Genomic DNA, 144,179 nt, shown 5'->3' with positions numbered 1-144,179 from the left:
GTTAAGTTAAAATTACAGCCAAATCACCGTCCTGGATATTGTGAGTAAGATAGAAATTTACTGTAGTTACCAGTGATATAAAGTCTCATGGTAATTTTTAAAACTTTAGATATATTGTACATATAATTTTCTCTCGGAATCTCCCATCTTGCGTTCCCCAGAAAATAGTTTCTGAGTAACTGAAATCAATGGGAAGGCAATCTTTTGAGACATTCTCAGAAAGGCCACCTACTGAGGGGAGGGAAGTCTTGGATATTGTGGCAAAATAGGACTCAGTCTGTTCAAAGGTTAGTTTAGGAGCTACTAGTAAGATGTGCTTTGAGGCAAGGAGGTAAGAACTTGAAACTCTAGCAGAATGGGTCACTGGATACTGACTGCTTGCAGAACATCACCTGGGGCAAGATAGCTTTCTTCTTTTAAGAGCAATTCTCAAGGAGGATCTCAGCTTTCACTGCCCTGCCACGCTTATATCTACCAACACCACCATTTTAGTTGAATTTAGGCATGGTTCAAAACGTTCGTCTGTTATTTAAAGTTTAACATTGTTTTCATAATTAAAATGTATAATATTGCCTTAAGTATTGAAAGGGATTGTTTCATTCATTTTAAATAATGAAACTGGTATTTATTTTTTATTTTTCTATGCTATTGATGAGATGGATGACTTATAAATATGTGTGTTGTTAAATTTGGGGGTATTAATATTTAGCAAAGTAGCACTACAAAGTCATTTTTTTTTTGTTAGAAAGCCCCATAAGTTTTTTGTTGGAGTTTGAACGCATGTTTAACCAATATTAACAAAGATAAAACTAATCTTACAGAAAATATGTCATTTGAAATATCTGAATAGATTTTTATTATGAAAAGAGTGCTAGGTAAATTTCAAAACAGAAAAAAACGCTAGAATGTAAATCACCCAATAAACTTTCATCAAAATGTGACATTGGTGCTTAGCAAGGTAATAGCCTATAATAATAAAAGCATAATATGCTAATTAGACTGGATGTCCTTCTGGACATCCTTCTGGACGACCTTCTGGATGAAACCGAGGCTGCGAGGGAAGCCCGTGCAGGCAGCCGGGGGAAGGAAGGCCTACTCTTGCACGAATTTTGTGCATTGGGCCTTTAGTATAATATAATTCAGTAAAACCATCCACACTTCAAAATTCTTGAAAGGTATTCTTATATACCTCTTGTCAATGTAATTATCCACTCTTTACATGTATAAATTAAGTAAATTGAGATTCACTGAGGATAAAGAAATCTGCCATTTACCTAAAAACATGAAGGATGTGATCATGCCGCATATTTTCATAAGAAACTTCCATTTAAAATTAGTGAAACCCATTGTACTAACATGAGTAAAAAGTGGAGAGAAAAAAATAAATCACAAAAACAAGAAAAAAGAGGAAGGACACTGACTTTGCTGATTATAATAGTGTAAAGTGTGTATGGTAATGAAAGAGGAACACAGGAAGATGCATGGACTTTATGAACCGCTGTACTCCATATTTTGAGCTGTAACTGCTTAGGTAAGTAGTTCAATAAAAGTGAGAACCTTTTTATGTACAAGGGACAGATACAAAAAGTATCTATTACTCACAGGAGCCAACTTTTGGAAATTAGGAATTCATCTCTTAAGTTAGAGTCTCTTTATTTCTAGCTAAAGTAATGCATTAGTATAGGAATAGAGGTTGTTGCTTTTTTGTTGTTGTTTCGTTTTGTTTTTAAGGGAAGCTTGGTTTTGTTGTTTTATCTTAAAAACTCACAATAATTGATACAAATTATATATGCATTGTAACTTTGGCGATATCATTCAATAAGCTGCAAAAAGCAGTTAAGAATTTAAATTTAAAAGAATGTATTGGTGATTGAATATATCGTGACATTTTGGCTGATTGGAGTAATTTAATTTCTTGGAAGGAGATAATAATTTGGTAGTGCTTAGGCAGATATTACTCTACATCTCTCGAAAAAGACCCTCTGTGCATTTCCAGAGTGATGCTTTCATTTATTTGATTTGCACACTTAATTCTAGTGTAACTACCCGTGAGACCATATCTGAGGCTCCCCCTCTGATTTCTCCATGTTCTGAAATTTAGCAAAAAGAGTTACATAACATGTTAATGTTTAGATGCAAAGTTATGAGTAAAAAGTCATAAGAAAAGTAAGCATGATTTCTGGAACTTAATAACTGTCAAAATAGTAGAATGCAGAGTATAATTTAAAATAAGTTTTAATATGTAATTTTTAGAGGTATAGGCTTAAGAGCTGTGAACATCAACAACCAAAGAGAGAAATGTGTAAAGAAAACATATGTGTACAGGGAAAATTCCACTATATATTTCCACTAACATTTTATTTAAAATATTCAAACATTCTGCAAAGGCAAAAGACATTTATAGTAATACCCATCATTTACCATTAATATTTGAATATGTTTGATTTAACATGTATTTGCCTATCTATCCAGCCATTTTCAATCCATGCTTCTTTTTTTATATATGTTAATCATGATATGATTTTTTTATTATTAGCAAAGATTCTCATAATAGTTTCTTGCAGATCTTTGGAAAAATATTTTCTCAATCAATCTGGCTTTGAACACTCTAATCAATTTAAAATTACAACCCTCTCAACACACACATCCACAGGTACACTCACATACTCAATATAAAAATGCCTGTTACACCATCTATATTTTTATATAACTCTTATAATTTCCCAGCCTTCTGTGAGAATATAAACACCATAAAGGTGGGAATTTCTGTCTTTTATTCTCTAATTTATTTCAAAAGCCTAGAAGGGAGCTTGGTGCATAATACAAACTAAATATATACAGGTGGGCATATTAATCATACAAACAACTATAAACCTACTTTTGCCCAACTATGTATTGTTTGTATTTATTACCAGAGGCCCAGTGCACAAAATTCATGCATGGAGCGGGGGGCTTCCTCAGCCCAGCCTGCACCCTCTCCAATCTGGGACCCTAACCACTCACCTGCCTTCTTGCCTGATCACCCCTAACCCCTCTGCCTACTGGCCTGATCGCCCCTACCTTGCCCATCTGCCGGCCTGATCACCCCTAACTGCCTGTGCCTCGGTCACCAGTCTGGCCCCCCTCTGCGGGAGGCAACCTGGTGGATCAGGGAAAGGTACTGCCCCCATTACCCCACTGCTGCTGCCACTGCTGGCCTGAGCCTCACCCTTCGCAGCTGCCCACAGCTGCCTGGGCCTCGGCCCTTGCAGCCGCTGTGGACGCCTGGAAGATGTCCACTCTAATTAGCATATTACCCTTTTATTACTATAGGTGTGTGTATGTGATGAAACAAGTCTTACCACACAGTGTTCTTAAGTTTATAGGATGCAACGCCTTTTCATATGCAATTATATAACTTTTGGATACCTATATAATGCTGAAAATTGATCCAAAAGCCCTTCCCCAATAATTTAAAAACATTTTTCAGTTTCTTTGTAAAGATATCTATGTTCCACAGATCTAGCATCCAAGATAGATACTTTTAATTAAAAATACCTGAAAATAAACCAATTTCATTTTTAGTTGGCACTTCCACCATTAATTTCATTTTCTATCCATTGTTTCTGCTATGATCTATTGCCAAGTTTCTTTTACTTGTTTCTACTACTTCTTCTAGCTGTTTGTACTACTTTTATACTCACAAAGGTATAAAAGTTAGTAAGGTAATTGAAAGCCATGAACACATAAGCCACATAGATTCATATTCTCTCTCTCTCTCTCTCTCTCTCTCTCTCTCTCTCTCTCTCTCTCTCTCTCATTATTTCTGGAAGACCAATGAACTTTTAAGATCAAAACAGTAATGTTAGAATGAGAAAGCACAAGCTTGAGATTTTGACATCCCCACACTCTCTGCCGTGCCCTCAAATTGACACAAATCTGCCTCCGGTACTTCCTTTTCTAAGCTGTGCAGTGCTTTGCTGTTTTGACAATCTGTTTATTACGATGAGGTCTCAGCTTTGACTTAATCTTGACATCAGTTGACTTTTAGCTGGAAATCTGCAATTGAGATGGTGAAGCTGTCACTCTTGTTGACCTTTCAACAGCCTGGTGACAGAGACTCACCCCTTTTTACGAGACTCTAGTTAACAGGAGATTCTGGGGCCAGTTTAAATCAGAGATTTGGAAACACAAGCTAAGAACCTGACAAATAGGATTAAAACATTCAATGTGCAAAAACATGCTTGTTATTTCAGCAATTGGTAGAAGTGTTTTTGGTTTTGGCTTACCCAGCTGCTTTTCAGATTACATGGGCCAGATTTCAGCCACTATTTTTTTGTTTCTCTTTTTGGCTTTGCTTGTGAAGATTCCTCCTGAAAGTGAAACTGTTCACTTGTAGGGCATAGAATATTTTAGACAAAAACTTTTGAGATAAAATGCAAGTGCAACGGATATCACAATTTAAAGATATTTTTGTAAGTAGAGTTTACTATGGCTTCAACATAGAATACTTTAAAAATATTGCAAAAATAAATCTCTTTGACTTGGTAAGCCTAGACAACCCACCACAACCAATAATATTGTTTCCAAAGTACATAATATTATTGCTCATACAGGAAAATTCATGTTCTATAATAGTTAGGTAAGTGTAATATAAAGTAAAAATTGAAAATACTGGTTATTATTCTTTAAATGCAGGTATACATTTATAGAAAAGAAAGTTTATAATATAAGTTTTATTTTTGTAAAAAATGTTACGGTCTTAAATTTTGTATAATTCCCCTAAGACATTCTCAGGAAATGTGTGTTCATGATCTATAATAGGATAACATGTTGTTGTTGTTGTTGTTTTTTCTTTTATGACAATTTTCTTTGCAAATCTTCCTTCCCCATTACATGCCTGATTCATATTAATCTTTTAATAGTAATTCTACCTCATCATTATAATAAATCATTTTAATGAACATTTTAAAAAACACTTCTGACATTCTTATCAAGAATTTAATAGCACAAATTAAGTAAATGGCAAATCATTATTTCATTTGTATGCACTGTAATAGTGTTATTATAAGACATTATTTTGGCATTTATGTGACTGCAACTCTCTATTTCCATGGAAATTTATTTTTATTTTGTTCTTAATTGAGTCAGCTTGACTCATTGTTCTAGATGGATTAGTTAGCTTGCTGGCTCAGAGTACCTTAGAAATAATTCAGGTACAGATGGAGGGGAAAAAGTAATTCCATAGTTTTAACAATTGGTCTATTCAGTGTTATAAAATTTCTTAATTATTATCTGGGATAATTTATATAGCTGTTAGAATTTCTGCCTTTTTCATAAAGATGATTTGGGGATGTAAGCATTAACATTGCATTTGGTGTATGTTCTCCTGTTTAAGGACATTTGTTGGCAATCATACTGTGCTTGCTTTTTTTTAAAAAAAAGTATATTCTTATTGATTACAGAGTGGAAGGGAGAGGGAGAGAAAGATAGAAACATCAAGGATGAGAGAGAATCATTGACTGGCCACCTCCTACATGCCCCACACCTGGGACTGAGCCCGCAACATGGGCATGTGCCCTGATGGGCATCAAACCATAACTTCCTCGTCCATAGGTTGATGCTCAACCACCAAGCCATGCTGGCCAGGCTGCTTCACTACTTTTAAGTAACTCCTATCTCTTCCTATCGCTTATGACACAGGCCTTCTTAAAGAGTACTAGGGACACCTTGTCCCTCTGTCACCTGTTAAGATTGGTTCTAATCTCAGGTTACGTACCGGACATTATGAAACTAACATTGTCATCAGCAGACAAGGAATCAGGTAGAGTATAATTTGTTAGGGTTTTCATAAACCAAGAGAGAAATATTTGTAACAGAATCAGCCACCTGCCTGGACTGAACTCCTACTCTTGATTACAGAGAGGATACTCTCCCACCAGGTGGATGTTGTGGAAAATAGATTGGCTACTTGTGATTCTTTGTGTTTTTGACAACTGCTAGATTCTAGAAAAGAAAAGAAAAAGAGTTTGAATTGGGAAAATGTTATGGAACCAAATTGATTTTTAAGTCATTGCTAAAAGAAAACTACTTAAATATTCCACGTATCACAGTCCTTGATGGGACCATGCTTTGTTCTCCCTCCCGCCCCTTGTACTTAAAGAAGGCCCCTGAACTTCACTCTTTCCACCTCCTCAAGGTTACTGCATCAGAATTGCCAGATACTTTTGTATTGGCAAAATATAATGTGGAGTGATCGCATTTTTCTAGGTAGCAATCATTATTGAACACAAGGTTTGTTGCTGTTGATTCTAAAAATACTACTTGCAATAATTAAACCTCTTTGACACTTGATCTAATTTCCTCATCTTCCAAAAAGGATAAACCCTTTAAAAGCCTTTGTATATCCATCAACCCTACACTAACATCCCTTCAGTAAACATTTACATTAGCCATCCTTTTCTTATCTTCTCTTTTGCATTTTCATCATGACTGAAGAGAAAGTCCATCATTTGCAAACATAGAAATTCTTTTTTTACCATTTTCAGTTATGTGTAAGGGATTGTCCATGCTCTGCCCTTTCTGTATGACCTTCAATAAAAATGACCTTTCTGGGCTTCTCTTTTTCATCTGTAGGTGTGGATACTACTACTTGGTTTGCCCACCCCAGCAGTGTTTTTTTTTTGTTTGTTTATGAAAACATATTTTTAGTGATTTCAGAGAGGAAGAATGAAGGAAAGAGAGAGAGAAACATCAATGATGATCCCAGCTGGTGTTTCTATCTCTCTCTCCCTCTCCCTTCCTTTCTAAAATCAATAAAAAATATATGTTAACATTTTTAAAAAAGAAAAGAAACATTAATGATGAGAGAGAATTATTGATTGGCTACCTTCTGCACGCCCCCTACTGGGGATTGAGCCCAAAACGGGGGGCATGTGCCCTGTCAGGAATCGAACCACGCTCTTCTGTTTCATAGGTCGTGGTTCAACCACTGAGTCACACAAGCCAGGCCCAAGAGTGTTTTGAGCATCAGTGATCATTATGGATTTAAAGATTGTTTTGGACAATAAAGCACTGTTCTTATAATTAATATTTCAGACTGAATCATTTTATTTCTGTATGTCCATATTTATATTCAATGTGTTAGATTTGAAATGAAAGTATGATGATATGAATAATAGAAAAAGGTGGGAGAGTAATGAGATTTTACCATCAGGAATAAAGAAAAGCAATCAGGTTGAATGAATTTTCTAAAATTACAGTCTATTCAAATAAAATACATTTTCTAATACACAAACTAATAATATTGAGTCATTGCCCAATGTCCTTTTCAATAAGATAAACTGCAGACCATTATGCATATTATGAAAGTTTCTCCACGATCTGGGTTCTGCCTGCATTTCTAGTCATTTAGGTTCCCAATGTCTATTGTGTATTTCCTTATCTTTATGATAAGTGAACTTATCTAAATGCCAATTTCTCAAATACATGTTTTTTTTTTCTTTTTCTGATTCATGTGTCCATTCTTTTTCAATTGTGAGTTTTTATTCTTGGAATTCCCTAGTACTTTTGTCAATTGACTATATCTTCCTGATATTTAAAAAAATCCAATCGGGTGACATCTATATAGTGAATTATGCTTACTATTAGGAAGTAGAGTGATTACTTCTTTACTTTAGCTGTCATTGAAAATTCTATTCAGTCTTTTCAGATATGGGGATGGGAGAGCTGAAATAGAATTAACAGCCAACAATAAGGCTGAAAGAAAATACAAGAGCCTATATTATGGGGCTTTATGGGAGGTGTCTGAACAACTTTCATTGGAAACTGGATAGATACTGTTTTTTGTGTCTACCTGGAATTGGCTCAAAAGATGGAGAGAATGGACTTTTGAACTACAGGTTTTGGAACTGAGATTGATACAAGAGTCAGTGACATAAATTTGAAGGAGCCATCTCAGAAAGGAAAAATCTGGACATGATTGTTACTAAATCAGAACAGGACAGTTTAAAGAGCAAAAAGAAGAACCTGGATTCTTTAAAATGTAATGTAGTGGATAATAGTTGCAGAGATGGAATTTTTGTTACTTGTCTGTTTGTTTGTAGCGCGATATTTTCAGACTCATTCATAGAGAGGGAACAAGCTGTTAAGAAAACCAAGCCAGTTTAGAAAGAGAAAGAAAAGAAAGGTTTGGGATCAGGCCAGGGTCTGAATGGTGAACTTTTGGGCTCATTAATTAGAAGTATCTACTTTGGCTCTGTCACACAAGCCTAATAATTCCCTAAATGCATTTCCCATGGATCTGATAAAAGAAGTATATATTTACATAATGGCTCTTAAAGCCAAACAAACAATTTTTGAAATGACTGAATATGATAATAAAAATATAATAATAAAAATAAATTACAATTATTGAATATCTATTATGTTCAAGACATTGTTCTAAACATAATCTCATCTAGCCTCTTAAAATTTTTTAATCGCCATTTCATAAAAACAAAATCGACACTTTGAATCTTGGAAGTATTGTGTAATTTGTCCAAGATCTATGGGTATTAGAGAAAGCTAGAATATGGTCCAGGTACATCTGTTCCTAATCTCTTGGGCATAGAAATTTCTACTCCTCACAATCTATCTCATCTCTATATGCTTACTTCATGGCTAATTTTACTTGAGGTTAATTACTACAAACTTTAACTGAGAAAGCTGTTTATTTTTCCATACATATTTTCAGTTTTTACTTTAAGTATTCTCACCAAAATATTTAGCACATATCAACTGTATGATTAAGTTGTACATGCATACATTAAAGTTAAAATAAAGGCAAGTATTATGCACTCACAAAGCAGTATACACTATTCAGAAGAATTCAACACAGAAACCATGAGTTGGAATTCAATTTAAATAATTACTTGCTGACAACCTGACAAGTAATTATTTAAAATAAACGGAAAAATTGGGGGTAGATTCGGAAATATTTTCCAGGCTCTGGATCTGGAATTTGTACTAATTTCAATATTTTAATGGGAAAAATGTTTATTATTAAAGCTTTCTACACAGCAAATAATTATTTTTAGGTTAGATGAAATATATTCTTCAAGTCATAAAACTAGGTTTATTTTTACCGGTGCTAAGTAAAACGTTTCTTAGGATATGAAACATTCTACCTAAAGGTATCAAATACTCAAAAAACTTCTTCAGTCCTCTATCTTTCATAGTATGTTCAGGTGTTTGTGAGTAGGTTCCTATTTAAAAATAGACGTGGATATTTTTGTATTGTGGGAAAAAATGGTTTTTACTTAAGTTTTCCTCCTTTCTTATTCTATATTATAATTTATGTTGACTCTGTATTGAATATAAAATACATGAAAAATTCAGGCCAATAATTAATGCAATTTTAATTACAGGGAATTTGATACTTGATGTCATTTCCAGATAATTTATAATTAATTTGATATTGATAATATCACTGGGTATCATGTTATAATACTTTGGAGCAGAGATTTGTAAGACATTGGGTCTGTAAAAAAAGGGGGGGAAACTTATGAAATTAAAAAAAAAACAAAAACCTCATCCTAACATTGGTGCCATTAGAATCAACCTCCTGCCAACTCAGAAAACCCAGCGAAGGCCAAAGAGCACAAGGGACACCAGAGTTCAACCAGTGACTTGCCATGATGCCAGAAGTTCTTGCCCTCGCTAAGGGCAGGACTATTAATGTTTGTAATCTTCCTGGACTTCTGATCAGCAGTGGTCTTTGGAATAACCCATGTTAACTTTTCAGTGCTCTGAGAGAATTTATAACTTTGTTTTTCTAAATAAGCTGTGTTTAGCAAAGTTTATGCCAACTTTCTCATATTCCATTGGCCAGGATTTAGTTACATGGCCATATACAAGGGCATGGGGGGAAAAAGGTAATTGATATTTACTATTGTTTTCTAGGTTTTTTTTCCAAGCAGAAAGCACAAAATAGAAATAATGGCTAAAAAATTAACATTTAAAAGGTAAATTAAACTAAGGGGAAAAGAAATAAATGTATATACCAGTACAAATAAATGTACATACCAGTACAAATTCCTCCAACTGGTATCCTATATAATAATAGTGTAATATGCAAATCGACCAAACAGCGGAACTACCTGTGGAATGACTGGCCGCTATGATGTGTACTGACCACCAGGGGGCAGACGCTCAATGCAAGAGTGTCCCCCAGCCTGCAGGCCTCAGGCTGGCCAAGCAGGGTGCGAGCGGGGGCCCCCCATCACCCTGTCGGTCACCCCACAGATTGGCCCTGATCGTGGGCCAGGCTTAGGGACACTACCCATGCACCGGCCTCTAGTGTTAAAAATAAGATGAATGAGGGTAATCACTATTGATCAATCATAATTCTGACTTATTTTCATAAAGTATAATTTCATTAATCACTAAGACTTGTTCCATACATTTTTATTCTATGCAGTTTTAAAAAATATATAACTACTGTACCCATTGTATTGCTTGTGTTTATAAAGCAAAAAGCAAATCCTAAGAACTTAAAAATTAAATGAAACTATCCTCAATAAGAGAATACAGTTATTTAAAAAAAATGTTTATTGATTTAAGAGAGAGAAAGAGAAGGAGAACCATCAATTTGTTGTTCCACCTAGTCATGCACTCAGGGGTTGATTCCTGCATGTGACCTGACCAACTGAGAACCAAATCCACCACCCTGGCATATAAGGATGATGCCCTTACCAACTGAGCCACCCAGCTAGGGCTAGTTTATTTGTTTTTTTGTTTGTTATTGTTTTTTTTTTAACTTCCAAAGATCTTGGAAATAAAGAGGAAAATCCCTCCAGTCTAAGAATAGCTGTAAAACCCCTGATTTTCAGTTTCTTCTTGATTTTTTTTCTGCAGCAAAATGAGAAATTGTCTTCTCTACAAAGGACACAAATGATATTTGAATGTGTCTGTAGCCTTGAGTTGCTATTTTTTTTTTTTATGTTCAAGGCATGCTATTGATTAGTTTGTAAATTTTGTCATGACTGTGACCCTGTCTTTATAGATGGTGATTTTAAAAATAACATTGTGTCAGGGTTTTCCAGGTTCCTGCCTTTGTTGGTAATTATAACGCCTAATGTGTGATCCTCAGTTTATGGGAGATGGCAGATAAAATTAGGATGAAATGGTACCTTCAGAACAGTGGTTCTGATGAACATAAAGTTAGAGAAGAATCTCACATACCTAGGACCTATGAGGACTGAAGCAGCGTCTTGTTCACCGCCATAGCCTGGGTGCTAATTATAGTTTCTACAACAGAGAAAGTGAGTGCTCCATAAATGTTCAACAGATGAGATAATAAATAAGATTTTTTTTCCTGCTGACTTTGAGCTGAGCATTTTAAGCTTTTGGTTCAGAAATAAATAACACACCTCTTTATATGTTGTTGCTCTATAAAGAGACACAATGTTATAATGGTGAATAAGGCTTATTATGAAGTTAGATTCCCTGGCTTCAAACCTCTGATCTGCCATTTATAAATTGTATGATTTGGGGCAAGATGCCAACTTCTGTGAAATAATTTCTCAACTGGAAATGAAAGAGATAATAATAGCTCATATCTAACATGGCTGATGAGAAAATCCAATGTGCTTATATCAGTAAGGATTAAAGGGACACTGCTTAGCTCATTTAATTAAATATGTGGCTAAATTGTGTCTGTTTATCTCAATATTTTAGCATTACGTGTTTTTGAGTGACTCTGAATATATAGAATGTAAAATTGTTAATGTTTTATAAATTAAGCAGCAATTTATTCTTCCTAAAATTCATTAAACATAAGTGCATTAAAGTTTTTCATTTCTAAAACATTTTGAAAATAGTCGTTTAAGCTTTGTGTTGTTCTGGAGTAGAAGTAGTCTCCTGATAGCTCCGTGTCAATCAAATGAAATCACTTGCTATAATATTTTGGAATAATAATATCAATGAATATATAGATACAGATAGATGAATAGATTAAAGTTTAATATTTCAGAAAGAAAAATATCAATTGTATATAAATTATAAAAAGTAATATGAATTATAAGGTTTGTCCCAAAAAGGGGCAAGGATATAGTTTGTACTGGTGCTACACAATGAAAATATTAAGAATATGAACAAGTTACTTTCAATAAAGTAGAATATTTTTAAATTCCACATCTTAAAAGTTATAAACATAGATTCTACTTGGGCTTGTGTCAAAGTAATTTTTCAGGGTAGGCATCTTTCTACCAGTCATTTTGATTCATTTCATTTGGCTTTACCTATTCAGTGAAAAATTATATTTAGGATTTTCTCTGTTGAGTGAACATAGTAAACCCAATCCTCAAGTTGCTAAAGTAGAAAGGTGACTGCTAATGTCATCAGGATTAGAAATGTATAGCTGAAATAAGTGACATATAAGTAGTGCTAGTAGTCATTTTCCATACAGAAATATTATTCCAGGGTCTCCAAAGGGTTCCTTTAGAAAAATAATTAAATATATTCCAATGTATAAATTGGCCATCTTTCTTAAAAATATAGCTGGCCATTTTGAAAGTTGTTAAATTGAATTTATCTCGCACTTCAATGAGAAGTGTGACCAGTAGAATGTGGTGACAGTGACAACCCTCTTGAGGTTGTTGCATTATCATCATTCTCATTCAGCTGCTCTTAGGCAAAAGTTGATACAAAACTTTGGACCCTTTACATGATACTTTAAAAGACGCTAAGAAAATAAATGTTATATTTAAACCGAGAAGATTTTTTAAATGAACATATTTTATATAAATATTTTTGTTGAATTGCTAGCCTTCCTCTTATCACAAGATATAATAAAAATTCAAAAAAATGTAAGAAAATATGCAATTAAACCTAGTATTCTATAACATTCACACCACAGTTTATTGTTGTACACATTTGAAAACAATCACTTGTTTTGATATCTCTAATGCATATTGTAATACAGTGGGGCCTTGACTTACGAGTGTCCCGACTAACGAGTTTTTCGAGATACGAACCGTCTCTCGGCCGATTTTTTGCTTTGAGTTGTGAGCTAAAATTCAGGTTACGAGCCAGCTTCAGATACCCCACCGCTAGTTGGTGCAGCGGACATCACAGTGAACGCCACAACATCAGCCCAGCATCACGTGTCTCACTCATTCACTTTTTGATTTGACATATGAGTAATTTGAGTTATGAGCTCCGTCACCGGACAAATTAAACTCGTAAGTCAAGGCCCCACTGTATGCTGTAAATGATCATATGAAGATAAGGTAAGAATTTATTTTTGGAATTTTTGTATTCATTTAAAAAAAATAGAGGAGAAATAGAAAAGCTATTCCAGGATTGAATAGTTAAAATAAATTTTAATTGATATAAAGGAATATTAATAGCATGACTGAGAACATAGATTCTTGAGCAACATAGACTTAGTGTCTTTAGTTCTATCAATCACCAACAAACAGGTTTTTCTAAGTAATTTAGCCTTCTATTTTTTTTCTTGATCACTAAAATTAGGACAATAATATCATACAATTGTTATGAGGATTATGTGTGATAATGATTTGGACTTAATGTGATATTATTGTCTAGTCCAGATAAATCACATTTTATTTCATAATCGCGAAGATTTATTATAGATGTTTTTGCTTTTCACCTATTTATATTTTTTGAAATGAAAAATATATTCTTACTTCCAATATTGAGCATATATTTATGAGAATTAACTTATAATTACTGAATCACCATGAAACAGGAGTGGTACTAACATTTTTGTGACTGGTAAAGTGTAGGCATGGTCAAATCTACATAGATGCCAGGTGTGAATTGCAAGTAAGCAAAGACTAACAAATCAAGTAAATATCAACCTAACAAAAGATAAACACATATGCCGAAAACGGTTTGGCTCAGTGGATAGAGCGTCAGCCTGCGGACTGAAAGTCCCAGGTTCGATTCCGGTCAAGGGCATGTACCAGGGTTGCGGGCATATCCCCAGTAGGAGATGTGCAGGAGGCAGCTGATCGATGTTTCTCTCTCATCGATGTTTCTAACTCTCTATCTCTCTCCCTTCCTCTCTGTAAAAAATCAATAAAATATATTTTTTTAAAAAAAGATAAACACATAGAAAAAGAATATACATCATATATACGGAATTGGAATAAATGTGTTAATATTTTCCATTGCAAATGTTCTTCACCTTTAATATTGTGTTGGGAAATGTTTTTGTTTTGCTTTTTTAAATAAAAAACAAAAACATGGACTGCCCTGGTCAGTGTAACTTAGTTGGTTTGAGCACGGTTTCTGGCACAAAGATGTCACCAGCTTGATTTCCGGTCCAGGCACATACCTACGTTGTGGGTTTGATCCCTAGTCAGGGCACATGCAGGGGTAGGGACATCTGATCCATGTTTCTCTGTCCCTCTCTCTTCCCCTCACTCTAAAATTAATAAAAACGTATCATTGGGTCAGGATTTTTAAAAATTAAAGAAAATATGGACTGATTATTGTTCTCAGTATACTTTATATTCTAGAGCAAGGATTGGCAAACTTTCTTGTTAATGAGTCAGATGGTATATATTATAGGCTTGCAAATCACATGTTCTGTCTCAAGTATTCAGTTCTGCTATTTCAAGTGAAGCAACCAAAAATGTAAATAAATTAGCATGTTTATGTTACAATAAAATGTGATTTGCAAAAGCAAGTGCTGAATTTATATTTTAGACAATGACTTCCTCACCAATAGGAATACCTACTGGAAAGGAAACATATCAGTTTTTATTCACTACCCTATAGAAGTTACTAAACAATGTTAATGTCACATAGTATGTATTTAATAAGTGTATTATAAAGAGATAAATAAAATGTTTTCCTTGAAAACATCTATTAAATATTTTAGCTCATGACTTGTATGTTATCTATAATTCAGTATTATATATCTTGTTTTCAGCCAAGCTTAAACTTAATTAAAAGGATTCTAGTTATAAGAAGCTAATAACGAATGCACATCCTTCAGTAACAAGAGTATTATTGCATATTACTCTGTGAATAATGTATATGATCATTCACATCTACTGGTAATAGTTTGTACAATTATATAAAATTCTTATTAGGTAACCTTAATTTCTACATTTAATACTGATGACTTTATGTAAGTATTTGTAATGGAAAATACATTTAGCTAAAATATATATTATATGTATAAGTTTCTCACAGCACTGATGTAGACACTCACTTAAATACAAGATAAAATGTTGACATTTTTCAGTAAATTTACTTGTCTAAGTGAGAATCAATTTGTTTTATATTTTATCTTGTCAAAATTTCTGCATAAATTAGGAGCACTTTTATTTCTGTAAACCCTGTAGCCTATTTTTGTAGTCAATTGTGGTATTAATATTCAGATTTCATGATAGTCTGCTAATATTCCTCATTCTAATCAGAATTTGTTATTATTCACTGTTAATATCCCCTTAACAAATCACATGGGAGAAAAATGTTCTTTAGTACATTGAGAGTGCAATCTGAAATAGAGATTTTGTTCTCGTGGTATCCAAGAGGCACACTGATTTAAATAAACAGAAATAGAACATTATCTAGAAGAGTGTTTTTGCTTAGAAAACATTATATTTATGGAATAAAATTTTATTTACTAACATGGACATACATGAGAAATACTAGTACAAGTCTATAAGAAATATATGTGGGGTCTTTTCTTTAAAAAATAATCTCAATAAATTATTTCCTCTCTTAGGAATTGGAATTTTTTTAGCACACCAAGATTCAATTTATGGTTGAAATTTACACTATGAAATCGTTAACACTTACACTATTGCATTGTAATGGAGGTTGAAGGAGCCCCCAGTAGTTATCTGGAAATTAATACAATATCTATTCTGTGGGTTATAAAATTACTGAATTTATTGGTAAATTTTGACCATGAGAAAGCAGTACAAACAATTAATGATAAAAATTCTCAGGCCAGCCAAAACCGGTTTGGCTCAGTGGATAGAGCGTCGGTCTGCGGACTGAAAGGTCCCAGGTTCGATTCCGGTCAAGGGCATGTACCTGGGTTGCGGGCACATCCCCAGTAGGAGATGTGCAGGAGGCAGCTGATCGATGTTTCTCTCTCATTAATGTTTCTAACTCTCTATCTCTCTCCCTTCCTCTCTGTAAAAAATCAATAAAATATATTTAAAAAAAAAATTCTCAGGCCAAATTCTTTGCAATAGCCACTGAATATCCAAGCAAATATCCTAGTGATTTAATTAATGTCAACAGGATTTTAAGTAAAATCCTCAACAAATTGGTTATGTCTAATATCAGACATTATGTGCTTAGAATTTGTTTCCATAGTAACATATTTAAATTCATGGTAAATAAAGACTATATTAATATTTATATTACTGATGAATAAGGGCCAGATATATTAAGATATTAAATAGTTCATGTATGAGAATTTGATATGGTTTTCAAAACTAACTTCTTATATGTATATTATGGAGAGAGAGATGTGTTGTTTTACTTATCTATGAATTCATTGGCTGCTTCTTGTATGGGCTCTGACTGAGGATCAGATCGACAACCTTGTCGTATTGGGATGATACTTCAACCAATTGATGTATCCAGTTAGGGCCTAATTTTCTTATATTTTGTTTTAATAACACATTCCCCACGATGTACAACCACAAGTTATGGCTGCCACAATATTCACTACTGTGACATTCCAGTCCAAATTTCTGGCTCTGACCTTGCATATGAATTATAGTTTCATAGCTCCCAAACAATTTATAGAATGTTTCTACTTGCTTGCATGGCCCTTTCCTGAAAATACATGGTTTAAAAGTTGACATCATATTTTTCCCTTCTCTCTCAGCATTCCTATCTCCTAACAAATAAGGTTAGAAAGGTTAAGTTTCCCTTAAGGGCAAATCCGAACAACAATTATAGATGCTTCAAAAATGTAACCTTTGCTATGATCTCCACTGAAATATTTTGTGTGGGTCTAGGCTAGTTCTTCATAAAAAAAAACACGTATCCAGTGAAAAAGAATAATACTTTAATTCTCAAAGTTTCACAGAGGTTAATAATAACTACACTTTATTGATGTAAGAACTGAGGTTTAGTGAACTTTGCCAACTTGCTTAAAATTGCACTGCTGATGGGACTGGAAGAGGTAATAAAGATAAAAAAGAAACAGATTTTTATGGAGAAAATGAGGAAGGAACTTCTGTGAGAAAGACAGTACACAGTGGAGGAGTGGAGGAAAAGGCAGTGAGGTATTGCATATAGCAACTGAGTAATGCTATCAATTATTAATGTTATTAAATATCAATAGTATTCAATACTGAAGAACATAGGGCATTTTTCTTTTTCTTTTAAAATATTAAAGAAATGGCCAATTTGAATTCACTGTGATTTTCTTTGATTTAGTTAATATAATTTTCATTATGTAAAATTTTTCATAATTTTTATTATTTTAGCATGCTCTTTAAAATGTTCTTCCTACATTGACTAATAATTTGTGGTTATTTCTATACTTCTGCATTATCACAGTCCAGGAGAATGTTCTTTTTTCTTTGATATATTTTATTGATTTTCCACAGAGCGGAAGGGAGAGGGATAGAGAATTAGAAACATCAATGAGAGAAGAACATTGATCAGCTGCCTCCTGCAACACCTCCTACTAGGGATGTGCCCACAACCAAGGTACATGCCCTTGGCCAGAATCAAACCTGGGACCTTTCACTCCACAGGCCGACGCCCTACCCACTGAGCCAAACCGGTTAGGGCCAGAAGAACTTTGTACTCTGTCTAATATGGTAGCCAGTAGCCAATTGTGACTACTAAAATTTGACTGTTGAGACACAAGATTGATTTTCTTTTAAATCCTCATTGGAGAATATTTTTCCACTGATTTTTTAAAGAAAGTGGAAGGTGAAAGGGAGACAGAGAAAAACACCAATGTGAGAGAGACACATCAATTGGTTGCCTCCTGCATGCCCCAACCAAGGCCAGGAGCCTGCAACCAAGGTACGTGCCCTTAACTGGAACCCTTCAGTCTGCAGGGCTACGCTCCATTCACTGAGCCAAACCAGCTAGGGCAAGAATTAATTTTTATTTAATTTTAATTAAATTAAAACTTTCTGGAAGTATCTGATAAAAGACACTACTAGCCTTTTATGGTGTGTGAGTGTGTGTGTGTGTGTGTGTGTGTGTGTGTGTGTGTGTGTGTGTTGGTGAATGTGTGATTTTAGGTCTTACTGAAAGTACAAGAGATTTACTTGGAGTAATACCTGTTAAAGAGACGAGGGAGTCAAAGAAGGCAGAAAAATCCTGTAGCTTAGACTCAAGATATAGGAAAGAAGGAATGGCCTGAAGGAATTTCAGATTGCAGTAAGGCTCTGAGAAAGTCTGAGCCAGCCCAATGGAGAAAACTCAAAATTCAAGAGCAAAAGTAACTTATTAGAATGAGATCTCTGTTGGGCAGAAACTTTGAGATAATAGAATTCCCACATACTCAGTTGTTTGGGCATAACCTGGGGAGAAAGTTGACCTAGCTCTTGTGCTATAGTGGAACCTCAAAGCTGTTGAAGGATGTCAGATCATTGGCTTTCTTACTGTAAATTAGAGGCCTGGTGCATGAAATTATTGCATGGAGGGGGGGTTCCTCAGTCCAGCCTGCACCCTCTCCAATCTGGGAACCCTCTGGGGATGTCCGACTGCCGGTTTAGGCCCGATCCCTGTGGGGAGCCGGACATCCCTCTCACAATCTGGGACGACTGGCTCCTAACCACTTGCTTGCCTGATCGCCCCTAACCTCTCTGCCTGCCTGCCTGATCGCCCCTAACTGCCTTCTCCTGCTGGCCTGATCTCACCCCCAACTGCCCTTCCCTGAAGGCCTGAAATCACTCCCTACTGCCCTCTCTTGCATCCTGATAGCCCCTACCTGCCTCTGATTCAGCCCCCACCACCATGGCTTTGTCCGGAAGGAAGTCGGATGTCTGGAAGATGGCTGGTTGACTCAGTCTAATTAGCATATTACCCTTTTATTAGTATAGACTAGAGGCCCGGTGCACAAAAATTTGTGCACTCAGGGGAAGGGGGGCCCCTCAGCCCGGCCTGTGCCCTCTCGCAGTCTGGGACCCCTCGGGAGATAACGCCCTGCTAGCTTAGGCCTGCTCCCGGGTGGCAGAGGGCAGGCCCAATCCCTAGGTGCAGCCCCTGGTCGGGCTCAGAGCAGGGCCGATTGGGGAGTTGGGGCGCCGCCCCCTGTCATGCACAGAGCAGGGCGGATTGGGAGGTTGCAATGCCACCCTCAGTCATGCTCAGGGTAGGGCCGATTGGGGGGTTGGGGCCCCGCCCCCTGTCACACTCAAGGCAGGGTCGATGGGCAAGTTGGGGCGCCACCCCCTGTCACCCACAGAGCAGGGCGGATCAGGGGGTTGGGGCACCACCCCCTGTCACACACAGAGCAGGGCGGATCAGGGGGTTGGGGCACCGCACCCTGTCACACTCAGGGCAGGCCAATGGGGAGGTTATGGCTCTACCTCCTCACACACAGAGCAGGGGCCATGGGGAGCTGTTGGGGCATCGCCCTCTATCACCCACAGAGCAGGGCCGATCAGGGGGTTGGGGCGCCGCCACTGTCACAGTCAGGGTAGGGCCGATGGGGAGGTTATTTCTCTACCCTGTCACACACAGAGCAGGGCCAATCAGGGGGTTGGGGTGCCGGACCCTGTCACACACAGAGCAGGGCCAATCAGGGGGTTGGGGTGCCGGACCCTGTCACACACAGAGCAGGGCCGATCAGGGGGTTGGGGCACCGCAGCCTGTCACACACAGAGCCACAGGGCAATCAGGGGGTTGGGGAGCTCCCCCCTATCAGGCACAGAGCAGGGCTGATCAGGGGGTTGGGGCGCCTTCCCCTGTCACAAACAGAGCAGGGCTGATAGGGAGGTTTTGGCCCCGCCCCCTGTCACACACAGAGTCGCAGGGCGATCAGGGGGTTTGGGTGCTGCCCCCTGTCATGCTGATCCCGGTGCCGGGAGGCCTCAAAGCTCTGCTGATCCCGGTGCTAGGAGGAATATTACCCTTTTACTATACAGGATAGAGGCCTGGTGCATGGGTAGGGGCCGGCTGGTTTGCCCTGAAGGGTGTCCCGGATCAGGGTGGGGGTCCCCACTGGGGTGCCTGGCCAGCCTGGATGAGGGGATGATGGCTGTTTGCAGCTGGTCAAACACTCTTCAGGGTGGGGGTCCCCACTGGTGTGCCTGGCCAGTCTGAGTGAGGGGCTGAGGGCTGTTTTCAGGCTGGCTGGTGACTGAAGCTTGTTTTTTCTTTTTTTTTTATTCTGGGCCAGCTTTAGCCCTGAGGCTTGTCTCAGCTCTTATGCCTCTCATGTTGAAAGCAGGTTTCTGGCCTTTGTTTACCTTCTGTATTAGGAACAATGTTGCAATCCTGCTGGCTGAAGCCCGGCGACTAAAGCAGGTTTCTGGGGTTTTGTTTAGCTTCTATATTTGTAACATAGTTGCTTAGAGTTGCAGCTCAGAGGCCGGCAGCGGCAGGCGGGGAACGTTGGAGTCCTCTGTCACTGAAGCAAGCAAGCCTCATGTTCACTTTAAGCTGCCTGGCTTCCGGCCGCCATCTTGGCTGGCAGTTAATTTGCATATTGCCCTGATTAGCCAATGGGAAGGGTAGCGGTCGTGTGCTAATTACCATGTTTCTCTTTTACTAGATAGGATTATTACAGATTCTTACGTGTAATCTGCATCTCTCCTTGCTGCTAGAGTAGCCCTTTTGCTATGCAAATTCTGTTCTCCCTACATGTTTGGGGTGCACCTCCTTTAAGGTTCACATGGATCTTTCTTCATAGGGTCAAATCTATGTAAGGGAGGTTAATGGAAAGAACTACAAGCCTCATCCTGTAGTTTGTCTTTATGGCCACACCAGGTACTCATCTTTCCACTCCTCAGCTATCTGTTCTAAATTCACAGCACCCTCAACTATTACCTTGGCAGTTCTTGGTGGATTTTCTGTTGATGTGACCCAAACCCTCATGCCTAAGATTTCTGAGCCTCTAGTAGTCATGACCTTTTCAGGCTAGGGTTGCTGCACTTGTCCCAATCAAAATTTGATAAACAAGCATCAAGAAAGTTTTAGTTGGGTTTCAGAGTTCTACATATTTCCTTCCTTGTCCTTATTGTAAAACAGCAGCTCGAATTGTCCTGCTAATGAGAGTCAATTAACCCTGCCACAATAGTGACACCTTTTCTCAGGTGCTGGTCCCTGAACGCAGAAGTACAAAGCTTACAGTAGAGAGTATAGGGAGCCCAAGGGACTTGACAGCTGTTCAATGAAATAGGGATGGCCACAGAGGCAATAACATACAACAAGCTTTACTGGGTGGTGTTTAGACAGGGTTGCAGGAAACAAAAATGCTCTCTTAGCATGAAAACAGCCAAAGAGTTATGTTAAGGGGGGCAACATCCAGAACAAGCAAAGGGCAAGGGGATTCCCAGGGTAGAAGAGAATCTCAGAAAGGGCTTACATGTCTAGGTTATATCACAGTAGCAAGTGTGGAGTCTCTGGGTCAGAGAGCTCCCATGGGTAGTATTGGTTTAGTCTTACAAACAAAAGGCCCTATCTTATCAATGACTAGCAGATGCAGGGTGTAGTTTAGCCAAAGCAGATGGGCTCACAATGACTAAAAACCTTCTGGTTTGGGCTATTTTTAAATATTAGATATGTAAAAATATGAGTTTGGTGCTGGTGGTTTTTGAGCTAAAGGTTCTCAATTGGCTGTGAAGAAATAAACAACCTAGGGGCCAGTATACAGGTTCCATTATTGGCTCAGTTGTATAACAGATGGCTATAACATTATTAGATAGGACTCTTTTTGTGCCCCTTGATGAGAGTATACCCTCTTTGTGACCCAGACCTCTTACCCTACAGCACTTACACATCTTTGAGAGTGATGATAAACAGTGTCTCTCTTATATCAATCGCTTTGTTCTCAGCCTCAGGTATTCTTTCAGTAGAGAGCACTGATTGGGTGAGTATTCCACATCCTAGAGAAGGACATCCCATCCTCACAGAGCACTGTCCCATGTAGGTGCCATGGCAGCTCCTTCAGTAGGACATCCTGGTACCCATGTCAGTCTACCTGCTTCTAATCTAGACAGTGTGGCATCCACTTTGCTGTGAAATCTGTCTGCTGGTTAAAAGCTGTATTGTGTGGAATCTCATCTCTATAAATCAGTCATTCTGTAAACCCCTGGATGGTGGTGCTAGCTGAGGTTAAGCATGCAGGAAAGACAAATTTCCTCCTGGAATATGTGTCTATTCTTGTCAGAAAAAACTCTGCCACATGCAGGATGGAGGGAAACCGATATAATTGTCTTGAAACCAGGTGGCCAAATTGGTCTCTCTAAGGAATATTGGTAAACTAGGAGCCTGGCATTAGTCTTTTGCTGGTAAATTTGTCACATAGCTGCATATATAAATCATACACCATTAACTTTTAGAGAATATGTTGACTAAATTATGCATACATGTTTATCAAGGTTTATTGAGATCTTTGTTTTTTTACAAATTTTATTGCTTAAATTTTTTTTAGTGGTAACAGATGTATTAGTCACTTGCTTACTATATCAAATTATAAAAACATTTTATATATGTGGTATCTACGTCTATGAAATTGTGACTATATTATTTACTTTGTCAGTGTGAGTTTTCTTGCTTTAAGTTCCATTTTCAGAAATTAATAGTATATATTTTCAAAGATATTGTACATATGCATTATGTGTCTGTATGTGTATATTAAGATATTACACTCAAATTAACTCACTTTAATTATTCTATTCTATCATCTGGATTATAACATATAAAGAAAATATCTTCTGTCATTTCTTTCTATCTTAATATGTCATCTGCCCTATTTTAAATAACAATTTTTCTACAAGTTCTATTCAATTAGAGAATTACATAGTCAGTTTTGGTTAGTGGAAATAAAATGGATTTTAGATTCTTAAAAAATAGATTCCCAGTACTACCTATTATGGCTTGCTTTTTAAAAATTTTTTATTGGAGGTGGTTAGAATATTCAGAGATGTTTTATCTAAGGCATCAAATATATCGTATCAATATTGCTCAATAAGCCTAATGCATTATTATACTTTCTTGTTCACAAGGTCTTTTAGTTTACACGAGTATTTATTAACCCCCACCCCATCATCATATATCTATAAGAGAGGGACACATAAGTAAAGAAATAACAGAACAAAGATGTTCTGCTTGAAAGCATATATTTTAGTGTAGTATGCAATATGTAAAACATAAAAATGGTAATATAGAATTATGTTCAATAATTATTAGGACATAAAATGGGAAATATTTAATTCTGCTCAAACAGTAGGAGAGAGTTACAGGGATAATATCTGACCAATGTGTTGTGGGTTGAATGTGTTTTCTTCAAGTATATTGAGTTTGAAAGTGGAATGTTCTGAAATGGAGGGAGTAAAATGAAATGCCAACAACTCCACTTTTCAGGGTATTTATCCAAGTAAAATGGAATATTATTAGGCCATAAAATTAATGAAATCTTGGTATTTGTGACAAAATGGGTGGACTTTGAACGCATTTTTCCCAGGGCAATAGGCCAAACAGAGAAAGACAAATGCCTTAGGATCTTTCTTACATGTGGAAACTAAAAACAAACATACAAACAAACAAAACTACCAAGCTCATAAACACAGAGAACAGCTTGGTGACTGACTATCCGAGATGGGGGTGGGTGGTGGGAGAAATAGATCATTTTTTTAATTGTAAAAAAATTTTAAAAATAAAAGGAGAGGCAAAGAAGCAAAAATGAAGCAATCCGCAGGCAAGAATGAAAAAAAAATAATTAATGAATTCAATTAAATAATATAAAATGAACGGGAGACTTTCTGGGCAGAAGGATCAACATATAGAGATGGAAAATAAACTGAAATATTAAGCAACCTGAAAATAAGAACAAATGCTTAGATTCAGGCATATGTGTAAGAGATGAGATGGTTGGCCATATGGAGTCACCTAAGCCATCTGTACAGAAAAGGAATAGCAGTAGCTGATCTGTGAGTCACCCCTTCCCTACTTGAGGTTAATTTAATTGAGACACCAATTTTTCTCTTAGACAATAACCAGTTCTGTGTTATGATACTTCTGATAAGGAAAGCATAAAAAGTGAGCTCCATATTTATCTCAGCTTTTTCCCTGGTGTGTTTGCCAAAGGTACATGGGAAAATGGAATATAAGCAGAGGTAGCTATATTGATGCATGGCTAAAAAAAGAGAAACTAAGGCAGCAAAGGCAACCTAATTTGGGAGACAGGATATGAGAAAGGTAGAAACTGCATACAAGGATACCCAAAAATCTCTATTAAAATAGTCCACGTATCCTTGGCTCTATGTGTTCAAGGAAAAACTTTGAGCAACTTAGGAGAGAACAGAATCTGAGAAACTGAGAGCCAAATAGGCATGCCAGAGGTTTTCAGAGTTGAAATCCACTGGTGTATAAACTAAGCCAGAATAGAGAGAACTTAATGAAGATTCTAGGTATTCTGTTGAGACCCTGAAAGGCACAGGAAATATGTACCACAGATAAGCCTGCCCTCATGGTCCTAAAACCAAGTCTCAACAGGACCCAGGTGATCCATGAGAATGAGACTGTTTAACAGAGCACATATCAATACCATTCAGAGGAAGACAGCATATTCCAAATTCTCGATAAGTGAAAGCCACGATGTTCAGTACACAATAAAATCACCAGGCATGTACGAGAGCATTCACGTGATTTTCAGGAGGTAACACTGCCAACAGAAGAAGACTTGAAAATAACCGAAATACTGAAGTAAGCACAAGAATAAAAAATAATTTATTCTTTATATAAAACAAATAGTTGACAAAACGGAGAAAAAAGATGAGTTAATGCTAGATTAATATTAATATTAATATTAATATTAATATTAATATTAATACTAGAGAAAATATCCCGGGGGGGGGGAATAGACAGCCCAGATAGCATAGGAAAAGGTAGCATATGACAAAAAAACAGGCATATAAATGAGGTCCTAGAAAAAGAACAGAGAGGAAAAATGAAACAAGTAAATTTAAAAAAAATAATAAATAAGAATTTTCAAATAAAAAAAGAGAACAAATCACATATTCAAGAAAATAAATAAATAAACCACAAAAAGAGACACAGAGAAAACTACCTCTAGAAAAAGCATAATCAAATCTCAGAGAATAAAATATAAAGAGTAAATCTTAAAATCAGCCAGAGAAAAACAAAGAAATACTATCTTTCATGATAATTTTTTAAAAAACTGACTTTTCAACAGAATCTTTGCCTTGGAAGACAAAGAAATGTTATATGTTAAGTAATAAAAAAATATAGAACAGTTAACAAAGCATTTTTTTTAATATATTTTATTGAACTTTTACAGAGAGGAAGGGAGAGAGATAGAGAGTTAGAAACATTGATGAGAGAGAAACATCAATCAGCTGCCTCCTGCACATCTCCTACTGGGGATGTGCCCGCAACCCAGGTACATGCCCTTGACCGGAATTGAACCTGGGACCTTTCAGTCCGCAGGCTGACGCTCTATCCACTGAGCCAAACCGGTTTCGGCAACAAAGCATTTTATATCCAGCAAAATTAGCCTTCAAAAAATAAAGGTGAAATTAAAATATTCTCAGAAAAATGAAAGCTATGAAAAAATTGCTTTTAACTATACCTTCACTATAGGAAATGCTATATCTCAAATGGGAACAGACAAGGAATTCCTTTAAGAAGGAATAAAGACTAATGAAATGGTAAATATATAATTAAATATAAAATACTTTTATTGTTTATAGCAGTATTGAATATAATTACTTGTATTTTATAAACCTATGTAAAATTAAATATATAATAATATTGGACAAAGATAGGTACGAAAATATAGTTATTCCATTATAATTATTCTTGTTTGGTTTTAGATGCTATAAAAACACTAACTTATTAGTTGTTTAATAATAAAAAAAATACGTAATGTTTTCCTAATACATGAAGGCTATATTTTCAATTTTTAAGCTAATCAGTAGAAGACAGCAATACATGGTATAGCCAAAAAGCTAGTAGAAGAGAGATAATTAAATAAAAGAAATAAAAAAGATCTAATACAGCCCTAACCGGTTTGGCCCAGTGGGTAGAGCATTGGCCTGCGGACTGAAGGGTCCCTGGTTTGATTCCGGTCAAGGGCATGTACCTTGGTTGCGGGCACATCCCCAGTGAGTGGTGTTCAGGAGGCAGCTGATCAATGTTTCTCTCTCATAGATGTTTCTAACTCTCTATCCCTCTCCCTTCCTCTCTATAAAAAAATCAAAAATATGTATATATATTTTAAAAAGATCTAATAAAAGTATGCTAAAAAAGGAAGAATAAAGGACAAAATGACAAACAGAAAACAAAGACCTTATATGCTAGATCTGAATCCAACTATATTAGCAATGATATTACATGTAAATGCCCTGTACATTCCAATTAAATCACAAAGATTATTAAGTAGAATTAAAAATAAATAAAACTTGTAATATGTATTTATATAACCGTCCGACCAGCTGGTAGGTATGACATGCACTAACCACCAGGAGTCAGAGGCTCAATGTAAGATCTGCCCAGCTCCGGAGACTTGGCAGTGATGGTTCTGGGGTAACGCACCCAGGAACCAGAGAGGAAGGAGCCGGATTCCTTGCTGGGCCGCCTGATTCCACCTTTGACTGTGGGTTATGTTGTTGCTGGGGCACTGTTGGCCCCGAATCTGGTTTACTGCACACTTGCATTTGCGTTCCACTCCCTGTACCACAGTAACTTTGCAGAGTGCCCTCTCGCACTCCCAGACCTTTCTGGGGATGTCAGAGAGCCCGTTTCAGCCTGATTCCCACAGGCCAGGCCTAGGGACCCCACGCCAGAGGGACCATTCTCACTCTGCAGATGCCCTTCGAGCCACAGCACCCCTGATGCGGCCGGCTGGGGAGGGATCACAGTAGGTTGACGCCAGGGCATGTCTGGCCCATCTTGCCCAGTCCCACCCTGCCAGCCACCTTCTAATTAATTTCCTTTCAATGTGCATGAATCCGTGCACCGGGCCACTAATTAATTATATATAAATCCTGAAGTACCCAGATACAATCATGCTCTATTATAGAAATATGCACTATACAAAGCTCACGTCTAACACTGATGACATGAATACCATTATTTTCATTACTGTACTTTTCGCCCCCATAAGCCAACATAAAGGCTCTTGTGCTGCACATTGGAGAGGTTCAGGAAATACAATTTGTAATTTTTCCTCTGGCTTTCTCTACGAGTATAACAATGTTGGCAGATTCTTTCCAAATCATCTTGCCCTTGTCACATTGTGCATAATTAAGTTACATTCCAAGAGCAGGCTCAGTAAATGTTAGCTCACAGTGATAGTCTGGAATCCCAAAGTGAAAAACCAAATCAGACATCTAAGACTTCAGCTGTGAGTAAACTGATACAAAACCAAATGTTAGCCTTGGCCCAGGTGTCAGATTGGAAGAAAAGTCATCATCAGGTGGGAAGGTATAAGTAAGCCAGAAGAATTCTTAAAGGACAGCTGGGCCTTGTGCCTGTAGGTGAACTTCTGTTTGTTTAAGAGCAAAAATTCCAAATTTGATGCTAGTCACTTAACACCTAGTTCTCTATAGCAATGCCATTGCCTCATTTGATCGTCACAAAGACCCTATGATTATTTTCTCCTCTGTTGTGTGAAAATTGAGACTGTGAGTCATTGAGTATCTTGCTCAGATTGACCCAGTTAGCACATGGAAAATTTGGAATTACGATCTAAATTATCAACCCATTCTCTTAAAAAGCAGACTATCATAAGAAAATCAGACAAATATGCTCAGAACATGTAATGTTTTCATGTATAGCACACTAGAAATCACACAAGTGTCAGAGTAGAACAAATCTGGGTTCAGCATTTGCACTAGCTGCTAGCTCTGTGATCTGGCTTTAGCATTTCACCATTTTGAACCTACATTTCTTCATTTGTAGGGTGAGAAAATTCATGCATGTGCCTTTTTATATTATTGTGGAGATCCAATGAGGAAAATTTAGGAGGTAACTAGTGCAATAACTTATGCTTGGTTTTCAACTGTGGTAGCTTTTATTGTTAAAAATGACACCAATTAAACTTAAAACAAACAAAAACACAAGTATAGTCTAGTTCTTCTGTGTGCATTTTTCTTTTAAGAACTGAAATTAATATATGGGTATTAAGATATTAATCTTCGTACACAAGAGCCAAAGCTGTGAAACCAAGTATTGACTAATATTATATTTCTTTTTAAGGTGTGTTTGTAAAATGGTTACCCTAGCTTTGCCGGTTAAATTCCTTTGCTGTACAAATAAAGTTAGCCATATTTACATATAATGAGGTGATTGCAGACAGATCTTCCTTTTGGTAAAAAAAAAATAAAATAAAAACCTTGAAATCATATACATTAATTAGTTGGCTAATTAAAAAATTAGAGACCCTGCTTTCTGAGCCCTATTTTTGTCAGGCATATCATAATGTATGTTCTGGTAATACCACCACGTGCAAATAAGAAGAGAGTTCAGCCTCCAAGGAACTTAGTCTGATGGAGGGAGAGAGACCTGTCAACAACAAGCAAAACAGACAGAAAGAGTTGTGTGCCCATTAGCAATTCCCGAGGAGGAGTGGTTCGCCAAGGATACCTTCACAAAGGAGGTGGCATTTACACTGTGTTGAAAGATGTCAAAAAATAAAGAACAGATGACTTTTCTGGCAGAAGGAACAGCATAGGCAAAGTATGCAAACTAAACAAAATGCAATACATTAAAGGAAATAGAAAAACTTCTGCTGGCCAGTGTGTCTCAGTGATTGACCTTTGACCTATGAACCAAGAGGTCCCTGATTCAATTCCTGATCAGGGCACATGCCTGGGTTTCTGGCTCAGTCCCCAGTAGGGGGTGTGTAAGAGGCAGCCAATGGCTGTTTCTCTCTCATCAATGTTTCCCTCTCTCTGCCCTTCTCCCTTCCTCTCTCTATTAAAAAATAATAATAATAATAATAAAAACATTAAAAACAACAACAACAAACTTCTATTGACCTTGAGCACTACATACTGGGATTGGAAGAACTGGAAACTGAAGTCTTCAGAGACCTGTAGATCTCACATGTTAGACCCTCTCCTGAACATAACCAGGTTCTGACTTTGTAGGCCTGTTATTCTCAGATGAATTCCCTAGCCTGTGGCTGTGATGGGATTTTCTCCTCACTGCAATCACTAGGGCAGCTATGGAAATCGCCAGCGTCTGAGATTTACCCTAAAACAGTTGTTCTCAACATTCTGGCCCTTTAAATACAGTTCCTCATGTTGTGACCCAACCATAAAATTATTTTCGTTGCTACTTCATAACTGTAATGTTGCTACTGTTATGAATTGTCATGTAAATATCTGATAAGCAGGATGGTCTTAGGTGACCCCTGTGAAAGTGTCATTCGACCGCCAAAGGGGTCACGACCCACAGGTTGAGAACCGCTGCCTTAGAACAACTGAATCAGAATTTCAAGTTGAGCAGCTTATGATCAGATGATTGCCAAGTGTGAACACGGCCAAGGGCCACTGAGCTAGTTTCACTCCAACCAGGGTTCAATGCTAACAGACAGTATATGAGTCAAAAATCTTTCCTTTTAGTGGGTTTAGAAAGAAAACTTCCCAAGGTCACCTTTCTGCAGGGTATAAGCTATCCTTTTGGTGTCTTAAGAGAAGAAACTCAGACTTTCTACTCTGTTTGAGTGCTTCTAGCAAACTTCTGTGTGTGTCAAGGTATTCTTTCAAAGTGCTTTTATTTAGGGAGATTATGTCAAAGTCACTGTCTGACTCAGAGCTCTCAATCTTTTCTTGGCTGTGCACTTAATATGCATATATATATATGATATGCATACAATTATGATATGTATATACATATGTAAGATACTTATATACATAGCTATGACTTTTTGTACTATGTTAATTATAACTTTTGTATAAATAGGACAATTGGTAATACATTTATTACAACTACAATATAATACAATGTGTTGATATGTATTGTAAAACACAATATAAAAATTGCAAAGATTAAAGAAATATAAATCAAAGAGTATTTTAAAATTTAAAAACCTGTAAAAATAAAGGACCGATAACATAAATTAGATTTTTATCCTTAAAGGATAAGGGCAAATATCAAATTAGACATCACTAGCTGAAAGCTTATGTAAGTCATTTATATTAAAGTCACTGATGGAAAACTCCTTATGAATCACCTATAAGAAATTGCTTTTAACTAAAACTATGACACACACATAGACATAAATATCAGCTTACTTTTTGGGAAACATTTTCCTTCTTTCAATTCTCTATAATTTCTGCTATTTTCATGGGCAGGCTGCTCTTTTAAAGCTTTGAAATACTGTTTATTACAAAGCTCTTTGATTTAAGGGTCAATGTTTTTTAAATTTAAATTGTTGATAACAGACTTTTAAATATAAATATAAAAGTTCTCTCTCTCTCTCTGTCTCTCTCTCTCTCTCTCTCTCTCTCTCTCTTTCTCTGAGCAAATACCATTTTTATTTTGTTATTTTTATTCATTAATAGACTAAAACCAAACCTAGAATCCATATAATTGCAAACTAAACACCAATATTTAATTTCATTCCTTTATGATAATTAAATAAAACACATTCAAAGGGAGAAATAGCAGGGAAGAAGACAGAAAGTAAATTTCAGGAGCTTGAGAGCAGGTGGGCAGTGTTTTACCAAGAAAAATAAATCCTAAATTATCAATTTGTAAGCTGATGAAACTTAAAAAACGACAACAAAAAAACACACAAAATAGCAATTAAATAAAATAAAATAGGATGTTTAGCCGCCTTTAAATCAATATGTTTATCAATTAACTTGCAGAAATGTCCACAATATATTGTTAAGTATAAAAGCAAGATGCAGAGAAGTTAATGTAATATGCTGTTTATTTTTAATTAAAACACTAAGGGCACATATAAAAATGGGTAGATACATGAGAGGTAAGTAGATATATTTTTAAAATATGGTTATATAAGATACAGAAAATTATAAAAGGCTGTTAATATCAGTACCTACACTAGAAGAGGAGGTAGTAAAATACAAGGAGAATAGGGACAAGGGAAAGTAAGGGGGGAGGAAAGCAGTGTTAAAACACAATTTTAAAAATATCCAAGATAAAAATAATATATAGAATATGATCTCATTTATTTAAAATTAATTGTGTGAGTAATTTCCCTTATATGCTAAATAAAAGCAATAGAAATTTTCTTTATTTTTGTGTTATCAAGTGATTATCTTTTAGAGTAAACATACAATGTTTATGTATAAGCTTATAGCAAAACCATTTTAATTTGAAAATAAAATAAATGACTATGTGTTTTTATTAAATAATAGAGGACCGGTGCACAAAATCCATGCATGGGAGGCGGGGCGGTCCCTCAGCCCCGCCTGTGCCCTCTTCAATCCAGGACCCCTTGGGAGATGTCTGACTGCCTCTGGGACCGCTAGCTTCTAACCACTCGCCTGCCTGCCTGCCTGATCACCCCAACCACCTCTGTCTGTCTGCCTGATCACCGCTAACTGCTCCCCTGCTGGCCTGATCACTCCTAAACACCTCTGCCTCACCCTGCACCTGGGACCCAGGATTCCCTCCTCTGGCCAGTTGCAGGCACCCGGGACCCAGGCTTCCCTCCCTCTGGTTGGCTGCAGGCACCTAGAACCCAGGCTGGCCTCATCTGGGCTGGCCACAGCTGCAGGGGATCATGGGCAGGCAGCTTTGCCTAGGCCAAAGCCACAGGTGCTGGTGCCCGGGATCGTGGGGTTGTCAGCTTGTCCCTCTCCCGGGCTACAGGCACAAGCACAGGCACAGGCGCAGCCACTGGCACCTGGGACCACAGGGAGGGTGGTTTGTCCCTCTCCCGGGCTACAGGCACAAGCACAGGCACTGGCACAGCCACTGGCACCTGGGACCACGGGGTGAGTGGTTTTTCTCTCTCCCAGGCCGCAGGCGCAGCCACTGGCACCTGGGACCACGGGGTGAGTGGTTTGTCCCTCTCCCGGGCTACAGGCACAAGCACAGGCACAGGCGCAGCCACTGGCACCTGGGACCACGGGGAGGGTGGTTTGTCCCTCTCCCGGGCTACAGGCACAAGCACAGGCACAGGCGCAGCCACTGGCACCTGGGACCACGGGGTGCACGGCTTGTCCCTCTCCCAGACGGCAGCCTGGCTAGTCCCCATTCCACTCTCGGGAGCTCATTTGTGCCTGGCTGGTCCCCATTATGGCGTGAGGGTATGACAACCATTTGCATATTAGCTCTTTATTATATAGGATTCGTTTTATTTAAAACTTATGCTAATCACCCTAGTTGGTTTGGCAAGCTGAAGGATCCCAGGTTCAATTCCTAATCAGGGCACATGCCTGGGTTATGGGCTCGACGCCCAGTATGGGGTATGCAGGAGGCAGCCAATCAGTGGTTCTCTTTCATCACTGATGTTTCTATCTCTCTCTTCCTTTCTGAAATCAATAAAAATATATTTTAAAAAAACTCATGCTAATTACATAATATAACATTTATTGGCTAGTTACTTTGTGCTTTTCTATGTGCTGAAAAGATACAATGGTGAACAAACCTCTAGGGCAGTGATGGCGAACCTATGACACACGTGTCAGAGGTGACACACGAACTCATTTTTTTGGTTGATTTTTCTTTGTTAAATGGCATTTAAATATATAAAATAAATATCAAAAATATAAGTCTTTGTTTTACTATGGTTGCAAATGTCAAAAAATTTCTATATGTGACATGGCACCAGAGTTAAGTTAGGGTTTTTCAAAATTCTGACATGCCGAGATCAAAAGGTTCGCTATCATTGCTCTAGGGCTTTTAAACATATATCTTTCTTTAATGTAGGTGCCAGTAGAATTTTTGTTATATTATTTTCAGAATTCATATCTAACATGACCTAGGCAAACATTTGTAAGTATTTTCCAAAATTTATCCATGAGCCAAAAAAACTTTAAAATATATTTAATACCTATAATTCATTTATAAATTGTCATGTTCTTCTAACCTAATTCCTTACTAGAACTTGTTCTAAGTCTAGATACAAATTTGCTATATTCTATATAATATTAAAAAAATCTTCTTTGGCAAGGAAAAACCTTTTAGATATGATTCTATGCGGTGTAGAAATTTTGAGGATGAAAACTCTCTAGGGATACATAATATTCCAGTAACTTTTGTCCATCAGCTCCTGAGTTGGGCTGTACTTTGTTGCCAGTAGGCAACTGAAGGAGGCTGTAGGGCAGTGATTTTTCTTTGTTAAATGGCATTTAAGTATATAAAATAAATATCAAAAATATAAGTCTTTGTTTTACTATGGTTGCAAATATCAAAAAAATTCTATATGTGACATGGCACCAGAGTTAAGTTAGGGTTTTTCAAAACGCTGACATGCCGAGCTCAAAAGGTTTGCCATCACTGCTAGGGTATAGTGCTTAAAAAATGGGCACTAAATTTAAATAGAACTAGTTTCTGCTTCCAGTTCTACCAATCTCTTGGGTAAGTAACTTTTGAAAAAATAGCTTCACTGATCGTGTTTTTGCACTATATTAAGAAGAGATAATCCACATTGTAGAGTTTTTTCAAGAAATTTAAAAAAATACTTGTAGTTACTGATGCAAGCATATGATAAATTATAGCCTTTACAATCATTATGATCAGTGGTATTGTTATTACAAGTAATAGTGATACCAGTTGTAAAGGCTCCAGTGATAAATATAAGTAAAATTTAAAAAAAAATAGTGGAGTCATATAACTCATTTATATTCTCCATGGTTTATGAATATGCAAGGACAGAATCAAGCATTCTGTAAACTTTCTAAACTTTTATCTTTTATAAAAAGCTTGGACTGTGGTGAAGCTCTCTGAACCAGGAAGAAAAGACAAAGAACTAAGAACAGCAGCTTTGATTCTAAAACTCCACTTCGGCTGCACCATTTGAAGTATGGATCACTTCATAATCCCACAGCCTCTCCCTGGCCCACACTTCAAGGCCACGTTTTGCATTTTCCTTACCTTTTTTCACCATTCTCTAAAAAAGACTTGCTCTCTGTAGTTGTGTATGTGCAGTCAGGGAGTGAGAAGAGACAAGAGAGAATGCAAAGGAGTTGGCGATGGGCCTTGGGATCATACATGATTAAGCAGAGAAAGGAGAATCTCAGAGAAGTGATCAACACTGGTGTGAGGTCAGTGGAGGAGAGGTCCGGCAGGGGAAATAGTCTTGCTGGGACCAGATCACAGAGAATGATTCCACAGTAGAAGTCAGAATTGGTTTTTTTTTAAATAAAACATAACTTAGAGGTCATAGTATTTTTTATAATGGCATGTGTATGTATTGAGTCACAGTTTAGGGTAAACACCATCAGTGACACACACATAGGTGCAACTCAAGGTTCATCTAAGAAAAACGATATATAATATTGCTGTGATCTGAATGTTTGTGTTTTCCCATAATTCAGATATTGAAATCCCAAAGCCCAAAGTGATTAGGTGATGCTGTTAAGGTAGGGCATTTGGGCCATGATTATGTCATGAAGGGGAAGCCTATTTAGTTTTATTGAGTCAGCTCATGGCTAATCCACCTTGAGGTAAAGAATGGAGAAGATCTATTAAGGTTGTCCAAAAAAAAAATCATGTTGTGTTTTTTTTCTCCTCCTTTGATAGGGCATGACCATGAGCTTACAGTTGAAGTGGAGAGGAAGCAATGATCATTGGAAATCGAAATATCAAGGTAAGAAGGAATCAATGCATTGTGTGGATTGCCTCAGGGGTTGCTGAATTTACTAAGGTCTTTAAATGATTTAAACAAGGAGACTTAGGCACCATGAAATCTATGGCAAGCATGGATACAGGTGAGAGGAAAAATGGCCCAGCAAAGATAATTTATCCTAGGCTCCAGGTCCTGTAGTACATAGGCTATGGGACTAATATCCTCTCTCAGGTGAGAAATACGAAATAGAAAATAATTTTTATATGACAGCCAGCTTTGAGTTAGATCAGGGAATTAAAGGGAATGTTCAAAGACAAGACCTAGGACACAAAGAATTTTCTGAAGTTAAGCAGATTCACCATCAGGCCTAATAGGTCTGAGGGGACTCTGATGAGATTTGGGGATACCTCAAGTCACAGTGATAAAAATCACTGTGATGACAGATGATTGGAGAATCTTCAACTCCAGAGGGGGTCTGATGTAAGTAGGGATATGAGCAATGATGGTTTGTTAGGGAAAAGGAGGAAACAATTTATAACGTCCCGCTCCATTCCTGAGTATAGCTTAACCTTGAGGTTGTAGGAACAAATCTATGGTGTTGAGGTCTGATAGAGTATATTCATAATAATGGCACCTGAACGTTGTTGTGCAAAGCATTTCAGTGTTTTGTTCTGTTTTTATTTGATTTTTAATCCTTGCCTGAAGATTTGCTTTACAAAGTGTTGGCAGTGCCACCTTATATTTGAGGATATGTAAAACTGTCTGTTTGTCATATTTGTTTTCCTTTTTAAGAAATAAATTTCCATGATGCGCATGTCTTAGGTATGCAGCTCTATTATCTACACTTCATGGCTAAGCTACACCTCCACTGGAGAGAGAGAGAAATGTGGTGATTTTATTTTTTATTTCCTTTTGGTCAGTTTTCCTTTGAAGCATCAAGTAGGATATTGATATTGTTTGGCATTTAAGCTATTTACTTACTGTGGCTTAACAAGTCATTATAAAGTGAGCCATATTCCCACTGTACATTTTGTACAACTATTACTAGAACTCCTTTTCAGAAAGATTTATCTGCTAATCAATACCCTTCTATTGTGCCATTTCCAGGAGTGCTAAAGGGACTTCTCTTCTGACACAGGGTTTGACTCAGTTATGGTTCACCCTTCCTGGTAGCTGTGCAATGTGCAACAGTGAATCTAACAGGTGGACCCTCTACTTCTTGTGATGTGGCTATGGTCACCATTAGTTCTGGACATTTCCAGAGAAGGTGAAAATCCCTTAACTGCACTATCAAGTAAAAGGCAAAATGTTGTAGACACTTGAAATTATGCTTGATATCATTCTTGTTACTGAAAAAGAACATGTTAAAGCATTGATACTAGATGCTTCTAAATTACCGTGCTGGAAATTTATGCTAGTTTATAAACTCAGAGAGACAGATAAAAATTCATTAGCAGTGACAAATATAATTTGGATTTTTTTTCGCTCCCTTTTCTTAAACTTGGAATTGTGGTATTGAACTGAAAGAAGGGGTGGAGAATTCTGCAGGGAATACACACAAAGTCCCTTTGAGCCACCGCTCTCTGCATGGGATGTGTATTTTCTTCAGATGATTTACAGGTTAGACACGCTGTGACCTTTCCCTCCCACCTGCAAACAGATTAAAGAAGCTGATTAGCCAAGACTAAAAACCCTGGGCGATGTTCTCTTATGGGGATCTTTGACAAAGCCCTCTTCTCCAAGCCCTCCCTCCCACTCCATTCGCTTGCAAATCGCTGTGCCTACAGAGGTCTTTACTGCCCCAGTCCCAAACCTGGAGCCCTGCAGCGCCATCAGCGGCAACATCTTCCTATGTGAGGGACTGTCTGTTATTAATCAGAAACGCTGAATGGAAACCAATCAGATAGAGAGTTCCTTTGGCTTCAGCTTCCTGCCTGTCTGAGTGAGAAGTAATGCTCCAAGAGGGAGGCACACTGAGATGCATGAAGATTCAGCTGTGAAGATACTATAAAAAGAGGAGGAATGAGACAGAAGCCACAACGCTGCCGGAATCGTCAGTGCTGAGCAAGGCTAAACTCAGTTCCATTGCTTACAACAGTAAGTATTATTTACTTAGCTTGCGAATATGAGCTATTCATTTTTTTTTCCTAATAATGAAGTAGTGCAAATATTGCTTTTTCTCCTAGTAGGGGTCTCTCTCTCTCTCTCTCTCTCTCTCTCTCTCTCTCTCTCTCCCACCCCTCTCTCTCTAACATTTGGAAGCAGGTAAGAATACATAATTTTATAGTATTTGAATAAGGTATTATTAAAATGCTCAGTGAAATAACTTGCAAACATTTGCTTCTTATTTTACTTTTACAAAACTGATACCTAACCAAGCTCTTTCTATAGTGCTCAAATTTTGCATATGAAGCATTATTATAAAAATAAAGTCAAACTTTATATTATGCTGGTTGATTTCAGTAGCTTTGATTACTTGCACATTAGTGTGTGTATGTATATTGCTATTATTAAATTAATTTGAAAAGGACCCTTGGTTTTCTCATAACTGTTGCTTATTTAATTTGAGTCAGAACTAAAAAAAAAAATGCATCTTTTTCATAATTTAAGAAGACATGATTTCTTTGTTTTTTAAATATTAAAGTGAAGTGATATATGAGTAACATATATAGATGGAAACAGGATGCCAGGGTTAATGTGATCACTTTACCTGATATAGGTTTCTTCAACTATCCGTGGCTCTCACTCAGATCAGCATTCTAAAATGTGCATGTTGGTTGGCTATATAATTGCTCTCCATTACCAGTAAGTAGGCAAATATATCTTAATGTAATAAAGACTGGATGAAAACCACAGGAGGGAAAGAGTTGCAAAAGCAAAATTGGCATGTTTTATTTGAAGTGACATGGAAAATGCATTGATTTGAGGGAGCATTGGTGGGTTGTTTTTTTTTTTGCATAATCAATATAACCATTCACATCTATTAAATTTTCAAGCACATTAATCTCAAATGGTATGACAAATTTTAATTGTAAGGTTATCAACATTTTATAATGTTTCCATTTAGATACTGCTAAGAGTGTATGCTCTTAGAATCTACTTTAAACAACAAGGGTGCATTAGATGAAAAGTGAGCACCTATAGTAGATAAGTTCACATTTATTTTTATGATCAATTTTTGATGAGAATGTAATGGACTATAGATTTGAGGAGAAGTTAGAGGTCTTTTTGGATGTTTTCTGTCATTTAATATTTTGTCATATAGATCTGTAAGATTTATAAAGATTTCTACAAGGTTTTTGAAATCTATGTACTGTGGAAAAAGAAGTGATGCCGTGACAACAAAAAGTGCTAACTTTTGCATGGAAGTTACTTTTTATATTATAAATTAGAAGAGCTATCAATTTTCAACCATAGTTGACTAAGAATTAATGTGATCATTCAATGTTCTTAACTTGGAAAAAAAGAGTGATTTAAACACCTCCTGCATTCAATAGAGAATAAATCCTATTTTAAGATTCAGAGACTGCTTCATTGCCTAGGCAATGCTATGTTAAGTGCAAAATACATTTGAGTAACTACAAAACTGGTTAACTCAGGTTTGGATGGTAGATTTTTTTAAAAGATAAAGAAGATGAAAGAACATGCTTCTAGCACACAGAAGCAAAGAACTTGGGCATAACATGAACAGCTTGCACTTGTGATCTTGTCGAAGAATACATTATGGTTTTTAACTCAAATTTTCTCAAATTTGTAAAATACAATTGCAGGCATTTAGATATATGCCAATATCTTAAAAATACTGTCAACTCCCTGTTTGTTTTGAAAAATGAGAAAATGTAAGATAAAGTGCCTGGTGTGAGCAAATCTAATTCTGGGAATAATGAATAGAAAAATGCCGTAGAGGGAGCAGGTAGGTAGTACCAATTTAAAAGTAATTCACTAACTTTGAGTCAGATTTGGTCGGACTAATAAAGCAAGTCATATAATAGAATAATTTCTAAAATGGAAAAGCATAATGTTTCCTTTTATTATGCTATTTGATATTTTAAGACAATTTTGAAATGGTTGACATAATTATACCACCACCGTTGTATTCATTGCAAAAAGAAATGCCTATGTAACAATATCACAATATCAAAGTTGGCTTTGAAATTGGAGTTTTAAATGTTGTGTTGCTCAACTTGATTAATTGTGTGTTGGAGCAGAAGCTCTTCTGAGTGTCACCTTGCAGGGAGATTTTATTTGGTGTATTCCTGTGACCCCAGTAAATGCAAAGTTTAGCCAAAGCACTTTCTCTTCTATGGCACATTCACCTAAAGGCTTGGAAAAATTAATTGGAGGTTTTTTTCTTCTGGCTCACCTCTCTTTAGACATCAGTAGTGATTTGAGGCAGATATACATTCCCTACAACATTTGCACTATGAGTAGCTGCAGTTAATCAGAGTGCTTTGAAAAATTACATAACAAAATATGTGAGCATTATGGTAATATATTGTACAGAAGAAACTATAAAGTAAGGTAAAAGTTAACTTAATGAAAAACGTGAGTGTGTAATAAATAAACATTGGCTGTAATGTGTTCTCTATGAAAGGGAACAGTCTAGATGGATTATTATTTAGCATTTATATAGATGCTTCAGTGAAATGGATCTTTAGTTTGCTATACATTAGACTAATTTTGTTCCATCAAATGAAAATTTAAATATAAAAAATAAACCTAACATTGGAAAAAAACAGTTTGATAGTTTAAAAAATGCCCAATGTGATACTTTAAATATTTATACTTCTGACTACTTTATTGGATAATTTACCTCTTAAATTATCTACTTAAATAATATTAAGTTTTCTTAAGAAAGAAGAAAGTATGCTAAGACCAAAAGGACATTGGTTTTAATTAGCTTTGTTTCTTTTCACCTGTCCCTCATGTATAAATATGACCTGTTGTATGTAAAACATAAGACATGTTTCCTGAGATAGAACATTTTTTCTTTGTATTTTGCATAATTGTTTCTTTAAAAAAGTCTTGTGTCTTAAAACATATACCCTTCTAAATAATCATGACATTATGCTATTTAGATTTTTAGATAAAATTCTAGAACTTTAGAAAAAAGATGTTAACCTCCAACTCTGATGTGACCCAAGAAAACTAAGGATTAAAAAATCAGGTAACATATCCAAAGCTGTCAAATTGTATATGAAAAATTAAAAACACAAATACACACACACACACACACACACGCACGCAGTGATTAGCTGAAAGCAGTGCTTCCTGGATTGTTTTAAACATCTTGAAAAAGTTTTTCTGTGGTGTGTGTGTGTGTGTGTGTGTGTGTGTGTGTGTGTGTGTGTGTTTTTAGTCACTTTAAATTCCTCTGCCGGGGACAACCACCATCCTCATCATTAAAATACACTAAGGAATGTGCAGTGAGGAGAGTGTCTTTGTAGCACTTTTATACATTTCCATAGCAGTCCTAATAAGTTAATGCACTTGTCCCTAAATTTAGCACTAGTAAGAGATCTCATAGCCACATTAAGAATGCAAAGTGCCTGAATAAAAGCATGATCTCTGGAGCCTAAGTAAGACATTTTACATTAGCACCAGCAAGAAACACCTCCCAAACGCTAAAGTCATGATAATGGATCTGCCAATGAAGAGAAAATGGAAACCTCGTGAGGTGTTATTGTTGTTCTGGAGGTGGTGTAGTGTGTATGTGTGCATATGTGTGTGCACGTGTGTGGGGTGTGTGTGTGTGTGTTGTGTGTGTGACACTTATTTACTTTTATGAGAGAAGGTAGTAAAAAGAAGACCTGAATATTTTCTTAAGGTGGTCTTCTAGACTTTTCTTTTTCATTTTTTCTATTCAATTACTTTGCCAAATTATAAATCAATTGCAGGAATAATGAGTACTTTCATATTCTGTATTTCTCCTCATGAGCAAGATAATTCTTGGACTTCCTAATTAATCAATAAAACACCAGAGTATATGATTGTTTTATAAGTATGAATTAAAAAACCTGCAGCTCATATTACTTTTTCAAATTGGCTCTACAATTATGACAAGCATGGATGACTTCATTATAGTTTTTCAAACCAAATTTATTCAACTTAATATGGAAAAATCAGCGGCTAGTAATTATTTGGTTTTTATTTTAAAGATGAACATGTTTCTAAATGTAGGAAATAGATATACCTCACAAATTTTATATTGGAATATGCTAAACTCACTAAGTTTAATGTAACATAATAGAGTATTCAATGCATAATGGACTTTTTTCTCATATTTACTAAAGAAGGATCTTAGGAAAGTCAATAAAACAAGAAACGATATTTGCAGGAAGTCAGTATAACACGGGAGGCAACAACACATATAACAATGTGTAGTGTAAGCATATAAACGTCAGTAATTCACCTACAGGGACATCTATAAACACAGTTTAGTCTTGGGTGCAATGAAGAAAGATCTCCATGTAAAATATGCTCTACTTCTGTAAAATATTCTCTATTCATATAAAATATGCTCTATAAAACTGAGACATCAATTCTAAAAGTTTCAAAGGGAGTTAGTTTTTCCTCAGACGATCATTCATTTTTTTTCCTACAAAGCAGGGTTACTATAATTTACTGTAATAGACAGAAGTATTATTTTTCAACATTCACATATATGTGCTATAAATACTTCACAAAGCAAAGACTATATCAGAAATTTAAGAAATTAAAATATATTTTATATTTAATGCTAATTAAGTTGAAACATCCAAGAAAACTTGCAGGGCAAATTCACATCTATCTACCTATTTATAATTTAATATCTTTTTAAATTTTTATTTACTAATTTTAAAAAGAGAGAGAGGAAGTGGAAGAGAGAGGGAGAAACATTGATTTTTGTTGTTCCACTTATTTATGCATTCATTAGTTGATTCTTATATGTGCCCTGACCGGGGATTGAACCTGAACCTTGGTGTATCAGGGTGATGCTCTTACCAACCGAGCTACTTGGCCAGGACTTATAATTTAATATCTTTATCTATATATCTGCAACCATATCTGTGTTTTCATTTAAATTTCTGTGTATCTGTGTCAGTAAGTAATTATGTACATGTGTTCACCGTAAATAGATTTTAGGGTGAACAAATGTACATAATTATAGATATGAAAAGGAATAATGCAATAATTTTTTATTTTGATGGTTAAATCAATTATAGACTTTTAATTGTTACAATGGTGAAACATTAGACACTACAAGGCTCTTTTGTCAAGCAATCATAGATGTGATATCATGAACAAATAATAACATAACAATTATAACTTATTTTAATTTAGTAAAAGTTAAACTCAGTTACAGTTCAAGTGTTATGGCTGCTATGGATACTTTTTTGATTAGGGAGAATTAGACTTCCATATTTTAAAACAGTAACTGGAAGTAATCCTTCATTCAATGTTCACAACTCTTGAAGACCTAATAAAAATATAATCTCTTTACTCATTCTTAGAGTGGATGGAAAAGTGCTATTATAAGTAGGAATAACAATGCTATATTAAACAATATTAGGTAGAAATTCGATCATTAATATCAGAACATAAAATCATTATTTTTTCTTTGTTATGTATAATGCAAAGGAAGAACATTATGTGGTGAAATTTAAATTATTTATTTGGTCATTTCCTCTCACTGAGGGTCAAGTCAATAGACATTTTATATTTGTTGTATTACTGGGTAAGTTAACTATTTGCTAAATTGGAAATTTGCTTTATTATAAAAAACATGATATTAAAATTAAATAATATTGCCTTATATCTAATAACATATGCACAATAATTAATAAAACTGTCAAGGATGATATATTTGTAATACTGTCATTTCTTCCACATTAATGTTATAACTTATTAGGACATTATAAATCAACTATGCATATACTGAGCAGGGATTGGAATAAATTTAACTATTAGAAGAGAGATAATAATTTTCCTTCTTGCCCAAATCTTGCCCGTTTATCTAGATGATGTGACATTGTATATGTATACTTTCAAATCAGTTATGTTTTCAATATCCAAACATTAAATAATACTCAGATTAGTATTTTTGACAATACTTACTTTTCAAGGACTAAGTAATTGATGCACCGTTCTCATAACACATATGATTATGAATGAAATGTATATTTGTCTGTTTTTTATGTTTAACTTGAAATTGAGACCCCTGATACAATCATTAACAATGAAGAATGTTGTTATTATATCTGCAATAAATATATTTTTCATTTATAATTAAAATTAACTTTGGCCAGTTAAAAAATGCAGTTTTATTAAAATATAAACTGTGAATGTCAATAATAAGCTTATATTTTAAATATTGTAGGGTTATTTTTAGTACATTACAATTAGCATTTTTATCAGTGCTGTCTTTATATATGTATCTCCTTATATATAAACAATAGATATTTAAATATGTATGATGTATATCAAGCTTACGACTTTGGGCTTGACACCTTGTGTTAAATTTTTTGTTTTCTGTAGCTAAATATGGATGATTATTATATTTATATAAGAAAATAGTTCCAACTTTGAACACTTTTTATAGAAAAGAAATAGAATAATTAATTGTTCTGATAGAAATTTAATCATACATATATATCAGGAAAGTACTTGAGTTTATAATTATGTATACCCAATGACGAACATTGAAACTGATGGAGACAAAATGATAGAATGGAGACAAGAAAGTGGTGGGATTGCATCACAGACTTAGTGGCAGTCTCATAAGAACTTGAGTTTAATAATGATGTCATCAAGGATATCTGACCTCCTACCTCCCCAGACCTAAGCTGCTGTGTCTTGCTGCTTGTCAAATGAAGCATTACCTTTGGGATCACCACAACCCTTTATTTAACATGGGATGAAGGGCCTTCTTCATTACACCCACGGCTAAACTGTGTTTATAAAAGTCTGACATTGAAATTGAGTTTTAAACATATTCAGGGAGAAACAAAATGTTATTTTAGAATAAAAATGTCACATGTATATGTCTTGGACCATATTTACAAATTGTATTCTTCTAAAATTATAAGAAAATGTAAATAAACAATCCATATGGAAAGAGTCTGAAGAAATTCAGCCCCAGAATGAAAATTTTATCCAAATTATGGGTTTGGACAAAAATATCCCTAACTATTTATAAATCATATCATATTCTATAAAACATGGATTTGAAAACAGATTTTAGAAAAGAACTATTTGATCATTATAAAATTCTATACATATTCAATATAGTATTGCTTTTTTTAAAAACTTCACCCAAGTATATTTTTCCATTGATTTTTAGAGAGAGTGGGAGAGGGAGGCAAAGACAAAGAGAAATATCAATGTAAGAGAAACACATCATTTGGTTGCCTCCTGCATGCACCCTGACCAGGGCCCGGTGTGGGAAGGATTCTGCAACTGAGGTACGTTCCCTTGACCAGAATCAAACCCAGGACCCTTCGGTCCGCAGGCCGATGCTCTACCCACTGAGCCAAACCAGCTAGGGCTATAGCGGCTTTCTATAAATGAGAGATGTTTTATAAACTATCAGTGATATATATTCATTATTAACGTTAACACTTCAGATAATTTTTCTTAATATAATCATTTGATGATTATATTCTTTATATTCCCAGTATTTTAACTTGTGTCAAGGATTGTGATGATTATTCATCTCACTGCTTTTAACTTCCTATGCTTCCCTACTTTCATTGCAGCTTGAGTCTTGCTTCTACATCTGCTTCCATATTGCTTGGCTTCTTTCCCCTTATCATCCTCCCCCACCGCCCTCACTTCAAAGACAGAATAGATTTAACTCTGAGTGAGTATTCTTCTTAGCTGGGCTTGCATTTTGTGGACATGATTCAGTGAACTGTCTCAGCAAACTAGCTTTTCCAACATGAGAAACTCCTTAGATATGGAACTAATAAAAATTGGTCACTATATTCATAGATGATTTTAGAGAATCGGCCCCGCCCCTCTCTACCTTTACTGTCTAATTGACTGGAAATGAGCCTTCTAGGGCATTGAGCATTACCAAGGTCACAATTCATTAAGAAGAGATAGGTCGAGCAAGGAGACACCCTGCTACTCACAGAAGTCTGACTGTAAGTTCAGGAATGCAGTGCTGAGTATTCACAGCTACACGAGAATTTCGGAGAATCATTCAAAAGCAAACAAGCTGGGGCTTGAATACCTAAGGCTATCCTTGTATCATTAATATCCATTAGGTGTGTGTGTGTGAAGAGACAAATTGGTAAAGGGTATTGATACTGACTGCTGGACCTCAGGAGTCCCCAGATTGTCACAGGCGAACTGTTCCCATTAAGAAGCTGATTTTGTGTTCCGTTTCCAGGGAGTAGAAATGACAGTCCAGCTACAGTGTGCGGGTGTAAGCAGAAACAACGCTTCTCACAACATCAGTACCACCATGTAGTGTCCTAAATGTGTGCAGGCTGGGTGAGAGGTATGGTCACAACCCCGTATGCACCCTTCGCACCGTTTTTATTTTTTAAATTCACAATCAGGAAAAAAAAAAAGATCTTCAGATTATTTGTAATAATGAATTAATGAATTCACTGGCTAATTATTTTATTTTTTTCACCTTTGAATTTACTTGTTATTATCCCCCTACTATGTCTTAGGCGAGCTGGGAGACCTTCACATGGAAACCACAACTTCCAAACAACTTCAGTTCTTAGAGACTCCCTTCTTGTCATGAGTGACAAAATGTACCTGTTTGTAACCTCTTTTTATTTAGTATTAGTTTTCCCCATACATCTTGCAACTAATCTGTATTCTACCCCTACCAAAGAGCATTAAACTCACGCAAAAAAAAAAAAAAAAATTTTGTCTGGCCTATACTTTCTCTTCAGTAGATACATTCCTCGTTACTTCATCTTAAAAATAAGTAACATTTTACAGACTACCTTGCCACTCTGGTCACCCTGTATAAAATTAACTCTTGTTTGATAATGTCCCTGAAAATGAAAGCCATTAGCCCAATTCCAAATAGGAAGCACAGATAGATAGGACTATATCTCCCTTTTAAAATCTACTTTTCAAATTAATTCAAGACAATTTTTTCAATCCTCCTCACTTCTGCCAAAGACATGCAAAGAAAAACAATGTGTGATTTATAATTATCTTTTTTTTTTAATTTTTTGCTCAATCCCTCCACCCCTCCAACACCACTGCCCCAACCAAGTTCTCTGTCTGCTTTCTATCTGAGTCTGTCTTTATTTTCTTGTTAGTTCAGTTGGTTCATTAAATTCCACATATGAGTGAAATCATTTGGTACTTTTATTTCTCTGAGTTTATTTCACTTAGAATCCATATAAGATAAACTGTGACCAAATTCTGAGAACTCTAAACCTTCTCACATCTTACATTAGTCTTTCCCTCTAGCCCTTAGGCCACTCTTCTTCTAAGGATCTTAATATCTCTTTGCTGTACTAATATAATAACATTGTAATTGCTCTCCTCGCCAACAATTTAACTACTGATGCACTTCACAAAATATAATTTTATAAATTAAAAATATGTTCAGGCCCAGCTGGTGTGCCTCAGTGTTTGAGCACGGTTCCATTACAGATCAGGGCACATGGCAGGGTTGCATGCTCAATCCCCAGTAGGGGGCATGCAGGAGGCAGCCAATCAATGATTCTCTCCCATCATTGATGTTTCTATCTCTCCCTCTCCCTTCTTCTCTGAAATCAATAAAAATAAATTCTAAAAAAATGTTCAAATAACCAGCTCTTCTCTCTCAATCCACACCCCATCAAATCCAGAAATAAGTCAGTACTCTCCAGCCTTGAATCTGAGACTTCAGCAATTGGTTTTATCATTATTTTTTTTTTCTGCTAAATTATGAGTGTCAAAAATATGGCCACAGCCTTAAGGAGCCTAAAGAATAGGCTTTTAAAGAATTAAAACTACTTTGAAATCTTACAAAAGTGTTGTGCTTATGATTTAACAAGAGGCCCGGTGCATGAAATTCATGCACGAGAGGGGGTCCCCTCAACCCAGCCTGCACCCTCTCCAATCCAGGACCCCATGGGGGATGTCCGACTGCCGGTTTAGGCCCGATCTTGGGGACATCCCTCTCACAATCTGGGACCACTGGCTCCTAACTGCTCACCTGCCTGCCTGCCTGCCTGCCTGCCTGATCACCTATAACTGCCCCCCCATGCTGGTCTGGTCACCCCCGACTGCCTCCTGACTGGCATAGTCACCCCTAACTGCCCCCACCCAGCTGGCCTGGTTGCCCCTAACTGCCCCCCCACCAGCCTGGCCGCCCCTTACTGCCCCCCTCTGCTGGCCTGGTTGCCCCTCACTGGGCCCACCTGCTGCTGGCTTGGTTGCCTGCAACTTCCCCCACTGTGGCCTGGTCGCCCTGCGCAGCCTGCTGCTCAGTCATTTGGTCGCCCCTCACTGACCTCCCTGTGGGCTGGTTGCCCCAAGCAGCCTTCTACTCAGTCATTTGGTTGCCCCTCATTAACCTCCCTGCCAGCCTAGTCGCCCCACGCAGCCTGTTCGGTCGTCCGTTTGGTTGCGATGGTCGCTTAGGCTTTTATATATAGAGAGAGACATGTGTATGAAAATGGGAAAGTATTTTAAAGCCCTAGAGGGCCTGTAGCTTCCTGTGTAAAATTAAGATATTAACAGTATTGACATGACAGTGTGTTATGAGGAGACTATGACCACTGTTCCTATGACCACTGTTGTTATTATTAAGAATGTTGTTGCTCAGGTTTAGCATATCTAGGTAAAGAGCATGGGGACTCTCAATACAGAAAAGCATGAGAGAGACCTAGCTTCATTTAAGGACTAATTTCATTGTTCTTTCATTTAGATAAGGTAAATCTGGGTCAGTTACCGCATTCTGAATATAAATATTAATATACATGATATGGTTTTTTAAATTGACATAGCATAAAATGGAAATATATTTTGAACAATTTTGTCATAAATTTATACCATATTGAATATAGAATATTTACTATTGCAGATACAATGCTATAAAGTTTATTGCTTTAAGTCAGAATGAGTACATTACACATGGATCTTAGAGATATGAATGAGTTATGAAAGTCTTTTAAATCAATGTTAATAAAATTTCATAGTATTTCATATCATCACATAATTCAATGCCATGTATTTAACTTTCCTTTTCTATCATTTTTATGGTTGTCCCCTTTTATGCTTTGAATTATACTAATGACTATAAAGTAAATGACAGTCTTTACCTTAAAATGAATACAGCTTATAAAGGTGGTTTATTTGTATGAGAATGTTACTATGGTTTGAAAAGTATAGTTCAAACCAAAATGTAACAATGATTGCATGCTTGTGAGTAACATCCACTATAATTAACCTGGAAGTTATATTTGTGGTGAATGTTAATAATTTGATAGTTTATCCCTAATCTTTATAAAGTAGAATTTTATTATTCATGAACTATAGAAACTATTATATTATTTAGTAAATTTGTTATTCTGAACTCATAGATTAGTGCCATTTTTTTTCACCTTTTACAAAGCATGCGTCATTTCTCTGGTCCTGAGATAATAGCAGTGAGCATGAGACAAAGAGTTTCTAATATCAGGAAGGTCTTCTCTAGAGTAGTGACACAACTAATAAATAACATAACTACGGTACTGATGAATGTTGAGAAAGTAGGCAGTGTGGTGGACAGTTACTTAAAGGGATGGGTGAAGCTTTATCAAGGTGGAAAGAGGTTTTGTTGAGAAGATGATATTTGAATTGATTCTGAATGGAGATAAGAAAATATTATGAGAAACATCATAATAAATAAAAGAGATAGCAGTTTCAAAGGTCCTGATACATTACAAACTTTGCTCATTGTATAATATCCTAATCACAATTATTTTAATTTGTAAATACTATATATCATGCTTATTTAGAGATAAATTTAGTAATAAGAATGTGAACTAGTGAACTAAACATTTCCTACTATTCATAGTATTGTTATGTTAACAACTTGGGTTCAGAAAAAATTATTTTTGCTTATTTAAATAAATTGTTCCAATATATCTTTATATTTTTATGCCTATAAAGTTGGACTCAATAAATGTTATTATTTATGCGGTGGTGGGAATTTCGGACAGCTAACTGTGGAATATTTAAATATGAAGAATGTGTCCAAAATATGTAGTTTCTCCTGGTTATAAGTAAAAAAACTCACTTAAATTAAAGCAGGGACAAGTACCTTACTATAAGAAGGACATATAAAACTGTATATTTTTTCATATATACACTGTGTATTTCTACATCACTATCTATAATGATAAGGACAAAAAAAGGCATCTATACTAATAATAGGGTAACATGCAAATTGGTCGAGATGCCCTCACGCATAATGACTGATCAGCAGGCTGCGTTCACAGCAGGTGCGGATGAGCAGGGACTTGCATCACATCATCACAATCCATCACCAGGAGGGCCTCCATGCAGCCCAGCCCATGGGCGGCCCCCAGCGGAGGCACCAGGAGGACTGCCCAGCACTAATGTGACACTGCCTGTGTGCAGTCAGACATCCCCTGAGGGGATTGGAGAGGGTGCAGGCCGAGCAGAGGGACCCCCCCCCCAATGCATAAATTTCATGCACCAAGCCTCTAGTTTATAATAAGATTGATCCACCTTATCCTGAATATTGAGGGGAGGTTCTATCCTTGAAGGCACTAGAATAGGATCTGCTCTAGAATTATCTCAAAATTTTCCAAATATTAGTTTCTTTCTACTTGTGTGATTTTATGTTGAACATGACTTTCATACTTCTATTGTAGTTTCCAAAATCTAATTCTTTCTGTGACGGCAGATCTCTACTTTGAGGATCTGCTCTCATCACTTTGTGTTGTATGGCACGCCAACCTTTACCTTTTGGCACTTTTATGGTTTCTCTTTTATTTTTGCTGATTTCCTCTTTTGGATGAATCTCTGGTTAAATTTTCTGAAATGATCATATAAGTCTAAATCTCCTTTCTTCGTACCAGGACCCTAGATATTGTTTTGGTGGTCAGTCAATATTTTCATAACCATATCTGAATTAGCTATCTCTAGTTATGTTCTCTTGGGTCTAAATTTTAAAAGGTGGAATTATAATCCAATCTGGTATAATAAAGAGAATAATGGTTGGGAGTAAAAAGACCAGAGATAAGGGGTTTGTTTTCCTTCACCACTCTAGAATTAATTTCTTCACTGTAATAATGGTAGAGAGAGGCTAGAGACATCTAAGGGCTCTTTCACTTCCAAAGTCAATTGAATCTTTACTAGAAGTTAGTTATATATATTTAACATTCAATTGTTTCTCTAACAAGCTTCCATCTTGCAAGGAAAAATAAAACAACAGAAATTCTGTGCTTAAAAATATCCAAAAGCCTGGATATCATGCTGTCAGACCTGGTCCTCTCGAAGGATTTCTCTGCATTGGTGTTCACTCTAGTACCAGATCTATCACATGTGTTCAAACAGCCTTGTCCATATTGCGTAAGTTCCCCACACTGATATCAGAATTTCAATGAGTAAAAATAATGAGTTGGAGTTCGATTATTGTCACACATATTCAGAAATGTATTTATTTCAGTGTGTGTACAGAACTACTCTGTTTCAAACATTCTATCAGCATATTCACAAGCAATATTACAAATTCAGATATCAACCACCTAAAAGAAAGACAAAATTCAGTCATCAATTTTAATACATTTTTGTGTTGTAACTAATTAAAACAGTATAATTTATTCCTTTGTTTAAAAGTATACATATTTCTGCAGGTATAAAATGATACTATTTTATACTATTTAAATACACAAATTATTTCTGTATTATAGCCATCGTTGCATGATATGGAGCAATCTCTTAACAAAATTGCCCAATCTTTGGAAAAAAAGAAAATATCTGTTTGACAATTTTAAAATAAAGACTGAATTCATTTGAAGAATAAATAATTATTATGTGAAATGAATCTCTAAAAAATTCAATTTTGTAAAATACCAGATTTATTAAAAAGGAATGAATACAAGGCCAGTAATTTCTTTGAGGTTATCTATTGGCATCATTTCATGCTCTATCGTTGGATATTATTTCTTTTTTTAATAAATAATTTATCTTAGGGACTTCAGGTAGTAAACCCCGCTTAAGCATAGAAGAAATTACTATCCTAACCATTTATTATCTATAGTGTTATGAGATTAATAAGAAAAGCAGGAGTATGTAAGATAAGTTCTAACAAATCACAACAGAACAACATCCTGTTTCAATGTAATCTCTTGAGAAAACATTATATGAGTATCTGATAGTCAATTAAATATTTTGCTTTCACAATCTATTTACAAGAAAATTAATTATTTGTAGATAAAGTATCTCCTTGCAATTTCCTACTGGAGTAACAGATTTCTTTCTGATGTTCTGAAGAAATAAATTAACCTGTTCACTAATTAAATTAATCCCATTTTGTAATAAGGAAGCGCAGATTCAATTTTTCTTTGTCAATGAACCCTTATTCATAATGGTATCCTACCCTAGTCTATGGGGAAAATGAGTAGCAGCTGTGTTGGATAAACCACACACATAATTAGCATACAGAATCCCTTTGCCAGTGATATTGCTGAAGTAATGTAAAATATTATAAATTCCTGGGTGTGTTTTATGGATGAATCATATTTTATGTTACTTTTAAGAGTGTTCTTGAAAGACATTGAATGAATCCAAATTCAGTATGTATTGTCAATATTGATTCTTTATTTGCTTACACTGAACCACAGATAGAAATTTAAGCAAAATAGATAAAGAAGCCTATTTTTAAACCTCTTATGGAATCCTTCATGATTAATCCAGAAATCTTAGCTTAGAATCAAGTTATTTTGTGTATCTTTTTATTGTTGATTTTCTAAGTAATTACATTTACTATTGGCCAAAAGATATAAAACAAACTATAACTAAAATAGCTATAACTAACTAGATAAAATGAGTAATGTGGCTAGATTTTTCTATAGACACATAGCTTTCCCTGTTAGCCTTACATTAAAACCTGATATCTAACTGTTGATAATTTTATTGAGCAATTGAGCATTCATTCATTTATTCATTTAATTTTTTTAAAAATATTGACTGTTTGAAATGTGGTCAGTTTTCTTGGTTGGTTGCTTCTCAGAGGCATGTTTTTAATATATTTTAGCTCCAAGTAACTTTACTATAAATTGTCACTCAGAACCCAACCATGTGACTCAGTGGCTGAGCATCTACCTATAAACCAGGAGTCCACAGTTTGATTCCCGGTCAGGGCACTTGCTTGGGTTGTGGGCTCGATTCCCAGTGTGGGGTGTGCAGAAGACAGCTGATCAATGATTCTCTCTTGTCATTGACGTTTCTATCTTTATCCTTCTCCCTTCTTCTCTGAAATCAATAAAAAATAAATTATGTGGCTCAGCTTCCCTGTTCTAGGAAATCCTTATCCCTTCATCTTGTTCCTTCTGAACAACTGGGTCATGGAACAGTTATTTAGTACTAAGAATTCTAGGGTGATTCATTCAATAAACCTCCCCCAAAATGTTTAAAAGTGTTCGTGTACATGGAAACAACCTCAATATTATTACATTAATTTCCCTTACCTGCAGGCGATACATTCCAAGACCCTCAGTAGATGCCTGGAAACATTGATAGTACCAAACTATATACTGTTTACACTATGTATATTTTTTCCAACACATACATATGTTTCACTTAAAGGAAGCACATTAAGTCTTCCCTTTGGCATATCTTAATTACCACTATCACTACTCTTCTGGGTGAGAGTCATTATTAAGTAAAACAATTGTTATTTGAAAACAAGCACTGAGATACTGCAACAGCGGTGGGGAGCCAGAGCATATAGAGAATGGATATGCTGGACAGAGGGATATTCATGGCCTATTCATGGCCAGGGAGCAGAGAAGGACAACATGAACTTTTGTGTGTGTGTGCGTGTGTGTGTGTGTGTGCGCGCGCGCGCTACTCAGAATGGTGCACAACTTAAAACCTATGAATTGTTTATTTCTGGAATTTTCCATTGAATATTGTTGAACTACGATAGACCTTGGGTAACTGAAACCATGGAAACTGCAGATAAGGCAGGACTACTATAAATCTATTTCTATAAGTGAGGAGAAAAATCATGTGGTTCAGGTTAGTTGAGGCTTATGTGATTCCACCCTTTCCTTAATAAGACTCAATACTAAGAAATGTTACTTAATTCTCCTTTCATCTTTTGTAATTAATTTTTATAATTTTATTTTTTTATTTATCTTTATTGTTGAAAGTATTACAGATGTCTCCTTTCTGTTTTCCCAAAGAACCCTCCATCCCACCCCCCACCCCCAAGGCCTTCACCACATTATTGCTTGTGTCCATGGATTATGCATATCCTATATAATAAAAGGCTAATATGAAAATTGTCCCCTCAACTGGGAGTTTGACTGAGAGTTTGATCAGAGGGTGGGGCTGGCCAGCCAACCGCCTGTGGCCCCTTCCCCCAAGCCGGCTGGGCCAGACCCAACCCATGCACAAATTATTTCACCAGGCCTTTAGTATGCATATAATTTCTTTGGTTAATCTCTTCCCACTACCCACTCACTCCCACCTTCCCTCTGAGAGTCATTGGTCTGTTCTGTGCTTCTATGTCTCTGGATCTATTTTGTTCATCTGTTTATTTTGTTCATTAGATTCCACATACAAGTGAGATCATGTGATACTGGTCTTTTTCTTTAAATGGCTTATTTCGCTTAGCATAATATTCTCCAGGTCCTTCCATGCTATCTCAAAGGGTAAGAGATCCTTCTTTTTTACTGTTGCATAGTATTCCATGGTGTAAATGTACCACAGCTTTTTAATCCACTCATCTACTGATGGGCACTTGGGCTACAAGTATTTGAAGATCTTAGCTATTATAAATAGCACTGCTATGAACATATATTCCCTCTGACTGGTGTTTCAGCTTTCTTAGGATATATTCCTAGAAATGGCAGTTTCATATTTAATTTTTTGATGAAACTCCATACCGTTTTCCATAATGGCTGCACCAGTCTCCATTCCCACCAGCAGTGCATTAGGGTTCCCTTTTCTCCACATCCTTGCTAGCACTTTCATTTGTTGATTTGTTGATGGTAGCCATTCTGACAGGTGTGAGGTCATACTTCATTGTCATTTTAATTTGCACCTCTCAGATGATTAGCCACTCTGAGCATTTTTTCATGTCTATTTTCTGTATGTCCATTTTGGAGAAGTGTCTATTTAGGTACTTTGCCCATTTTTTAATTGGGTTGTCTTCTTTTTGTTAAGTTGAATGAGTTCCTTTTATATTTTGGAAATTAACCCTTTAACAGATGTATCCTTGGCAAATACGTTCTTCCGTACAGTGGGCTCTCTCTTCAATTTGTTGATGGTTTCTTTTGCTGTGCAGAGCTTTTTATTTGAAGTAGTTCCATTTGTTATTTTCTCCTTAGTTTCCCTTGCCCTAGGAGATGTATTGCCAAACATATTGCTACAAGAGATGTCTGAGATTTTGCTGCAAATTTTTATAATATTATGATGGCTGAAAAAATAATTTTCTTCTGGGATTATATACCACTTTATGGCCAAAAATTAAGTACTGCTTATTAAAATGTCAAAATTCATAAGTCAAAATGAGACCAAGCTAAATTTACATCTAGACACATTGTGCAATTCGTATGAGAAACTGATCCAAAACCGCAAATTCATAAAACCAAGTTACTTAGCACAATACTTTAGCTCCCTCTTTTGGATGGCCCTGATTATAATATGAAAATATGAGAAAATTCCCTAATTTCCCTTTATTTCTACTTTCAGTATATAATAGGTGAGACAATGTTTACTCAGTTGTTAAACTCTGTAAAATTAGTAGTTTTAATCAGTCTTCAAATGAAAATAAATTAAATCTACATCTAGTAATATTTTATTAGTTGAATACTTATTGAACACTTTCTTTAAAGTTAACAAAGTATTTTAACAAAGTATTATAATATACACTATTTAAAATGAATTAATATTCACCTCATTTTGTGAGGATTTTAAATGAGTCTTAAATAAAATATTTGAAGTTAGTTATTTTACTATGCAATAATCATTTAAAAATAATAAATACTTTAGAAAGTATTGAATACCAGATATTGTAAATTGATGAATTGTTACTTTAGAGGCTTTTAACTATCTTCCTTAGTTATTTCAGTAATGACTTAGAAGATAATACATAAAGAAGTATAAACTAATATTTGTGTCATCTCCTAGATATATACATGCATGTGTTGGGTATATATACATGTGTGTATTTACATATATGCATATGCTCTTGTACTTATTAAATTTTAAGCTTGTCATATTGCAGAAGAATAAACAAAGTCAGAAAAATAATTAAGTAACTTGATGACACTCTGACACCTCCAACTCTAATTGATCTAAGTGGAACCTTTTGAGAACTATCAGGTTTAAGTGAGTTAAAAAATGCCTTCCTTCTTGGTGGATTAAAAAACAATGTGTTCTTTGAAACTTTCTATCTACATCCCCAATTTTCTCTCAATCTAACCAATATTTTCTAAATATGTAAAATGTATCATATCTTAAGTTTCTGACTTGACTTTTAAAACAATATTTAACAGTTGGTTGAAGAAAACAAAAATGTATTTCATGGCTATTTTCCACAATGGATTTAAGTTATGCTGGATTTTAAACTACTACTTGGGAGAAAATTCTGTGACAAATTATGCTAAACTTTCTCCCACATAGAACCAGTTTCAGATTTTTAATGCAATCATTGAAAAGCTCATAAACATTTGAAATTAAATAAGCATTCTTATCTTATAAGATGAATAGCGCATACATTTTTAAGTATATTGGCAAAATGGGCTTCTTCTCTTAATTGATGGCAAACATACATTGCTAGCATACACAGTGATTAAGCTTTTTGTAAATAAGTCATATAATTGTTTCTGTTCACATTGTGGCACTTTGTGATGAGTAATGTATTTTTTAGTCAAACAACAATCTCACCTTCATCCCTCTCCTCAACGTTGTATAGTCTATTTATTCTAGCACTGTATCATAGAAAGCACTTATGCATGCATGGCCAAAGCCCATATTTGATAATATATCTATGTTCTAGAATATCTACACTAATAATAGACAAATATGTAAATTGACCATACCTGCCGGGGTCCAACCCCAGCAGGTCCAGGGGTCCCCAAAGGTGTGGATGGAGTTGGCAAAGAAGGAATGACACGGAGACAGCGTTCAGTTGATCAGCAGCCTAGCCAGGATCTCCAGCCAAGTTCTGTTTAGGATCTCCAGCCAGGTTCTGTGTCCATGTTCTCTTGCTAGGTTCTCCAGTCAGGTTCTCCAGGTTCTCCAGCCAGGTTCTGTCCAGGTTCTCCAGCCAGGTTCAGTCACCAGGTTCTAGTCAGGTTCTCTTGACAATTTCTGTAGTCAGGTTCAGTCCAGGATCTTTTGCCATGTTCTCTCGCTAGGTTCTGTCTCTAGGTTCTGAGGCCAGTTTCTGTCCAGGATCTTTTGCCATGTTCTCTCCAGCGAAGTTCTTCTGTCTCTAGAGAACGTTCTGTGTAGGTTCTGTGCCTCCTGGTTCTGTCTCTCTCTCCGTTCTGTCTTCTTACATCTGTATTTATACCAGTTGATTCCAATCCTATCAATCTCTATTACAAAGGTTAGGGTGTTTCTTATCTCCATTCCAGGGAGTAAAGATTATGTAGCTTAAGCATGATTGTTCGTAGTTAAAGTGATTAATTACCCACCTGGCATTTAGTTAAGAGGTTTTATTCCCTCCCTAACTTCAGGGGAAAATCCCTACCTGGGGAAACAACCTTTCTCAGAGACCTTGGTTAAAACACATAGTGCCAAGAAGGTGAGCAAACATATTAAGAACAGTATGCCATATATGCCAGGTCCCTTGAAACAGCAAGCATGGACCGGCTCCTGGCACATACCTTCATGATGCCCCACAGCCAATTGGGAGTGAGTATGCAAATTAACCCAACAAAGATGCCAGGCCTGTGGGCAGCGCTCAGGTGCCGAGCAGCCGGGGGGTGGGGTGGGATGCTTGTGTCATTGCCATGGCGATGGAGCAGGCGTCCCTCACAGCCCCAGCCACTCCGGTCCTCTGGGCAGCATGGGAAGGCGGAAAGGTGGCTCCGGGCCGGAACAAAGGGAGAAAGGTGGCTCCTGGCCAGAGCGAAGGCAGAAAGGTGGCTCTGGGCCGGAGCGAAGGAAGTGCTGGCAGCTAGGAGAAGGAAGGCCCATTCTTGCATGAATCTTTGTGCATCGGGCCTCTAGTTAAGTATAAAGTTCATTAATACTGGATACTCACATACCAGTACTGCATGTTAGAGATTTACTGAGATGCCAATAAATATCTATTTCTGAGGATGGTTACAATTAAGAAAAAATACATTGCTCAAAACCACTAACATGTAGAAATGTTAAAGGATAGGTTATCTCAGTAATAAAAGTCACGAAAAGCATGATTGCATGTTGTATCTGTCTTTATCTATACACTCCCTTTGTTTATTTACCTACATTAGTTCGAATGACAATGATGTCTCATTAGAGTAAGATGACAAAATCTCAAACTGAAAATGATTTTTCACTAAGTTATTATCAGGAGATAATGACATACTGAAAGTTCTGAGTCTCACTGTTGACACTGGCGACCCTCATATGCTTAATAAGCAGAATCCTATTAGAAAAGACAGCTGTGGCAAGAGTTTGGCAGATACAGAGTTACATCATTATGCAATAGGACATAAGTTAAACAATTCTGGGAATGACTGTTAATGTACAAGAAACCAGAGCATATATTTTAGGATTTATATTTAGTAACAGGCACCTTCCTAAGAGGCAAATATTTGAAGATTTTATTTTGCATTGATGAATATATATTTAATTTAGTATATCATATATCTGATGTTTAATGATGCCATTTAAGCAGCAAACATATATGCCTTTGGCAAATATAGAGAAAAAATAAAATAAATACAATGGTCTTACCATGTGGCAAAATTAAATGAGTTTCATAAAGAGAAGGATTCCTAGTAAGAAGTGTAAGAAGCTTCAATAGGCCTGATTTTAAGAATTGACTCAGATACATTTTTACTTTTTAGACTTCATCTTCCAGCAAAGAAAATATGTCCTGAAAGATCAAGAGTGAGAGCATGATTATTTAGAGTGAAAATAATATTCTCCCTTTAAATTCAGTGGGTTAATAGAGATATTCAGTTGTGCAGTAATGTTCATCATATTTCAGTGTATGGTTGTGAAGTATTTCTAACAAAATTGTAAACATATTCAACTTTGCAGTGCTTTAAAAATGAGATGTAATTATGGACATCATGTGTAAAATGAAAAATAACATTTTCAAATTATTGAAATAGTCCTCCATAGTTAGCTGTTTTGTTACAACTCATCTTATGAGGCACAGACAGAGTGCACTGGATCACTTGAACTCTTGGTTTGTTATTTTTCCTCCAAGTCAAACCATAATTCCACACTAACCTCTGTATACATCATAAGGATAATTAATTTTTATTGTAAAACACTTCTGATTCATAGGTTTTTATTGAAAAATCTTTAGAAAATCATGGGAGCTGAGAGTGTCTGATAGAGATAAAAATAAATCAATGAAACAAAGTGAAGGCTCTTGTATGAAACAATAATTATGGTCCATAAGGAGAGGGTCTGATTCATTCAATAGTCTGCACTTGATGCTGGACCAGTGGGGTGGGAACTCAATCTGTTCCTTAATAATTTCTCCTTATGAATCCATATCATATAAACACTGACAAGTTATAGTTGTGCCAATTTTACTACTTTTCTTTGATATATTGTTTTAAACAGACCTCTTGATTTGTTTAGGAAAACTATCATAGAACTACTTTAAAAAAGGAAGTCACCTATGTTAATTACCTTTTTAATTCTCAAAATAAATACTGTTTTATTTGGATTACAGCATAGTGGCTATGTCATAGGTACTAGAGTCAGACTCCCTAAGTCAAAATTTCAGCTGCCACTGGAAAAGCCCATTGCCCAAAAGATCACAAGAAACACTGCTATAGCCAAGCAATTTCCTGCAACAAGGCATACTGCTCAATATGGGATAATTTCAGATATGTTGGTCAGAAGAAGTCAGGATAGGCTTATGGCATTTGGAAATATAGTGGAGCATTTTGTAAGTGCTTATAAAGCAGGGATGAGCACTTGATTGGGGAATATCAGGAAATTGGGGAAATTTTGAAGATGTGCATTAGATTCTGTCAAGAAAGCTGGAGAAAGAGTTTGAAGTTGACTTTGATAAGGAAGTAGAAACCAGAGGAGGAAGATGTTTGGTCATTCTTTTTGGGGGGTACCTAGCACCCCTCCTTTTTCTAGTTCACTCACAGCTATTGAGTGAGCTTATCTGATGTTGATATTCTGTTAAATTATTTTTGATCAGCAGGGGAAACCATATCACAGCTCTTAATTTCCACGCAGGTATGAGGTATCAGAGCTCATTTTTGTTTGTTTCTCATAACCTAACAGGTATTATCTAGGGCAATATATTTAAACATTCAGTACTTTCATATTTTTGTGTATCAAATGTAAATAATAGCACCTTCATCAAGTTGGTTTGAGGACTGGTATGTGATTTAAGATACATGTATCAGTCAAAAGGACTAGGATGTGCAGTGAAGTTGTTTTTAAAAAAGTTTCATTTTCCCTCCCATTATATATTTACTAGAGGCTGGGTGCATGAAATTTTTGCACTTGGCGGGGGGTTCCTTGCCCAGCCTGCACCCTCTCCAATATGGGACCCCTCTCACAATCCCTCTCACAATCCGGGACTGCTGGCTCCTAACTGCTCGCCTGCCTGCCTGCCTGCCTGATTTCCCCTAACTACTTCTGCCTGCCAGCCTGATCACCCCTTAACTGCTCCCCTGCTGGCCTGATTAACACCTAACTGCTCTCCTGCCAGCCTGATTGCCCCCAACTATCCTCCCCTGCTGGCCTGATCTCACCCCCTATTACCCTCCCCTGCTGACCTGATGGCCCCCAACTGCCCTCCACTGCTAGCCTGCTCACCCCCAACTGCCCTTCCCTGCCAGCCTGGTTGCCCCCAATTGCCCTCCCCTGTCGGCCTGATCTCGCCCCCAACTGCCCTCCTCTGTTGGCCAATTTGGTTCTGATTGGTTGGTTTCTATGACAGTCAGTGTCAAAAGCTCTGTCTCCTAGGCAGCCATTGGCTCCTCACAGTTGACCTAGATTTGGTTCTGACTGGTCAGTTTCTATGTCAGTCAGCATCAAAAGTTCCACCTCCTAGGCAGCCATTGGCTCCTCACACTTCACCCAGATTTGGTTCTGATTGATCAGTTTCTATGCCAGTCAGCATCTCTGGGCCTACCAAAGGGGCCTGATCAGAAAGGCGGTGCTGATCAGCAGACCAGTGGAGTCCTGGAGAGAAATGGAGGTGTGGCTGCTGGAGAGAAAGAGAGAGGCAAGTGCTGATCAACAGAAGCCACAGAGGCTACGGATCAGACCCTGCTTCTCTTCAGGCCTCTCTCTGGGCCTTATTTGCAGCCTCCTCAGCAGTCAGTGCTGGGTCACCACGCCTGTAGCTGCAGCAATCAGTGCTGGGTGGCTACAGCAACCCAGTGCTGACTTCAGGACTGACTTGTGGTTGGTCGAGTCTCCTGTTATGAGGGACTAAGGGTGTTTTTATATATTACGATCACAGGTTGGCTGGTAGGGGTGTGAGGTAGCTCCCTCTCATCATTTTGGGTTCTAGGCTAACAAGTTTTGCTATTTGGCATGGCAAAGGAAAGAAGACAGTGACAGGCTCACAGAACAGTTCATAAACCCTCTTTCCAGAAAGAACCTACATTGCATCTACTCAAACTTTCATGGTTAAATAGCTTCACAGAACTTCAGGATGGCAGAGAAGCACAACCCCAATGGGCTAGGATGATGGAGGAATGGGCTATATGGGAACAGAATGAATGGCCACTACAAACTGTGAGATGCTACTGGTCCCTCACATGTGCTTAATGAGTGCCAGATATGACAATAATAAAGGACTGTTATGTTACTATGATCTTAATTTTCTTTCCCTCCACAGGATTTAATTATTACATTCACATGTGATTGTATTTTCAAATGGACTTTTCAAATGAAATAAACACAGGATTTTTAATACCAATGTCTGAAAATGAGATACTAAAAATATATATATTTTGGTAAATGTATTGTGTTCAAATAGGTGACTTGCAAAGGTAAACATGCTAATGCATATTTATACTAAAAAGTTTAGTTAGAGAGTATTTGAAATATGAATCCTACAGCTAGATTATGGTGGTTGCTTATTTCAGTTTTTTAATTGGTTAGATTACACTTGATAAAATTAAATAATATGGAGGTCCATTATAATGTTGCCAAATGGTGCACTGGGCTCATGTAATGCTGTGACTGTGTAGTGCTAATTGAAAACATTACCATGGTGATTGCGATAGTGACATTTAAATTGGCATCAGTGTAAGAAATCTTTACAAGAGGCTCTCACAGTATTACACAGTACATTTCAAGAATATAAGTGTAATTTTGCTGGCGTCTTCATTCATATAGGCTGAGGAAAAGAAATACATTTGCATATGTTTAATATATATTTGAGAAAAATACTTAAATGGAAATATTCATGATTTATGTATGATTTTAATATTTTAATATTATATCCTTCTATATTATATTTCCTGTTTGAATTCTCAAAATGTTTTAAGACATATGATATGTAACTCAACATACTGAACATTAAGAATTTTAAATGTATTATATAGTCCCTCAACACATATTTTGAGTCTTCTGTGCTATGCAAGACTGTTTTGGATTATAGTTTGAAAAGAGAGTCACAGTAATTTAAAGGTAGCTAAATTTAACAGAGCCTTTCAAAGTCTTTCAAGAGAATTAGCAGCAGCTCTAAGAGTATTACTAGCATTACTAGAGGCCCGGTGCATGAATTCATGCACCAGTGGGGTCCCTTGACCTGGCCTGCGGTATCGGGCCATAACTGGCTCTCCGACATCCCCCAAGGGGTCCCGGATTGTGAGAGGGTGCAGGCCAGGCTGAGGGACCCTGCCAGTACACAATTGGGGCCAGGGAAAGACATAGGAGGTTGGCCAGCTGGGGAGGGACCACGGGAGGACTCCAGAGCCTGTCTGGCCCATCTAATTCAGTCCTTATCGGCTGGACCTCAGCAGCAAGCTAACCTACCAGTTGGAATGTCTGCCTCCTTGTGGTCAGTGCATGTCATAGCGACTGGTCAACTGGTCAACTGTCTGTCCCCTGATGATCAGTGCACATCATAGCAAGCGGTTGAGTGGCCTTAGCATATTATTGTGCTTTGATTGGTTGAACAGCCAACTGGATGACTGGACACTTAGCATATTAGGCTTTTATTATATAGGACTAAAGACCTGGTGCATGAAAATTCTTGCATTCAGGGGGCGAGGGGGAAGGTCCCTCAGCTTGGCTTGCACCCTCTCACAGCCTGGGAGCCCTCAGGGGATGTCGGCCTGCCAGCTGACAGTCAGACACCTTAGCGCTGCTGAGGAGGCGGAAGAGGCTCTCACCATCACTGCTGCATTCACAGCCCTCAGCCTGGCTTGTGGCTGAGAGGAGCTCCCCCTGTGGATCGCACTGACCACCAGGGGGCAGCTCCCGCATTGAGCATCTGCCCCCTGGTGGTTGTTCCCAGTCGTTCCCGCCATTAGGGTCAATTTGCATATTACCCTTTTATTATATAGGATTATTATGACTTTCACAAATTAAGAAACTAAGACATAGAAATGTTTCTCTAAAAGTTACATAACTAGTAGGTAGTGCAGTCTTTTGAAATAATTCTGAGTTTGTGGTCTTAAAAATGTCTTCATGTTACCTCTCTGTCGTTAATATTATGGTCTCAATGACATGGAAGCACAGGGGAAAAAAGAATCTCTTACCTTTACCTGATAAAGTTAAGGAAATACTACAAATGGTTAATAAATATTAATATTTAAGCAGCACTATATTGGATTCCTAGGGTTACTGTAACAAAGTACAATGACCAAGAGAATATGGTAGGGGAGAAATGAAATAGGAGAGAGAGGTGGAAAGAACACAACACCAACATTGCCTCAGATTGAGTCTAGCCTGGGCCTGATCACAGAGAGAAGGCTTTGAGAATAAAGACTCTTGAGGCAAGGGGTCTGGGTATTCATACTTCAGTGTCATTGACTTTGGTGATGAGTGAAATAACATCCCTAGCTTGGCGATTCTCATCAGTCTAGAAAAATTCCCAGAAGAAGAGGTAGATCTAAGCAGTTGGCAGCCAAACCTTAAGGTAGTTGGCTTTGTCAATGGCATCTGCATGGATCACCAGAATCTACTGCAGACTGCACATTAACACTTACAATAAACTTTGAATGTGCTTATCCCTTTAAAACGGTAAATGTAATAGCTTACAATGACCTTCTCAAATCTCACTTATAGTTTCCTAGGCAGATGTATATTCCTTTATTGCACCTTAATAGAATAAAATTATATAATGACTTAATCAAGAATTTTGGTTTGAAGGAAAGGAATATACATATATTACATATTATAGATGTACTATATTTCAGTCCCACACACAACCTGAACTCATCCATTGTCTCTCACCAGTAAATGGTAGCTCTAAATCTGTTTTTCAAGCCAAAACCTGGGATTTATTCCTAACTCTTCCACTGCTATTAATTGCAAGCCAGTAAAAACATTCTTTCATCAGTATTATTTCAATCATCTTCTCAGCATTTTCTTTGTGTCCTTTCTTGCCTTGGTAAGTCTATGTTTCATATGCCAGCTTGAAGAACCCATTTAATATTATGTCAGGATCGTCCTCTACAGCAAACAAACCCTCACCTGATGTCAGTATCATGAAGATCACCGCTCTTTATCATGGCTTGGAGGACTCTGGAAGCTGGCCCCCTCTATGACTTTGGAGTCTATAAGTTTCCCCTTGTTAACTCAACTTAGGTCCTTTCCGTGACTTGAAGGACCACAGACCTTGCTACAAACTACATTTTCTTGTTCTGGAACACTGTTCCCATTGAAATCCTCCTAACTCACTCCTGACTCTTTGGCTTTCTGCACAAATGTCACTATAATTGAAAGGGTAATTTTGACAATATTTTTGAAAATAACAGTACTCTCCCAACACACATCATTTATCTCTTTAACTTGCTTTATTTTTTTATTCTTTTTCTTTACTCATTTGTTTCAGAATAATGATGACCAATAAGCGTTTTTTAAACTATTATTCTCATATACTCATGGATTTGTAAACATTATATTTGTTTCAATCTATTTAGTAATTATCCCTTTTGATACTCATATTATCCCATCATTGGTTAGCTGGGAGCCCTTCAAATGAACTCTTGAGTCCTTTTGACAAGACCCCAGTTGTCTTTGCTCACTTCCTTGCATTTGGATACAAGATGTTTCAATCATCTTGCACAAATTCTCCCTAAGACCTGGTATTAGCTATTTATCCCAGGAATATTGCTTCCTTTAGGAGACATGGTATTTATAGTCCGCAATCTCAGGTGAACATGTTATTGAGTGTCCTTATGCTGCTAGGAAGGTGTGCATTTTCCTTGGCTTTACTATAGCCCAATGTATGCATATTAAGTATTCATGCCCCCTCGGCTTGAAAATCATTTTGTCCAGTTTTCAGTATTTAATAACACAGTGACTAAAGATGTCCATTTGTTTGTGATAATATGAAATGTTGCCTTAACCCCACACCAGTAATACCTTGTTAGTCAACATTCTTAAAAAGTCGAGAGTATAGATACCTCTCTTCTTTTTAAATCTCTGACCGACTAAAATGATTTATTCATTAGGCATACCTCCAAACTAAATTATTTTCAAAATAATGCCACCTAAATTGTCTTATTTTGTCCTTATCCTGTTGTATTTTAGGGAATGTATTAAATGAGTAGATATAATAATATCTTGGCCAACTTCAAAAGGGGCATCATTATAATAGAAGGTCATATATCAATGTTGATACTCTTGATTCCCACTCAGGAAACCCACACTGGGGGTGAAAAAACTTGCTTGCTTATCTGCTTTTAATTGAAAGTCCATGTGTTTTCCATATAACAAAAAGGCATCCGTCATACTTTTCTCAAATACTGGAAATAGGTTGTTTACATGTCTTTATATTCTATAATACCATGCATTCTATGTGTGTTTTTTTCATTCTATTACATGTAACTAGAGGCCCAGCGCGTGACTGAAATCGCGCGAGGAGGCGCCCTGTCTCCCGCCCTGTGAGGAGGCACCCCGCGGGGGGCTGGAACCTGCGCTGACCCCCATAGCGCCAGTCACTGCATTGTGTTGGCTGGGGTGGGCATGCTCCAAGCCGCTCGGTGCCCAGACGCTCAGAACATGTCTCTGGCTGCCGCGTTGTGTCCGCTGGGGTGGGGGCAGGTGCTCCTGTGTGTTGTGTCTCCACTCTGGCCCACCCCCCCCCCACACCCAGTGTCCCTGCAGCCGTTGGGGTGAGGGCGGCACGCAGTCCCCTCTTGCCCATCTGAGAGCGCAGCTCCTCCTGAGCCGTGGTGATGCTCAGCTAATTAGCATATTTCCTGTTTGTATATTTACTAGGGGCCCGGTGCACGAAATTCGTGCACTGGGTGTGTGTGGGGGGGAGTGTCCCTCAGCCCAGCCTGCCCCCTCTCACATACTTGGAGCCCTCAGGCGTTGACCCCTATCACCCTCCAATCGCAGGATCGGCCCCTTGCCCAGGCCTGATGCCTCTGACAGAGGCATCAGGCCTGGGCAGGGGACCCTCATTTCCCCCCATCACTGGTTCTGCCCCCAACCCAGGCCTGATGCCTCTGGCCCAGGAATCATGCCTGGGCAGGGGACCCCCATCTCCCTCTGATCGCTTGCTCCACCCCCCGCCCAAGCCTGACGCCTCTGACCCAGGCTTCAGGCCTGGGCAAGGGGACCATCATATCCCCCCAATCCCCGGCTCCGCCCCCCACCCAGGCCTGATGCCTCAGCCAGAGGAGTTGACCCTCATCACCCTCTGATCACCAATCACCGGATCGGCCCCTTGACCAGGCCTGAGGCCTCTGGCAGAGGTGACAGGCCTGGGCAGGGGACCCCCAGCTCCCCGCGGTTGCAGGCTCCGCCCCTGCCCAGGCCTAACACCTCTGGCCTGGGCGTCCGGCCCGGGCAGCGGGGACCCACAGCTGCAGCGGCCCCGCGATTGTGGGCTTCGCTTTAGGCCCAGGCAAGGGACCCCTAGCTCCCGGGACTGCCAGCTTTGACCGTGCCCAGCTCCCATCGCTGGCTCCACCCCTACTTCCTGCTATCACTGGCCAGGGTGGCAAAGGCGCCTGATTCTCCGATCATGGCTGGGGGTCAGGGCAAAGGCAGCCCCAGGGCCGCCTTTGCCCTGCCCCCCAGCTCTTAGCTCCCCCCTGGGTTTCAGATCACTGTCGGTGGCACGGGGCTTCTTCCTGCTTTCCCTTTCGCCTCCCTGCATTGTGCCTACATATGCAAATTAGCCGCCATCTTGTTGGCAGTTAACTGCCAATCTTAGTTGGCAGTTAACTGCCAATCATAGTTGGCAGTTAATTTGCATATAGCCCTGATTAGCCAATGAAAAGGGTATCGTCGTACGCCAATTACCATTTTTCTCTTTTATTAGTGTAGATATAGATTTTTTATTGTTTGTTTGATAGAACATTGGGAAAATCTTATTCAAGAGTCTCTCAGCTGATAACCGTTTATAGTGCCGGTTTTCTAGGAAAGACCTAATGCTAAATTTCAAATCTGGGTGTTTGGTAGTGTTAACTACTCAGGGCTGCTTATATAAAGCTGGCAGCTCATATTTGTTCCATCAGTTTCTGTGTTGTTGTTTTTTAATTATTTTGTATCATTTATTTAGAGAAGGGTAGAATCTTAAAATACAATGTGACAATATTTGGGTATGGATTCTTGAAAAGATAAATGTTTTAGAGAATATACATATGTATATATATACACACACATATATGAAATAAATATATGAACACATACATATGAGATAAATATAATAATGATCTAGTACATGTACATTCATATATATCTACCTATATTTAATATAAGGATTGTCAATTACTATGAAAAATTGATATATTAAGACATATATCCCTAAATAGTTCCTTGATTATATAATACTCATAATTTTGGTGCTTAGTCATAGGATTTGATCCATATATCTGTCACTTACATAACTGAGCTGTCAGACTTGTGTCTCTAACTGATATAAAAACATACTAATATGTTGGAAAAATAAGTGGCTGGCCTAGGAATCAGACATATGTAGGAATTCTGCCAAACCCACAAAACAACTGGATAATCAAAAATGTTTTTTTTCATCTCTCCAAACTTCATATCTCTCATCTGGGAAGGATTTAAATTTATTACCATATCTCACAGTTGTTGCTGTTTTAAATATACATAGGTTTATTTGTGTGGAAGTAGTTTGTTGATGACAAATTGTATAATAAGGTACTAAAATTAATCCCATCTACTTGTCATATATATATATATATATATATATATATATATATATATATATTTCATCTAAAAAGCTTTGCTTGAAAAACAAGATTAAAATTATTAAAATACTTTATCTGTGTTTAAACTATGGGGATAATAAATAAAAACATAATTTAATTTTGGATGTAGATTTTATAAGTTAAACATTTACTTAATTATAACAAGGCACATTTTTTCTTGATTCACAAATAGCCAAAAGAGATTTTTCTCAAATGCAATCCTAATATATAAAAACCCTGGGTCCGTCACATCCACAATGACCGGAGGTTTGACCTAACGCCCAGGCTGCGTGCACAACACGTTCGGATGGGGGGGGGGGGGACTTGTGGCAGTGGAGACAGGGATGAGGGAGGTGGGGCCAGCACTCACACTAACTCACAACCACACACACGCACAGAAACACACACAGTGCCCACCAGCTCACAACCTTTTCTCCCCTTCTTTCCCTCCCTCCCAGCTTGCTCTTGGAGCCTCTCTCAGAATGAGGAAACAAAACATGCTGGGCCTGAAGAGGCCTGGATGGAAGGGGGGGTGGGAAGAGGGTGTAGGGGCCCCCAATGGCCCCACCCCCTCCCTGGGGAAAGAGGAAGAGGGAGGCAGGGAGGCTGGGAGGCCTGGAGGACTGCTGAGAAAAACAAAGAGAGACGGAGGCTGGGCGAGATCAGGCTGGCAGGGAAGAGCAGTTAGGGGAGGTCAGGCAGGAAGGCAGAGGCAGTTAAGGGTGATCAGGCAGGCTGGCACGTGAGCAGTTAGGAGCCAGTGGTTCCAGATTGCGAGAGGGATGTCCAACATTCCCCAAGGGGTCCCCAATTGGAGAGGGTGCAGGCTGGACTGAGTGAACACCCCTCTCACCCCCCCCACAAATTTTGTGTACCAGGCCACTAGTTGAAATATAATTAAGGGAACAGGGAATAATAATAATAATAATAATACTATTTTCAGTTTTTAAAGTTTAAAATATTCCAAGTGAATTCTCTGGCTACAAAATCAAAGGTAAACCAAATTTAAAATATTATTATTTATAATGCATCTGATGGTATTTATTTGTCAACAAAAATGTGATTAAAATGTAGAGCATTTAAGGCTGATAGAGATATTAAACATGGAACAATTAAGTAATCATCTGCTATTGAATGAATAAAGGATATGACTAATTTTAAATAAAGTCTATGGGAATAGGTTTTATATCCTAAATGTAAAGAATTATGCCAAGAATTATGAGGAAAAAAAGTAGATATTTCATGAAAGGGCTTCAGAAGTCAAATAAATGTTCTATCATTTATAGCAATCATGTGAAATTTATATTAATTTCATGTTATACAATTTTAAAAAGAATATTACACTTACTTCACTGCCAATTGTATTCCACTTGTTAGGAAAAATAAGCATTCTTTTATTTTTAATTTATTTTTATTACATTTATTAGGGTGACATTTGTTAATAAGAGCATTCTTTTATTTTTTATTTTTTTTTAAATTTCTTTATTGGTTAAGGTATTACAAATGTGTCCTCATCTCCCCATTAATGCCCAAACTCCCCGAGTCCCACTCATGTTCTCATCCCCCTGTTGTCTATGGTCCATTGGTTTGGCTTATATGCATGCATTCAAGTCCTTTGGTTGATCTCTTCCCCTTACCCCCACCCTCCCCTACTTTCCATCTGGGGATTGATAGTCTGATTGCTGTTTCTCTGTCTTTGGATCTGTCCCTGTTCATCAGTCTATGTAGTTCTCTATATTCAACAAATGAGTGAGATCATGTGGTATTTATCTTCCTCTGACTGGCTAATTTCACTTAGCATAATGCTCTCTAGTTCCATCCATGCTGTTGCAAATGGCAAGAGTTCCTTCTTTTTTACTGCAGCGTAGTATTCCATTGTGTAGATGTACCGCCGTTTTTTAATCCACTCATCTGCTGATGGGCACTTAGGCTGTTTTCAAATCTTAGCTATGGTGAATTGTGCTGCTATGAACATAGGGGTGCATATATCCTTTCTGATTGGTGTTTCTGGTTTCTTGGGATATATTCCTAGAAGTGGGATCACAGGGTCAAATGGCAGCTCCATTTTTAGTTTTTTGAGGAAACTCCATACTGTTTTCCACAGTGGCTGCACCAGTCTGCATTCCCACCAACAATTCAGAAGGGTTCCTTTCTCTCCACATCCTTTCCAACACTTGTTGTTTGTTGATTTATTGATGATAGCCATTCTGGCAGGTGTGAGATGATACTGCATTGTTGTTTTGATTTGTATCTCTCGTATAATTAGTGACTTGGAGCATGTTTTCATATGTCTTTCGGCTTTCTGTATGTCCTCTTTTGAAAAGTTCCTATCTAGGTCCGTTGCCCATTTTTTGATTGGATTGTTTATCTTCCTTTTGCTAAGTTGCATGAGTTCCCTGTAAATGTTGGAGATTAAACTCTTATCGGTGATATCGTTGGTTTCCTTTGCTGTTCAAAAGGTTTTTATTTTGATGTAGTCCCATTTATTTATTTTATCTTTAGTTTCCATTGCCCTACGAGCAGTATCAGAGAAGAAATTCCTTCAGCATATGTTTGCGATTTCGCTGCCTGTGTATTCCTCTAGTATTTTTATGGTTTCCCGTCTTACGTTTAAGTCTTTTATCCATTTTGAGTTTATTTTTGTTTATGGTGTGAGTTGTTGGTCTAGTTTCATCTTTTTGCATGTATCTGTCCAATTTTCCCAACATCATTTATTGAAGAGATTGTCTTGACTCCATTGTATGCTCTTGCCTCCTTTGTCGAATATTAATTGGGCATAGTGGTTTGGGTCAATTTCTGGGTTCTCTATTCTATTCCATTGATCTATATGTCTGTTCTTGTGCCAGTACCATTTGACAAAATCCAACACCCTTTATTGATAAAAACACTCAGCAATGTAGGAATAGAAGGATCATACCTCAACATAATAAAAGCCATATATGACAAACCCACAGCCAACATCATAATCAATGGGCAAAACTAAAACCATTTCCCTTAAAAACAGGAACAAGACAGGGATGCCCCCTCTCACCACTCCTATTCAACATAGTACTAGAAGTACTAGCCATTGCGATCAGACAAGAAGAAGAAATAAAAGGCATCCAAATTGGAAAAGAAGAAGTAACACTGTCCTTATTTGCAGATGACATGATACTGTACATAGAGAACCTAAAGACTCCATTAAAAAATTATTATGCTTAATAAATGAATTTGGCAATGTAGCAGGATACAAAATTAATGCCAAGAAATCTATGGCATTTCTTTACACCAATAGTGAACTTACAGAAAGTGAGACTTAAAAAGCAATCCCATTTACCATCGCACCAAAAAAAATTAAGATATCTAGGAATAAATTTAACTAAGGAAGTAAAAGACTTATATGGGAAAAACTACAGGACACTGAAAAAAGAGATAGAGGAAGACATAAACAGATGGAAGAACATACCGTGTTCATGGATTGGTAGAATCAATATCATCAAAATGTCCATACTACCCAAAGCAATCTATAGATTCAATGCAATCCCCGTTAAATTACCAATGGCATATTTCACAGATCTAGACGAACGCTCCAAAAATTCATCTGGAATAAAAAAAGACCTCGAATAGCTGCAGCAATCCTGAGAAAGAAGAACAAAGTAGATGGAATCTCAACACCAGATATCAAGCTGTATTACAAAGCCACTGTTCTTAAAACAGCATGGTGCTGGCACAAGAACAGACATATAGATCCATAAGAGCATTCTTTTAAAAGGCACATTTCCTACAAGTTCAACTCTTTCCATATCTCTATCAACTATTTATGGAATAGATTATTAAATCAATGTATGTGATCCTAGGCTCAAGTTTGGGATTATCCATTTTATGCATGAATCACTAACCAATTAATTTTACAAATACATGTTAAGTACCTACTGAATGTCAATAACTATTCTATACAGGACACGATCATTTACCAAATATCTCATCACCATAAAAGTTACATTATAATAAGGGGAATGAGTCAATAAATTTATAATCTACTAAATGAAAGAATTAAAATCATGGTAAATAATATAAAGAAAATAAATCTGTGGTATGACTGAAATGGGGTAAGCTATTTTTGAAAAAGTTGCTTAGAAGACTTCTCCAAAAAGCAGAATATTATATAGAGACTGAATATAATGAGAAAGAGATGACTATGGATGACCTACATAGATAGTTGCAGGTGAGATTGTGAGTCAAGACAAAGACCTTGAACTGGGCAAGCATTTGATGCCCATAAAAGAGGCCTCTAGGTGAGCACCTGTTGTAATGTACCCCGCAAATCACAGAAGGACGCCTCAAGAAGTCAAATTAAAGAGTCACATTTATTGCAATCTGGGACTATGAGGGGCCATTCCCCAAATCTCACAGTAATAAGATGGTCAAAAAACCAGACTTATATAGGCAAAGATCACATAGGTATTGATTACATCCCAAGGTTTGGAATGAGGAACCTGGTTTGCAAAAAAGCAGTTTACAGAAGCAGAATTAATCATGTTAATTATAGTTTTGGGTCTCCGGATCACTTAGTTGATAGAAACACATAATCTGGGACCGCTGGGTTGATAGGAACACATTATCTAGAGACCTCGGGTCTTGAGACCACTGAGTTTCCAGGAATTCATTATCTAGAGCCATCAAGGCAATTTAGAGTAACTGCACTGTCCTGGTCTTGGGACCACTGAGTCAACTGGAATGCATTATTTGTGGCCACTAAGACAATTTAGGATAATTGTGCTTTCCTGTTTCCCAGGTACAGAAGAAAGTGCTTCGATAACCAGTAAGATCACAATCAATGGGATAGTCACGTTAAAATCAATAAGGCGTTCAATCAAATGGGATGATTTGTACAATTCAGAAAATCAAAGTAACTTTTCTATTGTTACACAGAAGCCAAACAGCAGGGTTAGAGTTAAACTACAGTTTCTACCTGAGATGGTTGCTACCATACCTCATACCTATGGAGCAATGTTACTTAACAGCAGTATAATTACTATAAGCATTGTCATCAGTAACACAGAATTCAAATCCTCAGTTCCTTCTTTTTTCCACAGGTGCCTACCACCTTATGATATAAGTAAGTTACTTCAATAAGAAAAACCTTAATTTAATCCTCTAACATAGCCATTCCCTCTTTGTAATATTACTGAGCTGAAAGTTAAAATTGTTTGAGGAAAGACTCAGCAAATTGCCTAGAATACAGAAGGCAAGTTAGAATAAATGCTGGTTGCCAGCATCCAGCATCATAGAAGTTAGAAGGGTAAGCCCAAGTGCAATGGCATACCAAGTTTAATTCTCAGTTCTTCTATCTGGGCAATCTTTGAACCTCTTTGTACCTCAGTTTCCCCATAAGAATAGGAGGAGGAGTTGTCCTAGCTGGTTTGGTTCAGTGGATAGAGTGTCAGCATGCAGACTGAAGGGTCCCAGGTTTGACTCTGATCAAGGGCACATGCCAGGGTTACAGACCTAATTCCCAGTAGGGGACATGTGGGACGCAGCCAATCAATGATTATCTCTCATCATTGATGTTTCTATCTCTTTCCCCCTCTCCCTTCTTCTTTGAAATAAAAATATGTTAAAAAAAAAGAATATGAGGAAATATAGAAGACTCTACTTTAAAAGGCTATCAGCCTATATAATAAAAGACTAATATGCAAATAGACCGAACAGAGGAATGACCATTTGCTATGACACGCACTGACCACCAGGGGGAAGACACTCTACGCAGGAGCTGCACCCAGTGTTCAGTCCACTTGCAGAGGGGGAGTTCCACTCAGCCAGAAGCCTGAGCTAGGCTCATGGTTGGTGGCCTAAGCCATCAGTTGGACATCCCCTGAGAGCTTCTGGACTGCAAGAGGGTGCAGGCTGGGCTGAGGGACACCCCCCCCCCCAACCCCAAGTGCACAAATTTCATGCACCGGGCCTTTAGTAAATATATAAATTAAATGATGTAAAATCAGTAGAATGGTGAATTTTTCCTTCCCATTATTAATTATGCCAAAATGTTGTTAGCAATAGCAGTATAAAATTATTTATTTATTTTGAATAAAAATAACAAAAAACTTAATTCTTAATTTTTCTAACAGAACTGCTTTTCCACTCAATGAATGGCTCAGTTCACAAATTAAAAATCTAAAAATTATATTTCTTATTTTTTCCACTGCTATAATGACCAATACATGAGATGGTAGTATTTAATCTTGTAAATATACAGATTTTTATCTATGTCTTAGGTCTTGTTCTCCAGAAACAAACACTGAGGTGAGGATTTGTGTGCAAGTGATTAGCTAAAACATTGCTTCCAGACCAGGAAGCTAGGGAAAGAGTGGGGGGGGGGGACAAGACAGAGTATAATCAAAATAAGTTGTAATGTTAGTCAAAGTTCCAACCCCAGCATGATTCTGCAGGGGAGCTCTGGGATGTATAGCACATGTAGGTTTTCATGTTTCTGCACCTGTTAGACAATGACTCAGGGATTCTGTTGGAGATAATTGTCAAGTTTTAAGCACTTTAAGCTCCCTCTGCATATGGGCAAAGTGGCTCCAATAGCCAAAGAAGGTTCTCCAAAGAGAACTGCAGGTGCAAGCCATTAGAAGAAGCAAAACCATACAAAAACTGGAGTGTATGGTGTGTGTGTGTATGTGTGCACGTGCCGTTCTGTGGGCATATTAAAATAGCTAAGGGAACCTCAACAGAGTATCACTCTCCACTTCAAATCATTTCTCTATATGCCATTGTCATCTCCTACTGGACTAGAGTGATAGATTCTAACCGATCTCCCTTTAACCAAACCCTTTCCTATCCTCTAACTTATTTCAACTCTGTAGCCAGATTAACCTTTTATAAACATGCCATGTTAAAATATTTCAAATGCTTTCCAATGCACTGAAAATGAATGCAATATTGTATTCTAGCTTTAAGGACTATGGGATCCTAGCCCCTGCCGAAGTCACTGGCTCCATCTAATACAATTGGACTTTTTTGCTTAAAGGCTTACATTCTATCCAAAGTGGGCATCGTAGGTAGAACAGACCTCAGGAAATAAAGAATGCTCTCCAATTTCTCTGGCAAGGGTTATCAGAAAAGACAATGGCCAAAGGAATCTCTCAGTGAGAAGAAATCACTGCCCTCGTGGCCCCACTGCCCTGCCCCCACCCACTGGTCATTCCAGTCATTCCAGAAGGTCATTTGAAAGGTTGTTCTGCTGTCCTGTCTAATTAGCATATTAGCTCTTTATTATAGAGGATTATATAGAATACTGTATACACACACACACACACACACACACACACACACACACACACATAGTGGGAGCAACCATGGCTGATGATGATATTAACATCTTGAGAATTTGTATACTAGCACTGTGTTAACTTCTTTACCTATATTATCTAAAAAATACTGTTTAAGGCCTTGGTTTTAAAACTATTTCTGACACTTATTTCCTATAAGATTTTTATCAAATTACTTATATTCTTAATGTGTGAGTATTTTCATAGATATATGCTGTTGTAAAAATAAGTCCTTGTACTACAAATGACTATTAAAAGTTCAACAAATATTAATGATAACTTGGGAATCAGGTATTAATTATATTCCTTTGATAAAAAGAGTAGTTAAGTCCTAGTAATGTGGGTAAATATCCCAAAGCCTCACAGATAATTAGGAATAAGCCACGCTAGAAGCTTATATTTGGTCTTTATGCCCTGATAAATGCAATTGAATTATAGGTGTACTAGAGGTGCACAAAAATTCATGCACTCAGGGGGGTCCCTCAGCCTGTGAGCCTGGCTTCTGGCTGAGCGGTGCTCCTCTTGTGGGACCGCACTGACCACCAGGGGGCAGCTCCTGAATTGAGCATCTGCCCCCTGTTGGTCAGTGTGTGAAATAGCAACCAGTCGTTTTACCATTAAGTTGGTTTGCATATTAGCCTTTTATTATCTAGGATGTTCCAGCATTGGGCATTTGGGTTAAGCCAGGTAAATCTGAATCCATTACCAGGACTTTTCAAACAAGTTAGAAATAACTATTGGTTGTTTTCTGGATTGGAACATATTAAATCTGAACTCCATAAATTCCAATATTTCATCAGATTGAGAAAGCTTGGTTCAAAGCAAGAAAGAGAAGACAGACAGAATCAGAGATAGAGCATAGTACTCAAGTACTCAACCCCGCCGATTCTAGTTTTCATGAGCAGGAGATGCGCAGTAGCTCTTTACCCCTTTCATTCTTTCCTTTCCACACTTAATGTGATTGTATAATTCAATTAATTCTTCTTTTGCCTACCCTAGTTTGGGATGGGTTTCTATTGCTTACCAAGTCATTATCATCATCAGCAGCAGCAGTATTATCATCTCACATCTACTAAATTAAATGCCTTATAAATTTAAACCAATGTGTTAATAAATAAAATTAATTGAGATACCAAATGAGTTCTTGTTTTTACTTCAAGAAGATTCCACTTACTATCTCAACAGAGAGACATTCTTTGTTTCAAAAACTGGATCAAGGTATCCCACACCTAGTTTCACAGCACCCATCTGTGTGCTCTTCATTCTTGGTAGGAAATAAATGTGTTGTTGTTTTTAAATTATCAGGTAAAATGTTTCCATTCAGAGCATGTTCAACTCAGTCTCAAATAAAATTGAGTGACTCACTCAACTGATTGTTGGGGGGGAATAATAGTTATCAATTGTAAAGATCAGCATGGTATGGCACTATGTATTGCAAGACACAATCCAAAGTATATTTGGTATCATTGAATTTTCCTTGGGACACCATCTCAACTTATTACAGAAGAACAAGAGGAGGTGGAAGAAAAACAAGAGGAGGAGAAAGAGTAGAAACAGCTAGTAAAATGTAGTAGATTGTTGGCAGAAGAGAGTTTTCTGTAAAGTACATAGGTTCATATATATGCATATTTTAATAAATAATACACGTATGGCCTCTATGATCTTTGATGTATTATAGAGATTATTTTTTTTCAAAATATATATTCTTTTAAATTACAAATATACTCACATGTATATGCTGCAATATAATTATATTAAAGTCAGTCATTAACCTCCTGTATAGTTTAATTGTGATATATATGTCTTCCTACTTACCTATATAAGTTTTTAAGAATAGTTCACTGATGTAACATGGAAAATAATATAAATAACATTTAGAAAAGTTTTACAGTTTACAGATCATTTGAAAGTGAGACACAACCTAATAAAGCATTTTCTCCCCCTACTCCTCAGGGGAAATAGACGGTACATTGAATTTGATATCCTGCTGAAGCCGCAAATAATGAGGACTTACCATTGCCTACCACTATTCATCTGGACCTATATGTTTTATGCAGTTGATGCTATCCCATTACAAGAAAAAGTTAACAGTGATTTACCAAGCAAAAGGATGATGAGTTTGACAAAAGATGGTAAAATGCTACATCGCACCAAGCGTGGCTGGATGTGGAATCAGTTCTTTTTGTTGGAAGAGTACACAGGTACAGATACACAATATGTAGGCAAGGTAAGAATTTTTATATGATAATATAGAGGCTGAAAGTGGTTTATATTTTACAGTGGCTTTTGACATCACTAATGATTATTCAAACAATATTTGACTCATTGCGGTGTGCAAAAGGCATGACATTTCAGTAGAGTACGGTAAGGAATGTGATTTGTTCAGGTAGCTCAATGTAGGTCAGTATTCATAGTATGTCTCAAAATAAAATTGGTTATATGTAGAATTGATTCATTATTAATCAGGTATGTATGCTTTTAATTGTATGTGTATGCATCTAAAAGATTAAAATTTTCTTTGAAATTTAATTTAAAGTCATGGGTAAATAATAACTAGTGTGCTATAGGAGGCAATACAAAGTACAATTATAATATGCCAAAAATTACTAAATTATGTTGGTCTCTACTAATGAATAATTTATTATAATTAAGAGTAGTATGATATGTATAAGAAAAAAAATACTTCTAGATAGTTCTATTTCTTTTTTAAAAAATATTTTTATTGATTTCAGAGAGGAAGGGAGAGGGAGAGAGAGATAGAAAGATCAATGATGAAGATAATTATTGGTCGGCTGCCTCCTGCATGCCCCACACTGGGGATCAAGCCCACCACCCAGCATATGTCCTGACCTGGAGTTGAACCATCACCTCCTGGTTCATAGGTGGACACTCAGCCACTGAGCCACTCCCAGTGGGCGCTTCTACTTCTTAATCTCAGTCAAACTGAACAACTTCCTGACTATAATTCAGACCCATGGGTTTGAGGAAAAAGAAAAAAAGAAGTAGAAGAAAGAAACTACCTTTAGAAAGCTTTAATAGCATTCTAGTAACAGGATGATGTTGCTCATTCACCTGAAGTACTTTGTAGATGCTGCTCATTAGCAATCAGGAGCAAATGGCAATGGAAAATACTTAACACTTCTTGCATTCTATTTTCAGCAAACATTCATTCAACCTCTCCCCTTTCCTCTGTGTCACAGATTATGTGACATGAACTTTCTGATACCCAAAGTTTTCTATTTATCTATCTTCCCCTTACCAATCTCATTTATGCTGTTTTATGTACCAGCAACTCCTGTGTTCTCTGTGCTTTACCCCTTATTTATGCCCACTCATTTCAAAACATGAAAATAAAAAATAAACAATTATGAATACTAACATCATCCATAGACCCTTATATATTTTTCTTGGTTCTTGGCATATGATACTAGAGGTGATTGCAATGAAATGAGTATTGATTAGTTCACTGCAACATCAGTCAAATAAGAAGAGGCCAAAAATATAAACAAAAAAGTACCTAATATCACAAAAGTTATGCCTATTGCTTTTAAATCACAAATACGTTTATCTGTGAAATTTCCAAAATCTTGACCAGATTCTTCTTTTGTGTGTGTGATATTATGTTTTTCCAAATGCAGCCTATTTTATCAAAAGTCTATTACTTTCACTTTCTTTGAAATATCTGTCCTCTGGTTCCATAGGTCATACGCATTTTGCCCCATACGGTCCACCTGATGACTCTTTTTTATCTCTTATTTCTCTTCAGGTTAGTCATATGGCATCCTACAGCATCCCTCACTTAACATCACTTTTCATTCCATAGTTAATAACTAACATCGTGATATTTCAAGTTCAACTGACAAATGTTTGTATCTAAGAACTTGAAATTGCTTTATGATTCTTTTTCTCAAGCTGTGTATAAAGGGCACATTCAGTTCATGGGGCCTTATATAAAAGGTTTCACCTTGGAAGATTCACAGATACAGAAGAATAACAACAGATAAAAAGAGATACTTGTAATCTTAAGGCAACCAAGGCTCCACTACAAGCATTTATTTTTGGCTGTAAAAAAAAAAATTCTTTCTCATAAAAATTGAGTGTGTATTGATTAATTGACCACTATTGCTGCACATACATTTTATTTTATTTTTTGTTAAAATTATTGAGGTTACATTGATTAAAAGAACCATAAAGGTTTCAAACATACATTTCTATGCTACATGATCTGTATATTAGATTCGTTGTCCACCATAGATTCTTACTCAGCCATAAGAAAAGATGAATTACTGATATTTACAACAACATGGATGGATGGACCTTGACAATATTATTCTGAAAATTTAAAACATACATATGCTTTAGATATTTCTGTATCATTTTGAATTAGTTCTGTAATCTGTCAATGATAGCTACTAACAATGTGTGTAGTTTTAACTACTTTTCATAAATTATTATCACTTCTCTTGAGGAAAAAAAAAACAGCTGTTTTTTTTTGTTTGTTTTTTTTTTTTTTTTTTTAGCTATGAACAAGTTAAGGTATTCAGTTTCCTGTGCCTATTTATTTTTGACATGAGTCAAGACGGAAAACCCATATAGAGTATTCAGAATTTTTCTCAAATGAAGATAATCGCATCAAATCTGTGTGTCCATTATGTTATAGTATTTATGGAAAATAATATGTATATGAAAGAGAGATTTTAATATAAACACCTGTACTACTTTCTGAAAAGCACACTTTCTCTGTTTTGCAATAGGATCTTGTCTTATATACGCCATCCACACATATCTACATCATTATAAAAGTGGGCTTCCAATTATTTTTAGCATTTCTTAAGTTCATAAGGGTTTATAAACTCTCTCCTAACCTGCACTCCTGGCTTTGACATTATTATTAATTAGTATACAGAGACTAGCTAGACTCTCGCCTCTGAACTTGGTTGAACACATGAATTGTAATGAGGATGGAACTGCTTGTACAATAACAGATTGTCTTTTTGATCACATTGTTCTGGCTGCTCTGGTTGAACACAAACCCAGTCTTCCCAGTTCTATTGTACTGGCAATATCCCGTATGAAATAAAAGCCTACCATATTTACCATGTACTACCAGGACTGGGTAAAAATAGGTAGCTTCTAATGCAAAGAGATGTTCACAAATATTTTCTTAGTTTTACAGAAACTAGGAGTTCCAGAAAATAATGCCTATATTAATTTATAAGTGATATAGAATTTTATAAAGTCATAAAGGTATAATCCTTGAATGTAAAATCTAGGACTTAATTCTGAAATTAGAGGAAGCAGTTTTGAACAAATAAAGTAGTGTTAGAAATATTTTTTAAATATTTTTATTGAGTTCAGAGAGGAAGGGAGAGGGAGAGATAGAAATATAAGTGATGAGAAAGAATCATTGATCGGCTTCCTCTTGCACACCCCCTACTGGGGATGCAGCCCACAACCTGGGCACGTGCCCTGACCCGGAATGGAACTGTCACCTCCTGGTTCATAGTTTGACACTCAACCACTGAGCGACACTGGCTGGGGAGTACTTGCCAGATTTAATAAAATCTACATGTGTACAGACAAACATACAACTTACAAGGTTCAGTCCTGATTGCACCATTTAGTAATTATGCAGAAGTTAGAAGTCAATTAAACTTCACATACCTTAGATTCTTGCTAGTTTAAATGAAATTATCATTCAAATTTCTTTAACTCCAAAGTTTAGATATTTTCTAAGAGTGTGAAGAAACCTGTCGGTGGGCAGGAGGATCTAGTAAAAATGTAATAAAAATTTGCATGTGGATAATCCAAACAGGTGGAATTGCATATGACATGATAAAAGATACACACACACACACACACACACACACACACACACACACACACTAGTCCAATGGGATAAAGATAAGATTATTAATGTGAAAGGTCCAGAATTCCATGAGTTGTTTAGCACAGTCTAAGTTGACAAATTTGCTTTCATTGTCTGGATGGGATGGACTGGAAGAACAAGAAAATTAATCACAATGATATTTTCATAAGGAAATACTTTAGAATGTTTCCTTTTGTCATTTTAGATTTTTGCAAGACAGGAAAGAAAAATCAGCAATGTTGAAATTAAGAGCCATTTTTGTTTTTCACAATGCCATCTGAAATTTGGTTGCTCACTCTTGACAAAACTATCAGATATTTACCAATTCTGTTTTCTATACCAAGAGAAACCTTTGGTTCTTACAAAGAGGATTATAAAGTCACAGAAACTACTCTGTAGTTTCCCTATAATTTGAATAGACACATGTGATGAATTACTTATGAAATCTAGTAATACAGCTCAAGAGAAGAATTAAAATATATTTGTTTCCTTTTAGTGAATTTTGGGTAATGCTGGTTAACAAAATTATACAGGTTTCAGGTGCACAATTCCACAATGCAAAAAGCATAGCAAAGGCTTCTATTATTCTGTTAGAGAATCTTCATATGCATTTTATTTTTTGGATATTAGATCTAGATCTTGTGGAATCCCTAATGGTCATAGATTAATAATTAATTGGTCATATGCCTATTATTATTGAAAATTAAGCATAATTTAAATACTTTATTTTACTATTTGATTATTAAAACACATTTATTGTATGAAGAGTAGACAAACTTACAGGAGTAGTGTTTTTTTTTTAAGGAAAACATTAGTAGTCACAAAATAATTTTGAGATATCAACTTAATTGACCATTATATTTTAATTCAAAGATATGTGTTTAGCACTCATTTTGCTTAGGGCAATTGACATAGAGTCCTAGAACTACCTATAAGTAGTCACTATCTAAATATAAAATATCATTTTGCAGACTTAGCTCTAAATTTTTAATAGTTTTAATAAAGGTATTTCATAGCTTAAATCATCATGAGTGTAATCATAGAATTCTAGAATGGGAGGGGATTTTAACATTTATTGGGCTCTTGGTTATAATTAGATACAATTAGTTTAGATGTTAACTAAAACAATGAAAATACAGATACCAACAGCAAAACAGATAGGAGTCTGGTTTATATTATACTGAGAAATCAATCTGTTGAGTAATTAAGCTGTTGCACTTATGTATGTTGACTTATGCCCTAAACATTGATATTTCCCCAAAACATACATAAAATAATGTATTTGGATAGGGAGTTTTCTCTTCGGCTTTAGGATATGGCAGTTTGAAGTATATAGACACAGAAATAAAGTCTCACATTTCCTGAGGATGTTTGATAAAGTTTTATAGTGTTGCAGTGTTTTTCAGAACCAAAATAAATTACATTTATAAAGGTTTTATAATGTCATTACTTATGGTGCAGTACATGTAGCAGCTGCTTCTGATTTAAAAGCACATTGTATCCCAAAATTCTCTTTATAGGTTGGTTTTTTTTTTTTAAACTAGAAACACATGAGGAAAATATTAAGCATTAACCTAAGTCCTCAGGACAATGCACAAATACTTACTTCACACCGAGTTATTTAAAAGCCAGCTTTTGTATTAGAGAGCTATTATTTTATTCTTACTGCCAGTACTGTATTATCACATCACTGCATGCTACACTAGCCTTTTACGTACTTTAACTCTCAAACCATACTACACACTGTTTCTTGAACAATACCAATATCTTGGCCAAAATGGCTATAGAAAAAGTCAACAACCACCCTCAAATTTACTTAAATAGAAATCAAAGTATTCATTACCATCGTACATGCCAGCCTGTGTCCCCATAACTATGCAGCCTTAGCTGTAGGCAGAATGCGACTTTTTTCTTCCATATTCTTGACCTCTACTTTCATTATGTTCACGGGCCTTTTTTATAGGAAATATCTAAGCACCCTTACCATAATTTCATCTCTTCTCCTTGTTTTAAGTCTAATCTCAAATTAATCCTCTTACGTAAAGCCGATCTATCTCCATTCACCCCAGCTAGAATTCCCCATAAATGTTATCTCACTTATCAAAATCTTACTTATGTCCAATTTTAATTATTCTGGTCTACTATCTAGAATCTGTGACCTTTGAATCTGTGTTGGGTTTCAGTTCTTCAAAATGTGTGACATCATATATTTACTCATAATTAGCATTCAGCTGCTCTCTTAAGAGAACTTTATTGAGCATTTATAATCTGGGTCCTGAGAAACTGACATTATGAATCACAGGAAGAGCAGATAAACTTTAAAATAAGTATATTCCTTTCTCCTGACACATGTTGAACCAAATTCAGTACTTTTCCTGTATTCCCATTATACTCAGTGCCCTGATTGCAACCAAGACCCTCCCATTTTATTCTATGCCCTTAAACAGCAAATATTTTAATTTCACTTTCACTCCAAATATGATATGTCCTTGATACAGATAATTTAAAAGAGGTATCCATGATTAAAAGATAGGATTAAACAAAGTCTGACTGAATATGGAATTGTAACTACTCCCAGAAACATTTACATTTAAAATTTTAGAGAGCTTTCCCTGCCCCTCTGAAATGTAAATAACTGTTAAACCATTCAAAAATGTAAGTGCGGTAGAAAATGTTCATTAGTATGATTACCAAATTATGGTGATTGATTTTTCCTGATGTCCTATTTCAGTGCTTTTGTACTGTTTCAAATACTCCAACATTTTCTTCTTCTATTTCCAAATTTATAGAACATCAAGTCCACCCATACATACTCATCATTACTTTTAAAAAGTCACTTAGGTATCCAATTCCAGTGGCCTTTTTAAAAATTCATGTGTCTCTTTATGTTGTTCATGCATTTCTAGTCATTATGCTGACATTTTTGTTTATCTATGTGGTAATATGAAGCTGCCTTAATTATTGAAGCAATATTTAATTTTTTAATCTAGTCATTTAAGTTCCCTAACTGTTTCCTCTTCTTCAATATCACTATGGCTTTTGAGGCCTTTTGCATTTTCATAAACTTTTTAAAATTAGCTTTTCAATTTTCACTAGTCTCAGAAACTATTTCAGATTAAAGAGTTTAAAATGATGCCTCTGTAAGAAAAGATGTGATCCTGGATTGAATTCTGAATTTAAGTGGGAAGTTACCATAAAAATATTATTAGAATAATTGACATATTTAAAAATGGACTGTATATATATATATATATATAAATCCAGCAACAAGAACACCATAAGGATCACAACCACCTGTCACTATGATGCCCACTGTGGCCAGCGGACCGGCTGGATCAGGGGTGGAGCCGGCAGGCCAACCTCCCACAGCCCTTCTCCCCCAGCTGGCCCCACCTCGATGGGCCCCCACCACCCCGATAGGCCCACAGCCCCTCCCCCTGCTGGCCTCACCCCTGATTGCCACCCCCCCCTACCCTGGTAGGGGGCGGGGATCGACAGTCAACCTCCTGAAGCCCCTCCCCATGGCTAGACCCACCTTCAATGGGGCCCCATCACCTCCATCAGTCCACAGCTGCTCCCCCAGTCTGCCCTGCACCTGATCACCCACCCCCACTCCAATAGGGGCAGAGGCCGGCTGACCTACCTCCTACAGCCCCTCCTCCCAGCCAGACCCACCCCTCGATGGGCCCCCTACTCTGATCAGGGGCAGGGCTGGCCAGTCAACTACCCATTGCCCTTCCCGCAGGCCGCTGGCCCCTGATAGGCCTCCCCACCTCATTAGGGGGTGGGGGCAGCCGGCCCACCACCCACAGCCCCTCATAGCTGACCCCACCCCTGATTAGATCCCACCACCCCGATTGTCCTGTGGCCCCTTCCCCAGCCAGATCCTCCCCAGATCAATGGGGGGTGAGGCTGGCCAGCCAACCTCCCATGGCCCCTCCCTTGTCCACTGACTCTCAATTGCCCCCCCCCCCACTCTGATTGGGGGTGGAGCCCACTGGCCAATCACACATGGCTCCTTCCCCCAGCCAGCCCAGCCCTGATCAGGGTGGGCTGGGAGGCCAGTCTCCTACTGTTTCCTCCTCCTGACAGGCCCAGCCTCGATCAACCCCGATTGGGACCGGGTTGGCTGGACCCCACCCGTGTACAAATTTGTGCACTAGGCCTCTAGTGTTATATATAATTATATTGTTATTTTCTTAATTTTGTGATTTTACTATAATTATATTAGTTTTCTAATTCTTAGGTTATAGGTGCTGAAATAGTCATCTAGAGGTATAAATGGATATGATGTCTACAAGTGGGAGAAGGTAATTTTAGTGCATATAATACATGTAATAATATATAGGACAAACATTCAAAGGCCTACAGAAGTCTATAACACAATAAGAAAAATATGAACAGGTAAATATAAAATTGGCAATAAGATTAGCTAAGTATTTCACAAAAAAATGATATCCAAATCTCCTGCTGGAAAAAAAAAAAAATATATATATATATATATATATATATATATATATATATATATATATATATATGTATATATATATATATGACAAAGTGCTCAACTCATTAGGAAATGTAGAATTAAACCACTAAAAACCAGAATTACTATGAATAAAAATGCCCCAAATCCCATGGAACGCTCACAGATCCATGTTAAACTACAAATACTAGAGACATTAAAGGAGACTTAAATAGAGAAATACAATGTGCTTGGAGATTAGAAGACTAAAAAAATCTAAGGATTAAATGCCATCCCAATCAATATCCCTATAGTATTTCTTTTAAGTTTATTTTGAAAATATTAAATCTTTGGAGGATCACTCAAATTGTGCACGGAAGTTCTGTACATCATCCAGCAATTTGACCAATGATCACCATTTCATGAATTTGTGTAGTCACTTTCGGTTTGTAAAGACTTTATATTAAGGCAGAACTATTTCCATCTTGTTGCCGCTTCTAGGACTTATCCCTTCTTGAGAACTATATACTTGGAGTACTTGCATACCCACACTAACTTGGCAAGGATTCAACTCTCATTTTTGTTCCCTGCTGATGAAATCTCTGTTCAGTTTCTTAGCTTTCTTGCTGATGTTATCTGTCACCATTAGATTGTCATAAACTTCAGGATTTTATTATTATATGTTTTGACTTTTAGTAATGCCTTGTATTCAACAGAGTTCAGCAATATTTTGTTTAAATGAAGAACTCAGCTTTCATAGAAATAAGTTAAATACTTATTTTTAAAAATTCCATAAATGCAAGAATAAAATAAAGAATGGCTAAAGCTTAACTTAAGATCATAGGCTTTTGAATCCTCCTCTATGGGTTGATGTCTAGTGTTATCAAATTATCCTCAAACTGTCCAGTGTCATGTTTATCGGTCTCTATGTGTGTTTGTTTCGGCCATATGTTTGTAATTTTTCTCTGTGAGTATAATTTTAATGCAACTACTTCATAAGGACAGAAATCCCAATTCCAAGATTGCTTTTGAGAAACATAGCAAAATGTGAATATGCAGTTTGCATGCACCACTAAGTACTGCAATATTGTAAGATTTAAAAAAGTTTTCTGAAGTGCTAAATCACAATAAGCTCTCTTTGCTCCCCAAAACTACACTTAAAATTTTTGTTTCATGTCTTATTCTATTAAGCAGAACTTGGAAGTGCTTTATATCATAGGGGGTAGCTAAATCAGTCACTTTTAAGGATGGAATTGTTGGCATTTGTATGTCCTCTAGCATGTCAAGAACTGTGAAGACCCTCTGTTTCCTTCCTGGCAAAGAACTCAAACTTTCAAGTGGAAAAAGCCAGGAGCCATTTGTAAACATGTTCTATTCACTTCTTGTCTGGACCGACACATCTCTACAGTCACACTTCTGCCCTGCCAGTCACAACTCCGCAAGCACCCATGAGATCCGTAATCACTGTCTTCTTTCCAGGGCAATTTTGTACACCTCCCCTTATTCCACCAGTGCATCGGTGAGAATAAGAGGGCAGAAGACAGTTCCACCAGTTATCTTTTAAACTTTCTAAACTTTTATTTTCTGTATATATAAGAGTTATGTAAAATAAATATCACACTGCTACTTTGCTTTTACTGCATTTTATAAAAAAGTATTTCTGTCATATCTATTCAAACTGCTTATTCTTTGAAAATACAGACTCCTTTCCCCCTCTCCCTCTGCTCATATCAACACTCGATTCAATGTTGAATTTAGGTGAGGTTTTTGAGCAGAGGATTCTGTGATGCTAGCATCATTATTATAATTACTGCAAGAGAGAGATAAAAATGAACAGGCAGATATCTTCCAAACCCATTGAACTGCTTTAGCGGAGTTTTACGAAGGGAAAACAAATCACATGTTAGTGTATTTGCTTATTTATCTTTATGAGTACAAAACCATCAATCATTTTGCTCAGTTAAGGTGGCCTTTCCTTAACATGAAAACATGGTCTTAAAAATGGAACAGAAAGGGAAAATTTATATTTAGAATATGTTATATGGCATGCTTAGATAAAATTAAGCTGTATTAAATAATATAAACATTACATGTTATTTTGTTGATTTTTCAATGTATTTTAAATTGCAAAAATGCATTATAAACATTCATATTAAAATAGATAATATGGCTAAGGAGCCCCCAGTCCCCAGGGCCCCACAGGCAACTCGCACACCAGTTGCCCCCCACCCCACCCCCCAACGACCCTTGCAGGCACTGCTGCTGCAGCCCCTGCAGCCCCTGCCCGACGCCGGGGCTTAGAGTGCAGCGAATGCAAAAAACTTGTTTAGCACAGAGACATCACTGCAGGTGCACCGGCGCATACACACAGGAGAGCGGCCATACCCATGTCCAGACTGTGGCAAGGCCTTCCGTCAGAGTACCCATCTGAAGGACCACCGGCGCCTGCACACAGGTGAGCGGCCCTTTGCCTGTGAAGTGTGTGGCAAGGCCTTTGCCATCTCCATGCGCCTGGCAGAACATCGCCGCATTCACATGGGTGAAAGGCCCTATTCCTGCCCCGACTGTGGCAAGAGCTACGGTTCCTTCTCCAACCTATGGAAACACCGCAAGACCCACCAGCAGCAGCATCAGGCAGCTGTGCGGCAGCAGCTAGCAGAGGCAGAGGCTGCTGTTGGCCTGGCAGTGATGGAGACTGCAGTGGAGGCGCTGCCTTTGGTGGAAGCCATAGAGATCTACCCTCTGGCTGAGGCCGAGGGAGTCCAGATCAGTGGCTGACCCTGCCAGCTTCCCTCTTCAGAAGCACCATGCCCTGTTGCTGAAGAACCCCCTCCAACATCCCCTTAAATTTCTGTACAGAGCCCCTTCACCCTTCCCAACTGCTATGTAAATTCTGTAACTGGATTTATTCTCTTATGAGGAGTGTTCTGGGGTCCCTAATATGCATAAAAGTGCCCCTCACCCTTCCACTTGTTAGCACTGGTGGCCCCAAAGTGAAATAGTCAATAAAAACTGATTTGGACATAAAAAAAATTAAAAAAAGAAAAAAAAGGAAGTAAAATAGATAATATCATAAAACAAAATGAAAGGAAACCATTAAAGGAAATATTTATTAAACCATTTTCCCTGAAGTATATTAGCACAGAGACACACTCAAATCAGTGAAATTGATCAGAATCACTTGAAAAGCTTTGGTTCTAGAAGGGTTTGATATTGATGGATAATATCCTATAATTAAATGTGACAAATATAAATTTAGTTTCAACTGTGAATCAACAGTGAATATGGTTCACACTTCCAAATGTCAGGTGACTTCTTTAGTAAAAGAATACAAAATATAATTGATGCCATATAGGTGATTGAAAACTAATGTAAAAAAGCAAATAACATACTATTTAGGCAATGAGATATCCAGTAGAATTGTCCACAGATGTTTTAAATCTTGGTAGTTTAATTTTTTTTAAATTTCTTATGCTATTAACATAAAACATAGTATAGAGCTAATATAGAGAGCACATTCAATATTTGAAGCCATGTCTCATGAACAGTTATCACTTCTCATGAACACTTATCACTTCAGAGTTGGATTAAAAGATAAACTTACTACTACCTAGCTGCAGTTAACAATCTGAAGAGGAGTGCAGGCAAATGTACACACACACACACACACACACATGCACGCACACATGTTAGAGCCATGAGAATAGCTTTTTTAAAAGATTAAGCATCACAAGCAAATATTACAAGGACAACTCTGTTGTCAAAGTATCTCAGCCATGCAGTTGATTTTAGAAACATATGCAAATATGTTGCATAATAATGATTCATTCTAAATTCCCTTCTTATTGACTTGCAGGTTTTATATTTCATGAATTTTGTGCATTGAAAACACAATGAATAACGCTATTTAAAGCTATTCCTACTGAGGAGGTATTTCCTCAAAGTTGGGGTGAAATTGCTGTTGATACCACTCCCTAGAATATGAAAATTGCCTCTTGAAAATGATGTAGTCAAGGCTATATCTTTGTTTGTGTTCTATGAGATATACGATGACTGAAGAGTGAATCCTCATTTTCTCTCATGTCATTCACCCGTGGTGTAATATGTGCTTCATCTTGACCGTTTTCATGGTGAACAATGCTGGAGCAAGGCAGCACACATCTCTTCTGACTTTCTGGTCAAGGCTAGAAGTAGAGGCTCACATATTAGCTTTGCATAAAGCTAAAAGGAAGCAGGGTTTGCATTTATGCCAAAAGGAACTACATAGAATAAAAGGAAACAAAGGTGTAAAAATGATGATAAGAATGGCCTCTCTTGTCAGTAGCATTTCTGAGCTTTTTACTGCTAACACTATACATTGGAATTTTAGAGAAAATGAAAGTGTTTGTTGCTATTTAATTTGAATTATATGTGAAGATCCAGGACCATTCATACCTAATGCATTTACAGTTGGCATTTAGTCACCGTAGCACCTGCAACATTTATAAGAAAAAAAAAAACATTTTTAATGTGTATAAAGTATATAAAACAAGGTCAAATTTGCAAAATGTGTTTTCTTGGCATATGAATAAGGTCTAGTCTGTGTAAATGTATGGAAAGAGAATTCAGTGAAGGCAAAGAAATGAAGGTTCTGATTACTAACGCAAAAACTTCAGGGTGTACTCAATTATCCTATCATCCGTCTTTGGAGTTGTTGCGATGGTTTAGTTATTTTCTACATTTATTTTAAGCTAACAAGCCTGATAAGTATGATATAACTTAATGAAGCTTGATCATGACTGTCCAAGCAACACGATATTGGGAAAACCACTTATAGGACATACGGAACCACACACAGCCTGTGTATGTACATATATTGTTGCAGTGAGGTTGTTTTTCCTCACACATTTCTGAGGTTAGGTAAGCTGTTAGAAAAACTATGAATAGATCTATGGGGAGTATTCTTTACTGCTAAACAATGTGCCTCATGGTTATTTCTTCACTAAGCTTTTTGAAAAACTTTAATTGATTATAAAGAAATGTAATTTAGATTAGTAACTATAAGTTGACTTGTATGTCTAGACAAAAAGACAATGACTATTTAGATTTGTAACATTTTCATAAAAACAAAAGCCTAATGTATCTTAAATTATTAGAACTCAAGTTTTACTACTACATTTTAGCTTTATTTTATTTTAATCGTTTTATTTTTTATTTTTTAAATATATTTTTATCAATTTTAGACAGGAAAGAAGAGGGAGATAGAAACATCAATGATGAGAAAAATCATTGATCAGCAGCCTCCTGCACACCCCCTATTGGAAATCAAGCTCATAACCCTAGAATATGCCCTTGGCCAAAATCAAACCTGGGATCCTTCAGTCCACAGGTTGATGCACTATCCACTAAGCCAAACCAGCTAGGGCTATAGTTTTATTTTAATTTAAAAGTGTCATTTGAATTTAAAATTGGTTTTGGTATTAAGACATTGAGACTCATATGACTTACCTCGAAAAAGGTATTTGTATATGTATACATGGATATAAGATATATAACACACATAATATATCCACATATACATATATAAACTTTCTTTTTCAACCCACAAATAAAATCAGCAGAAGACAGAAAAAAGAAATCTAGGATCCTTATGTTAGCCAAAAAAAACAACCAAGGAAAAGGAGTGAAAAGAAATAATGAGCACAGGTATCAGGCAAAGGACATTTTGCTTTTTATTTATTTTTTTAATTTAAATTTTATTATTATTATTATTTTTAATCCTAACCTGAGGATATTTTTCCATTGATTTTTAGGGAGAGTGGAAGAGAGAGGGAAAGACAGAGAGAAACATTGGTGTGAGAGAAACACATCGATTGGTTGCCTCCTGCACTCGCCCCAACCATGGTCCAGGCCTGAAAGGAACCTGCAACCAAGGTACATGCCCTTGACCGGAATCAAACCTGGAACCCTTTGGTCAACAGGCTAACACTCTATCCACTGAGCCTAACCAGCTAGAGCCATATTGGGTTTTAAAAGTATCAATGCAGTCCAATTAAACTCTACAACTCTGTATTGATATATGTTAGTTCTAGTTATTATGCTAGGATATCTCAGGTTTACAATGAGTGATACTTTACAAATATCAAAATGAGCAGGAACATACATACAAATGTAAGAGCTAACCTTACAGAGCCCAGTTAAATAGAATTCCTGTTTTTGCCTTATTTACATGCTCTAATTTATCATATTGATATTTCAAAAATTTCACACTATCACCATTCCAAAAATCTTTTCTGGCTGCTAATGTAAGAATAGATTCTCTATTTCACTCAAAACAACAAAAATGATAGTAAAGCAATTTGTTCTTTTTTAATGAAACTTGTAAAAAGGAAAAAGTTTGATACTTTGTCAAGGGATTTTGAAGTACATTTTTAGTGAAAAGTAATAAAAAATAACAAAAAAAATAATAGTTGATGTAGCAATTCACTCTACCCAGTAGATGTACTCTTAGAAATATATGAAGATATATGTACAATAGTATTCATTATAACACTTAACATAACAACCAATGACAATAACAAAGGAACCAACTTAAATATCTATGCAAGATTCTTTAAATACAAATGAATAAGTCTTTCACAATTATCTGATCTGCTTATATCCCCTCACCAAAAGCAATGAGGGTGATTTTTCTTTATGTAGTAAAATTTCATGATAACAGAAGAGAAACAAAATCAAATTAAAGAGTTCCAAATTTCTATGTCTCATTGCTTTATTTTTTCCTTTTACTTTTTTAAAATATACACTTCAATGAAATTCAGTACATTATTAATGTGCCACCATTATTTCTATTTCTAAAATGTCTTCATCAACTCAAAAAGAAATCTCATACCTTCTGAGCAGTCACTTCCTAGTCTCCTAGACACTATATCTTTGTTATATAGATTATTTTGGGGTTTCCAATTACCCTTCTTTTATAATGAAATATTTTTACTTGGTGGACCTAAGTTCTTCATAAATATAACAAGCGTACAATTTAGAATTTATTTAAAATAATTTTGTCTTCATTGTACCAAGGTATTATCTTATGAGTTCAGTTTTCTAATCTTAACTTAGTTCCTTTCTGGTAACCAATTTTTTCACACGTATCATGAGTATATTTTGTTTGTTTATATCTATGAATACTATTGCCTCCACTATCCCCTAATTTAGAGGTAAACTTCAGCTTTGTGTTTAGGAAAAATCCCTACAGAATGAGAGATATCTCAGCTGACACATGTAGGAATCAGACAGGCAAATAAGAAAAGCATCCTTTTGATAAATAAAATAAAACAGGAAAAACTATGTAGGCCTTCTAATTTCTTAGAAAGCTTATATCTTATTCCAATGTGGATGTAAACCATCTCTTTGCTCCATGTTGGTTAGAGAAGAAGGGTAACAAAAACCAGCCAACCAACCAATGATGCCATTTTACAGACCATTCTTATCTCCCTCAATGTCCATCCTTCTTATTTTATTTTTTCATTTCTGTTAACCTCGGGGGTTCATATGTACTAACACTCAAACAAACAAACAAACAAACAAACAAACAAACCACAAACCAGACAGTTCTGTTCCTCACTATAGTTTTCTTTGTTGTTCACTGAGATTTATATCTCATTTTTCAGAATAATGTGTTAGTATATCCTACCCATTTCTTCTCCTCCAGGAATTCACTAAAATTAACTAGTGCATCAGTCCTTGTTCTCCACATTATTGTAAATTTATTCATTTTAATAGTTTTTCACTATATTTCAGTTTGTTTGTGAGAGAGAATGAGAAGCTAATTTGTTAGCTTAATCTGTCATTTTAAATCTGAAGTCTCACAATGATTTCCAGGTAATCTTTAAATAGAATCTTATGTAAAATAAAGGTGGTTTATTTAAAATATAGGCAGTTCCAGAATATATTAATTAATTTGATGAAGAGAAAGCATACTGTGGTATAGCATGGAATCTGCATAATGCCTATAATTGTGCATAAAATTTGTAATTTAAGTAAGTAATTCCAAATATTCATGGAAATAGCAATTTGGCAACAAAATAATCTTTAATAACAAGATTTTATTATTCTTAACTTATGCTTTTAAGATCACTTCTCATTGACTTTATACATAAATGTACCTTATTATTATCATACTAGAGGCTCAGTGCACAAAATTCATGCACAGGATAGGGGATGGACCCTCTCTCAATCCAGAACCCCTTAGGGGATGTATGCCTGCCTGCTTAGGCCCGATTCCCCAAGGGTCTAAGCTGGCAGTCAGACCTCCCTCTTGCAGTCTGGGGCTCTCGCTCCTTACCACCCACCTGCAGCAGAGATGGGAGAGGCCGCTCAGGATAAGAGCCACTCAGCCAGAAGCAGGGCTCATTGCTCCTTAGTGCTGCAGAGGTGGGAGAGGCTCCCCACCACCACTGCGCTCTCCAGCTGTGAGCCCAGATTCTGGCTGAGCGGTGCTCCCCCTTGTGAGAGTGCACTGACCACCAGGGGGCATCTCCTGGTTGAGTGTCTGCGGCCTGGTGGTCAGTGCATGTCATAGCGACTGGTTGTTCCACTGTTCAGTGTATTTGCATATTAGGGTTTTATTATATAGGATAAAATGTATTCAATACCACTCTATAGCAAATGAGATTACAAATTTCAAAAATAAGTTTATTGCTCGGCCAAAATGGCTCAGTTGTTGGGCATTGACCTATGAACCAGGAGGTCATGGTTCAATTCTTAGTCAGGTCACAGGCCTGGGTTGTGGGCTCAACCCCCAGTGTGGGGCAGGAGGCAGCCAATCAATGATTTTTCTCTCATCATTGATGTTTCTATCTCTCTTTCCATTTCCATTCTCCTCTAAAAACATTAACAATATATTTTTTTAAATAAGTTTATTTAGTTTAATATTTTAGATGGAAATTAAAAATGTGATATTAAAATTCAACTAAATGGATATTTTTGAAGAAAGTAAATTAAATTTTTAAAAATTGGATATACAGAAGTTATCAAATTAAGGAAATGTTAAAAGCTAAGTGCTAAGTATAACAAATAATTAGATGTGCTCATAGCTAAATGATAAAAGCAGAAGAAAAGCCAACTTTTTGAATTTGCTAATGATTATGTGTAATCTTCATTGAGCACTAACCATAGCCCAGATACTTTATTGTTTCATATATTACTAAAAACTTAACCCTTAATTCTAAGGATGATCACTACTATTATGATGATTTTATGGAGATGCAGAAAGGCTAAATCATTTGCTTCAGTATATAGTATCAATTGCAGACTTAGGGTTTTAAATTTGTCTGTCTCTAAGAATCCATCTTTTTAACCATTATATTACTAGATGCCCAGTGCATGAATTCGTGCATCAGTGGGGTCCCTCGGTCTGGCCTGCGGGATCAGGCTGAAACCGGCTCTCCAAGATCCTCCAAGGGGTCCCAGATTACGAGAGGGCACAGGCCAGGCCTAGGGATCCCACCCGTGCACAATCGAGGCCAGGGAGGGACGCGGGAGGTTGGCCAGCTGGGGAGGGACCACGGTGGGGGCTTCAGGGCATGTCCGGCCCATCTCACTCAGTCCTGATCAGCCAGACCCCAGCAGCAAGTTAACCTACTGGTCAGAGCATCTCCCCTGGTGGTCACTGCACATCATAGCAATTGGTCAACTGGTCGACTGTCTGCCCCTTGGTGGTCAGTGCACGCCATAGCAACTGGTTGAGCAGTTGACAGCCTGCCCCCTAGTGATCAGTGCATGCCATAGCAAGTGGTTGAGCAGTCTTAGCATATCCTTAGCATATTATGATTTGATTGCTTGAATGGCCGACCAGGCACTTAGCATATTAGGTTTTTATTATATAGGATACTGATGGTTAGTGTAGCATAGTCTATGATATATCAATCACACATCCGCTAACTGTAGAAAGATGGATTAGTATAAGAAAATATACCTGAATATATGTGATAGGAAGAATTATATGCTTATGTCCTAATACCTAGAATCTATGACTTTGGTACATTGTATGGCAAAGGAGAATTGAGGTTGCTATTCAGCTATTCTTGAAATACAGACAGAGAGATAGTAGAGAGATAGATAGATGATAGGTAAATGATAGATAGATAAGATGATAGATAGATATATAGAGAGATGATAGAGATAGAGACAGAGACAGACAGAGATAGAGACAGATATATATATATCATATATATATATATATATATATATATATATATATATATATGAACTGCACCTTAATAAATTTGTATTACTGTAGGCCTTTACGATTGCTGTAAATTGTTACAGCAGGAATAGGAAACTAACACAGGATATAAGAAAGAGCTTCGACATATTGTAGCATTTAACCTGAGCCCTGAAGAACAGTCAGGAATACTTCAAAGAAGTAGAGAGAAGACTTTCTAGATAGTGGGAGTTAATGTTTGAAAAGAAAGAAAGCAAACAGCTAAAAAAAGAATAGTTGAGAAATCACAGACTAGTGATGTTTGGTTTTAGTTGAAATTAAGGGTTAACTGCTTAGGAAAATATTCTAACAGTCCATTGTAAATTGTCATTTAAATTAAATTTTATGACACATAACACAGATTTGATTTTTTAAAGTTTTGGCAGAATTATTATAACACTAGAGGTCCGATGCACGAAATTCATGCAAGAGCAGGCCCTCACAGCCCCAGCTGCCTTGGGCCTCACAGCCCTGCCCCCTGCCCACTGGTCATTCTGGAAGGTTGTTCCGCTGTCTGGTCTAATTAGCATATTAACTTTTTATTATATAGGATAAAAATTATAATTTATTTTTATTTGTACAATTTTTATCAGAACATCACATATGTTTGTTTTATATGTAACAGCAATGTTAAAATCAACAAGTTTAATTCCTAACTGAACCAAGTAAACTAGCCATTTAAGTCTTTTAAAAGTTATTCCCTCCAAAAAAACTGAGGGAGCTTTTCTTTTTCACTCCACAGACTGGTTTCCCAATCGTTCTGTTTTTTTGGAGGACTTTCAATTGATGAGTAAACTGCTTTGGGTATATTTCAGAATTTCTTTCCCAAAATAAAACTAATCTGGACAAATTGAATATTGCATAGATTTCTTTGCAGATGCTGTTCTTTAGACACCAAATGCAATTGCCATCCCGTATAATTTTTACCTACTTACCCCACAGTAAAAACTATCTGAACTGAAAAATATGATGGATATAACCTGTGATCATCCAGCTAATACAATTTTTTTTTTACCTCAATGATAAATTTTAGCTTATTTCAAAATAGCCAACTCAATATGGGACATTATTTCAGTCTTTACTGACTCATAGGCATATGCACTAGTGCCCAGCTTCTACCACTTCTATAGCCTCTTCCTCCATAAGAAGCTGGGAATAATGTTTTATCTCCAAAGAGTAGTGATTTATTTTTTCCAGATGGGAAGAACTGGGCAGTTACCAAAAAGAAAAAAAGCTCCTAATTTTCCAAAACTGTAGTTAGAGAGATAATTAATACTCAAAATTGATAATTAACCACTAATGAAGGAAACTGTGGAAAGTGTTATTGCTAATTGGAATTTATGTGTTATAGAAAGAAATGAAAAAAGAATAATGAGGAGTCAGGAAACTTTGTTTTAAATGCCTTTCTGCAATAAAATTCTAACATGACCTTGAGCTACGTAATTGATCTGTCACTCTAAATTAAAGAGTTTGTGCTCAACTATATTGAGATCCATGGTAAAGAAAGCAAGCCAATATGGATATAGTTTAGTGCATGAGGAGGGAAACAATGAGTAGATAATTTTAAGAGGAACAAAGAGGGAAGGTCACATAGGTTCTTGGAAGCCATAATGATCTTTTGGTTTTATTTGATTTTTTGGTGTGTGTGTGTGGGAGATGAGAGAGAGAGAGAGAGAGAGAGAGAGAGAGAGAGAGAGAGAGAGAGAGAGAGAGAGTTACTGGAATGAAAAAAAAATGAAAACCATAGATCTGATTTAAGGAAGTGATTCATATAAACTAATTCTATTTGGGGAAAAAATCACTCTGGTTGCTATGTGGAACATGGGTCCTAAAGGCGAGAGAGATTCAGGGACACTGAGTAGGAAGTTACTAAAGTAATCCAAGTGGACAACAGTGGTGGTTTGAACTAATACGTTAACAGAAAAGATGGAAATTATAGAATCTACAGATAGCTTGGATAAAGGGGATGAGCGAGAAATAGAGGAAATAATTTTGATGCAATCAAGCATACAAAAGGTAGCGCTGTTGACCACTGCAGAGTATGCTGGAAAAGGCAAAATGAGAGGATGGATAAATAGTGGATTGCTCAGAGAGAAATAGAGTATTTTATTTGGACCATAAAAAGTTTTAAATGGCTTCTTTGGCATAATGATGGTTAGGAAAGGCAAGCATTTGAATATTAGCTTTGAAAAGACAGTGAAAAATTGGGAATGGAAATGTCATTGTGAGAGTGTTTACCTATAATTTTCCTGTAAACCCATTTGACTAGGTAACTACATAGAAAGTACAGATAGAAGAAAGAAATAAAGACTCATTATGGTAGAATGGTAAATTCACTAAGGCAGTATCCATGGCAATGTCTAGGAAAATATGCTTTGTGAATTCACTTGTAGTGTACTGGTGCATAAGTTTATTTAAAAAAAGTAGTTTGAAGTATAATAGAGAAAATGAATAGAATGATAGTTATAGTTTCAAATTTGCACTCCACAATTGAAGCAAAATTATATAATGGCTGTATATTTCAAATTACTGCCCTATTAGGTTTTGTTAAGAAAATGTCTGATGTATTACTAAGTATAAACTTTAATGTTTTGCAGCAAAAAGGAGGATATAGCTGCAGAAATATAAAAATTTCTATAAACACTGTGGGTACACTGAAGTTAATGTAAAGAACCACTGTTGTCAGTGTGTTTTATGCTAATACCATAGATTATCAATTATACAACGTTTTCTAATTGCATATGTATTTTAGTTTCCTTACTGTCTTTAAACAGCCTCACTATTCGACTTTTCTCTTCTTAAATTGTGTTCTTTAAGAAATGGAGACATTTGTGGTTAATGCAATGAAAATTAGTCTTAAAACTGCATAAATTTAAATTAATTCCTAGGGAGAATTGTTGTTGTTTTTTTAAGATCTGTGTGTTGAGGATGAAAGTTTGTGGGCACCATTGAACCAAGATATCTGTGAGACCAGCCTTGGGTTGTCACTATTAAGGAATGATAAATGATTGTCCTTTCCTTGTCAGTGAAGACAAATGATAGGGAATTATCAAATCAGATTCACATAGGTCAGAGATATTGCCCAATATCAAGCTTTACTGATAATTTCAAGGACACAATAATCTATGGAAAAATCTAAAGGAGAAAGACGTTCAGGGTATTCAGTACAGCTTCCTAGTTCCCCACAGTATGCATCTCTAGCCCACTTCTAAAGAATGGATCCCAAGTAAGATGGACAGTCACTTGTTTAAAAAATGTTTTATTTAGAGTCTGAAGCATCCCCATTATGTACTCACATAGCTTACGAGACATTTTCAAGAGAGCATGCCTCATTAATCATAGGTTCTAGATTTAATAACCAAAGGCAACCCTAAAGCATGGACAGTCCACTAAAGAATTTTAAAGGTAAGTACTACCTTTCTATCAAATAACATTGGTTTGTCATAGGGTTTTTTTTTGTTTTTCTGCAGAATGCTTACAATATAGGTCATGTTCACATCCCTAATTTTAACCTCTCTCTAGTAATGTGAAGGAAATATGTTGTAGGTGAACTACTGAACTCCCTAGTCAATCATCTGTTCTAAGTCAATATTTCCACACTATATACTTCTAAGATGTATTTCCAATTTTTGTCTTATAGTTTGTGTTATATTTTTTACTAAGATTAAATTTAGTAACACCCTGACAATAAATTGGGTTTGACTCATACCATTTTAATAGGATTTTTCTCTGCAAAGCTTTTTAAGATGATGATATGCCTACAGAGTTATTTTAATATTCTGTCAGTGCAATTATTCTTATTCCTCCAGTGGGTTCAGTCAGTTGAACATTTTATATATATTAATATAAGTATTTATTGAATGTGTAATTTTTATAAGGCCAAATTTACTTCCTTTTCTGTACAGCTTTCAGAAGTCTTTTATCAAGTAGTGACTTCAATTTAAATCATAACATATTTTCTTACTCTGAAGAGTTATTTACAAAAGTCTGGTTTTAATTTAATTCTATAAATTAATTTGCAAACCATTTGTTCATCGTATAGCTTTGTCAGAGAGATTAATGTAGTAATTTCCTGTTGTGCCATACATTCTAACTGACTGAGATGGTGACCAAACAACACTATTCAGTGAATTTTGGATTATATTTGGTTTGTAGATATAATAATATCCCAGTTAATATAGGGAAGGGTTTAGGACACTGGCTTCCAGGTGTAATGACAAGATTTCACATCTCTATCTAATAAAACCCAAAATTTAAACCATAGTGAAGACTCTTTAAAATGTTTTTGTAATAGTCTGGACTTTAAAAACAATGATAAAAGTCACACTTTTTTGTGGTGTCCTACTATTACTAAAGTTTAATATAGTGTTCATACGATTAAATTGCCTTTGTTTGGCTCACTAAGCTACACAATTACTGGCCTTTGAAGCCACCAGAAAATAATGATGCCTGATAGTCTTTCCTTATACTGAATACGCCTTTTTCTACCACTGTTGACAGCTCTGTTAAAGTTTTTACTGATTTTAATTGATTTAAGTAGGGCTTTGTTTTCTCTCTAGATAAATGTCCAGGCATTAGAGAACAGCTTTTTCTAATGTTCCTATATATGTTATTAAGACTTTTTCATCACACCAACAACATTCTAGGAGTGTTATTTTACTCCTATTCAGAACCCACCAAGCTCTTAATATACCCACAGAACATTTGAAACAGTGGGGCCAGTGTTTATCAAGTCAGCACATCTATTGTTGCGATGGTACAATGAGAAGTTCAGTGCTTCTTCTGTGGGGGCGACAAGTCCTGAGGCTTCTCCCTCCACTTGCCATCGGTCATCATTAGATCTCAAAGGGATAACTAAGAGTATAGTTCTGTTGCCGAATCACTCACTTGGAAACTGCATCGTTGCATCCCTCCCTGGTATACTAACCTTTTCCTTTTATTATATCTCTCATTTCTATTTATTACTTTTTTTTCCACCCAAGGTTGACTATTAGCTTAGCAGGCATGTTATCTACCTACAGAGATGGTAATAAAAGAAGCTTTACTCACACTTCTCAGCCATTCTCCACCCCCATCTCTGGGCAGATTAGGGATTTGACAGGTAAAGGATCTAGGACAAGCCTGTTACTTGGTAATGGAATTGCATTTATAGGTAGCAGTAGTAGGCCATGAGGGTTGATGTTATGACTCAACTCAAAATACCTTTAGATATAATATGCTAGAAAATGTAATTACAACAAAATTAGGCCTTAAGCATTCACTACATATATAAAAAATTTTAATGCATCTGGCATTACTGGATAAGGAATACTGGGGAAAATATTTCATACACAGAAAAATGGGGTGTTTCGTAATTGCATCCCCACTCCTCTATTCCTAGCTCTACATTGTAAAAACAATTCAGTGATGTCTCACTTTTCCTCCTCTGAATTTCAAATTTAGAACATGTTCATTTAAATGATTAAGCCAACCCATAGAGCCTTTTAGTCACCCATTTTTAATACCAAGTCTTTCCATTGCCTGTTGAATAGAGTACTACAGTGTGTAAGTTTGGCTGTGGGAGCGCACTGACCACTAGGGGCAGCTCCTGCATTGAGTGTCTGACCCCTGTTGGTTCGTGCACATCATAGCTACTGGCTGGTCAGCCAGTCATCTGGTTGCTTAGGCTTTTTTTTTTTTTTTTAACGATATATGAATATTGGCTGATAGTAACAGTTAGCCATTATGGAATACTTTCGCAATTAAAAGCCCTTAAAACAAAATTTAAATAAGCAAATAATAAAAAAAGTAAACAAATAAAACCACACCTAACTTTTAAAGAAAAATTGATTAGGAATGAATTTGCTTTGATTTTACAAATTTTACTTTAAAACGTTGTATTAGTCTGGGTTCTCCCAAGAATCAGAGAATCAGGTTTATCTTATATATATACTAGAGGTCTGGTGCACGAAATTCGTGCACTTGGGGGGACAGTCCTTCAGCTCTGCCTGAGCCCTCTTGTAATCTGGAGCCCTCTGGGGATGTCCAACTGGTGGCTCAGTCGGACATCATTAGCACTGCCATGGAGGTGGGAGAGGCTCGTGCCACCGTCACTGTGCTCACCATCCATGAGCCCAGCTTCTGGCTGAGTGGTGTCCCCCCCATGGAAGTGCACTGACCACCACAGGTAGCTCCTGCATTGAGTGGGATTGGGCCGAAACTGGCTCTCTGACATCCCCTGACAGGTCCCGGATTGCGAGAGGGCATAGGCCAGGCCAAGGGACCCCACCAGTGCACAGTTGGGGGGGGGACTTAGGAGGTTGGCCAGCTGGGGAGGGACCATGGGAGGTTTCCAGGTTATGTCCAGCCATCTCACTCAGTCCCAAATGGCCAGACCCCAGCAGCAAGCTAACCTACTGGTCAGAGCATCTGCCCCCTGTTGGTCAGTGAATATCATAGTGAATGATTGAGCACCCTTAGCATATCATTAGCATATTACACTTTGATTGGTTGAACAGACAACTGGACACTTAGCATATTAGGCTTCATATATATATATATATATATATATATATATATATATATATATATATTTATTTCTTGTAAGAAATTGGTTTATGTGCTTATGGAATACAGGAAGTCCCAAAACCTGCAGTCGGTGGACTGGAGACATAGAAGAGCCAAAATATAGTTCCATGCTGAGTCTGAAGGTTTGAGAAGCAGGAGAGCTGAACGTTCAAGTTCCAGTCTGAGGTTGAGTCTACGGGCAGGAGAAGATGTATGTCGTAGAACAAGCACACCCAGACAGAGAGAACGTCTCTCTTAACTCAGCCTTTGATTGTATTTAGGCCTCCAATGGATTGGATGATACATGCCCACACTGGGGAGAACAATCTGCTTTATGTGGCTCACCAATGCAAATATTAATCTCACCCTCAGAGACCCATCCAGAATAATGTTTAACTGAATATATGAGGATCGCATGATGCAAATTGACACAAAATTAACCATCACAAGTCTGCTCCTTGACAATTTCATACCATACATGCTTCCTTGATCTCCAAATAAAGACAATAACAAGAAGTGTAATTTCACATAACATGATACAACTATCGTGCATGCTGAAATCACATAGATCCCTCCCCCAAAAGAGGTAAAGTCATGTGTACTCTTCCCCCTGATATCCTGTAACTTCAATATAATTATGTAATATGAACAATTCTTAAATACTGTAATATAAAGTCAATTCATCTTACGTTGCATGATAAAAGAATAGGAGACGAAAAAAATAATTGCTTAACTTATGCAGACATACAAATATATTCCTAACAGATAAAGAGGACATATTTATGACAATTTATAGTTCTCATTTCCTGTAACTAGTCATGAGATCATAGCTGGAATTTGTAACTACTTTCTTCCACTACCAAATATTTGCCTTTACCAAGCACCTCATCAGGTTCAATGACAATATATAGCAGACATCAGCTAGTTAAGACACAAGTTTCAGAATATTGTTAGGTTTGCAAACACGTTAAGATTATTTTCCAATGTAAACATGTTTTATCTGTTTTAAACACCCAATGAACAGCCTTATACACTAAGAAGTTTATTTCTAAGATGCGTATGGATCAGGAGAAGAAATACAATTTATGAAAAAAATCTTCATAATTTCATTAAATTATTAATGGCCAGTGGAAAAGTCATGCATGTTTTATATCACTTGAAATTTCATATATACACAAAATGTCAATTTAAAAAAGTAAATGAGAACACTGTGTTTGAAAGAGTACCCTCCCAAAATCCCATAGAGAATAATATATGAGATTAAAATTCTCTCTCTGATTGGTCTCTCTGATGACAAAACCTGTGTATCTACAATGTTATACTGAAAGGAGGTAAAATAACTTCAAAATCCAATATTTTTTCCTAAACTTATCTCCATAATAAGTTGAGAAATTCCTTATATCCCTTCTTTTGAGTTTAGTAATTTTAAATGTAATCAACTATATATTAATATTTTATACTCAAGATCTAAGTTAATAACCTTATTTTTGTAAATGTACTAGAGGTTTAAGTGGTGGTAACATTCTATTAAAAAATTTTGGAAACACTGTTTTGAAAAAGATATATTCATTTTTGTTATATTTTAAATTTGGTCCATTATGATGTAGAATTACAATTGCTTAAAATTTTTGAGAATGATAAAACTAAAATGCTTAGTTTTCCCACAGTGAAAATTAAGATAACCATTGCAATCATTGTTCCAGTGCTGTTATGTGGAGATAAATTGATTTGTGCCAACATTATTTTTCTGTAATAACAATGCATATATTTATAGAACTCTTTTTTTTTTCCTACTTATCTGAAGCTTCACACTGACCAAGATAAAGGAGATGGAAATTTAAAATACATATTAACAGGAGATGGGGCTGGCAGTATATTCGTTATAGATGAAAATACAGGAGATATTCATGCTGCAAAGAAATTAGACAGAGAAGAAAAATCCCTGTACATTCTTCGTGCCAAGGCTATAGACAGAAAGACTGGACGGCAGGTGGAACCTGAATCTGAATTTATCATTAAAATCCATGATATAAATGACAATGAACCAAAATTCACAAAAGACTTATACACTGCAAGTGTTCCTGAAATGTCTGGAGTAGGTAGGTATATGCTAATCCATGTAAACTAACTTGTTTGTTTGTTTGATAAGATAATTATTATGAACATTCAGTCATGATACGTGGCCTCTTTCAAGATAAGAACTATAGCCCTAGCTGGTTTGGTTCAGTGGATAGAGCATCGGCCTGTGGACATAAGGGTCCTGGGTTCTCCAGGGTTCAATTCTGGACAAGGACACATGATCTGGCTTTGGGCTCGATCCCCAGTAGGGGGTGTGCAGGAAGCAGCATCATTGATGTTTCTAACTCTCTCTCCCTCTCCCTTTTCTCTGAAATCAATAAAAGTGTATTTAAAAAAAGATAAGAATTATAACTCAAAATTACTACTTAATGTTAGCTATCTCACTTCTAAATATTTTCAGCAGTTTATATCTTAATGTTTCCTGCTATGCTGTAACTGATATCTAAAATCATCACTATTGAGAATAATTATTTTATTGCATTTCAACTAACATTTTCACTTCTACTTAACTGCCATTCAAATGGCAGTCAAGTTGAGTATTTTTGTGTGAAATGAAAGGAATACAAATAGTATTAGCAGTTTGGGCAGTTTTGTTCAAATTATTTTGCATAATAACTAATGTTCTTGCATTTGACAAATTTCTTTTGATCATCTCATTTGATCACTGAAACAACTTAATGTTGTAGGCATGGGAAATAGAACTTCAAACCCCCATTCTGTTAATTAGGGACCCAGGATTCAGAAAGATTAAGCAACTTAATTAAGATCAAATAACCTGGTAGCATAACAACAACATTTCAAATCTTTTTATGTTATTTAGTTACTATTGTGCAAACTGGAAATACCTCCTTCATTTTTAAGGCTGCCCATAGTTTTAAATACCATCAATTAGGCAATAATTTTTATCTGCATGTCTGACTACATTTAGCTCTACTTTTGTGAAAGGTTTAGATTTGTTAGTGAGATAAGAGCTGACTCTTAAATCATATATTTCTAAAAAAAAACAAACCTATAAAACTCAGTGAAGTAAGCTTCCATAATATCTGAACTATGCAACTGATTTTCACAATTGATGCTATTTAGTTGAATACTATTTTAAAATCAGCTTTAAGTCTATAAGTTTGACATTATTATAATTAATACATGTTTCAGTCTGAAATAAATTCTTTATGGGGAAAAATAAATTTATATCCACCTTTACTGAGTGATTGATGTTAAATGTTTTGTGCCATGTAGTCAGAAGAACTAAGAGTTTGTATAAAAGTTATAATTTCCTCTAACATCAAAGGAAATCTCATCTGTGTGAGAAAACTGCAGTGCTACTGCCTTTTCAGGCATTCATTTCAGTAAAATGAAAGAGGCTTATCAAATTAGAGAGGACGCCTATGCAATCATAAAGCCTAGGATGAAATGTAGCAGTTGTGTTCTCTTTAATACTTTTAAATATCTATTATCCTGGTACAGTTCCATGAAAAGTCCTGGACTGGTCCACAGGGGTCAACCAGTGGGCCAGTGCAAACCTACGTACATCATCATGATCTCTGTGTGGGCTTACATTTGAGATGAATATATATCTAAAAATTGTATGCATACAAGTTCTTTGTTTGACCTTCTCCCACCCACCCACCCCAATAGGGCAGTGAAGGCCTGGGGTGGAGGGGTGAGGGCAGACTAGAAGAGGTCAATGGGGTAAAAAAAGGGACATGTAATACTTTCAACAATAAAGATATTTTTAATGGAAAAAAAAGATACATCTAATATTTATACTCTCCATCTCAACTTCCTATTCATGAGCATTCTAAAGCAGTTTGATTTTCCAGTTAACACCCTTTAATTTTTAAAAACTATATATTTTTTATTGATTTCAGAGAGGAAGGGAGAGGGAGAGAGAGATAGAAACATCAATGATGAGAAGGAATCATTGATTGTCTGCTTCCTGCATGCCCCCGACTGGGGATCGAGCCTTCGAGCCTGCTACCCAGGCCTTTGCCCTGACTAGACTGTGACCTCCTGGTTCATAGGTCAGTGCTCAACCACTGAGCCATGCTAGCCAGGTGACACCTTTTAATTTTTCTAAAACGTAATTGTTTTTCTTGTATATATGTTATTTGGCAGATATTTTGAGACTTAATTGTACACAAACTTTCATTTTTCCTTCTCCAAAAACATGACATACCCATAGGAGTAAAAAGTATAATTGAGATGACAGAAATATTTGAATATGGTACATTTTGATAATAATTGATTTAAATTTGTATAACTTCAGATTTTCAAAAGATTATTTCATTTTAGAAAACACAGTATTTATTAGAGACTGTTTTTTAAATTGACACTATAACACCTTCACCCAACCATCACCACCTCGCCCCTGGCCTCCACCACACTATTGTCTGTGTCTATGGGCAAGGTATATATGTCCTTTGGCTAACCTGATATTTAAACTGAATAGTACGTGCTTTCTCTTATGTTGTTTTGCATATTCAATGGAATATTATTACCTGTACATGAGTAGTCAAAAGTAGGTTTATAGTTATAATACAAATAGATAATAGAATAATTAATAGATAAAAATACAAGAATATACTGTTTCAAGTACTCACAACTGTAAGCCTACTTTTGCCAACCGCTGCATACCTAATTCAAATATTTTCCTTCTCATATGAAATACAAATACAGTCTAGATAGATCCTATGAGAATTTATTACAGGACTGGAGTAAGCATGTCTGTACAGGTTTTTTTTTTCTTATTTAAAAGTCCTTCTCTTGTTCAATAGCCATAATAAAATATAGAATATATAAGTTTATGAATGGAAGAAGGCTCACAGCTTTTCTTATTTAAAAATATCTTCCTGTGAGGCAATCTATATTTCATTTACTTTAGACAGATTAAAGGCTGTACACTTTTTTATTATTGCAGATATTAAAAATCAGAGGGAAGGTGGGGAAAGTGGGAGAGCAAATGGGAAGAGATCAACCAAAGAACTTATATGCATATATGCATAACCCATGGACACAGACCGATAGGGTGGTGAGGGCCTGGGGAGGGGTTGTAGGGGGCTGGATTAGGTAAATGGGGGAGGGGAAAGGACATATATAATATTTTCAACAATGAAGATTTCTTTTAATATATTTTATTGATTTTTCACAGAGAGGAAGGGAGAGAGAGAGTTAGAAACATCGATAAGAGAGAAACATCGATCAGCTGCCTCCTGCACATCTCCTACTGGGGATGTGCCCGCAACCCAGGTACATGCCCTTGACCGGAATCGAACCTGGGACCTTACAGTCCGCAGGCCCACGCTCTATCCACTGAGCCAAACTGGTTCCGGCAACAATGAAGATTTTTTAAAAATTAAGCAGAAAATATCAGAATTTGGACCACTGCCAGTTGCATTTCCTCCATCTCTAAATTTACAAAAAAAAAAAACAAAAACAAACAAACAAAAAAACCAACAAAACAAAATACAACCTGAAAAACAGAGCAGGCAACAGTATGGCTCTTGTTGCAGCTTTTGGTACTAACAAATACAGATAAGAACTACAGGTAAGTCTTGGTCCCATTTATAGAGGATAATAATTATCCTTTATTGCTAATATTGACATCACTGCATTAATTACTTCCTCCTTGGCCCACCCATAGACTTTGCATGTGTATCTAACTTTAAATATATACAATATTTACATGCAGAAGATAAAATACTCGGTATAATCATTCATTTTAATTCATACGGATGAGCCCCAAAGAGTTAAACTGACTTACTCCAAAATACACAGAGATGGTTTTTTACTGTACTGTTTTTTTTTTGTTAAGGTTCATAAATACAGTAATAGCTGGATAGATATAGTGCTTTACTATTTTTTCTCTACTGTAAAATAGTTATGCTTAGAGAAAACCTAGTTTGAAAAACTAATTTTATGATATTCTTGGTAACTACTCAAAAGCATCACTTTTCATCTTATTATTTAATTCAAATGTCCCCCATCAATAAATTTAGATACAAATAAGAGTAATGGAAGGAGGAGACTGCATTTTACAATAAAATTTTCTAGAATTTTTTGCTGATTAAAAAAATAAATACAAATTCATGATAATTTTGAAGATGTGATTTTTCTCTGCTTTTTCCTGTACAAATAACTATTTATAGAGGGAAACTAAAGGGTGATACTTACAAAGTCTGTCAGACTATGTGTAACTCATATACTGGCAGTTAATCCCATGCATAATCAAATAATAAAGCTGCCTCTATAATTGAAGTAGTACACAATGATTTAATTCTAATATTCATTTTATTATATTAGTAATTTTATTTAAATTAAAGAGTTAAAAGGCTACTCCTATTAACTTTGGGGGTAAATAACATCTAATAAAAATGAATTTTTTTTTAGAATTTACCTTCTTTTCATTATTTTTCTCTAATACTCTATATACTGTTCTCTCGCTGTTTATTTTTGTCTTAATATATCTGTCTCTTCTTTTTCTCTCTCACTGACTCTTCTCCTTTGCTTTTGCCCTCTGCCCATGTTTCTCTCAAAATCATGTCATAGTTCTTTTTAATTCTCAGAGTCATGTGCACATCCCCCTTTTTAGTGAAAATCTAATATTTCCAATTAACTCTTGGAAGCTGATACACATTAGCGTCTTCAACAATAAAGATATTTTTAAAGTTACAAAAATAAAAAGGAATGAAAGAGAAAAGTAAAGTTTTTTGGAGGTAGTATCATTTAAGGAAATGTCTTACACCTAACCCTGGTCTAACTCACTACATTATCAGCAGTCATTTTTCAGAAGGATAGTTTCTAATTGAGATGTATTTAAGTGTCTGTGTTTGGGTGGGCATTTGTGTAGGAACATCTGTAATACAAGTGACTGCAACCGATGCGGATGATGCCAACTACGGAAATAGCGCCAAAGTGGTCTATAGCATCTTGCAAGGACAGCCATACTTCTCAGTGGACCCAGAATCAGGTAACGACAGTTAACATTTGGTCCCTTTCTCATTGCATAATGCATCTGGATAACACAGTTAATTTGTATATATATTTTTTGGTATTTTAAAAGCTATCTATTTAGTATCTGTGTCTATGTATTCCTTACACTTATACATGGGAATAAAATCAAATTTCCTGTAATTTAAATAGATTATTTGAATCAACTCTGGACTATTTACTGAGTTTATATTTGTGGCTCTAAATACAAAATGTCAGCGCTTTCTGTGTTCTACTCAAACTTAAAGAATGTGACAACCACCAACATTGAACTTATTTGTCTGATGGTTTTTGGAGTAAAATTTTTTCTGTTCACCAAAAGAATGAATTGATTTGGAAAAACTCATTTCCTAAGCAGTAGCCAATAGAAGAATTCTTTCTGTTCTGTCAATAATGTTAAAGTGGCTATAGATTGAAATATGTATTTAGGTACACTAACATTTTCTCTGTTTGTTATGATTCACTTCCGTAAAATGGACCTCGAATAGCTCCATTTTAAAAATCAGTGATTAAATGATAACATATTTCTTTACTTTTCCAAAAGGTATAATAAAAACTGCATTACCAGACATGAGCAGAGAAAACAGAGAGAAGTACCAAGTGGTTATACAAGCCAAAGACATGGGCGGCCAGATGGGAGGCCTTTCTGGAACCACCACAGTGCACATCACTCTGACGGATGTCAACAACAACCCACCTCGATTTCCCCAGAGTAAGAAAGGTCTCATGTTGGAAGGCTTCTCCAACACACTACGAAGAGAGGCTAATACTTGTAATAGTGGTTTCACAGCTAGTTTACACATAAAGGCATAACACGTGTCCCCAAAATATATCACAATTCCCCACAAAAGTGAAAGTCATTGTGATCATTTTCATCAGTGAGTAGGTAGTAAGAAACAAACACACACACACGAAAATGATGTCCTTTTGGCAATTTAAATGATCCTCTTCTACCTTTAGAAGAGCTGTAAAGTTTTCCAGACGATCATTCTCAGCCTTCACTAAGATCAACTTGCTTTGTTTCTTATTTCTTTCCTGGTTAGGAGTGTGGACTCGCAAATCTGACTGCCTGGCTTCAAATCCCATGTCTATCATGGGTCTTTCCTCCATTCTCTTGTCTGTACATAAGAATTATAATTCCTTGCTTAATTGATTCTAAAACACAGACTGGGTGCTTTAACAGTCCTTGAAATGAAGCACTATTTTAAAATCACTGTGTGTTGGTTCAATTACAGCATTCTTCCCCTTTTTTAGTGGCCCCTACAGTTATAGTATACCTTGGTTGTGATGGCATTGTGAGACATGTAAAGTTTGCTGGTGTATGCTACCACTGGTGAAGATTAAATCAGTAAATGCTCTTTCAGTCATCACCATCTTGTATGCTATGAGGTCCTACAAAAGCAGATTCCCAGGCTTTGCTAAAAATGTTTTTATTCTTCAGGAAATAAACATATAAAGGCCCTTTCTTAAAATGTTCAGTTAAGGATCTCAAATTTAACTTTATGACATTGATTCCAATATAGTAAAGCATTTTTCCAGGCTAAACAAACTTATTTGATGATTCAGCTTTGGATGGTGGACTTAAACATATAATGAACGTTACAAAAATAAAGTTTGCTAAAAAACATAATAAGCTGAATTAACATAAATCTAAACTTTGTTTTGAGTTTCCTTCAATATAAATAAAGAGTATGGTTTAATGAATTCTCAAATGGCTTGCCATTCTATCATTCTATAATCTATTGTAAACAGCAAAAGTTTTGGAATTATAATAATAATAGTTAAAAATGTTCAAGAACTAGCCCCTGAGCTAAGCATTTTAAAGACATAATTTCACGCAATCCTCATAATAAACCTATGAGTCTATTGCTATCATTATCATTTTATAGATATTGAAATCAAGGGTTAGAGAATTTAACTAACTTGGCCAGTGATGGCAATTTAAGTCCAGGCAGTTATATTTAGAAGTTCCTCTTCTTTAAAATATAAATATATATTTGTATTCATTTCAGATAGGAAAGGAGAGGGAGAGAGAGAATCACTGATAGGATGCCTAACTTCACACCCCACACTGGGGATGGAACCTGCAACCCAGGCATGTGCTCTGCCCAGGATCAAACTGTGATCTCCTGAGCCACACTGGCCGGGCAGATGTCCCTCTTCTTAACCACTAACCAAACTTAAAAGAGAACAGACTTTGAAGTCAGAGAGCTTTTGTTCTGCATTCTGTTTTCCCCAATTTTACAGGATGATTTTCTTGAGCCCTATTCCTGAGGATAATATACCTATCTATCTTGGTCCTATGAAAACAAATATTAGAAATAAATTAACATAGAGGGCCTCTAGCCTTATATAGAGTTCAGCACATATTAAATGTTTAAAAAACATTTCTAACTTTCATTAACAAATTTTTGTAAGGTTTTTTTTCCTATTTGTATTTTGAATAGTCAGAAACTAAAATGCTTTCAGAGATCGCACATAAAATATAATGGTTGGCTAGAACTGCAGGAAACAGAAATATTCAGATCCCACTTGAAGGCATAAACAGGTTAAAAATTGCTGTGTATAGTTAATTTTTTCTATCCCTGATGTAGAATATAAAAATAAATGCATAAGAGGGCAAGGAACCTAATATGCACTGCTTATCTAGCGCTTTCAACATCTTCATTACACATTTTTATGTTTATTAAATTATTTAAAAGATTTGTTTGGTTCTTGCCCTAAGTCAGAGTTCTGGATTCTGATATTAGGCCTGCCATCAATTATCCGAATGACCTTGGGACATTCACTTAATCTTTCTGGAACTTATATTTCTCAATTACAAAATGAGAGTGTTCTGCCTTTATAAATTATGTTTCCAACTTAATAAATCTATAATTTTTGACAGCTTACAACTCAATATGATGAAAAACTCTCCCAATTTAAAATTAATTTATTTAAGTGAAAAAGGCAAAGGAAATAAAGGATTTTTGTTATCGAGAGATGAAATGTCAAGAGCTCTGATTTAATTTTCAGGTACGTATCAATTTAATTCCCCCGAGTCTGTCCCTCTCGGAACACATCTTGGAAGGATAAAAGCCAATGACCCCGATGTGGGGGAAAATGCTGAGATGGAATACAGCATTGCTGAAGGAGACGGAGCTGACATGTTCGATGTCATCACTGACAAGGATACACAGGAAGGGATTATAACTGTCAAACAGGTTTCTTCTCGCTGTCTTCATTTTATCATTGAGCTCTGTATGGGTGATTTTTGCTTTTCAGTACAGGGAAGAAAAGGCCTAGGATTTATTTTTCCATCCTTTACATGCTGTCTATCCTTCATGTAAGCGGGGATGCTTGTGATTATACTTCAAGTAAGTTAAGCGCCTTCATCATTGACACTTAAAAACTGATATAAAAACTTGGCTGCTTGTGCTTATAAAGGCAACAATCAAACCAGGGTCAGCTAACCTCTGAAGCACTATTTCATGGTTCTCCATGGCATGCAAAGTAGGCACGCAGCCCTCGCTTTATTTCAAGCACTTTTTAGCATATTTAAATTGTGAAATGTGATGTTCTATTCAAGGTGATGAGGCCTGAAGATGCTATATGTTTTTTGTTGGATTTCTTGATTTTTAATGCAGTGTGGGAGTAGATTATGAAGTTTACATGGGATAATCCAGCTAAATATTGATAATATTGATTATTTTCTATTGCCCCAATCGCTTGCTTTTATTTACCTCTTGCTTTCCACCATGTTCAGATGAATGATATTTTTTTCTTTTCATAACATCAGTTTTAGAAATGTAGGACCTAAGGAAGTGACATATGAATAGTTTGAAAAATCTCTATTTTTCCCCTCTAGTTTTTTTTAAATATATATATTTTATTGATTTTTACAGAGAGGAAGGGAGAGGGATAGAGAGTTGGAAACATCGATGAGAGAGAAGCATCGATCAGCTGCCTCCTGCACACCCCCTTGACTGGAATCAAACCTGGGACCCTTCAGTCCCCAGGCCCACACTCTATCCAGTGAGCCAAATCCGCTAGGGCTTCCCTCTAGTTTTAACGTTGTATAAATTTAGTAATAATAATAATAGTAATAAAAATAATAAATAACCTATATATCCATGAGGTAACAAACCTGTGACCACCAAAATGTGAAATGTATTACTAAGAGGAGATCAGTACTAATGTGTATACGATAATATTTAGTTATATGCTATAAATATTGTGTAAAGTTTAACCATACTTACTGACTTATTTGATAGATCTATGAATTAATAGTTGGGGAAGTTATTTAACCAGAATTACAGGTTCCATTAAGAGAGCTAGTTATTAAATATTGAATTTTCCTTCTATTGTTATGCCTGCTATGCTATACTAATTTTTCTTATTTTATTTAACTTCAGAATTTAGATTTTGAAAACAAAATGCTGTACACTTTAAGAGTGGATGCAAGTAACACACACCCAGATCCACGATTCCTACACCTGGGACCTTTCAAAGACACAGCTGTGGTCAAAATATCCGTGGAAGATATAGATGAGCCTCCTGTGTTCAGTAAAATTTCTTACTTAATAGAGGTCGATGAAGATGTAAAGGAGGGCAGCATCATTGGGCAAGTTATGGCATATGACCCAGATGCCACAAACAATTTCATACAGTAAGTATTTTGAGAAAATGTAAAGTTTGCAGAAAAATAATCTCACCATTTACAAGCTGTGTGAAAAAAATTACATTGCACAATACATGACCAATTGCAAACATTTTCATAGCACAGACTCTTAACTGGGCTGTCTTCTAAGTGCTCTGCAAATATTATTTAGTTTGACTCATCATTCTATAGGGTAGGTCCTATTATTATACCTTTCTGAAGATGGTAAGATGAAGGCACTGAACGTCTAAATAACTTGCCAAATCAGTCAGTGGCCAAACAAGGTTTGAAAATTAGGCTGTTAGTCTTCAGAGTCTGTGATTTTTAATCCCTTGGCTGTTGTGATTATATCTCATTGTCCCTCTATGCTAAGTGATAGTTCAAATAATAAGTGATCTAAACAAATAAATTTAAAAAATGTTCTAGAAATGTTCTTAAAAGATACCTTGAAAATGTTGAAAAGCTTTCTTTTGAAAACACTCAACCAGTTTGTACTGCCCACTCCTGCAGGAATGCCCACTGAATCTCCTTGCTCCTCCACACTGAGGGCAGTGCCCCTACACCCTGATTCCTCCCCTCCTGGCTGAGCCCTGCTGTGAGCTTTAGGCTATAGGGCTGCATCCATGGCTTAGCTCAGCTTTTCTCCCTTCTCACCCCGCCCCCCCCCCCCCCCCCAGTTTGTTTCCCTTTGCTCACTTGTAGATGTTTCAACTCACAGATTTCTCAGGCATGTTTGTGTATTGATCAGGAAACCATGTGTTCAGTGACAGCAGTTCAGTTGTTGAGACTTCAAGGGGAGAGACCACAGGGATCTCTCAGGCCACCTTCCTCTGATGTCCCACCCACTACTATCAAAACATGGCTTTTATCCCACAGAATTTGGTCTCATTTCTCTTTGCTTTTTCCCATTGACCACAATATAGAATTATATAAGCTCACACTATAAACATGTTTACTTAGAAAATTATAGCTCTATTTTTATTCTTCTCCTTAAGCATATGTATTGAGATAGTATTGACCAAGAAAGAACTGCACAATTATAAACTGTCTGATTCAGTAAACTCTGAGATTTTAATACATCATTAACACATCACCCAAATCAGTATAATGTACACATATCTTATCCTTTCCTCATGTTCCTTTGCAATACCTTCCTCTCAAACTTCTTGGAACCCAACCCAGCCCCAGCCAAACACTAATCTGCTTTCTGTCAATATTGATCTGACTAAATTAGATTTTCTTGAGTTTATACAAATGAAATCATTCAGTACTTATTCTCTTCTGTGTAACTTCTTTCACTTAGCAAAACTGACATATTGTCATGTAGGTGATACATCATTAATAAAAATTTAGCTTGTTCGGATACGTACACACACATATATATTCTGCCCTATATCTGACATCATGAGGACACATTTTTTAGGAGTAAAATTTCTGGGTCAAAAACTAATAGTGAAATTTGCAACCTTGCTTCACAGTATACAAAAGTGGCTGATAAATTTTTAAGTTCATAGCTATCCCAGAAACATTTGCTTTTTATGTGTTATCAACTCTTGAAAAAAAAAAAATGAATAGCAATTTTACCTGTAAAATCTAAAGAATTATGACAGAAGAAAAATATTGAGAACAAATTAATCTAAAATCATGTTCTTAAAATTATGCTACTAAGTCTACCAATGTATAAAGCCATCCTGGAAATACACCATATAAGTTGCTTTCTGTTAGCATAGAAATGTATGAAATAAATGCTTTAGAGATCCAATCATAGTGTGAAAATGCAGCAATAAAAGGAGGCAACATTGTCATCCCAAGCATTTAGGAGGATGACTGATCCCCAGAGCAGAAATAGGCTATAAGCATCATGAAGAACCATTTTCCAGGGAAAGCTTGGGAACTAATTCTCACCCACCAGTAAATCTGTTCATCAAACATATTTTCTGAAATACATCTGCCACTTGCAACATGTGATTATGGGTACAATTAACAGCTGTTGTTAGCTCTGCTTCACCTCATTAGTAATCATGGATTCCTAAGTTATAGGGTTGATTATAGTTTTACAGGTTCTGAAAAAAACACGTCTCATTTCACACCTATTTAATGCTGAACGTATTTAAAGTTCAATGAATTTTTGAAGAACTCTTTTTGTTTTTACTGAAGTCAAACTGAGAGTAAGTCCAAAACAAACTTGTAATGATAAATTAGTTATGCCTCAATAAAAAACTACATGACTCCGCCATAAGCTAGAATAAGTGAAGAAGTGCACTCATATATATGTGTCTCCCTAGTACTTGCTGATTTTATTATGCAGATTAAAATAATAATAATTAGAATATGTCACTAATATCTGAAAAAAAATTAAACTATTTGTTCAAACATATAAAACATTTGTTCAAAGATTTAAACTATTTGTTCAAATTCATAACCAGAAAACACATTTCTGAAAAGCAGTAGCTGGGAAGGAGAGAGCAGAGCCACAGCCTAATTGTATTGACAGTTGGTCATTGATGTGCCTGGAATTCAGTAAAGAAAAAGGAATGCTATCTTTGACATATTTCTTCATATTATCAATTTGTTCTGGTGTCTGTAATCTAATTTACTTTTTCGTATTAGATGTAAATATAGGGATCTGAAGTGTGCTTGTCAATGGTAGAACATACAAAACAAACAGAAAGCAATACAACATAACAAATAGCAACCAACTAAACCAGACTTCAGCTTTTGCAAGCTTGGTTCTCTTGTAATCTTTTTACTTGCTATTCTCAGCCTTTATGATTGGATCCTGCAGGGGCAGGAGATATTCATTAAAAAATTATGCCAATAATATTTTTAAAATTATTGTTCAAATTCAATGAAGGAGATCAATAAAATGTTGTTTTAATAGGCAATCTGCTGGAACACAGAGATCGCTTTGTTCCTAGGTAGAAGATGTTTATCGGTTCTTTCTGGTCATTTGTTGTAATCTGGTGCATTTATTTTTAATAGGTACACCAGAATAGCCTATTCAATGTTGAAAATAGAATATAGAATATTGGTTGCTAAAGAAGAGAAAACATATCCCTGGGCTTTGAAAAACTGCACGACATTATTTGCACTGGGACAAATTTCTGAATATAGACCTGAAAGTTTGCAGCGTTAATGTTAAACTGAGCTATTTCTAAATCCTTCATGAATTAACTTGAAAACAGTACTTTTCAAGTTTGAACCTAAAAGTAGATCAGCTGAAATTCCAAACTATTTTGATTCCACATAAGCTCCAAGTGTGTCAAAGCTAGATTTGTATGTTAGAACAGTTAGCTATTCCTCAGTCATAGAAACTGTCATACTAATCTCTAGTCTAGGGCAAATAGCAGTGGGCACAAAGGGATTTTTATTTTCCTCTTTGATATTCATTGTGAACAGTAGGAAGAAATCCAAGATCTATTCAGCTATAAGCAGATAATGTTTAACTATTGACCTTTCCAATAATGGAGATAAATATATGTAGGTGAATATTATGCATTGAGTTCCATTCAATGCATATTAGTAGATGTGACTATGTTGTTTAACTTTGCTGTCTTTGTTTTCATTCCAGATTGTTTTATTCATAAGCAGAATTAAGGAAAATACTAGTAAGCCATTTTTTAATGTTTCAGTGATTTTCTCAGCCCAAATTAGGAACTAAATTGTAAATGGGTTGACAACTAGAAATAAACACTATATCTGATTTCATTTTAGCACTATTAAGAAACAGATTAAAATTATATGACTGTCACCCTCAATTTTAGTACATTAATAGAAATCATACAAATAAGACCTATCTCAGATTCCTGTCTGACAAAGAAATCTTGGTTAAAACTAATAGAGCTTTTGCTTTTAGGAATATATATATATATATATATATATATATATACATATATATATATATATATATATATTTCATATATTCATTATTATATCTAGATTTCTGATTATCCTCTACCTAGGATTTTCCACCTCAGAATTATAGCCACTCTTGTGCAGTTACCATATGTCAAATGAGTTTTTTAAACATCCCCAAATATTTTTATAATAATTATGTCGGAAAATTACAATTGTGATTGTTGAAAACTTGTGGGAATACTATCATTTTCATGCCACTGTTTCATTAGAAGAATGACAAGAAGGTGATTGACCTGATTCCACATTTTGGGACTGAGGTACAGAAAGAACTCACTTTGAAGCAATATTTGTTAGTCTGAATAAATCATTTACAAATTTTAGTGGAAAAAAATTAGGCAAGCACCAATATGTACTATGTTCAATTTCTTAAATCATTTTTGAAATCTGAGTTTACTAACATATGCCTTAAATTCAGAATAATTCATCTACTAATACATTAAGTTGCATGTTCTTTATTAAAGCAACCCAAACAAACAAAAACACATATCATTATCTTCATCCAATGTTTAAAAATTTCCAATGTTTAGAAACCTAAATATATATTACTTATGTTTGTTAACGTTAATGCCTGATAGTAAATAGAGTACAGATTTATAATGGGAACTATAATTCCATAATTCACCAGACTAAAAAGGAGTTCATGCGTTAAGTGCTTTTAATAGATACCAAGAAAAATGAAGAGAACACCAGATGCTCATTAGTCTGTTAGTTGTCTGTAAGTGTTCGCTCTTTATTCTATCCTGTTTATACCATGGTATGTCACCGTGCTATACAAACCTTGTCCATGGATAAGCCACATGAGATTCATCTACATTTGTTAGAATCCTAGCTCCCACACTTGACCTGCTGAATGAGAATTTGTTTTTGGCAAGATTCCCATGTGATTTATATATAAATATTAGAGGCCCATTGCATAAAGATTTGTGCAATAGGCCTTCCTTCCCCTGGTTGGAGGCACCGGTTTTCCACAGTCACCCAGGACCCAGGCCTTCCCTCTGGCCATCGCCTTCTGTCGTCGCTCCAGCCAGAGTATTCACTGCAGCCAGAGCCTTCAGTCTTTGCTGTGTGTGGAGCCTTCAGTCTTTGCTGTGGCCAGAGTGCCACTCCTGTAACTCCCTCCGCCCCCTGCCCTCTCCCTCATAGGAGAAGTCCCTCCCAGCCTGCCCACTCCTCCACTCCTGTATGTGTGCTGCCCAGAGGCCCAGAATGGCTGGGGGGCAGGGATGCCACCATCTTTGTTGGGTTAATTTGCATACTCACTTCTGATTGGCTGGTGGGTGTCACGGATGTATGGTCAATTTGCATTTTCTCTTTTATTAGTGTAGATATTAGTTAACTTTCTACTTTTCTGCTTTCTTCTATTTTTTTAAGGGTTAATGTGATTAGTTTAGGCTCATTTAGATAATCAAGGATAATATCTATCTCATTTTTTAAATATATTTTTGTTGCTTTCAGAGAGGAAGGGAGAGGGATAGAGATATAGAAACATCAATAATGAGAGATAATCATTGATCGACTGCCTCCTGCACAACCGTTACTGGGGATCAAGCCCGCAACCCAGACATGTGCCCTTGACCAGAATTGAACCCAGGACTCTTCAGTCCACAGGCCGACACTCTATCCACTGAGCCAAACCAGCTAAGGGAATTTTTTAAACCTTAATCACATCTTCAAAGTAACTTTTACCATGTAAGGTATCATAATCATAGGTTCCAGTGATAAGGAGATGGACATCATTTAGGGAGTGACATTATTTTGCCAACCATAGAATGATACAGGTTTCATAGTGACATCTTTCATATCTAGACTAATGAGAAATATTCATAGAACTCTGTGATAATGTCATCTCCTTTTCATTTGGAATAGATTAGATAGACAGATTGGAGGAAGATATTCAATTCAGCTCTATTCTTTGAATAGTCATTCAAAAGCAACGTTTTTACAACAGCCTCTCCACATTCATTTATGCTCATAAGTACTCTGTGCACACATGTTCTTATGTGTTCTCTTAAACATAATTCCTATTTATCTAATGCAATTGACTCTCTCAAGTTTAATATAACTGCTTAGTATTTCTCAAGTATTGTATGGGTGTATACCAGGGGTGGGCAAACTTTTTGACTCGAGGGCCACAATGGGTTCTTAAACTGGACCGGAGGGCCGGAACAAAAGCATGGATGGAGTGTTTGTGTTAACTAATATAAATTCAAAGTAAACATCATTACATAAAAGGGTACAGTCTTTTTTTTTTTTTTTAGTTTTATTCATTTAAAACGGGCCGTAGTTTGCCCACGGCTGGTCTATACTATAACAAGTAAATCAAGTGCAATTAAAAACTTACCTAAAGCTTCCACAAGGGCTCCTGAGTATAAATAATTAACAAAGTACACATAATCATAGAATTGTAATAATGGAAACAGCCAAAGATATCATACTAGTGACTCAGTGAACGATTCATGCACATTGAAAGGAAATTAATTAGAAGGTGGCCAGTGGGGTGGGACTGAGCAAGAAGGGCCAGACACACCCTGGAGCCAACCTCCCAGGGTCCCTCCCTGGTGTCTGCAGAGTGAGCAGGAGTCCCTACAGCAGGTGGGGTCCTTTATTGGCCTAGCTTGTGGGGGATCAGGCAGAAACTAGCTCTCCGACATCCCTTGAGGGATCCCAGAGTGCAAGAGGGCACTCTGCAAATTTTCTGTCATATAGGGAGTGGAACACAAATGCAAGTGTCCAGTAAACCAGATTCTGGGCCAACAGTTCAGCAGCAACAACATAACCCATGGCCGAAAGTGGAATCACATTGACCCATGAGGAACTGGGCTCCCTCCTCTCTGGTTTCAGTGTGCGTCACCCAAGAACCGACACTGCCTAGTCACTGTAGCTCAGCAGCTCCTGTGTTGAGTGTTTGCCCCCTGGTGGTCAGTGTGTGTCATAGTGACTGGTAGGACAGTGGAAGGGACACTTAGCATATTAGCCTTTTATATATATACTAGAGGCCCGTTGCACAAAAATTTGTGCACTCGGGGGTGGGGGGTCCCTCAGCCCGGCCTATGCCCTCTTGCAGTCTGGGACCCCTCGGAGGATGTCCATCTGCTGGCTTAGGCCCATTCCCTGGGGGATCAGCCCAAGCTGGCAGTCAGACATTCCTCTGGCAGCCTGGCAGCCCTCGGGAGATGTCCACTTGCCAGTGGGGAGGAGGCCTAAACTGCAGTCAGACATCCTTAGTGCTGCTGAGGAGGCGGGAGAGGCTCCCACCACCACCGCTGTACTGGCAGCCATCAGCCTGTATTGTGGCTGAGCAGAGCTAACCCTGTGGGAGCTAACTGACCACCAGGGGGCTGCTCCTGCATTGAGTGTCTGCCCCCTGGTGGTCAGTGTGTGTCATAGTGACCAGTCATTACCAGTCGTTCTGCTCTTAGGGTCAGTTTGCATATTACCCTTTTATTATATAGGATAGAGGCCTGGTGCATGGGTGGGGACCGGCTGGTTTGCCCTGAAGGGTGTCCCGGATCAGGCTGAGGGTCCCGCTGGGGTGCCTGGCCAGCCTGGGTGAGGGGCTGATGGCTGTTTGCAGCTGGTCACACCCCCTTCAGGGTGGGGGTCCCCACTGGGGTGCCTGTCCAGTCTGGGTGAGGAGCTGAGGGCCATTTTCAGGCTGGCCAAGCCCCCCGGCGATGGAAGCTCCCAGCCTCTCCTTTTTTTCTTTTTTCTTTTTTCTTCTGGGATTTATTTACCTTCTATAATTGAAACTTTGTACCCTTGAGAGGAGCTCAGAGCCAGCCAGGGCAGGCAGGAGGGAAGCAGGCAGTTGAAAGCAGGTATCTGGGGTTTATTTACCTTCTATAAGTGAAACTTTGTTGCTTTGAGTGGAGCTCAGAGCCAGCTAGGAAGCTTGGCTTCTTCCATCGTTGGGGCAACCACGCCTCCAGCTTGCTTCAGCTCCGTGACTGCTGGCCGCCATCTTGGTTGGATTAATTTGCATATAGTCACTCTGATTGGCTGGTGGCCGTGGTTTAAGGCATAGCGAAGGTACGGTCAATTTGCATGTTTGCCTTTTATTAGTGTAGATATATAGTCTAAATGACAGTTACTTTTTAAAATATATTCCCTTTAATAAGGTATTACAAATGTGTCCTTATCCCCCCCCACCCCCCCAATCCTGCCCTTACCCTCACTCTCATCCCCTGTTGTCTGCATCCATTGGTTATGCTTATATGCATGCTTACAAGTCCTTTGGTTGATCTCTCCCCCTTATCCCCACCCTCCCCTACTTTACCTCTGAGGTTTGAGCATCTGATCAATGCTTCTCTGTTCTGGATCTGTTTTTGTCTAAATGACAGTTACTTTTTAAAATAAAAATTCAAAACAGCTCTCAGCATTGCACTGACCATGTCTTGATCAGAACATTTTGTTAATTGGCTCTAACTTTAAGAAATACTAGATGAACTAATCATCTTCAAACAATGCTTGGATTCATGAGTCGCTTTTCTTTCAGATACTCTGTTGATCGGCACACCGATATGGACCGGATTTTCAGTATCCACCCAGAAAACGGCTCTATTTTCACTTTAAAACCCCTTGACCGGGAATCATCTCCATGGCACAACATCACCATTATAGCCACAGAAATAAGTGAGTTGAGCATGCATCCAATTTAACACAGTATTTTCACCAAAGTAGTAAAATAATGGCATTAAATAAACTATTTTTCTTGAGGGGAATGATTTCATCATTAGAAATTTCTTAGAGAAATGATTTAGAATGCCTGGATTTCATAATTGCTTTAATGATTATCAAATATTCATCTATTTTAAACTTGATTTTCTGCATACATTCCTTACTAGAAGATAGAAATATAATCTAACCTCATAAAATAAACAGTCTAAGAATATGATCTCTTACAAATAATGGCTTATTATCAATCATATTCTCCTATTTTATCATATTTTCCATCTGGACCATGTAAGAAAGCTGAGATATCCATCAGCAGTCCAATCAAGTAGTGAACACCACAGAAAAGATCTGTTGCTAAGTTACAAATAGTGAGAGTGGTATCACCGGTTCTCTGTGAATGAGACTGAAATCTTATATATGTTCTTGTTGCAGATAACTCAAAACAAAGTAGCTATGTTCCTGTCTTCATCAGAATTCTAGATATAAATGACCATGCTCCGGAATTTGCCATGTACTATGAAACATTTGTTTGTGAAAATGCAAAACCTGGGCAGGTAAACAAAGTTGTTATAAACTTTAAAAATACTGTTTCCTCTTCAAAAAAGCAGATGACTTTGCATTACTTGCACAAGTTTGTGGGTTTTTTTTCATGCAATCTATTGTCAGCCCTTCTTGTCACATTTTTATCTCCTTTTACCAAAAATGTCACAGTGATCTGAAAAAGATGACTCTTAAAATTGTTTTTATTATGGATTCCATGCTAAAATAAGAAAAGGTAATATATTTAAGCTATTGATTTGTATTCTCTCTTAAAATATGCTTAAACAATGGTCCATCTAATTTCAAAATCTCAGAGTCATATAATCAAAGGACCAATGTTGCTTACGATTAAAAATATTACTAAATTTTAAATAGTGTTCAGTTGTTCTGAAACCGGATATTGAGCAAGAATATTAAGACTTATGTACGTTTTTTCTGTGTAATGCTCTAGTCTACTAAAGAGAAACATTGGGTTCAGTTTGTATTAATAATCATGCACTTTGAGAACCATTACATAAAAAATACATAAGGCTACATGTCATTCTGTCAAAACGAAAGAAATTATGGTTAACATCAAAGTATAGAGGAAAACTATTGGATTAGTGAGTACCTAGAATAGGATGTTACCTGGAGGTGGCGCAACTATTTGTTTTTGTAGAGGAGATATTTGAAAGTAAGAATAATTAAATGACTGTGATTTCAAATCGCACAGATGGCATGCCCAGTACTAGAAAAACAGGCACCCCGATGTGTAGCTTAGTGACTTTTCTACCATACAGTGCTCAGTGGAACTTCTGTGCCCAATCTGTCCTTTGGTGCTCCAGTCATGCACTCCAGCACAGCCCTGACTTACAGGGAGCATAGCTAAGAAGTTCTGTACTTTCTCCACTTTGACATTGATTTTACAGAACTTTGGAATCATTTATTTGTATTATATCTTTTTAAACTTTTCAAATACCATTAAAAGAAAGCTAAATATAATCGTTGATTAACGAGAATAGATTGATCTAGAGACAAATGGTAGGGAAGGGGGGTTAGAGAGCAACCAAAGGACTTATATGCATGCATATCAGCATAACCAATGGACACAGACACTGGGGCGGTGGGGGCTTACCCAGGCTGGGAAGGGATGGGGGAGTGGGTCAATTGGGGGAAAAGGAGACATATGTAAAACTTTAGACAATAATAATAATAAAAAGAATACTTAAAAAAAGAAAGCTAAATAATTTGAATAAAATAGGCAGTAGGATTATAGTGATAGTGCCCCATAGCTTTGAAATGTTTTGACTTCTGATATTATATGACCTATTGCTCATTTTCCAAAACTATATTAATAGTGTTTTTAGTCTATAGAAGGTGGTTATACTAAGCACTTACTTTTTTTTTTTCAATGCATCTGTTCTCTGCCTTTGAAACCACCATTATGTAGTGTAGACAACAGATTGGTAACCAATTAATAACAAAAGAGACTGGTGCTTTCTAAAAATGTTCAAAGAGGATTGAGTTGGACTGATGACATTTTTCTTTAAGGTTGGGCACTGCACTGGCCAGGAATCAGACAATAATGCATAGAGATACCCTGTTAACGAATACTTGATGGAGACTTTTTATTCTTAACTGAATCAGCTGCATGAGCTAGAACCATAGAAAAACCTTGGCATAATTTTCTGAAGATTGTATTTTTTTGTTTGTTTCTTTAATTTCAGTGATATATTTAAAGCACAAACACTTATTAAAAAAAGCCCGGTAATAACAAGAGTTGCTTTTTGTTGGGCTTTATTTTAATGCCTTTTGTTGTAGTTGATTCAGACTGTCAGCGTCATGGACAAAGATGATCCTCCCCGAGGCCACAAATTCTTCTTTGAACCAGTGCCAGAGTTTCCCCTCAATCCAAACTTCACCATTGTCGATAACAAAGGTACAGAGCGCTTTTGAAAACAGAACATTATGAGACCTGAAGATGCAAAATTAAAAACTGATCTGACTTATTTTCTCTCCACCTTTTTCTCCCCCACAGATAACACAGCAGGGATCATGACTCGAAAAGATGGGTACAGCCGCCACAAAATGAGCACCTACCTACTCCCCATTTTAATCTTTGACAATGATTATCCGATTCAAAGCAGCACCGGCACACTCACCATCCGCGTGTGCGCCTGTGACCAGCAAGGAAACATGCAGTCGTGCAGCGCGCAGGCCTTGGTCCTGGCCGCGGGCCTGAGCACCGGCGCCCTGGTGGCCATCCTGCTCTGTGTCATCATACTGCTCGGTAAAGCTGCACCCCCAGGCTATCCAACTCCCACAGTTCTCTCCTCATTGCCCAGTGAGCCTGCCCTGAGACGCACTCTTCTCTATAGCTGAAGATTGAATATTTTAATTTTTTCTTTAATTGTCCTTTCAAGTAGAAAAGAAAAGGAGTGTCTGTGGGATAGGTCTAGCTTTCTAGAGATCAAAAACAAGGATAAAATAGCTAATGGCATATTATATGTATTGGTTCTTTTATCTTACACTGTTTAGTGCTAAACAGAGTCAGTGTCCTAATGAGTTTTAATATAAGAATTGATTAAATCAGTGGTTCTCAACCTGTGGGTCGCGATCCCTTTGGGGGGTCAAACAACTTTTTCACAGGGGTTGCCTAAAACCATTGGAAAACACATATATAATTACATATTGTTTTTGTGATTAATCACTATGCTTTAATTATGTTCAATTTGTAACAATGAAATTGGGGGTCACCACAACATGAGGAACTGTATTAAAGGGTCATGGCATTAGGAAGGTTGAGAACCACTGGATTAAATTGTTACATCAACTCTGTAAAATAAATACTTGTATTCTTCTACAGAAAGCTTAAATCACTTACACAAAGTCATTCATTTAGAAAGCGTTTAAACCACCATTAAAAAGCCAGATTATTTGAATTCCGAATTCTCCTTTCTAAATATTACAAACGGTTAGAACCAAAGAGTGCCTTTACGAATAGCATTACTAACAAATACTAAGTTATGCATATCAGACAGCAAAGGTATTTAAGTTGTCACAATAAGATAATTATTTTTTTCCCAAAAAATGTATTACATGTTGGTGAAATACACCAACTTAAAAGCTTATGTTCATTTTTAAAAATATCACTATGGAATATCTAGTCCTGCAAAGTTTTCTAAATAAAGTCATACTTCCAATATCAAATGTTTTATTTGAGCATGCCCTAACAGGACAACGATTTAATTCAATTAAACAGTTGTTCCACTGTAAAACATTACCCCAAAATTGTTTCCAACAAATATTCATCCAAAATGCTTGTGCTTAGGGCAGGATAGCTAGCCAAATTTATGTTCCAGTGCCCATATGTGCTGGCTCCTTTTCATTGCAAATCCTTTCAAACTATCTGGATGAAATCCCTTTGGCCAGATATCCTTGCAGGACTTCAGTGGGGGATTGATGAAAGTGAAGGGAAACCATTATTTTTCAGTTAAAATGATCCAACTATTTAGAAAAACAGTTTCTCAGGGTGCTAGAACATACACACTACTACCATCTCTATCAGCCTTTGCATCTCCACCTGCTGCTGGATAGTTCAGCTCTTCTGTAAAATATTTTTTGTATCCCCCATGGAGAGGACATGTTGGCTTACCCTTTGAGCAAAGTGCTACTTTTATGCTTTTCATGTTGTTTTATTTGTTCAGATAGTTCTACTTCCCTAGTTAAGAACGTGGAACCATGTATATTTCAAACTTGATTTTTTTATTCTTATGTTAATACTAGAGGCCTAATTCACAAAGATTTGTGCAAGAATGGGCCTTCCTTCCTCTGGCTGCCGGCACCACCTTTCGCTTGGCCGGACCTGCCTTTCTGCCTTTGCTCAGGCCTAGAGCTGCCTTTCCGCCTTCCCACACTGCCCAGAAGCCAGGAGCGGCTGGGGCGGTGTGGAACGCCTATGCCGTCACCATGGCGACAATGCAAACGTCCCGCCTTGCCCCCCGCCACTTGGTGCCTGAGTATGCAAATTAACCCACCAGCTTTGTTGGGTTAATTTGCATACTCACTTCTGATTGGCTGGTGGGCATCACGAAGGTACAGTCAATTTGCATCTTTCTATTTTATTAGTGTAGATAATACACAGACATACATAAAGACATGCATGCATAGGAGAGGGAATAAAAGCACTCCCCAAGTAGGTTTAGATCAGCCGTGGGCAAACTACAGCCCGAGGGCCGGATCCGGCCCATTTGAAATGAATAAAACTATTGAAAAAAAAGACCGTACCCTTTTATGTAATGATGTTTACTTTGAATTTATATTAGTTCACACAAACACTCCATCCATTCTTTTGTTCTGACCCTCCGGTCCAGTTTAAGAACCCATTGTGGCCCTCGAGTCAAAAAGTTTGCCCACCCCTGGTTTAGATATTACAGCATTATCAAACTGAGCACCAGGGCCCTGGTTGCCATCCTGCTCTGTGTCATCATATGGCTCAAACTAAACTGCATCATAGTTTCCTCTGCAGAAATCCCTGAAACTTCTTTCATTTTGAAAAGCTGGCCACCTTTCTTTCCTGAGGAATATACTAGTAGAAGGCACACTCTTATGCTCGTCTTCCCAACTTATTGCCTAAATACGGAGTGATTTTTTTATTATTTTAATAAGAAATGGTTAGAACCAGATCCTAAAATCTCAGAAGGTTTCATTATCCAAGTCCCAATGCAGTGTTGCTGCTGTTTTGAGGTTGTATACAGAGCTACTACACTACAGTTAAGAGTCTGCCCTTTGCCACAGTGATAGAGCCTGGGCAAAGGCATTTCAGACAAACCCTGTTACAGTTGGAAGAAAGGCATTTCTTAGTTTATATCCATGTTGTAAGGCTAAGTAGGGGATAAACACCTAGAGCAGGATTGTTTATTTTTTTAATCTTTTTAGTTCCAAGAACACCTTTGGCAGTCAGGTAAAGCTTATAGATCTATTTAGAATAATAATTTAAATTTATAGAAATGGAAAATATAAGACAAAACACATATATTTGTCAATTGAACAAAAAACAGCAAAATGTTCTTGGTTATTGTTATATTGCCTTGTGGTACAAGTCTAATGATCATTTGAGATATGCTGTAAATATAATGCAATATAAAATAAGTGATTTCTACTGATTTAATAGTCACAGATACAGCTACTATCACTATAGATTATGCTAAAATTCATAATAGAAAGAAGTGCTAAATTCCAGTTATACTTTAGTGAAAATAATGATACACTTCTTTTCAGTCCCTAATCTTAGCTTCTCTGCATTCCATCCATATACCCCAGCTTAGTAGCCTCAGTCTAGGGAAAGAAGCAGATACTTGTGACCTGGCAGAGGACAAAACACTCAGAATAGGTCCAAGGACCATTGGTGAGAATCAGTAAACATTAAATTAGCTAATAAACCTTTCAAATAATTTGACTATATCATTGTGCTTTTATTTATAAAAAGTAGAAAGTTATAAATTAATGCATTGAATATTAAGTTTAGAAAGAACCTTTTTTTCCTACTGCACAGTTCGCTAGAGTACAGTTATATCTCATTTTTACTGAACAGTCTCCAAGATGATTCCGGATGTAGCTGAGCACTTAAAGCCCATTCTGTGGGGGTTAACTAAAGATACTTCTAATGATTTTTAAAAAATTATTTCTCCCAATAAGTAGGAGCTGCGGAATGTGTGTTGGCTAATATGACAATAACATTGCTCAAGTTTTTAAGGAGTTATAAAGGCCTCAAGAGCCAATGTGAAGAATGATCCCAATTAAATGAGTGCCCTTTGTACAATCTTGAAAAAAAGATTGAGAAAAAAAATAGATATTTTTGAGGCAAAATTTCCTTATTTTTCAGTGACACATGAATAGTATTGACAAAACATTTAGCTGCCCTAAAGTAAATGACCCATTCGTTATTTTTTCAGGCAATTTGTAAATGTGCTTTTGGGAAATTTTCATTATTCTTAATTTTTCATTATGTATAAAATCAGCGATGTGGTCCATTTTCAATAGAAAATTTATAGTTGCAAACAATGTGTTTTTTCTTGTGTTTAAAATGTATTTTAATTACATAATGTATTTATTTTGCATTTGTTCATTATAAAATGAATATATTAAATTAAGTAATATAATAAAAAATAAGAAAGTATAACATATGTGGGAATATTTACAGTTAAGTTGATACTATAGGTGTATATAGGTACATGTATAGGTAATGATATAGGTAATAAACAAAAAACAACGCAGAGATTACAAGTAGTACAATTAACATTTTCACCAAAGAGCTTGACTGCAGCTGTGAAAGTCAAGGAAGTCCTCAGTAACAAGATATTATCTGAGACATCTTGTAAGATGAGTATAAGCTTAAAATGTGTTTGTATTTTATATTGTTATATTTCAGGTCTTAAGCAGGCTTTCAAAACCAGATCAATAAAGGAGTCTAAAAAAACATATATGCACTATGGGAAGGAATGAGATCGGTAGCATATCCATATTTATGTGTATATATATGTTGTATATCTGTTATATGTTGTATATATGCTGTATATATTTATGCATACATATACCTATGTACTATATAGACATGTAACAGATGTATAGAATGCACATATCTGCATATATGAGCATATATGTTTTACATATATTCCCTTGAGTTATTAAGAAAATATTAAATTGGTGTTCAGTTTTTCTTGGCATAATAATTACTGTAGCTTTAAATTTTTAGTATATTTAAACACACTATCATTTTGGAGGAATGAAATATTAAATATTTACAATTGGCTAAATGCATTAGCTGTAATTGAATAAAGCTTTTTCAATATCAGGGCTCCATAGAAGAGTGAATATTGAAAGTAGATTAATGAAACTACAATATTTACTTCTTTATCATTTCACTGTATCTAGTCATTGGCCCAAAGACCCTATATTTGCATATGATACTTTTTTTTTTTATCCGATCTTAGCACTTCTCACACCACACAAACGTCATTCACAGAAGTATGCTATATTTAATTTAAATCTGAATTATGGATCTCACTGTATATATATTTCATATTCTCTCTCTCTCTCTCTCTCTCTCTCTCTCTCTCTCTCTCTCTCTCTCTCTCTCAATAGTTTTAGTTGTGCTGTTTGCTGCATTGAAGAGGCAGAGGAAAAAGGAACCTCTGATCATTTCAAAGGACGATGTCCGGGACAACATCGTGACCTACAATGACGAAGGCGGCGGGGAAGAAGACACACAAGCTTTTGATATTGGCACGTTAAGGAACCCAGAAGCAAGAGAAGACAGTAAACTGAGAAGGGATGTAATGCCAGAAGCGATTTTTCAGATCAGGAGGACTGTGCCTCTGTGGGAAAATATTGATGTACAAGATTTTATCCATCGAAGATTAAAAGAAAATGACTCAGACCCCAGCGCGCCTCCTTACGATTCACTGGCTACATACGCCTATGAAGGGAATGACTCCATAGCGGACTCACTCAGCTCTTTAGAATCGCTCACCGCAGATTGTAACCAAGATTATGATTACCTCAGCGACTGGGGACCTCGCTTTAAAAAACTGGCCGATATGTATGGGGGTGATGAGAGTGACCGAGAATAGAGTATTGTATGACTTGGCCCATGTTAGTGGAAGTACTCTGTGTTACTGGATTGAGTGGCCTATATTCTCTTCCTTGAAGGAACATTTTAAAAAAAATCAAAATTACAAACAATACGTAGGTGTTGTCTTAGTAAGGGTTTGCTTAATCAGTAAGTTTCTGTGAATGAATATGAATGACATAGATTTTTTTTAAAGTAATAATATAATAACCACTTCACCCTCTTTGCCTAACAATCTATGAAGGAAAGTATATCACATCAATAATCAACAAAAATACATAAAGGCTTTTTGTGCCTTTCCTTAGATATAATAACTTTATAAATGTTTTCTTAACCGACTTAAAGTCACCTTTACTATTAAATGAATCATTGTGCAACTGCTTTGTAAATTAAAATGGAAAAACATATCCCTAAAGAAATAGGAATGCCTATTACTGACATATTTATTTAGTTGAAGAATGTATGGGTGTTAATTTATTCATATTTTTATAAATGTATATTTATATTTTTGTATTTTTATGAAATAAACTAGTATTTATAAAAATAAATTTCATTTTATGTAATTCTTAGAAGCTGTTCTGATTTACTTATAATAGAAAATGTTTACATATTTAAAACTAAAATATGGTTTACTCAGGGAAAAAGCAGTTAGCTATGTTATTATATGTGATTTGGAACTATGAATGAGCATTAGTATAAATTGTGAAAATCTATTTTGACCTTTTAAAAATGGACAACTGTTTATTGAGCCACTGGTACCTACCCATCAATAGGATATGAGACACATTTGGAATATAAAATATAAATATAATTGTGAATGATTAACTTTGTTTGTTTCTACAGTTCTTTACTATGGAATCAACCAGTGAATTTGCAGAGTAATTCTGGCAGTATTGTTATGTAGATGAAGAAAAATATCTGAAGCACTCTTCCTCCATCAATAGTAGTTTTCAGAATGAGAGATAATAGTTCTGATTTTTTTCTTCATGATTAGACAATTCATGGAATATAACTTGGGTAACATTTAAAGTATGTGTCAATAAACTAGAGAAGTTTTTTAATTGATCCTTTTATTGAGAAGTTGCAAAGTCATTGTATTTGAGTAAATCTTGGAAGACCTAGTGACATGTAGACTGAACTCAAGAAATCTTAAGGAATATGAAATTTTACTAATTATTGGATTGTCCAGAAAACAGAACATAGATCATCCTCACACACAGGAAAGAAGGAAGAGATGGAGAATTGTGCATAATAATTTCTAATTATTGAAAGAATGACATGAAAACTTGCCCTGGTTTGGCCTGGAGAATAAATCCTAATCAAAATGATAGAAATTTCACAGGGAGATCACTTCTTATTCATTTTCTGAGAAAATAATTATCCTTTTGTTTTTCTTTTATTACTTATTCTTTAAGGAGGAAAATGTCATGCGCAGAATAATTCCTAGGTGAAATTTATACAGAAATTTAACATCAAACAGTCTGTTACCAAGACCTTTAAAAAGCATATTCCTACTAAATCATAAAGAGGCACTTTTGTGTTCTGTTATATTACTGTACAGTAAAAGTTTTGAAAACTAAGACTATTTTAATACCTTTATGACCAATAGCTAACACACTGAAGATTTAATTTAATGCAAAGAAGAAAACATATTGGGCATTTAAGAATTTTTTTTCCCTAATCATAGAATGTCTCAGAAAACAGAACGTGTTTAGTTTTAGTTTAGAAAGCCTTAGTTTATACCTAAGAAAGTAATTCCTTTCCCCACTGCTAGAGCTCTGTCAGCATGAATCAAATATTTGAAGAGGAACCATGGTAGTTAGAAAAAAATAGATTATATATCTATTAATACCTCTTATAATCCCTTAATTCTATAATCACTAGGAAGATAAGTGAAAATAAGTAAACAGATTCTAAGGAAGTCTATAATGACTACATATATAATAGTTGGTTGATAAAGAAGAAATGATGTCAAGTCAGAAATGGAGAAATTGACAGTTGCATCCTTTGCCTGTTTGGTTTTGCCATGCTTTAAATACTGAACATACCACAGAAAACCAAGCTATCTATAAGTTTATGTCTGTAGTTGCTTTGATAAAATAATATTTTACCAGATATTAGATAGAATTTTTAAACTCCATTTTGAAAACTGTTAATTTGACTACCATTTTTCAATCCAATAATGAAGTTAGATTCACAGTTCTCCCTTTTCTTGATCTGGAAATGACTGATTATTGGGACAGAAGAAAGATGTTTCATATTTAGTAGGAATATTTAATAATTATTTTGCTATTAATTAGAAGATCTCATTTTATCAATAAAATTCCAGATCTAGGTAGTATTAATACTTCCTATAATTTTCCAATAATGTAGGGAATTCCTATTGTGGGGAATATATAATTCTAAGAATAAATATAGGTTGATAATAGTTTATATGAAATAGAAACACCTACTCTTCACGTCTCTCTCGTCAAACATCAAAGCACAGACAATGGGTCTTATCTGACTTGCTATGTTTGTTGTTGTTTGACAAAATAGTGTTAAAAACTGGGACTGAAAAAGCACCATGTTATTGCCAGAATTTTACCTCTAAATAAACCCTCTGGATTTTTTTTGAAAAAATCTATTAGTGAGCTAAAGCCATTTTTCCCTTATATTTATGTCACTCAGTTAATTTCATAAGTTGCCAGCTCATGTGCGACACTGTTCTTTTAGACAGTTATTGTTGTTTCTAAACATATAATTATCTAATTTGGATAGCAGTCATTTTCAATAATATATTATGAATGACTTTCACAAATATGTGGCTTTGTTTTGACTATAATTAATTTTAATATTATCAAAGTTAACTATGCTACGGTTTATGGTTTTCCTGCTATTATTTGCTTGGTTTTCTATGTGCCCATATTATTAATTCGGCTCAAACACTTTGTCAATCATCAAATTTTCTTTCAAGATTCTCAAGCACAAAAAAAGGAGTGAGCCAATCTCATCTCCTTGAAGAAATCTTATCCACAGTCACTGAACCGCTCCAGTGGGATGGACTAATTGCCCTCTATTCCAGGTGCATCCTGGCGCCTCCTCCCGCAATCACCCAGGCCATTCCCTGGATCCTCCTTCCGAGTTGCAGTCCTGAGTCCCGTAGCTCATGTCAAGCACTTTCCGTTTGCTTTCCTTGTTCCCCCTCCCCATTATATTGAACCTAATTTGATCTACATATCTCCCAAATGACATTGCTTATCTGTGTCTAATATAATAGTTCCATTATGTTTTAAACAAAAAATATTCCTTAATAATCAATCCGTTTATTTTTATTTTTTCTCTAGATGTATTTGTTACCCTGAAGTTTCATTAGTATTTCTGAAGTGTTTAACTTCTTCGTGACCAGAAATTTATCTTTTAGACACTTAATTGTTTAATTTTTATGACCTGCCTGCTCCTCATAGTCATTAGGCATTTGAGTTTGTAAGTCCTATTATACAACACCGGCCAGAACTCTAAAAATTTATGAATGCTATTATTAATAAATCTATTTTTATTTTTAATTACTATGTTTAGTATATAATTATTACTGATACTAATCACTTCATACATATGGGATATAAGAAAATATATTTTTAAGTTATCATATTCTTGAGAGGAATGTAAACATTCAGATCAGCTTTTGCCTGTTTCACTATACCCACAAAATACTACTTTTCAGTGTATAGCATCCTAGAAAATTTATTTACTATCTTTTGTATATTTGAAAATGCATTTCTCACATTTACTTGATAATCAGCTACAACATTATTTATATGATAGCAATTAAAAACAAATCAAGTATACAATGCCTATGTTTATTAGATTTAAATTATAATTACCAGAGGATGCAATATTTATAGCCACTCTTTAATACTTACTTTTTATGAATGCCTCAGTTGTGTGATAGATTTCAAAATTTAATTTTTATAGAAAATATTGGTACTTTATTCAGTGCAGGAATAGTATACTAAGAAAATTATGATTTTAATAAAAAGTATTGTTTTGCATTATATATTATAATTCAAATTATAATTTATTATAATTATACTAGAGGCCCAGTGCATGAAATTCCTGCATGGGGGGGGGTCTCCCTCAGCCTGGCCTGCACCCTTTCTAATCCAGGACCCCTCGGGGGATGTCCGACTGCCTCTCGCAATCCGGGACTGCTGGCTCCTAACCACTCACCTGCCTGCCTGCCTGATCGCTCCTAACTGTTCCCTTGCTGGCCTGATCACCCCTAACCACCTCTGCCTCGCCCCACACTCAGGACCCAGGATTCCCTCCTCTAGCCAGTTGCAGTCACCTGGAACCCGGGCTTCCCTCCCTCTGGCCAGCCGCAGGAGCCCAGGACCCAGGCCGGCTTCACCTGGGCCGGCTGCAGCCACGGGCGCCCGGGACCATGGGGTGGGCAGCTTGTCCCTCTCCCAGAGTGCAGCCCCAGCCACTGGTACCCGGGACCGCTGGGCAGGCGGCTTGTGTCTCTCCTGGGCTGCAGGTTCAGCTGCTGGCACCCGGGACCACAGGGGGTGCGGCTTGTCCTTCTCCCGGGCCGCAGCCTGGCTGGTCCCCATTCCTCTCTCATGAGCTCATTTGTGCATAGCTGGTCCCCATTCCTCTCTCCCCAGTGTTGAGTGTCTGAGCTGTTACAGCGTGATGGCATGATGGCGTGATAACCATTTGCATATTAGCTCTTTATTATATAGGAAACTATAATTATTCAGTATATTATATTAACAAATGTATTTTATTGAAAGGATTTTATATAAGTTAATGATTAATTGCTTTATTAAATTTGTAAAATCCTTATTAAATGCTAAAATGTGTGAGAGGCTAGTTGAAAAAAAAATAGTACAATGCTGAACCCATTTCTTTTAAGAGTTTAGAATTTAGTTCAATAGATAAAAGAAAAAACAGGTAACTAAATGGTAAAGTGGCATCTGATTAGGGATTTGAAATTATATTAAGGTCAAAAAGGTAAGAAATATTTTTGGCTTCACATGTGTTTTACAATTATATCTTTTAAAACTAGATGAGCCCTGGCCAGGTAGCTCAGCTGTATGGAGTATAATCCTGATGTCCCAGGTCAGGGTACATACAAGGACAACCAATGAATGCATAGTAAGTAGAACAACAAATAGATGTTTCTCTCTCTCTCTCTCTCTCTCTCTCTTTTTCTCTTTCTCTCACCTTCTTTCTCTCTCTCCCCTCTTCTCTGTCTAAATCAATCAATAAAAATTTTTAAAAATGAATGTGAATTTTTGTATCTAGTAAAAATAAATCATATTCAAATAAAATATGGTAATAAATTATTCATACTTAAACTCAGCCAATTTTAATATTAAAATTTGAGGTCAATGAATAAAATGTATGGCTTTTTTGGTCATGTGTACTGAATTAAATCAAAGTGTACCTAGGACCAGGGAGGCATTTTGATGGCCTTCCCATCGGTCCCCTACCAGCGCTTTCTCCCATGTGTTTTTTAATTTGTCAAAAAGAAAACATTTTCTCAAGTACTGATATAACTTTTCAGTGATTGAAAACTTTATCTATGGCCAAAGGTAAAATTAGGAAAACATTGCATTAAACAGAAGTTCATATATTGATTCCCAGTCATGGATTTCATCTATTTAATAATATATAGTTTTAAAATGTAGAGGATTGTGCATTCATGTTATCTGAATGTATTTTTGTACTCAGGTTTTAATTTTTATAGAAAAAAAAACATACTTTGAATTACAACTTAGCCAATCAATGGGAATAAGCTATTTGTGAAGCTTACAGTATTCTAAATATCCCACAGTTTCCTGTTTAATGGTAGATTCCTACATTGATAGCATCATACTATTACATTGCCTAACTTATAAAAATGTAGCTAACACATTCACATGTGTTTTAGTTTCAGAAATGTTGATGTATTTGCTAAATGATATAAAACATCTTATCAAGAAATAATCATGTAATATGATTGAATTCTTACTTAGGTATTATTTATTGAGTTATAATAACCTAATGAAATGATGGAAATTTTGATCTTGTGCCACTAAATAAGATGATATACTTGCTCTGAATAGAAGTGTTGATCTAAGCATTGGTTAATAAAATAGCAGGGACGTTATTTCCATTTCATGGTGTGTAAAATTAATTTCTTAACCTTCCAGCTATAATGAAAGATCATATTATGCATTTTCATTATTAATCTACTCTTCATACTTATTATGAAATTATATTAAACATTCTCAACCAACCTTTACTCATTAAAACTTTAATGCAATAACCATCAGTTTTACTCACTGAATAACAAATAATTTAGGAGCAATGTTAAAATATATTTAAATGCAAGTTTGTTAAATAAAATGGTGATCTGAATTGCATTCAAAAAATATTTTATTTAAAATTCTACTCCAATGCAGTTGAAACTAATAGAACTAAACTGCTTGCTTTTAGCTTATACATGACAAATTAATTAGCATATTTATTGTTATTTTCAGCTGCTTATCAAAATATGTTCCATTTATTCTTTAAATACTGTATTCATCTTCCTTTTACAAATATATATTCACGCCCCTGTCAATATAAGTCTATTAATAAAATAATGCAGTGTTTCAAAAGAAAGATAAACAAACACTACTTAATTTTAGGCATCTATTTTTTATAAATTCCTGCATATGTGGCAAAAACACCTTTGAGAATTAGGATCACAGATGTGAACTAAAGATTAAGAGGAAATTCTGTTCATCTTTGAGAGAAAAAATCCTCTTACAAATTTTTATGAAGAGTCCAAGAGGAAAAGCGGTAAATGTAAGTGATCAAAAAGAAGAGCCCCAAGCTAAAATTTATGTTACAAATCTCAAAGGGTAGTGCAATTTCAATATTTTTTAAAAGTAGAATTATTTTATGAGGATAAAAGGAGAAAGTTCATCTTTAGTCTTCTTTGATTTATGAGGAAGAGGATATAACCTCATCAAAATTTAATTTAAAATTAAATCTGAGCAAGAATAAAATCAACCATACAAACAAGTTAAGTCCTAATCCACTGAGAGCAAAATATAATGATTTAAGGACTAATATGCTCATATAAAAGTTCTAATGTGCGCTTATAGTATTCAGCATATTTTGAGACAGTGTCCTTTATGAATACAAAGCCTTGCAATGAATATTGACAGAAGAGGAAAACACACATGCACACACACAAAACAACAAAACGAAGGACAGGTACCCTTCCATGAATTATGGTGTTTATCATACATAAATAATTTTTTTACCATTTCCACTTTTAGAGTTGCCATGTGTTCAATTTCATTAGTTTATTCAGTAATATAGTAATATACGGGGGGGGGGGAGAGTATGCACAGTTATCTGTATAGAAAGCAATATAATAATTAATAAATAATAAAAGAATAAAATATTTCACATATTCACAATTGTCAACCTACTTTTACCCCACTTTGTACATAACCAAAGGAGAAATCTTCAATTTGGAAACTGTTTGTAACAGAAAGGAACATGCACATGCATAAAATGTAATTCTATCAAGTACAGTGGTACAAAATGAATTCTGTAATAAAAATACTAGTAAAACTTCTTAGACACTTATTTCCTTAGAACAAATATAAGATTTCCAGTGGGAAAAGAACCAAGTCTATACAAACAAATGTAAATATATATATATATATATATATATATGTGTGTGTGTGTGTGTGTGTGTGTGTGTGTGTGTATACACACCACGTGGGCAGTATCTATCTATATATATATATATATATATATATATATATATATATATATATATATATTGCATTTTTTCATATTCTGGTTAGCATCTAATAGGTAGTTTCAGAGGAAAATTTTTAAAAAGTATTTATAAACATAGCACAAAAATCACTGTCAAGGCTGTTGTGCTAAAATGATTTCCATATAAAAATGGAGACAATCATATGGACACAATGTTTAATGGCTTTGTCTCCTACAAGTGACAAATAAAGGTTCAGAAATAAAGTTTGAAATAGGGTCTTCTTCATGCGCATGCTCAGTCAGATTGGAAGAGACAGTCATGCTCATTCTACCCCTGGAGTGTGAATACAAATTCTGTCCTAAAACCTGGAAACAAACTCAAACACAGTGCTTTGTACAAACAACAACAACAACATCAAAAACAACCTGGTTTAATACATACCTTGCAGCTCTTCAATCAGCAGATCACTCAGTTGACTGAAAGGCATCTCCTAAGAATCTCTGAACGGGCTAAATGGCTGTGTCAATTCTTTCCAAAAGACCCAACCCCAGTACTCATTCTTATAACTCACAGCAGACAGTGTCTTCTATCAGAGGCTTTAAAATTATCATATCAATCATAAATCAAAGAATAATGTTAATAAAACATTATTTCAAATTATTTTTGAAAGATATTAACAAAATAATCAATCTGTATAAATGCTAAGATTTCAATTTTCAAAAGAAATTTTAAAATATAATTTATTCTCAAGTCTATATGTCTGTGATGGAATTACAATTTTCTAGATCAGTGGCAACAACATTCTGATTAATCAAAAACACATAAGAATGAAAATAACCTACATGGGTAGAAGTCGATTATTATAAAACAGGCTGAAGGTCAAGCTATGATTATACAATTATTCCATACTCCAAAAATATATATACTACACCAAAACCAAAAAGATTACTAGACTTTACCATTATGCAATAACTTGTTGGTGTTAATAAACCTGTAAACATGTAAAGGCACTGGGTTCTTAAAGGTTGAGGTTAATAAATTCTCAGGAAATGTGATCTTTTTTATAATTTAGTTTGGTTTTGTACTTAATTCATCTAAGCACTGTTTCAGTTGAATACATGAGAGAAAAGACTCCCATATGTTTAAAATAAGTGATTCCTATTTCTTTTAAACAGTAATAGACTGTTTTTAAAATACATTGATTGACAGCAAAATAGGGACATATGTGAAGTTCAAAAGTCAACTGTATTAATATCCTGGGTAATGTATACATTTCTTTGTCTTTCAAAACTTAACACATTAGATCCCTCTAATATAAGCTTTAAGCTTCACTTTCATTCATCTCCCCAACTAAAGTGGTAGCACCAAGAGAACACAAACCAAATCCTACTTATTCACTTATCCTTAGCACAAAGCACATGCAACACTCAGGAATTATTTAATACATATTTGTTGATTACCTGAATGAAGATATTTGGGATGAAGATGCCTTGTCTTCAAAGAGTAGAGCAGACTGGATGAACCTTACCTTATAGAAGTCAGAGGGTACTCAACATGATTCTATAAAGAGAAAATTAAATAAGAGATAGCAATCTTTCCAAAGGGGTTGTCTTAACTAAAAAGACTTATTGAATAATAATAATCAAGTCAAAGATTACTTGCTTGTCTTTTGTCAGTGAGATAATTAACAGAAAGACAGTGAGTGTAAAAGATTCTGTGAAGACCTTTTTCAGCAACTGTGCTTACAGGATTAGTAACCAATGTCTGAAAGAAGTATTGCTATTCTGGGGCATGATGGCAAAAAATAATTCATTTCAATGAAGAAGGTATTTGGAGGAGACCATGTTTCTGAGAGGTTCCTGAGTGGCAGCCCTGTTAAAAGTCTATTTAAGGAAGAAAGATGTGAATAATTGATCACAGAGAAAATGGCTTACTTGATTTTATATCTAAAGAAAACTATTTCTTAAATCACTAGGATGAATCACCAGTTGGCATTCATTGCAGTTATATACTGAGAGCAGATGGAACATAAAGTGGTATAAAACATGACTGAGAAAACAAGCATTTTAAAAGTTAATGAAAGAAAAAAAAAACCAAGTTTAAAGTATTCCTAGTGAATGTTAATGCAATTATAGCGCAAAGAGAATCCCTATAATTTCCATGATTATCCTAAGGGTAAGTAATAATAGTAGTAATAATAATACTAGTAAATATCATTTTTCTAAGCAGTATCTTAAGCATGTTAAGCATATCATATTACCTGATCCTAAAATAACACTTGAGAGGTGTGCTTTTATTGATGCTAGTTTGTTGATAAGATAAATAAGTCTCAGGGGTTAAATAAACCATAGGGAGTAGAAGATCCAACATTCAGATTAAACAGATTCATCCCAATCTGTTAGTTCACAGACTCTACTGTATCAAATACATTAAACCATACTTGGAGTACTACCTTGTTGAATTTAAAAATTAGTAAATGGTGTAAGAATATTTTGGTGTAATGCCTTGAGTTTTATTAACTCATAAAAGAATGCAGTGCTTACTAGCTACTGGGCACTTTGGGCATTAGAGAAACAACAGACAACAGTAAACAAAAGAGACAACATAAACTTTCTTTTTCTTTACTTTACCTCAAGGTACTTATTGTTTTAGTGTACAGTATTTAGTATTAGTTATTGAGCATTTACTATAGCTGTGCTACTTTTCTAAGCTCTTTAAAGCTATTAATTGATTTAATCTAATATTGAGGTAGAACTATTGTTTCATGCATTTCTGATACGAATAAATAAACACAAAGGTATTGAATAATTTGCTTAAGTTCTCACAGTTAATAAATAATAAAGCTGGAAATAATCCCCACGGAATCAGCCTCTAAATTCTGTCCATGCAACCACTATATAATAAGCCAGGGATATTTTATCAGATAGCTTTCATTATGAGCTTCTAAACTGCTTATTTTAGTCAACCCCCAAATCTGCTTCATTAAGGATAAATTAAATAATAGAGTCTAAAGATGGAAAAACTTTTTGAATAAGTTAAATACTATAGTTTATAATAGGAGATAAGCCAGCTTTCAATATCAGCCAGAATTTGTAAAGATGGAGATCAGAAAGAAAGAGCCATACCTCTATGGAGCAGAACTGTCAGCCAACTGTAATACTGACCTGAATTTAGTGCCAAAAGAGAAAGAAGTCTTTTTTTTTTTTTTTAGTAACCAAATTATTATTGTATCTCTCTGTTACAGACTAACTTCACCATGACAAAAAAGATGATTATTAAATAATTTAATTCAAATACACTCTTTAGAAAAAAGTATAATTAACAGTACCCAAGAAATCATGTATTTAGACGAAAAAACTGAATTTAGCTTATGTATTAGATGTCTTCCAAATACAGAAGGGTAGCAATTTTAGATTTGCGAACAATTCCCAACTGTTATCTTTAGGAGAACTGGAATCCTCGTGCCATTTAGACAAAATATCCCATACTTAGCAAGTTTTATCTGGACATTCGGCCAAGGCTATTTCTCAGCCTATGTCATTTATATGAAGATCAGAATAAGGACTAGCACTTTTACTGAGGTTTTCTTAGGGCACTTTTTAATTTATAAATATTAAATGTCATTTATATCATTCTGATTTTGATTCAAACTAAGAGCACTCATTAAATTTGCCAAGCTGAGAAAAGAATTAAGATCAATTATTGTAGATACTTCCAATAATCTGTTCTTATTGTAAATTTGTTCACTATCAAAGGTATTTTTAAGCATAAGTATTTCATGAACAACTTGTAAGTTTTCAGTATTACATCAAATGAGATTTAAGGATATGAAAGGTGAGCATTATCAGTATTGATTTGTCTCTGCTTATGGATGTTGCATACCCAGCAGGTAGTGCATACTTACTCCACGCCTTCCAGTAAGATGTAGTCCAGAGCTGCATTATGGCTTTGATGACCATAAGAATGTTTGCTTTGGGAATCCCGTACTCTCTAAAAAACTAAAATAAAATATTATTTTACTTCTTGACATAAAGATATTCAATTTGTTCTCTCTCTCTAGACATATAAAGATCAAACACAGCAATTATCTCAAGCCTTGAAAAGATCAAGCTAAATGGATATGTGGATGATTGTTAATGGGCTCACTTTCAATTCTGCTGAGAGACCATACTGGCAGAAAGGGAAAGTACAGAGAGGTTATAGTAAGGGCAAACTTATTTCCAAATACCTAGGAGATATACGCTTACTTCTGAACACTAAAAGCCACAGTCATATTTTTCCTCCATCTGATTGGAATAAATTCATTCTTTTCCCATGTGGTGAATTTATCAGATGCCATGGTTAAATGATTGGCCCATAACATTTCAGAGTGAAGGAATGGGAGCCAAAGGTAGAACCCCTTGAGGTTCATAGGAGTTTACAGCTACCTATTGAAGTAAAAGTTCCTGATGTAGTCACTTAAGAAGATAAAGATATATTTCAAGTCCAGCTGAAAGAAAATCTTTCTCCAAAGCATGAAGAAGTTATTGAATAAATCTGCCCAAAAGAATAATTTTTAATCTCATGTAAATTCAGCCTATATGCCTAGACCCAGGAACATTTTGAATAACATAATTTAAGGCAATCACTGCCCCCCACCCCTAGGGAGTTGTGAAAATCTGTAATATTTCTTTCGATATCATCATCCATCTGAAATTCTTATTTTATCCTTCTGAATTCTTAAATCTACATGATATATCAACTAAAACTATATAATTTCTTGGGTACACTTGAATCAAAGTTACCATAAAATACTTAAAGTTTTCAGTGAATTCTACATTTGTCTTACCAGATGGCACATCTGGATAATTTGTACACATAAGGTAATTATTTATAAAAAGAATAACTGACATATTCCAGAAAAAAATAGAAACAAAGAATATCAATATAACTAATCAACAATTATAGGACTAAATATGCTATTAAAATTAAGTTTTTATTCGCCATAAAGGGTTTATTTCATGGCAACTATGGACAATAGGAAAGTAATAACACTTAAAATTATTTGCTTAGCTTACTTCAATTCCATTGACATATGTCTCCAATTTAAGCCAACTAAACATATTGTGTGATTTAGACAGTATACAGTGAAGTACAAGTATGTCAAACTTCCGGCCCACAGGCCCCATGTGGCCCACAGTGAATATTTTTTTGGCCCAGCCAATATAATGGTATGTAAGAAATGTTTTAATAAAATTTTGTAAATTCATCTTTACACTTTTGTAAAAATTAACATAAGTTATACATAATTAAGTTAACATAATTATGTTATACTTAATTATAAATAACAAACTACAACGTTCACTAATGATTGATTACTATAATTGTGTTGCATTCATTTCCCTTATGCGCCTTATGTGCAGGAGCACCATTTTTCTCCACTAATACTAGCAGTGAATATTTTAGCAGCCGGTTGCCACATCATTAGTCTTGTACTGACTTGTTTGGTGTGCGCAACAGGAAATATTTTGCTTTCGGGGGACAAGAAAAATAATTTTATCTGTGTCACACTTATTAATTTGTGCAGTTATTCAGTGTCTGGTAAGTTAATGTTCAAGAAAAATATATTAATTTTTATTAAAGTGTTCTATTATTTATGTTAACAATTACTCATTTATTTCAGCCCTTTGTATTCAACATGTCTCTATAGAAATAAACCTACATTTCTATTAAAATTGAAGCTTTTGGTTTTGTGTGGGCCACATAAACTTAAACCTTTTTTATTTGGCCCGTGTTACCCTTTGAGTTTGACATGCTTGGTGTAATACAAACAACTTAATTTAGGAATACTTGTGTATTTAGACTCATTAAGTCATTACATTAAATATTATACACTTTGCATAAATAAAATACTTATCATAGCAATGTACGAAATATGTAGTCACTTAATTTTGCATCAAAATGGGTAGTCTGTAA

At 36.2% G+C, this 144,179-nt stretch overlaps 1 protein-coding gene across 1 annotated transcript; it reads left to right on the top strand.

Annotated features, from left to right (window-relative positions):
- Positions 1-36,749: 36,749 nt before the first annotated feature.
- Positions 36,750-130,859, top strand: CDH9 (cadherin 9). The gene is made up of 12 exons (XM_081088633.1): positions 36,750-36,991; positions 76,857-77,130; positions 103,828-104,122; positions 108,949-109,068; positions 109,633-109,800; positions 112,104-112,291; positions 113,483-113,736; positions 122,141-122,277; positions 122,752-122,873; positions 124,660-124,777; positions 124,877-125,128; positions 129,982-130,859. Exons 2-12 carry the CDS (start codon positions 76,906-76,908, stop codon positions 130,467-130,469), a joined length of 2,367 nt encoding a protein of 788 aa, XP_080944759.1. The 5' UTR covers positions 36,750-36,991; positions 76,857-76,905; the 3' UTR covers positions 130,470-130,859.
- The last annotated feature ends 13,320 nt before the right edge of the window (positions 130,860-144,179 follow it).

Source organism: Myotis nattereri (assembly GCF_964212035.1).
Source record: "Myotis nattereri genome assembly, chromosome: 4".
Lineage (NCBI taxonomy): Eukaryota > Metazoa > Chordata > Mammalia > Chiroptera > Vespertilionidae > Myotis > Myotis nattereri.
Note: the sequence above shows the minus strand (reverse complement) of the source record. Positions and strands in the feature narration are given on the sequence as shown.

What these genes read in the sequence shown, in the direction of transcription:
- CDH9 (XM_081088633.1), top strand. Translation starts at nt 76,906, where the DNA reads ATGAGGACTTACCATTGCCTACCACTATTCATCTGGACCTATATGTTT. An exon ending in TCCTGAAATGTCTGGAGTAG is followed by an intron (nt 104,123 to 108,948) that starts GTAGGTATATGC and finishes GCATTTGTGTAG; the next exon opens with GAACATCTGTAATACAAGTG. An exon ending in CCCACCTCGATTTCCCCAGA is followed by an intron (nt 109,801 to 112,103) that starts GTAAGAAAGGTC and finishes TTTAATTTTCAG; the next exon opens with GTACGTATCAATTTAATTCC.